This window comes from Pipistrellus kuhlii, unplaced genomic scaffold (assembly GCF_014108245.1).
Source record: "Pipistrellus kuhlii isolate mPipKuh1 unplaced genomic scaffold, mPipKuh1.p scaffold_m20_p_1, whole genome shotgun sequence".
Lineage (NCBI taxonomy): Eukaryota > Metazoa > Chordata > Mammalia > Chiroptera > Vespertilionidae > Pipistrellus > Pipistrellus kuhlii.
The window spans coordinates 156,723,829-156,847,290 of NW_023425404.1; the positions used below are offsets into that span (position 1 = coordinate 156,723,829).

A 123,462-nucleotide genomic window follows, 5' to 3' on the forward strand; every position below is an offset into this window, starting at 1 on the left:
TGCTGATCCTCACAGCCAATTGGCTTGGAGATCAAAGCTTCCCAGTGATACCAACAATAAGCAAGGCTTAACAACAAGACTGCACACACAGCCCACAAAGGGCTACACCAAGACTGTCCACAGCAGGTAACTGGGAAGGCTGTGCTACTGGGCTCTACCAGAACACCTAGCACACAAAGCTATTCCATCAAATCAGGGAAACAACTAAAATGCAGACAAGAAGAAGGACACAAAGGAAGGAGATGGAGGAAAAGAAAAGATTGGACATTGAGTTCAAAACTACAGTTATAAGGTTATTCAACAATATCCTAAAAAAGGCCGATAAAATAAATGAGACCTATGAGGATATGAAAAGGGAGCAACTAGAAATAATAAGGGATCAACAAGAAATGAAGAAAACATTGTTTGAAATAAAAATATTATACAAAGTCCTAAAAACAGACAGGAAGATCGCAAGAATCAAGACAAAGATTTAGAACACAAAGAGCCAGAGGACACTCCTCTGCAGAAGGGAGAAGATAAGAGAATCCAGAAAGTTGAAGATAGTGTAAGAAACCTCTGGGACAATTTCAAGCAAACCAACATCAGAATTATGGGGATTCCAGAAGAGAGAGAGCAAGATACCGAAAGAGTACTAGAAGAAATAGTGACAGAAAACTTCCCCCACCTGGGGAAAGAAATAGACTTACAAGTCCAGGAAGCCCGCAGAACCCCAAACAAAAGGAATCCAAGGAGGACCACACTAAGACATATCATAATTAAAATTCCAAGAGCAAAAGACAAAGAGAGAATATTAAAAGCAGCAAGAGAAAAGCAGGTAGTGACCTATAAAGGAGCACCCATAAGATTGTCAGCTGATTTCTCAACAGAAACCATGCAGGCCAGATGGGAATGGCAAGAAATATTCAAGGTGATGAATAACAAGAACCTACAGCCAAAAATAAGCTACCCAGCAAAGCTATCACTCAGAATCAAAGGACAGATAAAGAGCTTCACAAATAAAAAAAAAACTAAAAGAGTTCATCACCACCAAACCAGAATTATATGAATTGCTGAAGGAGGTTATTTAGGAAGAAGATAAAGATAAAAATTATGATCAACAAATACGTAGCTATCAACAAGTAAATCTAAAAACTAAGGGAATTTAAAAATCTGTTGAACAATATTAACTGGTGAATATAATAGAATCAGAGGTATGGAAGGGGAGTGGACTGACGATTCTCAGGGAAAAGGGGAGTGGGGGTGCAGAAAGAGACTGAACAAAAACTGTGTACCTATGGATGAGGACAATGGGGGATGGGGAAAGGACAGAGGGTGGGGTGGGAACCTGGTGAAGGGGAGCATTTGAGGGGGGAAAGAGGATCACATTTGTAATAATCTGAACAATAAAGATTTATTTAAAAAAATAAAATAAAATAAAAATCAAAGGCAAATATTCATTTATAATTATTTCTTCTTTGTTAAATTATAAAACAAAGTTTTATACTCCTATTTTCTTTGTTAGGTTTATACTAAAACCATTTAGAGGTTGTATACTCCAATGTTTACAATAAAAGATGTCTTTGAAATGACAACAATTATATATTACTTGTCACTAGGATTTCTTTCATGCGAAGGAAATGAAATCACTTGGAAGAAGGGGAAGTTGCTACATTAGAAATGACTGGACTTACACGTGGCTTTGATTCTATCTTGAAGTAAACAAGATCCATGCAAATAATTGAGTCAAGTGACTGGAGAGAAAAAAATAAAATGTTTTAAAAATGCTGATTCAAGAGGTATAATTTTATAAGCGTACTTTTTCTTTTTTTAAGTTAGTTTTATTATTTTAATATTTTGTTTTTATAGACATGAAATAATATAAAAAGCTGATCTGAGATTAAACTTAGCAATTTATATAAAGTAGCTTAATTTAAAGGATATCTTATGTTGTAATGCCTATATTATGTCTCTCATAACTTTTTTATAGAACTTTGATTGTTTTAAAGGTTTTGCTTCAAAATATGACCTTCGTTTTAACATCTCCACTTTGGCCTCAGGGATTGTGGATGTATTTGATACACATTTTTACCATAATACAAATTCCATGTTGGTGTATTCCAGTTAAGAGCACTCAACCCACTTGGGTGCTTGTTTGTTGATATATGTTTTACCCACTTGAAATCCCATGAGAGCAGAGACCATGTCTGCCCTATTTATTCTATGTGCCTGTTCTGGTCTAGAGCCTGCACCAAACAGGCACTATATAAACACTTCTTGCATGAAAGTACAAATCCCCCACTACTCAGAACCTTCTCAGAATTTTTCTCAACAAAAGCAATATCAACAAAAGGAAGGGAAAATGCTTATCCTGCTGTCTATTTTTTGTTCTCCCACAAGGATAATTGCTTTATTTACATTACACATGTGTCAAACACAAGGCCCGCGGGCCAAATCCGTCCCGCCAGGCCTTGCAATGTGGCCCGCACTGCGCTGTCATCACTGTACTCCACTGCCTTTCCATCACAATGACAGTTTATGACTGTTCAGTAAACCATTCGGCCCGAGATTTAGGCTGGATTTTAGATTTTGGCCCCTTCTCTGATTGAGTTCGACACCCCTAATTTACAAGAACCCAGAAGTTTTTTGTTTTGTTTTTTTTGTTTGTTTTGTTTTTGTTTTAAATATATTTTATTGATTTTCCACAGAGAGGAAGAAAGAGGGATAGAAAGTTAGAAACATTGATGAGAAAGTAACATCAATCATCCACCTCCTGCACAACAGCAACCCAAGTACATGCCCTTGACTGAAATCAAACCCAGGTCCCCTGAGTCCACAGGCCAACATTCTATCCATTGAGTCAAACTGGTTTCGGCGAGAACCCAGAAGAGTTTAGTATGGGAACTACACTTTTACTTCATGCTCTCATTTCATGGTGCATGGATAAAATAGTTACCAGTGCACCCACGCAATAATTTCTTCCCTGGGTGAACTAATGTTACACTCTCTTCTAGGCTGCCCTGGGTGGTAGGTAAGGTATGGAGAACTGCATGCAGGACTACCAGTGACTAGCAGTTGCTGATAGAGAAGGGCTCTGCTCCTTCCTTCTTCCCATCTCCTGTGTTTCAAGGACTGTGGAACATCCAGAAGGTGGTTATTTTCAGAAACCAGTGAGTGAACATGAATGGGTGTCCACAGATTTACTCTAATTAACCTAGGTGCAAGGCTAAAACAGATCAGCTTCTTTTTAAAGTATCAACTCAGTGGTTCTTAACTTTTACATTTATGTTAACTACTTAATCATTTGAAAATATAATGAAAGGACAGAGATTATAGGGGAAAAAAATACCTGATATCCTCAAAAGAGAAGGTAGAGGTGGATAAGGAAAGGATGAATAGGAAGAAGAGAATTCATTTTCCATTAATTCAAGATATCATTGACCTTTGATTTTTCTTGTCACATACAAGAGTAACACCCAAAACCATCCAAAAAGAAAACTGAGCACTACTTTCAACTGAGGCAATCGGTTTAGCTAATCTGGTACCTGAGGTATAGGGTGTAATTTTAGTCCATTTATAATTTACTTCAAATCACCAAATAGATATATAATTGGAGAAAAACAAAACAAAACCAAACCCTGTAATGTCTTCACATAAAAATAAACAAAATTAGGTATCTCTTCCCCACCTTTGCTAAGATCAAGTATAAAGAGAAAACAAAATTAGAAAATAATTCAGATTTTGTACTGGTTTAGAGATGTGGGCACTCTCTCAGAACTACAGAAATATAGGCAAAATGAAGCTATGAAGCTTCTGAATCCATTTATTCTTAATCTGGGGCTCTTTATTATCTGATTTTCAGATTTGAGTCCCTTATGTGTCTAGGTAGTTTATATTCCCAATTAGTATGATTTATTACTTTCCACATTGCAAGTTCTTTCTTTCTGGATTGCATCAGGTTACTCGTCAAAATTAAATCTCTTTTTGTGGTCTCTAAACCAGGAAGGAGGAAATCACCACTTGCTGAATCCAGTGGAGATTTGAAACAAAGGAAAATTGTCTACTCCAAACTTGTTGGGTGAGCTTTGTGTGAACTTTCTTTTCTCCTACTGAAGGGGATGGAAAACACCACTGGCCCCATTTTCTACACCGTGAGAAATACAATCAAAATGGGCAAAGAGGGGAGAAGTGGATAAAAAATAGCATGCCCAGCCAGAAAAGCAAGAACTTGAAAGCATACACTAAAGAGACTCAAAGAGAACTGAAACAGGTATTGGAGAGCAAAGGTTAATGGGGAGAATGAAAATGGCACTTTTTTTTTTAGCTTGACTTACTTAGACTTTAGCAATAATGCAGAGAGGCCTCCCTCAAGAATATTTGTACTAACAGGAGTTAATTACTAAGTACATCATATATTTTATTTTTGTATTATTCACAATAACCCATATTTTTGTATTATTTATTTCCATTTAACAGATGAGGAAGTAGACTCAGGTTAAGTAACTTTCAAGGTTCACCCAAGGGAGTAGGAGACAGACTTAGGATTTGAACCTAAACAGAGACCAGAGACTCCGAGTATCCTCAAAGTTTTTCTCATGTGTGTAATCTTCACAGACTTGGAGTATAGCATATTTCCCTGTGTTCTCCCTCCCTCTCCTGCCTCAGAAGGGTTAGGAGGCTGGAGAAGAGGATCTTGAGATAGTGGGGAGAGGATAACATAAAATCCTTTAGAAGAACTAACCCTTCCTCCTGTCAAGGTCTCAGTGTTTTCATTGGAAAAAATGAGGGAATTTGTTTCTACAGTCCCTTCTGTCTGGTGTATTGTTGTAAGAAGTATAGCATATATGAAATATAGATGGAGAACTTCCTCTGGGAAATTTGATCGTTTGTGGCAGGAAAGGACTCTTGAGATGTGCAGCTAAACTTCAAGAGAACTTGCACTTGCCCAAGCAAACAAAAAATCTCATTTGCAAGATTCTCATCAACTGAGAGAAGGTCCTTAACTTTAAACTTTTGGTTGAAAATATGTTTGTATATTTCCAGAAAAAAATCTCAGAGACCATGTGGATTTCTGCAACAAAGAGGAATTGACAGGAGTGTTCCAGCCATGAAGACAGAAGATAAACAGTCCAGAGATGGAAGACACTGACAAAGCATTGCCATACTAGCAATCAGCAGCTGTGTGTCCCTGCAGGTTACCCAGGACCAAACCAGAGAGGGTCAGACCTGCATTACCACCATTTGTCCACCATCCAGAGCTGAAATATTATTGCTGACATGTACACATAAGGAACTGTTTGACATAGCAATTGGGACTCAAAAGAACTGTTGATCCAGAAATAAACTCACTATAGACCAATTCATTTGCCTCTCAGCATAACCGTTTTTGCTTGTCTCATTTTCAGTATTTCTATTATCACATGAGCTCACTGATCTAGGACAAATGATGAGCAACATAGACTGATGGACAAGAACAACATCAATCAGACTGTCTGACCTCAGAGGGAAGGTAGGGGAGGGTAGGAATAAAGGAGAGAGATCAACCAAAGGACTTGTGTGCATGCATAGGAGCCTAACCAGAAGTCATGATCAACAGGAGGCTGGGGGCATGTGTGAGAAGAGGTTTGGGTTGGGAATGGGGGGATGAGGACAAATATGTGATAGCTTAATCAATAAAGTAATAAAAAAAGAGCTTAATGCAGAAAGAGTCTGGAACTGAAGGTCGTGAGGATAGTGAGAGCTACTACCATCAGATTCCTATGCCCCAACCTCAAAAACAAGTGGAGATCCTTCCTGAACTCTTTGCTCTCTTGACATTTTCCTTACTTGATTCCCTCATGACTTGTAGATAAGTTTCAACTGTTGACCCTTTATTGTGAAACAGGTCATGTGGTCTGAGTTGAAAACATATTTTCAAAGAAAGAAAGCCTCCTGTGGTTTACTTGAAAGAAAAACACCAAATTCAATGCATACCTCTTGAAAATACGTTATCCATTCATTCAACAGATATTTACAGAGCTCATTCTATATTGCAAGACTTTTCTAGTTGCTTAGAAAATGTTAATGAATAATATGAATAGAAATGCCTCCACATATGAATGTTAGAGGTTAATAAATGTTACATTTTTAAGAAGTAAAGCAAGGCAGGAGAATCAGGTGTCCTGAGGGTGATGAGATGAGCAGATTACAGCCTTAGGGAATCCAGTTTACTAAGCATCCTTAAAAGGTCCTAATTGAGCATAGAACTAAGGGATATAGGAATTAACTGACTATGTAGGCGAATATTTCAAGCAAAGGGAAGAGACAGCAGCGTGAAGTAATAGTTTGAATTGGGAACTGGGTTGTGTATTTGAGGAACAGAAGGAGGCCACGTACCTGGGTGGGAGTGGGGTGGGGAGAATGAATAGGAAAGGAGAACAGAGAATAATAGGCCAGATCAGATAGGCTTTGCAAGACAGAAGGATTTCAGCTTGCACTAAGTGGGGAGTCATTGTAGGATCTGAAGTAAATCGGTGACATGATCTGACACTCTGACTGTTAGTGACAAAAGAATTGGGGCATGGAAATAGAGGCAAATCACAATGATCGGTTAGTTCTTATTGTGGGAATACAGGAGAGACATAGTCATTGATTATAGCAGGCCATGGTGGTTAGCGCAGAGACAGAAGGTAACTAATGGACAGCTTCTGGATATTTAGAAAAGCAGCACAAAATCCTAAGGGGCTGGGTATAAAATGTGAGAAAAAGATAACTCATTGATGTTGAAGACTTTATTGCAAGCAATTGGAAGAACAGAGTTCTGTTCTGTTCTGTGTGTTCTCAAATACACAGCCCAATTCCCAATTCAAACTATGACTTCCATCAACTTTGACACTTGACCAAGGGTCTAAACTTACATTAAAATATTACTTGGGGATTGGACAATTGTGGCTTAATTAAACACTTCCAAGTTCTGAGTGGAGCTTCTGAATCAGACTACACAGTTGCCTGAAGTGGTGGCTACTGCTGTTGGTGCAAAGAAGACAGAGGCAAGAAGGGAGAATGGAGGGTGAGGATTATATAGTAGGTTAATATTTATTGTATTCCAGTCACTATACTACCGTATTTTCCAGTGATAAGACGACCCCCTAATTTTACAGTTAAAACATAGGTTTAGGCCTATATTCGCTGTATAAGTCTACCCCCCACTTCTGAGGCAACACCAATTCTTTTTACTAGAACACAGTGTACATGTTCTGTACCCGAAGCTACACTGTGTTCTAGTAAAAAGCCTGCTCAGATTGGCCAGAGTCAGAGAGGCACTCTATTAAAAAAAGAACTGGTGTTGCTTCGGAAGTGGGGGGTAGTTTTATATAGCGAATATAGGCCTAAACCTATGTTTTAACTGTAAAATTAAGGGATCGTCTTATACGCCAAAAAATACGGTAGTTTTTAAAAAAATATATAATTGTATATGCTTAAAGTAGAATGGGAATTTCATACACATGTAAGTGAAATAAGGTCACACTCTCAGTCAGAGAGATATTGATAGAATTGAAAGCAGAGATATTAAATATTTAGCCTGGGGACATTTTATCCTAGCTTGGACACACAGTTTGAATGCACTATGAAGTGTCTTCTTATATATTCTACCAGTACATAAAATCTTTTCTCCAGTGTTATTGATATATAATTGTCATACACCACTGTATAAATATCAAATATACAGCATAATGGTTTGGCTTATATGTAATGGGAACCAGTTTTCGTAACATGAATTTATTAAAATACATTTTAATATATTTGTACAATCATATAAGTATAATTTCTTAAATATAGGCAGTTGATTTATTTTTAAATCTTATACCTATTTTGATATTTTCTCTACTTCCTCCTCATATCCTTTTTGCTTTCTTCTCACCCCTTTCTTCAATATATGAACATTCTTGAAAGAGAGAGACAAAAAGAGAGAGGCTCAGGCTCACCGTGATCTTTGCAGGGCTTGATGGATGAACCCTATAACACAGAGAAGTACTACCTCCCTTCATAAATATATCATGGTGAAAGAAAAAGAAATTTTGAGAAAATAAGATATTTTATTTTTTCTGTGATAAGTAAGTGTTCCAGATGCGAGTCTTAAGCTCTGCACAGATTCCATCCTGGGTGCTTTCAGAGTCTTGCAGCTTGGGAAGGGAATGTGTAGTGAGCTCTATGGGTCACCCTTAATCATATCTAGGTGGTAGGGTAGAAAGGTTTCTAAGGGGGAAAGGCTAATAAAAGAAAGCCTTGTGATATCCAAGTGCTCAAATACCAAACCCCACCTTGTGGTCAGAGGGGAGCATCACCAACACTCCTGTCTGCAAACTTGTCTGAAAGGTGGGGCTGGGAGAGTTTCAGGGAGTGCAGCCAGCGCTTTTAGGGTTTTAGCTTCACTAGGGTTCCTTGGCTTTTTTTATTCCTTAGGGACTGTGTCAGTTCACTTGCTCATTTCCTGTGTGTACGGTGTGTGTGTGTGTGTGTGTGTGTGTGTGTGTGTGTGTGTGTGTGTGTGTTGAGGGAGAGGGGGCAGTCTGTTCTTCTAATAATTTGTTTAAAATGGGGAGGAGTGAAAGGAAGCAAAAGGAAGGATGAGAAAGTAGATGAGAAATAAAGAAATGAGGGAGGGTTCTAAGACATCTGTTTTTCTCTTCCAAGAGCATTTCTTCAATGCCAATTATTATTAACATTATAACATCAAATTATCTTTGGAATATAATATAAAAACAGGATGTATGATAGATAGTACATTGCACATCATACATAGTATATTGTGCAATAATTAGTTAATTAGCCTTTTTTAAATGTGGTAAAAATACAATATAAAATTTACCATGTTAAACCATTCTTTTTTTACACATTTACAGCCTTTATTGGTAGGATGTACCCATTATGCCAAAATTCAGCCATCAATTACAACTTCATTTCCCATCCACAATTAATGAGAATATATTTTACTTCAAATAGGACATACAGACAGAGGGCCTAAAGTTAAAGTATAACCTTAAAGTCTTAAAGTCACACTTCAAATATCAAAAGAAGCAATTCCCCAAATCATGAAAACATGATGAAATAGCACACATAAAAACACACAATTATGTCATTTCACTTTTTCTTGTATATAGTGAAAACAAATGTATTTATAACTTCAAACTTCACAAAGCATACATAAAGTCATTATTCAATTAAATAGGAAAATGTTTACAAAGAACATTTAATTTACATTTCATAATTGCTTTAAAATAGTACTTGAAAGGTTAACCTATATAAGGAAACCAGAACCCTGTCAAGAGAGATGGTAAACTATAAATATACAATATACCACAAGGTTAAAAACCTCACAGTCAATAAAGATAACTTCATCTTTCTGGAGTAAAATGTATTTAACATTACAGATTCAAATGTGAATTTTATGTATGAATTCAATAAGGAATACATTTAAATCATGCATTGCCACATAATCATCTGTTTTGTGTTGAACAATAAAAGTGATGTACTTTTTGAACATGTGTACATCAGAACCAATGGTTACTTTTTTTCAGTTATTTCTTTACTGGCAACTTTGGATGCATTTTTAGGTTTTGGTCCCCAGAGGGCATTTTTCACAAATCTTCAAGCTGCACCTTTGTCTAGCTTGACAGCCTTCTTCTTCTCAGTTATCTCCTTGACTCTGTTCATCTATACTCTGATTCTTTCCAATTCCTGCCTTATTGGGTGTTCCTTCATATTAACTCCCTGAGTTGCCAAAGAAACCCAACACATTGAATTTAATGTGTGATCAGAAACTAAATCCACTTTTGCTTGTTCAAGTGGGTCCAACTTCTGTAACAACTCATTTCCTGAAACAGACATCATGGTCTTCAGCATGCCATCCACAGCACCAAGGGCATTCTAAAATGTGGATAAATACACATGGATGTCTGTTGGATAGTCTTCATTCATTTCTTCTTCTGCCATTCTGACCAACTCACTGGCCTTCCACTCTATTTCCTGGAAAGCAATCCACTATAACCATTCTTAAGTGTGTGGTTCATTCAGTGATATTAAGTGCATTCTCACTGTTGTGCAACCATCAACATTCATATCCAGAGCTCCTAGTACTGACTTTTTAATAAAAATGATCTTGTTTTAAAGAAAGGCCCTGACATTCAGTAGAATGACTGGTGTCTGAAGCCTCAGTCTCTCTCCTCTGTAAATGGTATAGTAAAAACAACAACAACAATCTAACTGGGTTGTTGTGAGATTAAATAATAATGTTGTAAAGTGCTTAGCATAGTGATAAATGACAGTATTCATTATAGTTTTTATGATTTCCTGAAATTCTAGCCACTTGTTACTTCATGAATGACATGATCCCAAACCTTTCTGTCTTCAGTAGTGACCCTCACTCCCAGATCCTTGACAAGCATAACCCAATCTCCCATGGATTCTCCACATCATCATCATCATCATCATCATCATCATCATTTTAGAACTGAGTGTCATTTCCTATAGCAAAGAAATGGCCCCAGAAAAAAAAAGTTGCTGCCAAGGCAGTGAAAGAATGTTCTTTATCACCCCTCTGCTGCCACACCAATGATCAACTTATTTCAACTATTGAGCACCAAGAGCTCCGGATCCACGAGGCAGGGCCTGTGGTGGGTCAGGATCTGGGCAGCCCATCCTTGGCATAGCTTTAGCAGCATAGCGTCCATCCAAGAAGTCAGACTCAAAGACTGCAACTTCCCTGGGCTCACTTCGCCTTCTTGTGACTTTTGTAGATCTGGCTATGGTAAGCACATAATACATCTCCCAAACAGAGGAAGTCTTCCATGTGTTTTCCTGGCTCAGCAACCAAGTGGTAACAGTGACCATAAGAGCCTGCTTCCTCTGTGGGCTCCCCTGTGATAGATTCCTGAGCCATGACGCAGTAACAATTCCTGCGCAATGTCATTGCTGACACTCTCCAGGAGTCATGGGTCTGAGTCCCTTGCCCATGTGTGGAATTTCCAGAAGATGTTGGAAATCTCCTCCTAGTCTCATTCCTCAATAAATTTTGCATGGCCAATGCTTCAAAGAATAAAAATAAGGCATTGTTTTCCTGTCATTTCTGAGTTCAGCTCCCTACATCTGAGTCCCATGCACTAAATAATTTATGGCCTGATAATTATTGGTTAACAATAATAAAAAAAACAAAAACCACAAAGTTGGATGGTCCCATAAAGACTGATCAACAATTGCAAAGAAATTATGAGAAATGGGATAAGACTGGATGGGGGGGAATTGACCACTTCTCCAGCCTTGCTCCATCTGCTTCAGTACTGGGAAGCAAAGTCAATTTCTCATCCTGTCTGGTCCAAGCTTGCCTAATGAAAATGAAATTCCTGTCATGGTTGTCTTTGAAAACATAGAACTAGCAAGAATTAATTTATCTTCTACTCCAATAGAAATCATTAGCACTTTTAATAGAAATGTATAATTTACCAATTATTAGCATGTTTTAAAAGACTGACTTAACACCTATACGCCTAACATGTAAAAATGAAACCAAGACACTTTAGGGAAGCATCTCTTTGGTTCCTGTCTTCATATGCTTATGAGAAGTTTCATAAACAATCACTTTCCTGAGTTGTCAATGTATGTTTAATTTCAGCATGCCATCTGTATGGAGGCAGATGTGGTTAGTACTGAGGTAGGGTAGTACTCAAAAATGACAATTCAGAGTTATGTACCACGTTGATAATTGACAGTTAGCTAGAAGACTTGTAGATATTTAATCAGCAAAAGATAAAGATAGCTAACACTGACACATTTCAACTAATTTCCACCAGTAAATAATAAGAAGAATGGGGATGAAGCACGTCCTTTTTCCTCTCTCTCATAAAACAGAAGGAGGACAAGATTTACCTTGAACATTTTAGATGGCTTTTTCTTGAGTGCTAGCCTCTTACTTAAGCATGTGTTGTAATTCAATAACCAGTAAGTAAAAGCTCAGAAGTTCTTTCTTGTCACTCTAGTTGAAAGGGGATATCCTAGGTCTCATCAGCATTAGTCAACTGAGCTGGAATTCAGAAAACCTAAAAAGTTGTACATAGAAACACAAACACATATAAAATGCTGTGTACTGAGAGGTGGCTAAAATTACAGAATGATAAAAATAATGATTCATTTGGCCCATTTAAAATGTAAACATAATTTTCTAGGTAAAGTGACAATACCATTTATTTGAAATTTCAATGATTTGATCTTATATATTAATTTGCCAAAATACACAAGTGATAGAAAATGTCAAGAACTTACCTAGGATATAATTATGGAAGTGTTTTCTTTATCTTTCACTGTGTTCTTAAAATGGATTCTGTGATTATTTTTACTCACTAAAGTGTCTCTTTCTTTTATCAATTGAATTAATATTTATTGAATGATAATAAATGCCAGGGATGGTGTTAGGTACAAGTGAATTTTTGTTAACATTTATTAATGCTGCCCACTAAAATAAGACATTTTTTTAAAATATATTTTATTGATATTTTACAGAGAGGAGGAAGGGAAAGAGATAGAGAGCTAGAAACGTCAATGAGAGAGAAACATCAACCAGCTGCCTCTTGCACACCCCCTACCGGGGATGTGCCCGCAACCAGTGTACATGTCCTTGACTGGAATCGAATCTGGGACCTTTCAGTTCGCAGACCGACGTTCTACCACTGAGCCAAACCAGTTTTGGCAAAATAAGACATTTTTAATAAGACATGTCTAAACACTGAGTTGAAGATATTTGTGATATCAGTATTATTTTAAACACAACCTCAAAAAATTTCTTGAAGTTTAACAACTTAGTTCAGCCTGGCAGTTATAATAAATTATAATATACTAGAGGCCCAATGCATGAAATTTGTGCAAGGGGCCCGGCCCTCACAGCCCTGGCTTTGTCTAAAAGGTTGTCTGGAAGGACGTTCAGCTGTCCGGCCTAATTAACATATTATGCTTTTATTATTATAGATTTCCTTTATAGCACAAATAAAAGCAAACAGTGTTATCATTATACAAAAATCTGACCAATATCCAAAGTGGGGAGGAGAGTGAGAAGAATAGAGAATACTCATACTGTGCTTCAGTTTAGCTTTATTTATTCCCTAATCATATACTAACATCTTATTATTTGTGCTGCTTAGTACAGAAAGAGTAAACCTATAAATACTGGGTTTAAAGTAGGGAAGTCAGGCCCAGCAGAACTCTAAAGTTTTGATTACTATGCAGCTCCTATGTGGATTTAATTTTTCCCCGTTCCTCCCCTCCCTCTGCTAGTGATTGACCCAAATAGTATTGGTATATCACCAAGTTGTTATTAGTGTTTGAAGGAGAAAGGATAGCTCACTCTAATGTTTGCTTCCTTTCAATACATGAGTTATAACCTTTAACAAAATATATAGGTAACTTGAGGGTTGAATAAATGAAGACATGAACACAGGTTGCATGCTTCCATACCTCTAAGCACCAGATCGGAGTACCTTGGTCTTCAGGGTTATACAGTATAATGTCAGATTGTACAAGAAGTCATGGGATTGAGATGAGCGATTACTTTTTTTTTTTTTTTTACAATTATTACAACGATTAAAAAATGAAAATCAGAAGAACTAAGAGGAGGAGAGGGCCGACAAGACCAGTGCAGGGATTGAGATGGGTATCTCCCTGGAACATTCGTTTTAGTGGGAATAATGCAAATTGAAATATTACTTTTATGATGCATTGAACTAATGAAGGAAAAATTATTAAGTAGGAAATGTTGCTTGAATTTTTCAATTAAAACAAATGCTTTCCAGGGAATTTCACACTTTGAGAGGTGCTGTGATTTCCTTCTGACTCCTACTCAACCCATCAGCTCTGCTGTGTTAAACAATTTGTTGTAATTCGTGTTTTGTTTTGTTTTGTTTTGTTTAATTTTGTTTCTTTCTCTTATCTGACTGGGCTCTCATTGTGCCCAACATGTGGCTTAGTGCATTGCAAACAGACTAAGACTCATTAATTCCAGGACTGATGTTCCTTTATGAATATTCATATAGAGAGTTAATTCTGTGCAAAATTGTAGAGAAGTTTGCTATCCAAGTTCCCAAATCACTCCAATTCTATGCTCCACTTCTCCCAAAATCCTCATTTTCTCTTCTTCTTTCCTCTTTTTTTTAAAACCTCATTTTTTATTTGTCTTCCACAATTTGACATGAATGATTAATTGAACTTGAAGTGTCCTCCCTAATAAAAATAAAAGATGCATGTTTGAACATGGAACAAATCCTTTAAGTAATAGGAATTGCAGGCCTCAGTCAGTGGGTGGAAAGAAATTATTTTTGTCATTGGGCATTGCCAGTTCTCCTAAAGGGACATCATATAGATGATTACATATTCCAATAACTTACAACACCAGACATTAAATAATCTTGTGCTGGATCATATGAGTCAGACTGAACTCACTTTTTTATGAAATGGCGATTTTCAAAATCCAAAACAGCTGTCAGCACCAGATGACGTTACTCGGATTCAGAATCCATTAGGATTCATTATATAAATCTAAATCTTTGGCAGATAAAGTTCTATTCTATGAAATAAAAAGAAAAACATTTGATCATGATGGATTTCTCTTCCCTCATTTATTAAATGAGAATCTTGAGCAGTTATAGAGGAGAATATTTAACAGTACATTTTTTACAAGGTAGGAAGTTTCCTTAGTGCATTCCATACATGGAAGTCATTTATTCTTCACAATGGCCTTAAGAAGTTGGTAGTACTATTATCCTCAATTTTCCCTCAGATGAGAACACTGAGTCAGTAGACAACACCTACATAATCAAAAAATGATGAAGATAATTGTGTGTGCCTTGTTTGTCCAAGTTTCTCAGCATTATAATAATTGAGACAGACTTATCTAAAACTTTTTGCTTCTAGAATATTTTTTGTATTTTGTGGTTTTTGTATTCTGGAATAAGGAGACACTAATAAAGCATCATTAATGTTGAAAAATTTTCTGCATTTTTCTGATAATGCCAGCAGAATGGATAAACTTATCATATGTAATCCAAGTGTGCATAAGAAACAGCAATTACTGGGCTACTCAAGGGCATAGCTAGGATTTGTCTTAGAAGCACATAGTCCACTTTCTACATTATAGACTATATTTTTATTTTATTGTGCTGTTTTTCAGAGCCTAAAATGAAGATACAATTCAAGGAATTAGAAATATTTGGGTGTATTTTTCATGAATATGGGATCTCTACTTAAAAAGTGGAATAAAGGTTCTAAATATTAAATTTATTTGAAGACCTCCCTAAAAAATCCTTATGTATTAACCTAACTTAGATTTAGGCTTGTATATTATGGGCTGATCTAAACAAATACATTTCTCTTTATTTCCTTTTCCTTAAGAGATTTGTGTTATTTTTTCACAACGAAACATTTATAGAGCTCTTAACTATTAAAATGACCTCATTCCATGCTCCCAAGACCAAATTAACTTCAGATAAAGTAGTCTGTCCTGCAATATTAAAGGCTGTTCATTAAACCTAATAAATAATTGTAGTCAATTTCTCCTTTTCTTGAAGAATTCTTCAGGTAGTGTAAACTGGCCAGAATGTCAGGAAGCTGGTTTCTGACACATCCTAGGTCCTTGAGAAAATTACTCAATCTCTCTGAGCATCAGATTCTCCATCTACTAAAGTAGGAGTTAGTCATCATTATCATTTCTTTCTGAAGTTGTCCAAGTGACGAATTTACACATAGAACCACAAAGGTGTTGATCTCATTTGAGGGAACTATCTGAAAAAATGAATGTCATATACTTGAAAGTTCCTCAATCCAATTACCACAGAATGTTGAGTTTTCTCAAAGAATCTCTATAACAAGGCCATGATATGGTTTGCTTTTGTTATCTCTCTTCCTAAAAATGTAAACTTTTGCATATTTCAAGAAAAAATTCAAATTTCTGATATACAAGTTCTTGTCTTAAAACCATAACATCTTTGAGATATATGGGCTATTATAAAATCAGCTTAAATATACTGCACTAATGGGTAACCAAACATTATCAGGAAAGTTTTTAGTAATCTCTATATTTATTCTAAACTTGTTAATTATTTTAATTACCATATTAGGTCAACTAGTCTTCAGTTTATTGTTGTCATATTATCATTTTTTTCCATGGCTTGAGAAAATTTGACTATCCTTAGGAAAAAAATAAACATAAAAAAGAATGAAAAAAGAGAGAAAGATTACTCTCCATCTAGTAAAGGTAAGCTGAATGAATCCTCAGATCAGATACACTTTAATAAGTAATCATTATCAGCATCGTGAATTTTAAGCAATTGCTAAGAATACAATTAAAATGACTTCAGGGAGAATTTTCAGGGTTCGTTCATTCATTGATGCATTTAAAGTATGTTTTCAGAGGAAATTCACATTAGAAGGTACTATATTGTTTAAGCATCATATTTAAGCAACATTCCTCAAGCAGTAAACAATTTTGGAGAGTACTTGTTGAAAATATTTGGAGGTAATGCCAAACATATTTCATGGGAGACTTGAAATATTTCTGTTTGGCAATAACATTCTTACCTAGCTTCCTGCACTCAGGTTAATCTGTTCTCACTATTGGTAGCTTGTGTTTATCTTTAGTAGCCACTAAGTTGGCCAAACCTATCCTTGCCCACATTTTCCTTCCATGTTTGACCAATGTGCACACAATAACCATGAAAAATTGAGCAATTCTCCACCCAGGGCTGGGAGGCTTTTATTACTCAAGTTGTGAAATGTGTGTAAGCATTGCAAGCCCTAATGTTATCCCACATTACCATATTTTATGAAATAATTGTGCCATCAATATCTAAGTTATGATTCACCAGTAAATAAATGAAAGTCCTTCTTTCATTTCTTTAGCAAGCCTTTTGGTGGTTCTTTGAAAAGAGCTAAAAGCAGTTCATGCCATGATCCTCAACCCTTTTTCCATGTTCTAGTATTTGAGTTGGACGTAATTTGTAAAATAAAAATGTGATCATGAATTTTTCTTCATGCACCCCTAACTTAGCTCTACAAAGCATGGACTGTATAGTCAGAGAAACCTGGCTTCCAACCCTGAGTCTAACACACTTGTCGTTAGTGTGACATTTCAGCACTTCATTAAAAGATAGTCTCCAGTATATATATATATATATATATATATATATATATATATATATATATATATATATATATATATATATAGTTGATTTTTTTACAGAGAGAAAGAGAGAGGAATAGAGAGTTAGAAACATCGATGAGAGAGAATCATCAATCAGCTGCCTCTTGCACAACCCCTACTGGGGATGTGCCTGCAACCAAGGTACATGCCCTCTACTAGAATCGAACCTGGGACCTTTCAGTCCACAGGCCGATGCTCTATCCACTGAGCCAAACCAGTTTTGGCAGTCTCCAGTTTCTTGCATGTAAATTTGAGGTAATTATAACTACTTTGAAGGACTAACTAATATGATGAGGGCATGCAGAGTAATTAATACACAATAGCCACTTCATAAATAGCACCATTATTACCATTATTATTTGTTAAGAGAATTACTCATAGTTGCTTATTTTGAAGATCTGAAAGCCAAAACTCAAATCAGCTTCCATTGGTTGAGAGTAGCCATGAGCCACATCAAATGTTCTACTTATCTAAAAGTATGAATATTTGTAATTTTCCAGGAAGTTGTTAAGAAACAGTCTGACATTGGGGACAACATTCTCTTCTTTTACATGTCATTGGCACTACCATGATGCAGCATTTCCTCTGAGGATTTAGAAATCTTTTCTATGTATGAGAACATACATGCTGTCATTTTGATGAGCCAACCACTCCACTGAGAATTCTGACCTAGAAAGTGCAAAAGGTAATGACTATACTCTGACATCATGATTCTATCCTTAACCATATCCTGACATCATGATTAGCAATGAATAGCTATAATTTTTTTTAGTTCCTTTTTAAAAGAAAATTTCAATACCTACTTTAGCATCCTACGCATTTTCATATATGCTATCTTATTTCATCCTAACAACTCTTTAAGACAGGCATTGTTATTTCTCATCATTGATTTCGATTACCACAGAGTGAACTATCAGAGGAAGGGGTGTAAATGTCAGACAAGGCATTTCTCCTTTTAAGGAGACACCAATGAACCAGTACCAGCCAGCATTCCTAGCAGCCTGGAAAACAGGATAGGTATAAGCACCAGCAGGATCTACTATATTCCCATTTTGCAGGTTTTAGGGGCAAAATGAGGATCAGAGTAAAGTGATTTTACCATGCCCACATATCTGGTAGGGGAATGCCAGATCCTAAATCAAACTGCCTGATTCCAAGGCAAACTAAGCTTGCTTTCTACCACACCACAACTGGTTTACTGAAGTATACTAGAGGAGGGCTGTGAATTTGCACAGACCTCTCATGGAGTGGTAGGTTAGATGCATAGCTTTTTTAAGCACATTACTCACTGTAAAAAGTAGTCATTCCTTTAGATTTCTCTACATTTTGCCCTTCTCAACTTCACCTGGTACCCCCTTCACCTTTGTTCTATAGAAATTGGGGAACAAATCCATGGGCATCCTATCCACGATTATATACAGCAGTATTTCAAGTCTTCTCAGAAATGTGTTCCAACTTGTATCCTGTCCTTTGCATCTGACCTCATAGAGTAGTTTTGTTGTTGTTGTTGTTGTTGTTGTTGTTGTTGTTGTTGTTTTACCTCTTTAGAATAATGGTCAAGTTTGGGATTTGACCATACAAAGCCTGATAGTAAACAGGCCTGTTGTTGTGTGTCATATGTCCTACAGCTCCAGTTTAGATGACATCTATGATCAGCACTTGAACTGTGACAACTACAAGGCTTTACAATGGAGAAATGACCAGCACTTCAATTTAGCAAATCAAGGATATTACCTTGCAGAGGCAGAGGCTTGAAAGATGACCCTTTTCCTTAAGACAGTTCCACATATAAGGCAACATTGGAAAGATGTCAAAATACAGAAAACACTGGGGCCAAGAGGAAAGACTTGTTCTAATTGAGAGGGTTAGGAAAGGCTTCTTGGAAGAGAATTAAATTTAACTAGCTTTTGAATACTGAAGAAAATTTCAGCAAGTAATGTCGTTTGAAGGAAAATATGAAGGAGGCAGGTTTAAGGGACACAATTTGAAGGACAAACATTTCTCTCCGAAAGCAAAGACCAGAAATGAAATCAGGAACTAAAGCAAGTAAATAAACATCTCAACCCAGATGTAACACACCTAAGTTCAGGGACACAAAGGAGGGTCCATTTAGTTCCTAGAGGATAAACAAATCTAAACCCAAACCCTAGAGTCACAAGTAAGGACATAGAGACAGCAAGTTAAGAGAGGTCAATAAAACTGACTAGAACTTAAGTTTGCAACACAGCCTTTTCTGGTAAAGAGAACTTCCCCAAAACTTAGGCAAGGTCGAGAGGAGGCGGAAGTAGGTCATTAGGTTGCTTTTTTTCTCAACTGGTCAAGGTCAACCGGAGGCTTCCAGTCACAACTCAAACTACTTTTGAGAGTAGTGTTTCATGAAGACTATTTCCCAAGAAACACTTTAGAAGAACAAGAGACCTTACATGCTCCTATGCACAGGATAAGCACACTGATTAGAAAGCAATGGCTTGGGGAAAGAGCCATCTTCCATGGCATCTTATGTAGTAGGGGGGAAATGGGGATCAGAGCACTGCTAATATGAGATTTAGCAATGGCCTAAAACATCTCAGGGATATTTATTTATTTATTTATTTATTTATTTATTTTGTGTGTGTGTGTGTGTGTGTGTGTGTGTGTTTTCCTTTTCATTCTTAAAAAAAAAATGTTTTTAACTGTTAGTTAACATCTCTTATGTGCCTAGTGACCTAGGCATTATTAATGCACTTTCAACTACTTGAATGTCCTAATTTGAAGTAATAAAGAAAGGAGAAAGGTGACAGGGGAAAGAGATATTTAGGGTCATCATCAGAAGGCATTCCTTCCAGGGAGTGGAAAGTCATGGGTCATGATGCCCAGAAATAATGTAGCTGAGCAGACATGATCCAGAGCTTTTAAGTGGTGAAGCAAAAGGATTAGAGGAGTGGCAGGAAGTAACATTTCCAAGTGCCTATTTGTACCAGGCTTGATGCCAATTATTTTGCATAATTGTTATGTCCACTTGATGTTCTTCACATTACATGTTGGTAAATTTCCAAAGTAAAGTCATTCAGAATAAATCATGCTTGGGGAGTATGGACAATAATATTGTAATAACTATGTATGGTGCCAGGTGGGTACTTAAAATACTGGGGGCAAAGGGTATTACTGTATAAAGTATATCATTGTCTGGCCACTATACTGTACATCTGAAACTAATACAAAATAGAGTTAAATATAAATAAATAAACAAACAAGTTAATAAATAAAATGGATTCTTGCTATTTAAAAGAAAAAAATAAAGTGAATAACCTAATAATGTGCACTAAAATAAGAAATGTCAAATAAGCAAATCTTTTTCAGCTACTTTTTTATTATAGAACTGTAAAATATCTGAAATAATAGCTCATCCCTTCAGAAACAAACAGAAGGCAACATTGCATATTCCATTTTCCTTTCAGAGTTATTTTTGTGATTTAATATTATAGACATGCTTATAGCATTGTATTAGAAATATAATTGTGTAACAAAAGGCAGCTCTTCCTCCCCCCCCCCCCTTTTTTTTTAAGGGATAAATTATGCTTCCTTCTGCCACTCACATCCAAATTGAAGTATAGCTCAGCTTGGAGTTTTGGACCAATTTTGGATCACTTAAACTGGGGTCTTCACTGATCTTTCTTTAGTTCCATATAATAATTAAGAATACCCATAAAAGATTAAAAATAATAGCATTCTGGGTTTTTTTTTGTTTTTTTGTGGGGTTTTTTGTGTTTTTTTTTTTTAGAGAAAAACAAGCTGGCAATATTTTATTATACAGGGGGTTGGCAAAGGACAGATTCATGTTGATCACACCTTCCCCAGGGTCTACCTGGTGATGCAGCTAATGCAATAAAATAGCAGCTGATATGTACTGAGTGTCTGCAGTGTGTCTGAGCCATTGAACAAGAGGCAAATCCCACTGCGAACACTGGGATTTTCACCGGAACACAGATTAGAAGAGGCCCAGCTTCAAGGATTCCGACTTGCACAGACTGAGGACTCCCATTTCCAGAAGTTCAAAAACTTCCTTTTTTATCTCGGGAATGTCCATCATCCTCCTCAACTTCTGATCTCTCCAATTCCAGTCAAAAACCAGAAACTTTAAAGGGTTCAAATTAAGGCCACCTTGTTTAACGAGCTCTTTAATCCTCCCTGGAGTTCCTACACCCAGGTGCATGGCACGCTTCTCCAGCAACTTCACCTGCTCCTGGACCTTTATGTGTTTTGCAAATAATTTCATAACTTTGCTGTCTCCTCTGAATGCTGTCATCGACCTAATGAGCTCCAGGGCTCTGATGGCAGAGCTGCAGATGATCAGCAGTAGGACTGACTTCTTCTCTGTGTGGTTTTTCCGAAGTTTTACCCACTTAGGGCAGATTTCTTTTAGGTATGATGAAAGACTACGAGTCAAATCGTTGGCCTTGAGGAAACAGGAGTCTGGTAGCTTCAGTTCTTCTAATTCAATCACTGAGCGGCTGCTGCTGTAATACAGTGATGCCTCACACAACGAACTTAATTCGTTCCAGGAGCAAGTTTGTTATGCGAAAAGTTCGTTATGTGAAACGCGTTTTCCCATAACAATACATGTTAAAAAAAAATAATTCGTTCTGTAGCATAAAATATGCTAAGATGACATAAAAAAGATAATTTTTTGTTATTATTTTTATTTAGATACATCATGATATAAAAAAAATATTGAGTTTAACTTAAAAGGACGACTGCCGTGATACGTGCGTGATTTAATTCGTAATGAAGAACGATTGCCGCGATACGTGCTTAAGTTAAGCGCAGTGACTAACGACTGCCTGCAGTGCCTGCGCGGAAGGATGCAATACATCGGCAGCGATCGTGGAAGCTCGGGCAAAGCGGTAGTGGAAGCTCGGGTGACTTCGTTGTGTGAAACGAAGTTCGTTGTATGAATCATGAAATGAAGTTCGTTGTGTGCAGCGTTCGCTGTGTGAGGCGTTCTTTATGCGAGGCACCACTGTAGTCCTTCATCAGTTTCTGTAGGTCTTCAGGTGTCCCAGGTTTTGGCTCTGATTTTGCAAGAATGTCAGTAATTTTCTTCTTTCTCCTCTTCTTGGTCTTGGTGGCATCTTCTTTTGTTTCCTTTGGTTGTACCAAGAAACATTCCGTAGGCTGTTTGGTTTTCTTCGATGGGACAGGAACTGGAGCTGCCTCCTGCTGCTTCATTTCTACGTCTCCCCCTCCTTCACCATCTGATGCTTCCCAGGCAAAAATGACAGCAGAAATCTAGGAAGCAAGAGATTGCAGTCTTTGTATCTAGTGCCAGATCTTCAGCCAAATAATAGTGAAAAAGAAGTGTGAGCTTTATACAATTGAATAGTACATACAGCCTGATTTATGGATAAAAACAGAAAGTTAAAAATATATTATTTGTTTCCATTTTTATTGGGCTATTATCCATCACAGCCCTAAGAAAACTATTTGTATCATTTACAATTTTTACAATTTAACTCTTCACCATCCTCAGCTCCCCATTTCTATTCCAGCCAACACTCTCTCTCACACCTTCCCTGCTTCCTTGTTTTCTTTGATACTTACAAGCATTTGAAATATTTAACCATATATATATATATATATATATATATATATATATATATATGACATATCTCATATATATATCACTTTTTCAATGGTTTATTACTTAACTCTTGGGACATGTCTCATATATATATCACTTTTTCAATGGTTTATTACTTAACTCTGCACATTGCCCCTTCACACTAGAATATAAACTCAAGAAGAATGAGCGTTTCTGTATGTTTTGTTCCTGGCTATGTCCAGCACTTAGAACAGTGCAGGCATTCAATACATGTCTGTTGAATAAATCCCCATTTCATAATGGAAGCAACTGAGGTTCAATGAGATGAAAAACCTTGGCCCAGATCCCACTGTTCGAAAGACAGAGCTAAAACTAAAATCCATTATGTCTGCCTTTTAATGCCCCCTGACTCTGAGCTATCAGCCTTTGATATTAATCAATTCATTCTACTTGACACCAAGTGGCTCCAGGCTTGAATATCTAGTTGTCTAGACTTGAACATCCAACTGTCAACCTGATATCTCACTTGAGAAACAATAGAAATTGAAAACATAACGTGTCCAAGATAAAAAATGCTCATCTTCATTGGCAGACCAATGGTTCTGAGAATGGATGAAAGTCTGAAATGCATATGTGTATAAATCTTTAAAGATGCAGAGTAATTCTTTAAAATAATTGCACTTATATGTAGTTAATTAAATTAATAGATCAGAGAGGCAAAATAGAATTGTGGTTAAGAGCAAATGGCTTTTGGAGACAGAATGCCTGATTTGAATCCTTGCATTTAGTGGTTAATCCATAACATTCAGATGAAAGGTCAACCTACCTAACAGTATTGTTTAGAGGAGTTAGTATGTTGACACAGATGAAAGTGTTGTCATTATTATTATCGGTTTTGGTCTTTACATATAATAATGTTTTTAGGAACCTGTTTCAATGGCATAATAAAGATGCAGCTTAAGACTTACAGGATAATGCTTTAAAACAGACATATAACATCAGAAAGTACAGGGCTGAAGACTCATTTCCAAAGAGTACCATCAATGTGGACTTGGGACATGTCTCATTTTCTCCACAGACTAAAATATAATACCAGTTGTACTTACCTCGAAATATGGTTATGAATTAAGTCAGTAAATAATTAAGTTAATACCCATAAAGCCTTCAGAAAGCACCTAGCAAACTATTAGTGCTAAATAATTGGGAGCACTCATTCTTACCACAAATAAATAAAATTAAATTAGAAGATTGAAACTGAAAACTTTAGTCCTAATAATTATCTGATAAAATGTAATCTCACATACCATTCCCTTAAAAAAGAAGAAGAAGAAGAAGAAGAAGAAGAAGAAGGAGAAGAAGAAGAAGAAGAAGGAGAAGAAGAAGAAAAGGAAGAAAGAAAAAAAAGAAGAGAAAAGAAAAGAAAGTTCTTTTCCCCAAAAATACCTTTAAGCTTTCCATTTTTTACAACTCTGTTCTGTCATCCTAGACTAAGGAAAGCCAATTGTCCAAAATATGGATCACAACTGAAATTCAAGAACTTGTGATTATCTGGGCAGTTGTTCTGCGAACCAGGTTAAAGTACTCATTTTCCTTTTGACAATTATGTAAACCTGACTCAGCATTCTGGCAAGAAAACAAAATGTTCTTACATTTATTGCTGGTGTCATAGTAAACATGATGATGCACATTTTTTAATAACTTAAGCAATGTAGAAATCAGAAAGATCAGATCTTCATGAGAGTGGACCTGATCCTTAGAAAGCTTGCCTAATCTTTTGTTTTGTTCTGTTTTGTTTTCATCAGCATCCCTCTGTTGCTATCTTAGAATCAGGAGGAGAGACAGCAGAGCATCATCTTGCAGGCAAGGCAGCCTTTTTTTGGACTGGACCCTCCCCTCTGGGTTTCTCTATCTCCTTCTCTTCATCTGAAAGACTGGAAAAAATAGCACTTGTGATTTAGAAAGGAGCTAGGAGGAGTGAGGTCAACATGCCCTTGAGCCCACAAATAAACACCATTATATGATAGTTACTATTATGAAAGTTTGTTAGAGATCCAATTAACCTCCTAAAATGAATAATCCACCAATTATTATTAAACTATAATCTAAATAAATGTCATGTTTCAAACTAAATCCTTAATCCTACTTTAGACTTTTCAGTTGTAGTTTCTCATTTTCAGAAAGGATAGTGGTAAATGTCACAGCATAAAATTTTTTTAAATAATAAGTGATCCTTATGTATTTTTTGTAGTTTCAAAACTGTTCATCTGACCATAAAGCACTCTCATTTTATTGTGCAGAGAAATTACATGTCAGTAAAGCACTTACCTAGGAGATTCTCCAATAGTATTATTCATTGTGTATGAGTGGCCACTTAGCCCAGTTAAGGCATAAGTATAAAGTCAAGTAATTTCAGAATTAGAATCCCATCCCTTCTGCTCATTGCCTCTGGGACTCTTGGTAACTCTCTGAATCCCAGTTGTTTTATCCATAAAATAAACTAATAATTTCTCTTTACAAGACTGGTTTGAAAAGAATATAACTAGAAACACGCCCTCGCGCGCACACACACACACACACACACACACACACACAACCCAGCATATTGCCTAACCCAAAAGCAGATTCTCAATACATGATTGCATTTTCACCCTATTTGTAACCTTCACTCTACTATAGTCTCAAAATGTAGTAATGTAGACATCAATATGCATAATCACTCACATCAGTCTAACAATTTAGACTTTGCAAATTGTTTGCATTTAGATAATTAGAAACTGAGGTTCCAAGAACATAGTTGTCTTTCACAAAGTTGCTCAGGTGCAGAGCTGAGAAGGTGGGCCCAGATCCCAGGCTCAGGTCCAGCAGACTGGCCACACTTCATTCCCTCCTTCAGAGCCACTCAGAGAACCATGTTATGGTGATCTATTCTTTATTTTATTTTATTTTATTTTATTTTTTAAATTTAAGAAATCTTTATTGTTCAGATTATTCCAATTGTTTTTCTCCCCCCCCCCCCCACATAGCTCCTTACCACCCAGTTTCCACCCCCTGCTGTCCTCATCAATAGGTGTACAATTTTAGTCCAGTCTCTTCCTGTACTCCCCACACAAACACCCTTTTGCTCCTGAGAATTATCAATTCCCTCCCATTCTATGCCCCTTATTCTACAATATTATATTCACCAGTTTATTCTGTTCCTCAGATTTTTAATTCACTTGACTTTTAGATTCACTTGTTTGTAAATATGTATTTGTTGTTCATAATTTTTATCTTTACTTTTTTCTTCTTTTTCCCCTTTTAAAAAAAATACCTTTCATGATTTCATATAATACTGGTTTGGTGGTTATGAACTCCTTTAGCTTTTTCTTATCTGTGAAGCTCTTTATCTGCCCTTCAATTCTAATGATAACTTTGCTGGGTAGAGTAATCTTGGTTGTAGATTCTTGCTATTCATCACTTTAATGTGTCTTGTCACTCCCTTCTGGCCTGCAGTTTCTGTTGAGAAATCAGCTGATAATCATATGGGTGCTCTCTTATAGATAACTAACTGTTTTTCTCTTGCTTCTTGTAAGATTCTCTCTTTGTCTTTTGCCCTTGGCATTTTAATTATGATGTGTTTTGGTGTGGTCCTTTTTGGATACCTTTTGTTTGGGGTTCTGTGCGCTTCCGAGACTTGTAAGTCTATTTCTTTTACCAGGTGGGGAAAGTTTTCTATCAGTATTTCTTCCAATAGGTTTTCAATGTCTTGCTCTCTCTCTTCTTCTGCCCCCCCCCCCCCCCCCCCCAATTCTGATGTTGGTACTGAAGGCTCCTTAACTTCAACTTTCTGGATTCTCTTCTCTTCTTGCTTCTCTGGAGAGGTGTCCTTTGCCTCTTTGTATTCCAAATCTTTGACTTAATTCTTACATTCCTCTAGTCTGCTGTTGGGTCTCTATAAAATTTTTTATTTCAGTCAGTGTATGTCTAATTTCTAGTTGGTCCTTTTTCATATCCTTAAGGGTCTCATTAAATTTATTGGCCTTTTCTAGGAAATTCTTGAAAAACCTTATAACCGTGGTTTTAAGCTCTATCTCCAGTTGTTTGTTCTCCTCCATTTCTTTTATTTGTGACCTGTTTCCTTGCCTCATTTTCGCTGCTTCCCTGAGTTGGTAGGGTAGCTTTGTGTGGTGTGTGTCCTATATAGTTCAATGGGTCAGCCTCCCAGTTACCTTGGTGCACCCCTTTGTGGACTGTAACTGCCCTTCTCACATGCCTTCTAAATAGTTCCCCTACCTTCTGTCATAATTATTTAACTACACTTCAAAACAAGAGAACGGGAGAGCTACCCTGAGGTGTGCACTCTTACGGCCAGAATGTTTTCAATAGGGAATGTCACAAAAGACAAACATGTTCAATTGCTTATAGAATAACTTTTCAGCCAGCCATTTTCAGTGAAAATTACCTCATTGTGCAGTATGACACCCAAAAGTCATAACCATAATAAAAATAGTGTTTTCCTTATCATCTTTTTTCCAGTAAATGTGTGCTCTGGGGCAGCAGGGTCTTTTTGGGTACACTCAGCACCTCAGTCTGTGACTATCAAGTAATAAGCTGCAATAGTCCATGGTAGAGACTCAATAACCATGTGTAGGATTGAATGCACTTTTTTGTGGCCCTTGTAATAATCCTGTATAATAAAAGGCTAATATGCAAACCAACTAAGCGGTGGAACTACCAGTCGCTATGATGAGCACTAACCACCAGGGGGCCGACATTCAATGTAGGAGTTGCCCCTTGGTGGCCAGTGCACTTCCACAGCCATAGCACCACTCAGCCAGAAGCCCTGAGCCTGGCTCAAGGCTGGTGAGCTCAGCAGTAGTGGCAGGAGCCTCTCCTGCCTCTGTGGCAGCACTAAGGATTTCCTGGACTGCCAAAGGGCACAGGGGTGAGGAACCCCCCCCCCAAGTGCATGAATTTTGTGCACTGGGCCTCTAGTGTTAATATAATAGACACCATGCCACAATGAAGAGTGCCCTGAAGTGGAAATTGGGAACTTGCAATTTTTTTTTACCACCAACAAGCAGTTTTAAATGTGTGACTTCTCTGAACATTTCTTTGCTTATCAGAAAATTAAGAATTGGGGTAGATTATTTTTTAGTTCCCTTCTATTTGTAAAATGGCATCACTCTCCTTCTTTACTTAAGATAATGTAGCATATCCTATCCCAAGGCATGCCAACTTTCTTTGGTTGTTGTTTGGAAAAGTGTTTTTGGTAGAAATGGGGTGGGGACAATAAAGAGCTGATCACTGAGAACTCCTCCCTGGAGGCTACACACAGTAATTTAGGAATACAGAATACTCTGCCAGTCCAGGACATTTGGGAAGGAATATCTATTCCAAAAGGAATAAATTCTTATCTTTTAACACTTAGTTTCTAGACCATTAGTTAATGTCAAAAGAATCATGTTTCCCAATCAATCCAGTGAGCACAAACTTCTAGGACAAACATCCTCTTCCATGAGAGATACTTGGGTAAAGCCAGAGATCTGAAAGCTCAGGGAGAAAATGGTGCTACCGGGAGAGAACTGTTAGGCAAAGGGCAAACTCCTAGGGGGCAGTGTATTCATAGAGTATGGCAGGTAGAACTCAGGGGATTCTAAGTGATACCTGGAAACACTTATTAAAATATACTTCTTTCTTTATTTTAGAGAGGAAGGGAGAGGGAGAGAGAGAGAAACATCAATGGTGAGAATCATTGATCAGCTGCCTCCAGCATGTCTCTACTGGAGATCCAGCCCACAACCCAGGCATGTGCCCTTGGCCGGAATCAAACCTTGGATCCTTCATTCTACAGGCCAATGCTCTATCCACTGAGCCAAACCAGCTAGGGCATCTGGAAACACTTACCAACAATAAAACTGAGAGACTACAATTCTCCCATTGCAAAATACTTTCTTCTGTATATTTGTTTTATTTTAATAACACTTCCTTTTGATGTAGTAGTGGTCACTGTATTTTTACTTTAGAGAGTCAATGTTCAGATCCTATTAGTCAAGAAGAGTTTTTGGGTGGGAGCTTGAATAAAATGATGGGGTTTTACCATCCAGTGCCAGGCACTTCTGTCCCTAAGTTTAGATAATAATTACTATTCCTTATGTGAACCCTAGCCACTCAGATGGGAGGTCATGACAGAGAAAGGAATTGACATCCTTGAAACTGCTTCCTGCTCTCACCCAGCCCTGGGGAGTCTCTCACTCCAAGCCCTGCTTTGTAGGGCCTAAGCCTTTCTGAGAAAGAAACATTTCCTGGCTCTAGTTCGTAGGAAAATTGGGAGAGCTAGACTCTAAAATAAGCTAAAGTTATCCAGAGTCTGTTTGGCACAAAGGAAGTGCCTTTGAGAAATTATGTATTCATGTCATATTTGCATAACTTTGTCATCACCTGCCATATGCAAGAAAGAAAACAACATGATCTGTGTCTGTAGGCACCGTATTGTCCTTTGCAGCCAACGTCAGACTGTTCCCCTGAGTGCTTAATTTCTGTTTCTCAGCTGGCAGATCTGAGGCTACAGATGATCATGTTCAAAATTGTATGTGGTCTGAGTGAACAGCCTAGATGGTGCAACATTTCATTTGGCTAATATTTCAGTTTCCTGCGTCATAAGCCTGACAAGCAGCTTCATCCCATGAGCAGCATTTCCCGAGTTAGTGCATGTGAAAAAAGTTGTAGATAAAGCTCAAATCCAGCAGATGCTTGGAACCACAGGTGACTCCACAGCCTGATTCTCTTACAGTTTCCTCTCTACTTAATTGACATTTAATCAGACCTTCAAGAACATATATCTGAAGGCACGTGATGAACAGTACCTACGTAGTATTCAGCCTTCTCCTGCCCTCACGGTGAAATCTCCACCAGGAAATAACAATAGCTGTCAGCAATTAGTTCATGAGCAATTTGATGCCTCTTAAATGTCAAGTGCAAGTTGGGAAGTGAGTTTCCTGCTATTGACATGCCAACACTTTAGAATCTCTTTAATAAACAACCGTAAGTTTATTCTTTGCATTCACAATGTAAAAAGAAAAAAAGAAAAGAAAAGAAAGGTTTTTCTTAAAACCAAACAGATTAAGTGTCTTGGCAAATGTTGTTGTGAGGAGTTAGGTTCCCAAACCATCAAACAATGAGTCTACCTCATGTTGCAATTTTTTTAACAATCCATTGAAAAATCAAGAAAAGTAAGATTATGATCCCTCATTTTTCCTGCTCATGTCTCATAATTTTATGCTATCATAAAATGATTAAAGTTTGAATTTTATTCTATTAATTGCCCAAAGACATCAGACTTGAAAGAAATATATGTTACGCTCTGGGTGTAGATGTCTCATCTGGGAGTCCTAACCATTGAAACTGTACTTCAGTCTTTCCCCCAAACTTATTATACATGTGATGGGTTCAACGCACTATGCAATGAAAGCTGTGAATTATTTTTTTTTTTCAAAAAGATAATAAAATAGCAAATATAATGGTTCAAGAAAAAAGCTTTAGACAAAGTTAAAGTATTAGCTTTGCTTGTATGAATGCTGGACAAGTATTAGTGAGTTGTAGGTCAGTCAAAATAAAGTCCTATTAAGGGGAACTTTATTTTGTATAGACCTCAAATTTCTTCACCTCCCATATATCTCTCTCCCTATCTTTTTTCTACATCTTTTCAAAACAGCTTTTCTACATCTTTTCAAAACAGCTTTTCAATGATTACTTCCAGAATTCCTTTTCAAATCGTCCTCCACATCTAGCACTCCCCTACCTCAACCTTATGAGGAGTTGTATTATACATAACAGGAAACACTCCTTATCTATATCGATTCCCTGTTGAACTAAGTACATTCCTTAAAGAGAAAGTCATGAGTTCTCTTTTCTTTCATTCCCAGACCTAACCCAGACCCTGAGTAAGGCCCAGCGCCATCTTCACCTATTGACCTGCCTATCTCCTCAGCCACATGTGATAGATGGAACTGTTTTCTCTGTGCCTCTCAGAGTCCTGCTCTGAAACTTGATTAACACATATGTATACAGTTGGTAAACTGAATATATGTGAAGCCTCAAAACTGTGTCCATACCCAGGACAAGAAGGATCAGCACAGAGTTTATCCCACATAGCCTAAATGAAAGTCTGACAAATAGCTGAAAAAGTTGCGATGAAACTATAAGGAGAGAATAACTTGGGAGTCTAAAGAGGTTTCTGCACCCTATTGCGTGGCCATGGGCACACATTTCTCTGACTGCTGCAATGTCACAGTTGTTGGCCTTTGGTTCGCCCAGTTGGTCACCCCCTTAAAGTTGACTGAGGAACTTCTGACCCTTTCCTACTACTGTTTTCTCCTCTTCCAAAGCCCCTTTGTCCCTTTACATCTTTTCTCAGGAATTCTAAGGGTTCCTTTCTTGCTGACCTCACTACTATACCTTTATCTTCAAATCTCTCCCTGCTGAATCACAAAGGAGTGAAGAGAGAGAATGCTCTGGAGAAAAGTGCTACCTGCAAGATAATCAAATCTTTCACACCCTCAGATTAACAATCTCGTGGTCTGTCTCTCTTTGTCATCTCAGCCTGAATGAACTCAATTCCAGAAGGAAAGAGAAAAAATGTTACTGATGAGTTTTGGTTCAGACAAGTTGATTCTGAGGTGCCTAAAAGCAGGCCTCAGAGAAAGCTGATCAGGCAGATTAAAAGGGGCCTCAGCACTCCAGAGGGAGATGAGAAATTCAGTTCTGCAAGGTCCTTAGAGAGAGAGTGAGTTCAGAATCCACACCTCTCTGTCTGGACCACCAGAACTCCAGAGTTCCTTGTTTGGGTTATTTCACAAAGTCCAAAATGTTTTCCCTTTGTTGTAACGCTTATGTTGTGAGCCACATAAATTAGGAGGTTTTTCTTTCCCAGAACGATCTTTGTCTTCATTCAGAGTAGCATTACAATGAGATCACAACACAACTCAGTGAAGCAGAAATGTGTTTCCGCCTTTGGGACTTAATCTCCTGGGTAACTATTATTTAGGTGATCCTATGACACTGCTCAGAACCTCAGGAATGTTAGTAGGTCAGTGGGGCATTAGGAAACTTAGCCTTACAGGCTGTAGTAATGCAAGGACAGGACTGGGAATTTGCTATTGTCTTCCTCCAGGCACAAGTGAAAGAGTGTATTGTTAGCCCTGCCATGTGCAATTTTCCTAGACACATACTTTATTTTACTGAATACATAGGAGCAATCAAAAGAGAAATTCCATAAATCTCCACCACCACATTCACCAACATACCTCTATCTGAACCCACATGCCATCCCTTCTGTTACAATGAATCAACTGCCCTTGCCCCTTTTAAGGCCAAACCCTACTCCTTTGTATGAGATCCCTTTTTCTTTCAGCTACTCAAGGTCATCACTACAGCAATTGACCTTCTCTGGTCTGTTTCCCAACTTTCCTCTCTCTAGAGCTATGCTGTCCAATTCAGTAGCCACCAGCTCATGCAACTATTTAAATTAATCATAATAAAGTAAAATTTTAAAGTCATTTTCTCAGTCACACTTACCACTCCCCATTTCAGAAAGTAAATATCTTGCCCATTCTTCAGATTGCTCAAGCAAAATCTTGATTTTAGTAATGACTGTTTCCTTTCTCCTACTCCTACATCCAATAATCGGCTATTTTCTACCTACTCTCTATTTAGCATATATGTTTCTAAAATTCAGCCACTTCCCAGTTCCTCTTCAGCTAAGCCCAGGCCACCATTGTCTCTCACCTGAAGAATTTTTATAACTTCCTAACTGGTCTCTTGGTCTACCTACTTCCTCTCTTGCAATTCTATGTTTAATTGGACCATATTCATCCTGAATGAAGAAAGAAAAGAAAGAAAGAAAGAAAGGATGAAAGGACAAAAGAAAGAAAGAAAGAAAGAAAGAAAGAAAGAAAGAAAGAAAGAAGAAAGAAAGAAGAAGAAGAAGGAAGGAAGGAAGGAAGGAAGGAGGAAGGAAGGAAGGAGAAGGAAGGAAGGAAGGAAGGAAGGAAGGAAGGAAGGAAGGAAGGAAGGAAGGAAGGAAGGAGAAGGAAGGAAGAAGAAGAAAGAAAGAAAGAAAGAAAGAAAGAAAGAAAGAAAGAAAGAAAGAAAGAAAGAAAGAAAGGAAGGAAGAAAGGCTTTTATTAAGATACAAGTATTGCCGAAACCGGTTTGGTTCAGTGGTAGAGCGTCAGTCTGCTGACTGAAAGGTCCCAGGTTCCATTCCGGTCAAGGGCATGTACATTGGTTGGGGGTGTGCAAGAGGCAGCTGGTCGATGTTTCTCTCTCATCAACGTTTCCAGCTCTCTATCCCTCTCTCCTCCTCTCTGTAAAAAATCAATAAAAATATATTTTTAAAAAATACAAGTATCACTCTGGCCAGTGTGGCTCAGTTGGTTGGGTATGGTCCTGTGCACTGAAGGATTGCTGGTTTGATTCCAGGTCAGGCTCAATCTCTGGTTGGGAGAGTGCGGGGGGCAGCTGATCATTATTCTACTTTCACACTTATGTTTCTCTCTCCTTTTCCCTTCCTCTTAAATCTTAAAAAAAAAAAATTAAAAAAAAAGATACAAGTCTCATCATGTTACTGCTCAGCTCACTATTTCCAGTGGCTTCCCATCTCACTAAGACAAAAGTTGTAAGTCCTCAGAATCTCTCTCAAGTCCCTACATGGTCTCCTGTGGCACTTCTCTGACCTCATTTTCTGTCACTCTTACCCTTTGACCTACCAGTATATGTCCTTCTTGAACTGACCTTCTTCAGCTGCTTCACTTTCTAAGCAAGCCCCATCAGAGTCGCCCTGTGCTTTGCAAGATCTTCCTTGCTTCCTTCTGTTCTCTGTGCAAGCATGCCTCTTCAGAGAAGTCTTCTGACTGCACTTAAAAAACATACACACAGATATCTCCTAGTGTTCTCTATTCCTCTTACCTCCCCATGGTATTTGAATTAACCAACTTACTCAGTCTTCCAAGACTTTTTCTTTTCAAAATAATTCATAAAAATTTGTTTTTATTCTAGTGTTCACTCAGACTCCTGGATTTGCATTTCTGTTTGCTGCTTAAATTGTGTGGCTTTTGAATTATTCACTTCGCTCAAATGTAAGTAGGCACATGTATCTTTCTGCTTCACCTTATCTTCTAGTGTTCCTATTCTTGGACATTTACATATAACATATATTATTTAATTATAAGTAACTTTCCCTCTATTTCTTTCCTATATTACGGAAAGGATGTTATACTGAGATCCACTAAATTATGTGTGCAAAGTGATTATAGTGCTTCTGTGTTTTATTTTTGCTTTTTAGGGAATAACATAAAGTATTTATTATAAGAAGGAGTTTAAAATCTGTATTTTTATAGACAACTGACCTAATCTAACTTCCTCCTATAACAAATGAGGAAACAGAAGCAGAGACTTTCAAAGCCCATGATGTTAGCAACAGAGGCAGGGTTGGCTCAGGACAGGTGTGGAGTGCCTCTCATTTACCCCCTTTTTCTATAGGAGATTGCCTTAGCATGGCTATAATTCACAAATCATTATTAGAAATACTTGTTAAATTATTCCTCTTGCCTAAGGATATTTCTTGTAAAGGGAAATTTTATTCTTAATTGGATTGTCTAAAATTGCCTCAATGACATTTTAATCCTAAATTCATTCTCTAAAATCCCAACTGGATTCTCTAAAATCCCTTTAATTCTTCATCTCTTTACAGAAGTCCATAATTTCTGAGTCTTGACCTATTATGAAAACTAAAGTACAGCAGCTCATAAATATAACCTTTCACAGAGCCATCACAGAGTTATATTGTGCTGTTGGTTTGAAGTGTTTGGTTTCTGTTGATTGTTCAGTGAAGTCACCCCACTGACACTCTTGAATTTCAGTATTAAATAAACATAAAATGCTTGTATTGTGAAAGTATCTTTAATTCCCATAGAAAAACTTAATACTGCAGACATGAAATCAAACATTGCACAGAGAGGTCTGCAGCATTGCAGCATTGGATTATTTTATAGTCCCATTTCTCCCCTACCCCCATGTTTTAAAATATAGCTGTTTTTCTCTTCAGTCTTTTTCTTTTTCATTAGAATTCCTTTTACCTCAGTAGCCATCTACAATATTTGCCAATAACTCCCAAACCATATTTTCAAGATAGACCTCTGTCTTGAATCTAAGAACTATGTATTTTCTCTAACCTGGACATACCCATTTGGATAGCTTGAGGTTCATCCCAATCAAGTAAATCCAAAACTTTATTATCTCCTCTTGACCCAGATCTCCCCTCCTCTTATTTGTGAATGGAATCGCCAGCTATTTAGTTATCCAAGCAATTGGGAGCTCTCCTTGACTTGTCCCTCTCTCTTAATGTTTCAGATCCTATTAATAACAAAATGTCTTCTCCACTGACATTTCACCAGTCCACATACCCATCATGTCTTACCTGAATTACCAGGAGATCTTGTTTCTTGCCTCAAGTCTTCTTCCACTCTACTCCTTTCCCCACGTTGCAGGCAGAAATGATCTAAAACACAACATTGATCATGTTATTTCTCACCTGAAAAAATCTTTGATGATTTTTTCCATTGCTCTCAGGATAAAGACTAAATTTAATTGGGGAGTTATAAGGTCCTCCATTAACATGCCCCTAGTGAGTTCTCCATAATCTTTTCCCACACTGTCTGTTATCCTATGATATTGAGCTGCCTCCAGTTCTTAAAAGTGACATGAAGTCTGTTGCACTAGACTTCTATACTGGCTTGTCCCTCTTCCTGGAGCATTCTTCCTTCATTCACACAGGAAGACATTATACATAAAGTTTTATAATACTAAGTCTCAGTGCTTGGATTATAGGTAGTTTAAATATCTTTTCCTTTTTGCTATTATATTTTTAAATATTAGATAATAAATTTATTAATTTTAAATCCCCATAAATAACATATAAATATCTTGTGACTCGGTAATTCTGCTCTGAATATATATACAGCAAAAATACAAATATAGACTTTTTAACCAAAAATCCAATTATATGAGAATATTTACTCTTTTGAATTAATTAAAAGCAAATATAGTAGGATTTAAAAAAAAAATAGCTGCTACCAGGTAAAGGGTACAGTAAACCTCTCTGTACTATCTTTGCAATTTCTTATTAACCTATTTCAAAATAAAATTTTTTTAAATGTAATAGTGTTTGACATAAATATTAACTAGTAACTTTAAACCAACATTCCTCTGAAACTTAAAATTCAGTTTAAAACTGTGTGAAAGACAATGAATCATTGATAAGATCTATCCTTAGTGTTACTTTATGGTTTTAAAAAACATTCCTCTAAATGAATCATTCAAATTGCTTATATTTATTAAAATATCAAAGAGATGAATGCTGAGTTATTATTGAATAGGAATAAGTATATTCTTTTCCTGGTTCCTAGAACTCAGTAAACCCAGAAGTTCAGAGATAGGAAGCTTTAATGTGGCAACTGGAATGACAAATAAATCAAGAAAAGTGTAGCATTTTAAAGATAAATGACAATTGTAAAACAAAGAGTGTAGAAGCCAATTGCTGTTTTCCTTTTCCTTGGAAGTTCTTCATCTCAACACCAAGAAGCGTGGTCTAGAGAAGGCATGGGAATGAGGAAAAGGGAGTGAACTTCTAGGGCATGGCACAGGCAGAGCAAAGATGGATCACCTGGCATGGAGTCAGCAACAACCACCACAAGGTGAACACCCTCTCCTCCATACTTTGTGCCCCTCATCTCTTTACTCATGTCTCTTTCTCCCCATCTGCCCATGTAATCTATCCATCAGTCACAGAAATTAAAATGTTAAAACTATATTATATAGTCTATAAATAAAATGTCATTGCAACAACGTTCATCTTAGAAGTCTTAGATATTTCCCCAGATGTAATGGCCAAAAGAGGGCTCTTGTTACTCCACAAACCAGCTGCTCCTCAATTTGGTAAATGGTACTATTATCCACCTACTTGCTCAATTAAAAGTCAAGAATGTATCCTTGATTTCTCTTTCTCTGCCATGCTATTTAATCCATCAATAAGTCCTCTTGCTTTTATATTCAAATTGCATCTCAAACCTGTCAGCATTTCTCTATCTTCACTGATACTACCTTGGTCCAAACATCATCATGTCTCACCTGACTACAACAGCCAGGGTGATCATTTTAAAAAATAAATCAAATTATGCCACTGTTCTGCTTAAAAACTTCCAATGACTTCCCACTGTAACTAGAATAAAGTTCTGGTAGTTCCTCAGGATTGTCACACTCTGCTCCATCTCAGCTCTTTAGGTGGCACTCACTGTCCTCCAGCTGTCCTTGCCTTTATTTGATCCTCAAACATGCCAGGTTCAGTTGTCTTAGGGTCTTCTTCTCTGCCTGAAAAGCTCTGTCCCCAGAGCTGTGCATTGCTTCAAGTCACAGCTCAAACAAATATCATCACTGTAACTGAGGCCTCTTCTGAGCTTCCCAACTAAATCAACCCTCTCGGGGGAAGTAATTATTGTACTCATTTATTTATTGTACATTGTTTTGTGCTCTTCAAATCCCATGTAAGCTCCAGGTGAGCAAAGATTACTGGTATTTTGGGGGCTGACACATAGTAAACTCTTTAAAAGAATGTGTTGATGAGAATGTTTTGTTCATTTTTTCCTTCCTTATCCTTCATCAGGATGACTAAAATGTAAGGGAGTGGGAAGAAGGAGGAGGAGGAAGAGAAGAAGAGCTGAGAAAGAGATCAAGATATAACAACCTTCAGGGAAATAGAACAGTTCTTCCAGATTCAATATTCACCATGAAATGAAAGGGAAAAAATGAGTGTACTGATAAATGAGCTCTATACAAATGGTGTGCAGGCAGAGTTCAATAGAGCTATCTATTGTTTTGGTTAGTATAATTATTATCCAAATACTTTGTTTGCTATTATTATAGTGAGCCTTATTTTCCACTGTGTATTTCGGGTGCAGCAATAACTGTGTTTGCAAAGGTATTAACATCTTATATTTGATCAAGAAAAAAATGAAATCAAAACATTACTCACTCTGTAACTACTGCCACACTGTCCAACTTCTCCCCATTGCCGTAAGTCTCTTTCCATTTGAGACATCAAAACTTCTTTTTTTTTTTTAGAGAAGAGGTGGAGATTTCAATAATCATCTATTGAACATTGCATATCAAATAGTGAATATACTTTATATATATTTGTGACTAAGACACCAAGACTAGGGGCTTTCTCATTCTTGTGCTTAATGTATATTTCTATGTGGTTTTTTTTTTATGAGCCACATATGTTAAAAGTTATCCTTTATAAGACTCAACTCAAAATGATGAGTCAAAACTTTTCCTTTGTATTTTGAGAAGAGAGGTTTCTATTTACTTAAGAAGTGTCCCTTTGTCTATAGATAAACAATTGGCTGACTCAAATAAAATCTTTGTTATCCCATTAGCTGAGGTAAATAAGAGAATAATAAATCTACCTTAAATTGTTGTCTGGAACTAGCAAGAAAGAAATTAGTTACTATGCTTAAATTATTAGCTGATTTTATTTATGATTCCACATGGCTGTAGCCCAGCTGTTGGAGAATTCTGATTGTGTTTTCCAACAGCTGGGAATTCTATCTGATGACAAATTCGGGTAAAAAAACAACTTGACGAGTAACTATAGTGAGAAAGGAAAACAGTCATCATCTGTCTGAAATCACTATTTGTTTGGAAAACCACTATATCTTTCTCCAACCATCCTCAGCCTTGGGCTAAATTGTGACTGTTGTGTCTAGTAAGAATCAACCTTTTGCCTCTAGGATTCCAGGTTTCCGAGCAGTGTATTTTTCCCCCCTAGATTTGCTGCCTGAGAAAAGGGAAGATGCTTCCGGGGTGTGAAGCAATAACAGAAAACCATGAAGGGCAGAATGTTGTAATGAAAAATATTCCAAATTGAGAATCAGGAACCTTGTTTCTATTCCTATATAACTTCTCTGGGCCTCAAAGTCTAGAATGTAAGATAAACATGGAGCTTTTTTGGGGTTCCATTAAATTCTAAAACAGTGAGTTATTGCAGTAGAGCTTTCCTTAAGCAATGATTAAGGTTATATCTACCCCGAGCAATAGGAGAGGAATGAAGACATTATATGATTAAAGAAAATATCATTTATAAAAATCTTCCCTAAAGAAAATGTTCACTGTTATTTGCCAAGATTGATTTCAACACATAGAGCAGTAAATATCTTAAATGTCCTAAGTAAGTTGTTTCCAGTTCAACTCAACAGATATTTATTAAGATTCTCAATTGTAGAAAGTATTGGCTTGACCTCAGTCAACACCAACATTCCTTGGCACTGTGGAGTTGTTCCTTGTGGATTTTTTTCACAAGTAAGAACAGGTTTCCCACCTTCTTTAGCAACACACGTCGACCTCTTGGGGGAAGGGAAGAGAGCATTGCTGGTAACCTAAATTTTCTAAATAGTAATCATTGAGTCAAGACCTGTACATTCATCAAATCCTCATTACCCGTAAATGCTTAGTTGTGAAGAAAGCCTTGGAGCAGCAGAGCTAGTTCATGTAAAGAGAGAGACTCTTTGCACCACAGTTCAAACAACTGAAAGAAAAATAATGTGGGGAATAAGGATCTATTGAGAGGCTGCAGCTAGTATCAAAGAGGAAGCTTTGAAACAGAGCCCAGAAAACATGTTCAAGTCTGAAATCTAGGGCAACACAGAGAGCTCCTGGCAAGTCAGTGAGTGGAAAAAGTAGCATGATGTTTGCCAATGACCTTGCTTGAATTTACACTCAGAAAATTAAAAACTCTTCCTTTTTTTTTGTTTTTTTTTTTCTTTTGATTCCACCCATATTTGTACCTGCTATTTACCTTGGTTTGTTTTCTATCTATCCTTCGCCAGTCCCACAGTACTGTCACCAGATACTTAAGTGGTAATGAGAACCCAACTCCTTGTATTACAAGCTCATTAATAAACAGAAGACTGAAAGACCTTTGAATGAGTTGTCATCTGCTTGGAATGTTCTTCACCCAATATAATGCCTGACTCGCTCCCTCACTTCCTTCAAGTCTCAGTTTAAATATGGTGTTATCCAACCTGGCCTCCCTGACTTCTATTTAAAGTGTCATTCCCACCCTAACTGGTTTGGCTCAGTGGATAGAGTGTCGGCTGTGGACTCAAGGATCCCAGGTTGGATTCTGGTCAAGGACATGTACCTTGGTTGTGGGCACATCCCCAGTAGGGGGTGTGCAAGAGGCAGCTGATCCATGTTTCTAACTCTCTATTCCTCTCCCTTCTTCTTTGTAACTTGAAATGACAGATGTACCCCCAAGTTCTTTGCAGCACTATTTACAATAATCAAGATTCAAAAACAACCTAAGTGACCATCTCTGAATGAATGAATAAGGAAAAGGTGGTACATATATACACTGAAACATAGCTTAGCCACAAAAAAGAAGAAAGTCTTGCCATTTGCAGTAACAGGGATGGATATTAAGGACATTATGCTAACTGAAATAAGTCAGTCAGAGAAAGATGAATACCATATGATCTAACTTATGTTAAAATAAAATAAAAGACACACACACTCAAGAGACAATTGAAAAACACAAAATAAAAAATAAAGAGATTATGAATATAGAGAACAGATTGGTGGTTACCAGAGGCATGGAGTGAGTGAAATTGGAGAGAGGGATTAAAAAGTACAAACTCTTGGCTGTAAAAAATAAATAAGTCATGGGGTTGTAATGTACAATATAGGGACTATAATTAATCCTGTATCATATATTTGAAAGATGTTAAGAAAGTAGATCTTATAAGTTTTCATGACAAAAAAAAACACAAACAACTGTAACTCTGTATGTTGATGGATGTTAACTAGATTTATTGCCAAACCTACTGCCTACTGGTCACTTCACTGCCAATACAAATATCAAATCATTATTAGTTTTAGTACATCTAAAACTAATATCATGTTACATGTCAGTTATACCTAAATTTTTTAAAAAAGAAATAGGCCTTGAACCCATATATCCTTATTAGCTTTTGGAATGATATGGTATATATTTCCATAATGCTTGGCAAACACCCACTGCCATTATTTTCTAACTGCTTGCCAGTCATCCCAGCTGCCAGGGCATTGAGATACCCTGGCTCCAGCAATTAAAGGGTTAATGATGTCCTCCAGGCCTTACTTCCTCACTTGGCCAGCATCTGTACTAGTTGTTAAATATTTTTAAGATCAACCTGATCATGCTGTGAATTTAATTAATTCCAACCCCAGATAGTTAAGTCTAGAAAGCAATTAAAGTGAGTTAAGTCTATAAGTGACCAAAAGAAATGTGTCTTCTATTTAGTCTTTTTTCCTTTGATTTCTAATTGCTTCTATATCAGAAAATAAAGCCGTTACTTAACTTAAAAAAAAAAAAATCTTGGGGAAATAAAGATAAAGGAAAATTTCAAAAGAAGTCAATCTTTCTCCTTTCAAAATTATATCTACCCTACAGGCCTTAAAAAGCAACAATTTTCAGACACAATGTCTTTGTATTCAGGATTGTATAGTGTTCAGAACACACCCTAGTCTTAAGAATTAGGGATATTTGGACAAATAAGATACCTCTCTTTACTTTCATTAAGTCATATAAAAATAAGGTAATGAAAGTCCCAGTCCCAAAAGGTTGTTATGAATAGTATGCGACATAATGCTTGTAAAGTGTTTAACTCAGTGGCAGCACATCGTAGATGCTTATTAAAATTGGCTGTTATTAACACAGGCTCAATCATTCTACAGAAACTTGGCCTCAGACATGTCACTTCCTTCTTCCAGAAACCTGCTCTTCTTTGTTGACAGTTTTCTCAACAGCTCCTTGGCTTACCGGAGAAAGCAGGGAGGAAGATACTAGAGGAAAATACTAGAAGGTGGCAGCTAGTCTGAACCTGACTCAGAGGTCCTTAAAAAAAAACAGGTGAGTATCCAATTCCATGACCTTCTGGTCTCACAAGTATTAAAATCATTTAATGAAATGCAAATTAGAATTCCCCTTAATAAAGTGGGACTTGATGCTAACCAGGAAGAGCCTTCTTTTCCTCATTCTGTTACTTATCAATACAGGATCATGGTAGGAAGTATCTTCAAACAATAGTAAAATGTGGTCATAGCTGAGGTTAATGAACCCTAACTATACAGAGCCTGGGTTAAACATTTTATATATATTCTCAAATATGGTGTTCACAGTAACCTAATATAGGTACTATTTTATGCCAATTTTTTTGGACAAGAAATAGGTCCTTAGAGAGGTCAAGGAACCAGCCTGAGGTCACACTAGGTAAGTGTGCTGGTGCATTGATCTGACTGCAGAAAGTCCAATTCCAGAGCCAGTGCTTTTCATAACCCTGCAGCACTGCCTGCCTGAGCCAAACCTACTGCCTTGTTGAAATAATTTATTCTTAGTCGCCAACAAGAAATTGTACACAATACATAGATGCAAGTTTTAAATGACCAGAGAAAGGATCAAAATGTTATCTTTCAGACCAGGACACACTGCCATGTGTTTTTTGTTTTAGTTTTAGTTTTGTTTTGTTTCATTTCTCTAATGATCTTGATTTTTTTTTTAATTTAAATTCTTTATTGTTTAAAGTATTACATATGTCTCCTTTTCCCCCCATTGACCTCTCCCCAGCCTCCCTCATCCCACAATGCCACGTTTTATCAACATTTCACCTACATGGCATGGTTTCCTGTGTTACTTGAATAATGCCAAGTAGGTATTTCTTTGATTAAAAAAGATCCTAACTGCCTAGCCAGAGTGGCTCAGTTGGTTAGAGCATTATCTTGTCCACCAAAAGGTTGCTTATTTGGTTCAATTCCCAGATATGGTCAGGGCACATTCCTTGGCCCTGGGTTAGGTCTCCAGTTGGAATGTGTATGGGAGGGAACCAATTGATGTTTTTTTCTCTCTCTCTCCCTTCCTGTTTCTAAGCATGTCCTCAGGTGAGTAGTAAAAAAACAGACCTTAACTCCATATGACGTTAATCTCCAAATAGGAATTATGTCTCAATACTGCAACCTCTGTCTTCAGGTAAGCCATTAGTAATCCTCACATGAATCCTCCTTAAGTTGAAAGTCCGTGATGAGTTCAAGGTATCTTAAAGTCATGGATGTTAGGTGGAGAGATTATGTGATAAAGTAATCAGATTATTAAACTGAGAACAATGAAATCAACCCAGGAATTTAACTCTTCTGAAACATGGAACCTCGTGACTGTGTCTGTTTTGGCATTGTGAAGAGCTTGCCTCTCAATAGACTTTTTTATTTGAAAAACAGTCTACTTTTTATTTGACATACATGTAGCATTTCTGTATTCAATATGTGAACAAATTAGTAGCCCAGCCCTTGAAAAGCTTAAATTTTGACTTAAAAAATAAAAGAAATTATTTTTTAAAAGGAACTTAAGAAAATTTTGAACAAAAATACTAATGTAAAATTATGTTTACAACTAAGTCACTATGGAGATTATTTTGGTATACTCTTGTATAACCAAGCAACATTCTAAATACCGTATTTTTCGGACCATAAGACGCTCCGGACCATAAGACGCACCAGTTTTTAGAGAAGGGAAATGAAGAAAAAAAGATTCTGAAACAAATAGTGTCCTAAAATATTTTATGTGCATTAAAACCCAACATCACAGTCATAAACACATGTAATCAACCCTGTAAAGTAAACAGCAGCATTTAGAACCATTTTAGAGCCGGGCAAGCACACAGAGACCACACAGAGCCGGGCAAGTAAAAAAACTTTTTTTTTAAAGTATATGTGTAGGCTATATTTGGACCATAAGACGCAGGGACTTTTTCCCCCCACTTCTGGGGGGAAAAAAGTGCGTCTTATGGTCCGAAAAATACGGTAAGTGCTACTGCTGTACAGGCCCTGTATAGAATTGCTAAAGTTTCGGAATTGGGATCAACACAAATGATGATCTTACTTACAAATTGCTTTCTCTGAGGTAGACAGTGTTGTCACTTAACCTGTATTACAACCCTATTTGGAACTGAGTAAAGTGAGCAATGAGACCAGGAGAGGGGCAGCACTTCACCTGAGGTCACACAGAGAGGGCAGAGCAACTATTTGAAGCCGGAAAATGCAGATCCAGAATCTGAGACTTTTCCTGCCATATTCTGACTCAGTGTTCCTCCCAACATGACAGTTTCAGCCCCAGGCAATTTCTAACCATAAGGAGTCCTAGGTGAAGAAGTTCATGCTTTAGTCTTCCCTTCACAAAAGTCTGCAAGACCTACCCAGGCTGAAAGGGACTGGAAATGCAGAAATCAACCTGCCCAGCCAGGGACCTATCAGATGGCCAGTCATCACTGAACTGCCTCTTACCAAGAGAGTTCTGGGTCAGTATGTCCACATAGAGGTGCTAATGGATGCTCATGCCCCTCTGCCCTGTAGTGTTCGTGTTTCAGGAGAGAAGAAAGGTTCCTGGCCCAAGTTTCTGAATTGCCCTACAGAATGTAAAGTGTTGCATTGGGTGACTGATAGGACACCTTTCAGAAAAATCACATTCAAAACTTCCTGATGGACAGCTATTCTTAATACTTTCCTTTGATATCTGAGTATTTCATTTTTAAGAAATTTCTAGTATTGCACATTGGTTCCATCTTTATCAAACAGAGAAATTAGTTGACTGCCAAAGTTAATCAGCCACCTCATGAAAAGCTGCCAAACGAGTTAGAGTGAATCCTTCCTCTGGTTCACACAGAGGCATCAGTGGGGCTTCAAATGTGATGAATTGGCTCCTACACTACTGATACCTCTGAGCTATGGACTCTGGGACTAATGTGCCCCAACAAGCTTGGGAAGGATGGAGGGATTTGTGCTATGAAAACATCTTAATCTCACATCTACTCAGCAGTACCAAGTAATGTCGATTCACCAGTTGGAACTGTCAATACCACTTGGTGCATTTGCAACAGCTGAAAGGCAGTTGCCAAACTGCCTGAATATGGTAATATAAAGAATTAAATGTATTTATTAATGCCAAGACAAAAACCTTGTCTTAAAACTTTGTCAAGTAACTTTACATGCCATCATATGTTTTGATATTTTCAATACACTTATTGAACCTCTACTTATGAGCCAAGAAATGTGTTAGCATCTTAGAGCATGAAGATCAATATGACACAGATACTTCCAGTGAAGAACTTGTAATATAATATCACTGGAAGCAACAGATATTTATGATATATTGATAACAAGGGTAGCAAAATTTGTCCTCTTTCCTCTGAGAGAGGCTTACTGTACTGTTATCTTAGAGTATTTGTTTGTAAGTAAAGAGTTTCATTTGCTTAGTCTTAGATTTTGCACAAAGCAACAAAAGTCATACAGTTCCCAATGGCTAGCTGGATTCTTTTCAAGTTTTTGATGGTAACAAAATAAGAATCACTCTTGTTCCTAGAAATAAAATTTCCACGATGCAAACTAAGATCTTTCTCATGTAAAACAATACATCAGCTTGGGGCTAACAAGCCTGTTGATGCTCCCTGTGGGCCAATGTGCAATTGCCTAATTCAATGGTATTTGAACAATAACAAAAAAACACTTTATCAGTGTTGTGATAGAGATAAACAATTGTCAATCCAACAGCCTACTCCCTTTTCCTTGTTAATAGATCCTAATCTGACTATGAGCTATCCACAATGAGACAATGTGAATTCTACCCTCCATGAATATAAATCCATCATGATAATCTCATTCTCCTTTTGGGGTGATCTGTGACCCATTTGTAGCCAGTTGGATAACAGGGCAGTCTATTAGGGAGGATCCTGGAACAGACTTTGCTAGCTCTCCCTCAAATGATGTCCTAGAACAACTGTAAAGTAAATTTACCTACAGCATATCCTGGGTAAGTACCAGATTTGTTTAGAAGTTTTTGCTTCCTATGCCCTAAGTCAGAGTCAGCTATAGGTAGTATTCTGACCAGTGGAATTTAGTTAAACAACCCTGAACAAGACAATTTGGTCTAAAGTAATTTAGGGATTCAAATCCAAATGTCAGAGTTTCAACAATTCTTGATAGTTTTTAATTTAAACAAATGTTGCCTAAATTTTTGCACAACGGAAAACCTCTTCTTGGTTTTCCATTGTGCAAAAATTATCTTCTTTAACTTTTAACAACTGAAGACTTTCACATTTATCAAATAATTTAACAATTTTTTGTTGATAAAGTTGTGGATCATCTTGTGTTAAAAAAAAAGAGGTATATGTTTCTCGCAAATCAAAATTACTTTACGAAAAATAGAGAAAGTTGAAAAACTCCTAGAGCAAAAAATTAACATTCTACTGTCATGGATAGAGATGACCTCAGGAGAAAAAAAAATTCCTGGGAGAAATGCAAGACAAAACCACAGTGAGATATCAGCTCATGCTTGGAAAATGCCTATCATCAAAAAGACAAGAGGTAACAAGTGCTGGTGAAAATGTGGGGAAAAGGGAATCCTTGTGTACTATTGATGGGAATGTAAATTGGTGCAGCCACTATAAAAAAATAAAAATGGAACTACCATTTTATTTAGCAATTCCATTTCTGGGTATTTACTCAAGGGAAATTAAACCACTAACTTGAAAATACATGCAGCCCCATGTTCATAGCAACATTATTTATAATAACCAAAACATGAAACAACCTAAGTGTTCACCAACAGATGACTGGGCAAAGAAAATGTAACACACACACACACACACACACACACACCACACTGGAATATTATTCAGCCATGTAAAGAAAGGAAATTGTGACAGACATTTGGGACAACATGAAATAACTTTGAGGGCATTATGCTAAGTGAAACAAGTCAGACAAAGAAAGACAAATATTGTGTGTTTCACTTATATGTATAATCTTTAAAAACAAACAAACAAACCCTAAACTCGAGAGAGAGAAAGAGAGAGAGAGAGAGAGAGAGAGAGAGAGAGAGAGAGAGAGAGAGAGAGAGAGAGAGAGAGAGGGAGAAAGTGCAGATTTGTGAGGGATTGAGTAGGGAGTAAGGAAATTAGACAAAGGAGGTAAAAAATTATTAACTTCCAGTTATAGGAGAAATGTGTTCTGGGGATATAATGTACAACATAATGACTATAGTTAAGAGTGCTGTATGGTATATTTGAAAGTTGCTAAGAGAGGAAAAAATGTATAACTATATAAGGTGATGGATGTTAACTACCATTACTGTGGTAATCATTTTGTAATATATGATTGTCCAGTCATTATGCTCTACACCTTAAATTTATACACTACCATATTTCAATTAAACTGAAGTGAAGAGTAGGTGAAGTGAAGCAATTCCCGAGAAAGAGAAAAATACCTTTTACAAAAAGGCTTTGTCCCAGAACTGGGCGGTGGTGGGAAGAAATGAGGAAATATCTCATAGCCTGACTACACAAAGTGAAGTGTAGGTAGCCCTGGTATTGCCTAAGAGCATGCAGGACATGTAGGAGATCATGCCCCTTCCCAGACCTACAGGATAAGAACCCACAAGTTAATAAGAGCAAGAAGTGATTCATATGCAAATCATAGTTTGAAAAGCACCTTGGCTGCACTCTGAATTTTCTGAAAAGCTTTAACCAATACTGATGGCTGAGTCCCACACCCAGAACTTGTGATTTCATTGTTCTGGACTGCAGTTGAGATTCTCTAACATTCTCAAGGGATTTCAATATCCAAGCTTGAGAACAATGATTTGGTGGGCTGATGGTGGCAGTTCCAGTTTATTTTCTCTCCTCAGTGACACTAGGAAGTATGTGAATTTCTCAGTTTTAGAACTAAGCCTTACAATCCTGGGACAGGAGAATGTTTTTTGATCAGATGTAGGACATTTAACAAGAAGTCATGGAATTCTGAACACTGCATGCTTTGCTTCTATATACACATATCCTTCCTTACAACTGTACATGTTCAATAAATTTTTATAAATAAGAATAATTTTTGTGCTTTTTATATCTATCATATACTTGGCAATTGTATTTATCCTTTTTAATCATCCAATAAACTCTACAAAGAATGTAACATTGCATCTTTCACAGATTTGGGAACTAAGGCTCAGAGATGTTAAGACATTTCTCAGGGTTACAAATCTGATAAACAGTGATGTCAGGATTTGAGGACGGGTCTTTCTGTCTCCAAAGTTGATGCTCTTTCCCTCTCTCTTATTGCTCCCATGTAAATACAAACCATTTCAAATTCACCAGGTTCATCACTTCTCTACATGCAGATGATAAATTACTTTGAAAAGCAAAGTTACTTGATGCAATCACCCCTAATTCATCAAGCTCTGATTTTAGCCATCATTTGGATGAATTTAAAACAAATAACGGGTTATTTCATTTCCTTTCTCTCTGCTCACCACTGTTCTCATCTCACACCTACTTCAATTAAAATGAAATAAAAGAGTTGCAGGCCAAAAGAAAAATCACTTTATTATTGCCAAACTAGTATATTCAGCTTTTTAGTTACTGAGCTAAAGGGACTAAGCAGGAATATCAAGACTAATTGCTATGTGTAGGTTTATCAGGCCTTATTTGGTGATTTTCCTAACAAGAAACCATAGAGACACAGTAAGATAGTACTGGAACTTTGTTTTCAACCCATTTAAGGTTGATATTTACACTGCTAAGGAACCTCCCCATTGGGAACCCTGTGAGTGGAGGGATTCTTTTTGAACATTTATATTACAATGTGCCACAACACATCACTTCTTTAGTATCAGACCACTTTCTAAATCTTGCCCAAAGAACTGAATCTGCCTAAAATAAATTAGTTAATAGACAGAAATGACCTGAGGATTGGAAGAAAAACCTCCAAAACCCTCTGGGCAGCAGGATGATGCTCAAACATATAAAAGTGATGCCCTTAGAGAGTCCATTAATGGCAAATAAAGTTCCAAGTACGGGAACTTAGAAATTGACAAGCACTGTGCTAAGTCCTGTATGTGTGTTATTCCACTGAATCCTCATAGAAGCTATACAAGGAAGATTCTACTAATTTCCTTTTACAAATGAAGATGATGAGGTATGGAGAGGATAAGAAACTTGCCTATAACCATGTTGTTACAATTGGTGGACCTCAGAATCCAGTGGCTGCTCACTCCAGAGCCCGTGTTTTTAGCCCAACACTGCCACTTACAGGTAAGATGAGATATCACTTCCTATAAGGATAATGTTTAAAAATGGGAAGTCCTAGACCACATGTGTCAAACACAAGGCCCGCGGGCCAAATCCATCCCGCCAGGCCTTGCAATGTGGCCCGCACCGCGCTGTCATCACTGCACTCCGCTACGTTTCCATCACAATGACAGTTTATGACTGTTCAGTAAACCATTCGGCTCGCGATTTAGGCTGGATTTTAGATTTTGGCCCCTTCTCTGATTGAGTTCGACACCCCTATCCTAGACAGTATCTATTCCCACTCTTCCCTCTGTTCCCCACATCTGAAACATCTGTGGCTTTCCTTGAAGGAAATACTTTTAGTGACTAGGTGGTAACCATGCAGGGGCTACCATGTTGAAGAGGACTTACTGTCCTCCAGCTCCAGGTGAGGATCATTCGGCCTACTTCACACCCCTGGGCTCAATTGGCATAAAGAACTGGAAATATCATGTGATGTGAAAAGTGTCACTTTCAGCCCTGGAACGGATGAGGAAGCATGTGTCCCAGTAGCTGCAGACATCTTGTGACCAGATGGTCATATCCCAACTGAGGAAAAAATCAGAACTAAGATATAGAGCCAAGATTTTGACACAGACATGTCTGATCTAGACCTTCCTTCAGTTTTCTGTTACATGAGCCAATACATTTACATTGACTCAGATTTTCTCCAACTGAAAGCTCTCAGTTGATACACGGATTCCAGTACTGTGAACTTCAGTGCACAAAGTAACTTTAAGTGACAGATTTACTTTTTTACATAAAGTAATGAAGGCTTCATTGTGGACGTCTTCCAAAAGATAAAAGATGGAGAACTGTCGCCAGACCAGAGATCCCTCTGGTGCAGCCGATCTGGATTTTGTAATTTACGATTCATCATAGCAGGTTCTGAGGAGTGAAGGCATTCACGCTGCATCAGTCATACTACTATTCACCAGCTTGTGTAACTGTATGATACACAGTTTGTGTCAAACTCGAGGAAAGCTTCATTTTCTGAGAACTTGGCAGAACCATTGGCAAACATAGTGTACCTTTTAGTCTCAGAACAGGAAATGATGTTGAGAAATAAAACATGACCAGACTGGTTGCTACTCGTTTCATTCAAAACCATCTCCCCCATGAAGTTTTCCTCAGGAATTCAGAGAATTACATATACAAAGCCTGACTCAGTCTCTCCACTGACCTCACGTGTTGCCAATTACAAAATATTGGCTCCCCACATTGAACCACATGTCCTAGCCTTACCCTCATGAGAGATTTCTCTCCAACCTATGTCCCTCCACACATTTCCCACTAGTCTCTCTTTGGTCTTTCTACTTACCCACAGGTAGTTGGATCAGCAATGATCCAATTTGGAAAAGGCCTTAAAGTTTCAAAATGCCATATAAGCAAATGGCAAGAAGTGCATAGGCCAAACACTAACCAGATCATCACCTCTCCATAGGCACACATACAGGCATATGTACATATATATGGCCAAGCGTTTAATAAATATTTTTATTGGCCTGTTTCTTGTTTGAAAAAAAAATGCACTGAAAATTGAGGAACTCAGAAGAGAAAATATTGTACAAGTTACAGAAGTTAACCTGGAAGACTAGATTAGAGTATGTCAGCCACGCCTCCAATGTTCTAGCCAACTTAAATTGACGTTACTAATGCGATGAAGAAGTTGCCATGCCCTCACCCAGGGCAATGCTGTAACTGCACAAGTAGCCAGTGTTGCTCATCATGTGGGAGAGAAAGCACATGGAGGGGAGGAGCATCTCCCTAAAACCGCATCGGGAAGAAGTGACAGTAGAATCTGGGCTTGTGTCAGGTGATTTGAGGAGGAAATAGGGAGAAGGATTTTGCTCTAGATTTTATGTTGTCAGGAAGTGGGACAATTCCATAGTTGGGTATCTTAATAAATCTTACTTAGACCAAGAGAAGACTAAAGCGATGCTAAAACCATGACTGGTAAAAAAAAGCAGCAGCCATTCTGATTAGCCAGGATAGAGAGATGTTTGGTCAATTTCACAGCTTAAACCATGTTCCTGACTTTGTGTTCCAATGTGATTATGAGGTGGTCTCCTCTGCGTCTTGATTCATCACCCTGTGGCTTGTCTGATGTCCCTATTCTGTGAAATTGTTTATTTCAACAGGAGAACACTAAGACCTCGCTGGAAGTGCCAATATGAGGGGAAGCTTTTCTCTTCCTCAAAATCATACAAATGTTGTAGTAAACATTAAAATAAATCTTCCCAAATAAACTAAAAAAGGTCCAAAGAGCTTTAAAAAAGAGTTGTAAGGCTATAATTTGAGTAGAAAATTATTTTATTAAGTTAATAGCAACTTTCACTAGAACAAATTGATGATATTTCTTATCTCTTTCATTCATATGTAGATAAAATTTTTAGATTTTATCCAATTTTTTTAGAGAAAGTTTCAAAATTAGCTAAGCAAATTATCTTTATACCAAGAAAAATTAGGTATAATTTTAAAGGTTTAGAAATACCTGAGCTGGAGGTGTTTACCAAGCATGGACTATATGGAAACATATTTTGATGCATCCCACAGCAAAATTGCATGACCCTTTGAAAAGTAATTAGGCCACAGAAGGTACAAAATTATACATATGCCTTGAGTTGGTAATACTGATCATGAGACTTTATTCTATGTAAATATTCTTTAAAAAAGAAAAGTTACATGTTTAAGGTGTTATTATCAACTTATATATAGTAATTAAAATTTAATAGCATCCTAATTTCAAACAATAGCAGAAACTTTAAATAAACTTGCACTGAAATCTCTTAGATCTTTCGCGAGGTCATAACTTATGTGTTTATTACAGAGCTTCAGTGGCCCATCAGAGCTGTCCTGTGTTGAGTCAAATGGGTCTTTGTACCTCCACTTTGCCAGTGAATGATGTGGGCAGGACACAGAAGGGTATGGCCTTGGGTAAGGTGACTATGTGCCAGGAACCAATTCCAGCATGTAATAATTGCAAGAGTTTCACCAAAAGGTTGGTGAAGCTTGAGTGGCTCAACAAGGGTGAGCCACATATGTAGTTTACCTGTTGGAACAGCTAAATGGCACTTCCCCCAAACCTGAATAAGATTGTTAACTGCCTGACAGCTCAGGGTTTTTTTTGCCTCCTATTGGCCAAAAACCTGAATAGCTGTAGGCTATTTCCCAAACTGACAATGCTTCTGTACTCTACCTTTTGAAAACCTTACCCTTTGAAGTGTATAATCTCCACCTTGCCTTAGGACAAATTGTGTTAATAAAAGCAGGGTCCTGAGTCAAGGAAGTTGTCTTCAGTTTCTTTAGCTGAAGCTCCTTTGACCCCCAATTCCTTTCAAAATTATCTTTCGTCCTTGGACTCTTTAATCACCTACGCATCAGTCTCTTTCTCCAGAATGCCGAACCCTTTGTAAGGTTGGAAAAAGAACCTTGGCAACTATGCAGCTGAGACAACTACTGAAGTGTCAGAACTGAAGGCCATCTGCTCAAAACACTCCAATAACTGGGCAATGTGGGAGAATCTGGGGCCATAACTTATGTTTACTGACTTATATCTCCTGTGGATTATCCCAACACTGCTGGCACCCACTTCCTCACATACAGATAGGGAGCAGCAGCTCTTCCAGGATTCCAGGAGTCTCTTTTCCTGGGAGAAACATGGGAGAAGAAGTAAAGTGGCAGGAAGTATGGCCCCTCTCACTGCAAGTGGTCCTGGAATTGCAACTGACACTGTCTCCCTCCTCCATAATCCACTGAAGATTTTCTTTCTCTCCAGCGGGCACCTCTCCTGGCTTCCAGGTGACATGATCCAGGAACATGCCCTCAAAGAGCCTAAATCCTTGATCACTGAGACCTTCTCAGGCCAAGATTGCTATATTTATCTATTTACCATCAAAATTGGGCATGAGAGTGCCAAGAGGCACCTAACTAGATCACCTGAGTTTGACTCACTGGTATTGGATCACATATATCATCATGCTCAATCAAAGAACATACTTTCCACAAGGAAATTAAGGAGTCAGCCCATGACTGTGAGCTCCAGTGTTGCTTCACAGAGTGCCTGGGACCCAAAGCTCTCAGCATTCTCAGTAAATGGGCGAGGGAGGAAAAGGGTCCTACCGTGCAATGAACTGGCTCTGTGTGTATATGTGTGTTTCATTTGAACAAATGAAAGCACAGTAGGCACTGAATAAGTATGAATTGAATGAATAATTGTACATGTACATTTTGAAAAATAAGAAATTTTTTTTTATCATTAACATTCTCCTTGCTGTCTCCAAACAGCATAGAAGCAACTGCTCTCAACCACAGAGAAGATAACTCTTTATTAGAAGATACAGATTTTTCTATTTCTATTATATTCTGTTACATTTTCTATTTCCATATTTATAATATGTTAATTCATCATAGGATTTCTAACACTCCTGTATTTGCCACTCCAGTCTCTTATCTGCTGGCTGGAGAATTCGGCTGATTACTATTCTTCAATGAATTAGACACAGTTGTGTTCCATATATTCTATTGTCTGGATGAACTTGGGCAACTTATTTGTTTATCACAAATCAAAAGAATATGTTGAAAATAATCAGTAGTGTGGACAGCACGATCAGTTACTTTATTACCAGCTCAGGTAGAAACTTGGGTCTCTAAATCCATTACCTCTACCGTGTAATAAAATAGCTGAACTTTATCTTCTTTTGTGTTCCTTCATTTGAAAGTGACAGTTGTAACTTCCTCAAGAAAGCTTTTCAATTCTGCCACGAGAGGGCGCCACAGACTAATACCTGATATGAGATAGGCACTAGTAACTACTGCACTGCAGCTGCAATGAGATATTGCCTTGAATTGCATTACGTTGTTTTCTAGCTGTATTGTATGCACTAAATGTATTGTATTGAATTGCATTAGGTTAACTTGTGTTGTATAATATGGAATTATGTGGTGTTTTAAAGGATTTCCTTAGAGAAAACATTCTCTATTTGCTATTATCTTTTTAACTTGATGTGATATAAACGATGTTCACAATTGCCATTTCCTTAAATAACAGTGACTGAAATTGAAGCACAAACAAAGCATACTTCATCTCAAGAATTTTGTTTCAGACTCATTCACAAAGAGATGGCTCATTTATAGCTTAAAGGGCGTGAGTGATTCAGTCTATCTTTTGATCTATTGCCTGTTTTGAGCCTAGAACATTGTTTGCACATACCCTGTTTCCCCAAAAATAAGATAGTATCTTATAATAATTTTTGCTCCCAAAGATGCGCTAGGTCTTATTTTCAGGGGATGTCTTATTTTTCCATGAAGAAGAATACGGTACACATTTATTGTTAAATAAAAATAAAGGAAATTTATTACCTGTATACGGTACGGTAGTACGGTAGTTGTCAACACAAACCAGACAAACTGAATCCTACAGTATCAAGAATTTACTCATTTATTCAATGACAATCATGTCATCATATTCTGGAACATCATCATAACAATCCAATTCCTGAAGTTCCTGGTGAATTTCTTTCAGAATCAGTGGACCAAATCTCTCATGTTTAGCCTAGGAGGGGGGGGGTCTTATTTTCGGGGTTATGCCTTATATTTCACTCAGAAGGAAACCTGTAAGTAGGTCTTATTTTCAGAGGATGTCTTATTTTCGGGGAAACACGGTAGTAGGCACTCAGGAACATACTTCAGTCAATTAGACATGGTTCTGTTTCATGTATGCTATTATCTGGGTGGACGTGGGCAACTTTTTAAATCAAATATTTCTCAAATGGGTTCCCTGGTTGCCCATTGTCAAATCATCTAGGTTTTTATTTAAAATGTTATTTCTTGAACTACCTTAGATATGCTTAATATGTCAGCATTCCTACGAGGTCATGGTGGTGGTAGGAGGAATCTGCACTTTACTAAGTGTCCTATGTGTATATGGAAGTTTCAGGACCACTTACTTAATCTACTCCTGCCCTCAGTTTTCTGCCTTTGAAAAATCAGTGAACTAACCAAATCAATCTTTTGGTACAAGTCATCACCACTTGTAAGATATATATAGAAACGTCAATCCTCATAGTTACAGAATCAAAGCTCAGCCGGGGAACAGGCTTGAACTTACTTCCATCCATCACTCTGGTCTCTCTCTCACTCAGCCACCAGCGGGGTGAGGGTTCGGGGTAGACCTGGATGTGACAGATGGGGAGCCCCAACTAGGGCACCAGGTTCAGCTGCGAGGATGGAGGAGGGGTTTGCATCCAGCAAAGAACAGCAGCAAACAGCAGTCTATATTCTATTCCCAAGTCTGATTTCTAAGCTGGAACATGTTCAAAATGCAAATGCTCAGAGTTCACCAAGGACTTACTGAGAAAGTCTGGTACTGGGGCCCAGGAGTCTGTGTTCTAAAAGGTGCTGGGGTGATTCTGATGCAGAATAAAGTTTAAAGCCTGTGTTCTCTCTGTATGAGGTGCCCAGGCCAGCTGCAACCAGAGAACTTACCATTGCCCCATTACCTCTGGCTCAGGTGGGCAGTGGCTGCAAGGCTGGGCTTCTTCATGCATAAAACAGGTCTTCTTGCTAAAGACTCCTTGGAGAGTCCCACACAGCCTTAGATAATTAGCAAAAACACTTCTATAAACATAAGTGCTTATTTATTCTCACAATACCACTTTGAAGCAGAAAAAGGAAAGCTACTATCGCCATTTTATTTATGATTTCATGCAACTGAACAATGTGAAAAAGGGGATCAGTTTTGTTAAGATCCAAGGGGGAAAGTTCTTCTAAATTTATCTTTCTATCAGAGCACACTGTCTGTTAAGTTAAAAGTTTTCCTCAAAAGTATGGTGTCAGCCTAATGTGTTCATAGGAATGGATGGGAATGGTACTCAATTTTATGACTTGAGGCATCAAGAAGGGCTTCATGGTGTGTTTGGCAAAATATTTTATCATCAACAAAACCATTCCCTTCTGTAATAGAGGGCCCGATATTATACAGTCTCATTGAAATAAAATGTAGTACCATGTCTTTCATTTAATAAGGCAGTCCAAGGTAAATATAGTTATTGGCAGATTCATTCATTTGCAAACCAACCAACAAATATATCTTTAGTGTCTGCTACATTCCAGGTACAACTGAAACCACAGCGAAGAGCAAAAGATGAGAACCCCTGTTCTCATGGAGTTTATATTCAAGTGAAAGGAGGTGAACAAAACACCAATGGAAAACCTAAAAGTGAATAATGGTGTGGAGAAAGCCAAGCAGGAATGGTGGCCCTGGGGTGGAGGTGGGGTTGCAGTTTTAAGTGGAATGGTCAGAGATGACAATTCAACATACACTCAAGATAAGCCATAGGCATGTGGGGAAAATGTACTATGTCAGGTAGAGGGAATAGCAACTGCAAACAAACACACTCAAAGTGGTTACCAGGGGCCAGTCAGATGTGGTCAGTGGTGGAACAAGGAACCAGATTGAGCAAAGCCTCGAGGACCATTGTCAGGACTTCAGCTTGTGATCTGAGTGAAATAAGGAGCCACTTGAGCTTTTTAAAGCATCAGGAATGGCATGATCTGAAAGTGGAACTAAAAAAAAATTCTCTAGAAGGACCACTTTGAAAATAGACTGTGTGGGAAGAACAGCCTGGAAGCAAGAAACCAGTTATTAAGTTTTCCAAAATCCATGAGCAAGCCAAGGATACCTCTGACCAGATGGTAACATGGGAGTTAATCATTGGCACACCCTACATATATTCTGAAGATACAACAAATAGGATTGGTCCGTGGGTTGGATGAGGGGAGAAAGAGAGAAGTTGAGGCTGTCTCTATGTTTCATGGCCTGAACAATGGAATGGCAGATTTACCCTTTACTGAAAAGGAAATGGCAGTTAGGGGTGGTGCTGCCCAGGAACTGTTTTCAGGCTTAGGTTTCAGATTACTACTGAAGCCATAGGGTGAAACCCTCAGGCTTGAATGTCAGCACTGGAAACCAGCAGCCCTGGAAGGGGTGTGGCCTCACCTGATGGCGAACAGAAGTCGGGGAGAAGACCATGAAAGGACTGGGTTGAAATCCCCGAGGAAAGAGCTTGCGGGGGCTGAGTTCCGATGCTGCAGGTAGAGAGCGTGGGCCAGTGAGCTATGGGGTCACCACTGACACCTTGCTGAGCCACATTTCACCCCTGCGAGGGTGTCCACATCTCCTTTTACAGCGGTTTCTGGGTTGAGACAAATAATTAGAGCAAAGAAAGATAGGAACGCAGCCACTCTGCGTGGTAGCAAAGAAAATGTATTGAAGTCTGCAGTGTACAGAGCCATGGGTAAGTCAAGCAGCAATGTGTAGAAAGGAGAAGCCGCTAAGTTATAGCTCCAGAACTGCAGCTTCAACATCACTGAGCATGGTGCCTGCAGCCTCAAGCTCCCCAATCTTAAAAGACTTCGCAAGGAAACCAGACTCAAGGTGAGAGGCTATGCTGACAGGAACAGGGGAACCCTCCGGCTATAAAATTGCAATGGAAATGTGAATCTTTAAGGCTCAGGTTCCAGGGACTTGTACCAATAGGAGCCTAAGGTTAAAAAAGCCAACTCACCACTTCTGATGACAGCTGATGGGGACTTTGGAGGAGACAGGTGCACTCAAAGCCTGAAAACACACCACATCTTGAATTTCAACCTGGGAAGGTTGAGTCTTCTTTAAGTGAAGGTTCTCATGAGACCTTGATCTGGAAGCAGGAAGCTAAACTGTGGGCAAAATGGTGCAATGAGTTCTCCCCAGGCCTTAATTTTTCTGGAGTGTCAGGGGATCGGGCAGCTGGTAAGATGGATGTGGATTGGTGGTCATAAAACTGAGAAGAGGAAGAAAATCCCCCAAAATACCCCACCACACTCTTTTCTAACTCATACGCTGACTCATAAAAGAACACTTGTCCCTAGAAAAATGCCATAGAAATTAAAACATTCTTCCTTTTGTCTATTGCCCTGAATAGCTACAGTATTTGAAAACACTTTAAATCAAAGCACTTTTAATTGTATACAACACCCTAAGGAGATTTTATGCATCTTAATATCAATATCATAAAAATTTTGTGTGTTTGTGTATATATACATGTGTATGGGTGTGCATGTGTATATGTTGGAAAGGGGAGAGAAATAACCAATAACTATTTCAAGCATTAAAACAGTAGCTAACACTCACACATGCTCTCTCTGTGCCAGGAACCATTCTAAAGGTTTTGCATATTCACTGTGCTTACTCATTTAATCCTTACAGCAACCCTATAAAGTATATATTGCTATTTTCATTATTATCCCTGTTCTGCAGATGGGGAAACTAAGAGAAATCAGAAGTGGAGACAGGATTTAGAGTGAGGCTATTGGTGCTACAGTTCCTGAGCTACAGGCCTCTCTTTCTGGGGTCCTTTTAAAAGGCACAAATGGGCAAGACTACTAAGATCTACATTTCAATTACATTTTGCTAACACCACTAAAAGAGATTTTTCTGGAGTAGCTTCCTTGTTCAGACCTTTGCTTGCAGGAACATGTTGGGAGGTTGGAACTGTTGGCTGTAGAGTAGAAAATGACAGATTACAGGAATGGAATGTCACATTTCAGAACATATCTGGAGAAAAACATATTAAGAACATCGAGTTTTCCTACTCTTTCACTCCTTCCTGTCAACCATTCCTTTCTGACATTCCTTTTCTCATTGATAAGCTTCTACATAGTCCAAGACCAAAAGAAAGCACACACCCCATTTCTCCCTAAACTGCAAGTGTGCTGGGCATTGAAGGGACTGCATTTGTCTGCCAGTGGTCAGTGTTAAAGGGTGGCACAACTAAAATGTTAGAAGTTGATCTGACATTATGTAATACAAGGAATGTCTTCACCCATGCAATCAAAACCACAATGAGAATTGCTATCATCAACAAGTCAACAAACAACAAATGCTGGCCAGGATGTGGAGAAGAGAGAACCCTCATGCACTGTTGATAGGAATGCAGATTGGTGTAACCATTATGCAAAACAATAATGGAGATTCTTAAAAAAAAAAAAAAAAAAAAATAGAGCTGCCATTTGACCCAATAATTCCACTTCTAGTTATATAGCCAAAGAAATCCATTTGAAAATTTACATTCATTGCAGCATTATTTACAGTAACTAAGATATGGAGGCAACCCAAGTGCCCATAAATAGATGATTGAATAAAGATGTGATGTTCATATATATATGGAATACTTATTGGCCATAAAAAAGAATTAAATCTTTCCATTTCCGACATTTCGTTCTTATGTTAAAACATCACATTTGTCAATATCACCACCGGTCTCATCAAAGAAGTCTTAAAGTATTGGAAAATTTATTTCAAATAATCACAAAAATATACTTAAAAAAAGCACATAAAACATACTCAACACCATTAGTCATTAAGCTAATGCAGATTAAAACCACAATGAGATACCACTAATACCTAATAGAATGACTAAGATTAAAAAGACAAACTATACCAAATGATTGTGAAGATGTGGAACCATTAGAATTCTTATAAGGGCAGAATGGGGGAGCAGGATCATGAGGATACTTCCAAAGGTAATAGACATGTCCATTATCTTGAGTGTGATAATGATTTCATGGGGTGTACATATGTCAAAGCTTGTTAAATTGTATGCTTTAAATGTGTACAGTTTATTATATATCAGTTATGCTCAATAAAAGTCAACACTCAATACAAAATAAGTTGTCCAACCTGGAAATTCATAATATTTCTTTTCCTTAACTTCCATATTGCATATTGGCAAGCAATTTTAAAGTTTACCTATGAAATACAGTTATAAAATTATCTTCATTTTTATTGTCATCACAAGCAAAGACAAGAAGATTGGTGGAAAATGGCTGCTACATGATAGATGATCAACAAACACCTGTTAAAGAAAAGAATAAATCTCCATCAGAACCCTCAGCAATATCAAGTAAATGTATGAACTAAGTAAGATCGCTGTGGTTACTATACAGCTGCAGTTTCAAAGCAAACAAAATAGTCTGCTGTGATAAGAAACAGATAAGTAGCTGCCTGTGGGTAGGAGTGAGGAACTATGTACGTCAGGACCTGAGGAACGATGCGGGTGATGGGAATATTCTCCATCTGGATTGCAGTGGTAGTTACAGGATGTCCACTTTCGTCAAAGCTCAAAACTGTACACTTAGAATGGGTACATCATATTATTCCTTAAATGAATTTATTTAAACAGAAAATCTAGGTCATAGTGCAGAAGAAATTTGGTAAAAACTCTATATCCTTAGGATTGTTGGACCAACAAAAAAATAAAAGCAGCAAAAGTGCAGAATATTAGATGTCAGAAGCAAAGACTATCAGTAGAAATTAGAAAAAAATACATAGCTTAATGAGAGTGGTTCAAGATAGTCTAACATCTATTCCAGATCAGCATTTTATTTAACTAATGAGTATACAACCCAGAAGACATATAATTGCATCACTCAAATGTTAAACCTAGTTCTGCCAATATACTGTGACCTATGTGACATCACAAAAAAATTGACTCCACGAAGGATCTTTTGATGCAAACAGGGTTTGCTCTAGGAGTTGCATGTTGTGGTTATAACCAACATAAGCTCAGCTATATCGTATTTTCTGAAATTACACTAGCTCTATGCTTAGAATGTATGACCCACATATAGTTGTAGTTATTAAGGGGGAGATGGAAAGCAATTGTGGAGCCTTCTAAGAAAAACAATAATTGACACTTGATAACATTTTTAAAGTCTGCTATTAAGTATGAGGCCTTTTAAATGAAAAGATAAAAAATATTTTGTTACCCTCAAGCATGACTACTGAGCCAGATGTATACTATAAGAAACAGGATGGTTGGAATAAATGTGAAATGATGGAAGCTATCAATCATGTAGTCCTTTAGTAATAGGGCAAACATAAGGGGACAAGTATAGCACTTATCATATAAGGTCTGCATTAATTAGGATTGTGTTATTTGTTTAAAAGTCATATGTCTATGATTTCTTAACAAATTCTAATTTCATGTATTCTGTCCAGAGTCATACCAAATATTACAATATCTTGTTTAAAAATATGTTCACCATTACAATACATTCCTGAAGAATGTCCAGGTGACAATTTGACATTCTATAGCATTCAACTGTTGTTATTATTAAAGTACATTGACTTTAATTGCTTATAAGCTATTGTCATGTACAATTAAATTTTCATACAATACATTGTTATTGTTGTTATTGTTATACTGTTATCTTATTCATTTTTCCCAAAACTTGAAGAGATGTCTTCTATGATATTAAGATGTGTGTGTGTTGGGGAAAAGGGAACAGAGAAACAGAAAAGAATATAAATCAAATTTATTAAGTATTATATTTTGAAAAATAGCAATCACTGTCACATTCCATTGAATTTCTTTTTTTTTTAAATATTTTTTTATGCTGACTTCAGAGAGGAAGGGGGAGGGAGAGAAAAATAAAAACATCGTTGATGAGAGAGAATCATTGATCAGCTGCCTCCTGCAGTCCCCTACTGGGGACCCAGCCTACAACCCAGGCATGTGCCCCGACCAGGAATCAAACCACGACCTAATTCATAGATCAACATTCAACCACTGAGCCACAGCAGCCAGGCCTATTGAATTTCTATGTGTTTTTTACACAATTACCAGTTTTTGAAAAGCAATAACATTTAGGATGGGAGAATAATTACTGGTCATTTCATTTATTCGAAAATGATTCTGCACTCATTTAAAGGGTATATCTGTTTAAAACGCCTTATATCTCCATACCTCTTAAAAAATCTATCAAAACACCATTTTATCCTGTGTTTCTTTGTCACTGAATTTTGAAAGTGTATGTGGTTTTAAATCTCTTCTTTCCTGTGGCAGAGAAGACAAATTGAATCCATCTTTATGTTCAAGACTGTTAGCTCCTGAAGAGCAGAGGGTGTCTTATTGGTCTTTGTATGACCATCTTTGAACCTGCCTGGCACATAGAAATATTTTTTTTTTTTTAAAGAAAGGCAGATTTCCATATGCAGCACCTCATTTTAATGTGATGTAGTCTTGGAAGTTGACTGTCCTGTGTTCTCCTACAAATTAACCTTTAAAAGTTGTTTGTTTTTAGCAGGGATCCCAGCAGCTAGTCCTATACCCCCGGCCAAAGAAAAATTTTCCCTTGTCTGGGAAGGTAGTCCTCTTTGAGTTAGGGGGGCAAGCAAATCTGGGCGGGATGGACATGGTACTGGGGAGGGAAGAGGAACATTAGCACAGCCAGCCAGATTAGCAGAATCAACCCTGGTGATCAACGAAATGAGCCATGTCCCCACCTAGATTTCAGTCACATTCCAGTAAACTTTCAAGGACTAAGCTGACTTCTTTCCACTGGCCATTAATACTATTGAAAAACAGCCCATACTGAAGATTACAAACGGGAACTATTTTTATCACTTCTCAATTAATATAATTATTTTTCATTGTTTAAGTTATAAAAGCAGGTGTGTGGCATTTCCCCCCAACATTAGGGCAAATCATAGCCTGATTCAAAAGTCAATATAAATGCAGAATATACAATAATCACAGAGGGTGAGGTTTTTAAAAAATTCATCAACTACCCAAAAGTTTTTTAATGACCTGTACACCAGTAACAACATTACTTTAAAGTTTTGGGGGAATTTTAAAAAGAAATTACTCATCTCTTATCTTTTTTTTTCTCAACAAAGAATTAAAAAATAAATTAATTAAAGTTCTAAAGTCTTGTTTTTTTAAAAAGGAAAACAATTACATGTTTCTTAATTTAAATAGGAAATGGCAGTTTATTCCACAAGCTCAAGATAAATTTTGGGACTTTTCCCCAGAGAATTAATGTTATAATTGCTGTAATTTATTAAGATCTCTCTGGCAAACCTCCCTTTTGTAAACTATATTTATTCTGAACTTTGCATATTGGAAAAGTAACTTATTATGTTGCCTTACTGGGAATGTCTGGCTTCCTTATTTTTTTTTTTTTAATTGATTTTTTACAGAGAGGAAGAGAGAGAGATAGAGAGTTAGAAATATCGATGAGAGAGAATCATCGATCAGCTGCCTCTTGCACACCCCCTACTGGGACATACCCGCAACCAAGGTACATGCCCTTGACTGGAATCGAACCCAGGACCTTTGAGTCTGCAGGCCAACACTCTATCCACTGAGCCAAACCGGTTTCGGCTGGCTTCCTTATTAAGGCAATCTCCAGTTGGGTTTTTTATTGGGAATCCCCTTAGTGTTAAGAGCTACTCTGCTTTCTTTTTTCAACTCACTTAGATAATAGCCTAGGTTCCAAGGATAGTCTAGGTCGGAGATGCATGCCTGTTGGGGGGAGGGGTGGGGAAAGAGAATGGCTGGGCTGCTCCCCAGAGGGAGAGTGACCATTGGGTCCTTTGTCTTGAAGCTTTATCTCTCTTTTGCAAGGCAGAATCTTAGGGGAGGAATCAGGGAAGAGTTTCAGCAGAATATTAATCAGTTTTCTAGGTGTGCTCTTTCAGGGTTGTGGTCTCCACTGATTGGTCAGTGTCAAGGCAGGGAGTGATCAGTCACTGCAGCTGGTCCTGGTGTTGCCCACTTGGTTTTGCTGCTTCGCTGGGTCTGGAACTGAAATACAACTGAGGCCTAGATGATATCTCCAAGGAGGTGACCTTCTGTGTTTGCTGAAAACTGCTCTGTCAGTTTGTTCGGCTATCTGTCCCAGTTTCCCTATTCCACTTGTCCTGTCTCAATATGAGTGGCCCATGGCAACTGGGTCACAGAATGTTATAATCAGGCAACTTCTTTTTCTCCACTCATTTTCTTCAAGTTACAATCATCTCTACATATTTTTCAGATATGATGTAATGGTCTTTAGAAATGACTCAATCTAAGGATAATTCACATCTTTTTCCCTCACTGCTTTTCTGTTCCATTTTCATGAGTCATTGCATCCCTACAGCAGAATTGTGGCAGGAACACATTGTGATACAAGTATTTTTCTTTTTCCCAATTAACACTATATTGGTGAGTATGCACCTTTGTGTGCGCACACACACACATCTGTGTGTGAATGGTGGGGGGGGGGGGGGCGGGAGAAGCAAACCCTCCTGATGTATTAGTTAGCCTGTGCTCTAAAACATAAACACAGACATTTAGTGGCTTAACACAGCCATTGATGGTGCTTTGGACAGGGCTCAGCTGGGGAGTTCTGCTGTTCTCAGCTGGACTTATTTACAGTTCTTCAGTCACTGCAGTTAGCTTGGTGGCTCTGCTATTAGGCTGCTAGCTGGTGTGATGGGATAACTGGGCCAAGGTCTCATCATCCATCATCCCACAAGCTAGCTCAGGCTTGTCAGTACAGTGGTTCAGGACTCTGAGAGCAACAGAGGGTAAGTCCTAGTATACAGCTGATTTCCAAGCCTTTGCTTATATAATTTGATATTGATTCATTGACCAAAACAAGTCACATGGCCAAGCCCAAACCAGTGTAGGAAAGTCCTTCCAAGAGATATGTGGAGGCATGAGCAAATCAGAGTCATTACTGGCAGTCAATCCAGCACTAAGTTCCATGCCCTAAAAGAGATAATAAAATAAGAAAAATATCTATTTTTAGGAGCCTTTCTCCCTCAGACATGAAGTCATCGATTATTGCTGGCCTGTGAGAAATTGCTAATGACAATCATGACTTAAAAATACTAAATCCTCATTATTCTATAGTGAGCAGCTATGTAAGGCATTACAAGGATGGAAAATTCAAGGAAAGGTTGTATGTACAGTAGTATTTAATAAAAGTATTCTTTTAAACCAGGAAAAAATATGATCTGTATTTACTTACTCAACCCACATTTATTAAGGCACCATTATTTGTTCATAGTCATGTTTCTTGAGCCTTTTACATGGCTTAGCATTGTTCTAGGCACTGAGAACAGAGCAGAGAACAGAGAACTGAAGGTCCTTCTTCTGTTATGATTTCATGAGAGGATCATCCTAATAAACAGATGATCCAAAATAACAAATATACATTGAAGAATAAACAAAACAGTAAAATAAATTCAGGTAGTGATAATTATCATTAGTACAATAAAATAGGAGGCTGTGATAAAGACTGGAGACTTTATTTGGATCAGTCATGGAATGATTATCTCTGAGGAGATAATATCTGGGAAAACACACACACACACACACACACACACACACACACACAAGAATGCAGAAAAATGTAAAGAAATCAGCTGTGACAAGAGCAGAGCTTTCTTAGCAGAGGCAACACCAAGTGAAGCAGCAAACAGCTTGGTCTGTTCCTGGAATAAAATTCAATGCAGGGCAGCAAGTATAGGTCAAAGAGATAGGCAAGGACAAGAAGCTCAGATTTAGATTTTTATCCCCGATGCAATTGGGGGTGAGGATGTGGCCAACCAGCACTCAGGTTTTCAGCAAAGAAAATCAGAGATGGTATTATGACCTGATTTTTGTTTGTAGAGTTTACACTGGCTAAAGGTGAAGAACAGAACGGACTGTAGCGGGACATGAGTGGAGGCAGAGACCCATTAGGAGACCATGTGTAATATCTGAGCAAGAAATGATGCTTACTAATCTAGGTGGTAGTGGAGATGCAGAGACTAAGACAAAACATCAGAATTTGCACTATGTTTTGCAAATTGGAGTGGAGGGAGGAAGCAAAAGGAATCAAGAGTGACTATTCAGTATTTGGTCTGAGCACCCATGGGCTTGCCAATTATTGTACTGAGCTGTGGCAATAAAATAGACAAGAGCACAGTATTAGTATTTGCCTTGTGAAGTTTATGATCTATAATTATTTTTAAAATGCTGCTCACTTAATAGACTAATTATTTAGAAAAATTAAGTTAGATTTAAATATCCCAGTTTTTAACAACATAAATTCCAGATAGGTTGAAATGTTGAATTTAATACATAAATAATAGTTAAATAAGTAAATCAGAAGAAAAAAAATGTATATGCATATGTATAGATATATATGTGCATTAAGAATGGGAAAGCTTTTTGAACATTAAAATATATTATTGATATTTCAAATAAAATATATATTGTATTTCAAAAAATACAATAAAAATATTAATGAATTATTTAAATTTTTAAAATTTGTAATCAAAATATATACCAACAAAACTAACAGACAATATTAGAAAATATAATCACAGCATATATGACAAAGAGTTGATGTGTTTAATATCTAAAGAGATCTTATAAATCAATACAGAAAAGATGGATAATGAATATAATAAACAAGAAAACAAAAATATAGGAAAAGTTTAAAGAAAGAGTTCAATCTTACAGGTAATCAATAATATACATATTTAAAATACAATAGAATTTTAAGCTTTCAAATTGATAAATATTTAAACAAATAATAATTCAAGAGTTACCCTCAGAGTATAAAATTGACACTTTAAAAAAAAAGAGAGAAATCTTCTTTAAAGGTCCTTCCTTTTCACTGGGCAACTTTAATTTCTGAAATGTAGCTATAACAGGCCTTATCATGGGTGTGTGAAGTAGAATATAAACATTTACTACAGTGTTGTTTATAGAAACATAAATTTCCACAATAGGGAACTGATTAAATAGATAATGTATATCCAATGGTATAATATAGTGTAACTAGTTAAAATCACATTGCAGTGGGGGGGAAAAACACTGACTAACATATGGCAAATTATTCATAAGATGTTTTATGTAATAAAAACAGGCTATTAAACAATAAGCCAAATGTAGTAGCATTTTGGTAAATACCCTTAGAGGAACTATATCAATAAAGACATTCACCAAATTGTTTATAGTAACTACATTTGAGAGATGGAATTGTAAGATGTCTTTTTCTATATGTCTGTGTTTTCCAAAATTTCCACATCACAAGTGTGATTATGTATTTTTATATTATAAAACAAAACATGGCATATGCAAAAGGGTAAGTACTCAAAAACAAAAGGAGTCACTGAGCCTCTACCAGGTGGAAACCAGTTGCAAATTAGTAATCAGAAGAAAGGTTTCCAGGATGCTTGCACATAAAAAATGCAAAAACAGTTGCCCTGATACTGATCATAAAGGAATGATGCCCACGGAGTGCAGATGTTGGGGGTGGAGCATGGATTAAACAAATAAGTCCTGGACTTGATGGGTATAGACACTGCAGGTCTGTTAGTCATCATTAAAAGGTCAGTCCATAACAGCGGGGTTTGTGGTGCCAGCATGGCCACCACACTAATACTCACAAGCAATACCATGTCTTCATAAATGAGGTGGTACAAGTTTTGACTGTGACCCAAAAAAATCCATTCACCTGATTCTAGTAAAATCATCCAAAGAATGATAAATCTGGTTGTATCTGACCTCTACAGACCATAAGTTAACTAGCTAAACTGGCTGGCTTTTTGAAATACTGTGATCAATCAAACATGTGACCTGAAAATCTTGAGTGACGATCAGTCCATCTGTGAATTCAGCACTTGAACCTTCAGGACACGAGATGAGATATCAACTCTGCTTACTAAACTCATTGCAGGAACAATATTGAATTCCTTTTGAAAGCTCTAAGGATTATACTTGAAAAGCTTTTTAAAATATTACCAGAATTGTTTTACATAAGAAACAGGTAAAGCATCGATGACACCAGGAAATACTTGTGTGGTAAAAGCATTTTTTATTCCCACAGCATCTGTCCTCTAAGGGTCTCTAAATTTTGGTGCTCACCCCTTTCTTTGGACTGATCTTATTTAATTTTTTTTTTTAAAGCTTTGGCATTTTGGTAGTTTCAAAGAGGTAGCCTTTAAAAAAAAATGAGGAATAGTTGACATTATAACATTATATTAATTTCAGGTGTACAACATAATGATTTAATATTTGTATATGTTTCAAAATGATCACCACAATCAGTCTAGTGAACTAGACTTCGGTGGCTTTCTTGAAATTGGAAGTACTGAGGAAAAGCAAATTCTCCAAATTCAATTCTATAGGTAGGGTTTAAGTTATTATTCATTTCCTCTTTTATACTTTTACAGTAGTTTCAAACTTTGATGACTACCTGATTCTACTGAGGCACTTATAAAGAAATACAGGTGCCTACAGCCCACTCCAGACCTAATAGATCAGTTTCACAGGTGCTGTGTTCCTATTGGGGTTTAGCAAGTCATATTGGTGCACCCTCATGTGTGGGAAGCACTACTTCGGATGAAAATGTACTAGTGGGTAAAGGAGGTTGGAGGAGAGAGAGAGAGAGGGAGAGAGAGAGAGAGAGAGAGAGAGGAAAAAACATTGAAATTTCTCATTGAAAAAGAACATAAAAACACAAACACAGGTGGCCCTGGCTGGGTGGCTCATGTCCAGTACACCAAAAGGTTTTCTGGGTTTGATTCCCAGACAGGACACACACCTAGGTTGGGGTTTGCTTCCGGGTAAGAGCGTGTAGGGAGACAACCAATCTATACTTCTGTCTGTCCCTCTCTTTCTCTCTCTCCTCCCTCCTTTTTCCTCTCTTTCTCTCTAATAAAATAATAATAATAATAACAACAACAACATTAAGTCTTAGTTGCTGTCATCTCTTACATGGACTATTCCTCTAGAAAATAGAGTAGAATCAGTCCAACTCAATGGGTAAAGCATTAATCAGTATGTCAGTTCACTTCTCAAAATGTGTGACAAGGAGCAAAGGAGGGTGTCTATCAGCTGATCCTCCTAAGAAAGAAAGTAAACACTCCCAACATGCACTGAGGCGCAGGGAGTGGCTCAGGTTTCTGACATCTCCCTGCCCTGCGGTGGTGAAAGGAAGTAATAATTAACTAAGATTCTGGGGCTTGATGACCTTGTGTGAGTGTGTGTGAGTGTGTAAGTGGTGTGTGTGTGTGTGTGTGTGTGTGTGTGTGTGTGTGTGTGTCCCGGGAGCAGAGCCCCAGCGGTGTGCAGGTGAGCCTGCGCTCCCCTCCTCCCACACCTGGCACGGACCTCCAGGACAGGTGAGTGAGCGCTGACTTTCCGGCAATCAGAGTCTGTGACCCAGCAGGGGAATGAACTGTCGCAAGCAAGTTCAGCCGGGCAGTTAAGGTAAAAAGGTTCCTTCTGCTCTCAGTGTAACAGGTGAAAAGGGCATTACTTTTCCTCTAGATTTTTTTTTTTTTTTTTTTTTTTCAGAATGCTCTTTCCTGATGAGGTATGCCTGTGAGGAGAGGGGAAGGAGGGAAGAGGGGACAGGAATGGAGGTTAGGGTGACCAATGAGCCCCTCCTCCCTTTGCTTCAGGGAAATGGTTCAGTGAGCACTGGACCTGGAATTGTGCTTACTCTCCAGCGATACTGGACTCTCGCCATGCCATCGTCCTGCCTCTGAGTGTTCTTGTGGTTTGCAATGTTGTATTGAATCAGCTAGCATGGAAGGTATTTTAACTAGAGGGTTCAAACCTGGCCCGTTTGGCTCAGGGGGTAGAGCGTCAGCCTGCAGTTTCCTGTCTAAATGCACGTAGGTGAGATCGGGTCAGGGTACGCAGGTGGGGGGAGTCAGCCAATTGATGTGTCTCTCACATGAATGTTTCTCTTTCTGTGTCTGTGTCTCCCCCTCTCTTCCACTCTCTCTAAAAATCAATGGAAAAGTACCCTCAGGTGAAGATTAACAAAAATTAAAAAAACAAATAAAAGGTTCAGTCAGCTAAGCTTTTGTTTCCACAAAGCTACAAAAAAAGGTAACCCCACCCCCAAAAAATTGCAAAGGATTTCTGATATAATTTAAGACTGTACCAAAAAAAAAAAAAAAAAAAGAAAGGAGAATCATAGCTAATTACATGGGAGTCCGTGAGTTAAGGATAACATTCTGAGGCAGGAGGGCCATTGGTTCAAGTCCTGGCTTTGCCGCTTGGTATTTTATTCCACAGCAAGTGAATCAACTTATCTAAGCTTCGGTTTGTCCTCTCTAAAAGTGAGCATCCTAACAGGAGCTGCCAATAGGGCTTCAAAGGGAACTAAACACTAAGCAAGTATTCTATACATGCTCCCTCCTATTCGCATGAAGGAATACCCTGCTCTGCCGAAGGGGCCACACTAGGAAGCAGAAGCTGAGCAGGGGAGACCAGACATTGTGGATCCAGGACCTGTGAGCAGGTGGCAGGTGGGAAAAGTATTGTCTTTCTATGAAGCAATGACATTCCCTGGCTTCTTGCCATTTTTCAAATAGAGTAGATGGTGGCAAATTCAGACATATTTGCTACTCAATCAGTTTTACTTTGGAAAAGTCACATGTATATCCATCTGTTATTTCTAACACTAAAGTATAATTTTAGTAGAAGAATTTCACACAGTCCCATCTTGTGGAACCCATGTTCATGTCTGAATTTAGTAAAAGAGATTGCCCCTTGAAAAACTTGGAAAAAATTAGACCATAGCATCCACCACTTTACATTGCAGTACATATTATATTGTTTGTATTGAAGTGATGTACACTTCCATTTGTGTTGGTGGCCAAAATATATAAAAGAATGGTAACTATTTTTTTTTTTGTTGATCATTGCCTCTTAAACTTAAATTATAGGCAATTATTCAATTATTTCAAGAAATTTCATTTAAAGGGAACTTTTATTAATATTGCCATTAGTGTGGTTTTTTTTATAGATTTTTTAAAAAAAATTTTAATTTCTGAGAGGGGGGTGGGCAGACATTGATTGATTGCCTCTGTATGTCCCCTGACTGGGAATCGAACCCAAACCAGCCACCTTTCAGTGTAAGGGACAATGCTCCAACCGAGCTACATCAGCCAGGGCAGCATTGCTACGAGTTATATTAATGTTCATAACTTTGAGGAAGGCAGACTTAGTAGCTGTGACTAGCAAAGTATTTCCATTGTTAAAATGTTATCTTTTTATTTTACTAATATAAAACACTTAAGTGATTTGTAGTCAATCCTGTTCATCTTTGTGTGTGTGTGTGTGAATGCTGATACTACCTGACTTTGTAAAATTTATTTTTTAAGAATAGTTGTTATGCAATCTTATATTGGTCATATTAGTTTTAGATATACAATAGTGATTTGACATTTTTACACCTTACAATGTGACCCCCCACACACACTATTCTAGTAATCATCTGTGTTTGTCACTATATAAATTTATCACAGTAATATTAACTATATTCTCATTCACCTTTTTCACCCATTCCCTCAACCACTTCCTTCTGGTAACTATGATTTTGATCCCTGTTTTTATGAGTCTACTTTTGTTTTGTTTTGTTTTACATTCCGCATATGTGAAACTATACAGTATTTATCTTCCTCTGCCTGACATTTTATTTAGCATAATACCCTCTAAATCTATTAATGTGTCATAAATGGCAAGATTCTATGCTTTTGTTTAAAAAAATGTTTTTTTATTGGTTTCAGAGAGGAAAGGAGCAGAAGAGATAGAAACATCCATAATAAGAAAAAATCATTAATTGGTTGCCTCCTGTATGCCCCTTACTGGGGATTGAGCCCACAATCCAGGCATGTGCCCTGAATTGTGACCTTCTGGTTCATATGTTGATTCTCAACAACTGAGATACATCAGCCAGGCCATTCTGTTCTTGTTTATTGTTGCTTAATATTCCATTGTATATACAGAAATGGGCAAAAGTGGTTTACTGTTATTTCTATGGACAAAGACATTAATGTTATGATTATTACAATAGTGAATAAACTCTCTTTCCTGTACTTACTACTGCAAATCTATTCTTTATCCATTCATCTATCAATGGGCATGGTTTTTATCCAAATTGTAGAGTTAAAATTCTCCAATGTAATTATAATTGAATATGGACTAGAGAATTGGGGATAGAATTATAAAACCAACCAACTTAACTACATTATTGTCCTGTAGAGTCTGATTGAACTTAATGTGGTTTAATTAAAAACTTATAAAAGTAGTAAATCCATTTAGAATAAGTTTCAGTGCTGCTTTTTACTAAACATTTTTCAAAGCAGAAATATGCTTTTACACTGAGTAGATATTATTAGTGTTAGGGTCGCCGAAGAGGGAACACAGAAGGCCAAAGTGGTAAGGGCTTATAAATTTATTAGGTCATCTGGATACCAGGTGAGCTGAGCCCCCAAAATGGTGCCAGCACCCAAAATGGAGAGTCAGAGCTTTTAAAGGACTCTAGGTAGGCTTCTTCTAGGTGGAGAATTTCCTGTGCAGTTCTGGATCCTGGAAAGGTCCAGAGGGGAGAGATAATGGTCTTTACAAGTGGAATGTGGTCTTAGCAAGTGGAATGTGGTCTAAGCGAAAGGGAATGTCCTTTGTGAAGTGGCCTGAAGGTAATTTCCTAGGAGCAGGGTAACAATTCAATTATTTGATCAAACCAACTGTTAGAACTTCTTAAACCAAGTTATTTGATTTTATTTCTTAATAGGCATATGTCTCAACAATGTACAGTGCCATCAATTAAAATAAATATACTTAACTATATTTGAGATTAATTTACTTGAAATTAACTTACTTAACCACATAACTGTAGGTAAATCTTCCTTGTTAAAGACTGTTTTATTATACATGTGTTTTTCTACTAATATTTCTAATGCATATAACATTTTAAGATAGACTATTAAATGTTTTGGGATGGGAGGAGAGAGAGAGAGAGAGAAATTGAGAGAGAGAGAGAGAGCGAGAGAGAGAGAGAGAGAGAGAGAACCAACAGTGATTAAGAAAAAAATAAATTTTCAAATATATTCAAAATAGTATAACATATATATATATATATATATATATATATATATATATTTCATGTCTTTTTAACATGTAATTAAAAGATTTACATCTGATATTTTTAACTCTGTAAAATAAGAAGCATATTACACTTTCATTTGAAATAGAAATCTAATGTTAACATTCAACTTACTTATATAGAGTCATTGGTTACAAGGTGGTAGGAAATTTAGGGTTGTTATAAATACATGGAGGAAAAAAAGAAAAAGAAATATGTGGGCTTCATAGAAAGTTTAGATTTTTAAAACATATTCAAGTTTTATTCAATTGAAAATATAGCCTCTGAGAAAGAACATTTTCTGAATATTCTCTTTGCAGCCAAGTCCAGGATTAGAGAGGACTAGGCCCTGTTATAAAATTAAATTAATGTCTGTCAGAGCTGTCAGATACTATATAGTGATTTCATCCCTTCATAACATCATCTCAAGTACAAAACCAATATTTTAGGTGTCTCCTTTTTAAGTGATGAGGGTACTAGTTTAGTAGCTGAAATGATTAAAGACAACTTTTCATCAACATCATCCCAAGCCTAGTAAATGGAGCTTAAGAGAAGAGAGTCTCCCAATTCTTTTGCAGCCAACGTATGAACAGGAAAGATGAGTCATGATGTCTGTGAAGTCACCTTAGAATGTCTTCTTGGAAACTTAGATAAAGTAGAAAATCTTTGAGGTGTGTTGGCAATTCCAGAAGGTGTGTTGGCAGACTGAGCAGCTCCCTTCTAGACTGCTAGACTGTGGGCTGGCAAGATTCTTTGAATCCTGACATGTCTTAAAGCTAGCCTGCTTTATCTACTATTCCTGCCCCCCTCACTTCCCTGAGGACACTCTGGGAAGAACAAGGCACGTGGTCTTAGCAATGTGTAAATATAAAATGTACTATTAAAAGCTTGGCATTTCAAATTGGATTCTACTGGAACTGAGAGCAATGACATGGTCACGTAGACGTCTGGTTGTTTGATCCACATCCTGTTTAGTGCTGTCTTAAATTCAAGTACTTTAATACATTTTTGTTTATTTTCATCTCAAAACAACTAACTGCAATCAATATCACTTAATGAAATGATAGTTTAAATAACCCAACTCTGAACTTTTACCATCTCTGCAAATGAAATGCATTTTTTGAAAAAATATGAAGACAAATGTTTCTCAGAAGCCATATTTTTCTTGACTCTTTTGGATAATAAATAGAATTATAGGTGGGTTGTTTGTTTGTTTTATTTAGATAATTTTATATAGATCTTTTCTTCTCAACTTTATGAATCCAGGTCAGAGCTTATTTTCTTTATAGCTTTATTTTGGAATTGAATACATATTTTCAACTTTCTATTGCCTCTTCAAGCCAAATCAATAATTTAAAAAAGAACTTCATGTGTACCACCTTGAATATGATTTTATTTAATAATTGAAATATACACTTGTTATTTCAATGTGTTATGTTTTTTATAATTTTTATGGTGTATGTTATATATTTTGTTTGTATGTGATCTTAAAAGTGGGTATGAAATAAGAAAGAAAATAACTATCATTCAACTTCAAAGCTCTCAATTTTAATATTATTTGAATATGCTTCCCCATATATTAAATATATTCATTATTTTGCATTTGTTATATCTATATACTTGTGTCTGCATATATACTCACTTTGAGTAATACAAAACTAAAATAAGCGATAATTCTCTTAAAAAGGAAAAAATAGTCAAATAAAATAAAATAAAATATATTACTCAGAAAGAGAAAGAAGTAAGTAATTAGAAAGCTGCATATATTTTCCTGTGAAATGGCAGTAAAAATTTTTCTTTGGCTGGGGATCCTAGGGAAGTTAGACCTATATTTTTTGTTTTAGTTCATTCTAAAATTATGACCATCTTGACACTGTAGACCCACTGACCTCAGGCATCAGGGATTACAGCTAGAGATACAGGCTATACTTCCTGTGGTTAGTATGGATGTGAGTTCAAAGAAGGAACTTGTGAAATATTTGTTGACTATACAAAGGAGTGAACCAAATTTTCCACTTTTAAACAGGTAACCATTTAACTAATCCATGCTTGGGCACTGGAAGGTCATTTAAATGAGCCCTTCTGAGTTCATTTCAGCTTGGATTCCCCTTCCATTTCCTGGCTTCCTTCTGGCAATGGGTCAGTGAGGGCAAGCCCACATCTAGGCAGGATACAGAGCAGGGGGAGACAAACCACTGATGCTCTCTCATGCTCTTCAGTCTCTGCTGCCCACACACTCAGTGCTCCCACGCTGCCTGCTCAAGCTTCTAATCTGCCTGTTCAGGTCCATTCTACCTGTTAGTCTCTTTCCTTCCCTATTGAGCTACCTAGATCTATGTGACCTTAGACCTGCCTAGTACCTTCAGAACTGTTTACTTCTCCAGAACTTAATTGCTCACCTATCTAATTCTAATTGTTATCTTTTGAGCTCCACTCTGTCTGGACAAAATGAAAGAATAAATAGCCACACTTATTAAATGAGTAATCTTATTTCATATACAATCTAAGTGAGTAAGCTCTGGCCCCAAGACTGAAGAGCCCTCCCAGTAAAGTCTATAGATTTATAACAATTGCTTTCCTCCTCAAATTATAGTTTATTATGGTCTATCAAAATAATGGTAAATGTCCAAAGTAAGAACTCTAGGCTTCTATATAATTTTTTTTTCTGTTTTCATAAATCCTCTCTATCTCTGCTAATCATAGTCTCTGTGATCATCCTCTTAAACCTTTTGAGGAAACTACTTAAAGTCTACCAAATCTTCATCATTTAAAAGATATTCACAAGGGCCAAACCAGTTTTTAATTTGCTATGAATCATGGTTAGTGGAAATGGAGAGGGAAAATTATCTGAATTCATAGATCTATGTATCACTTCAGCAATCCTATACAATAAAGAGCTAATGTGCTAATTAAACTGAACAGCAGAACGACCATCCGATAATCTTCTAGACAAAGCAGGAGCTTTGAGGGCCAAGGCAGCCAGGACTGTGAAGGCTAAGCCCCTTGCATGAATTTCATTCATTGGGCCTTCAGTGAATAATAAAATGAGACTTTTACCAAATCAAGTTTTTACCTTTCTGGTATCTAGACTGTTAAGATATTTTGCTTTGTTAATTTTTAGATTCAGATATGGTCAATACTCTTTCTTATTTAATTAGTATATACCACCCATGAACAAAAATTTATGTTGTTTTTATTTTCTTCCCTAAATTCCATTCAATTGTTTTTCTTCCTAAGGTCAGAGCTTTTGAAATTCCTTAATCCCATCTGAAATCTTTTGCTTTGGTTCAGCATAGATCACCAGTTTACAAGGCTGCTGTTTGCCACCCTTAATGATGCCTTAGCTAGCTCATGAATACACACAGGAGTCTTCTGCAATGATTCTTTAGCCCATCACTGTCTGTTTTCACTTTGTGACTCTAAGGGGCTTCCATCGTGGTTCTTCAGTTCAAAATATGTCCAACTTCTAGTCTCAGCTAAAATGTCATTTTAGCTGAGGTCTAGAAAATGTTTATAAATAATTCTTAATTCTTTGGACTGTATCTGCAACTTTATATTCAGTTAGTCACTCAACAAATATTAATTGAAATTCTTTCATTTCCCATGCAAATTCTAATATTTGGATGTACACAGGCAAATTTTCAAAAGCCCCTATTGTAAGAAATTAGTGTTGTACTTAGGAAAGACAGACAATGTAAATAAATAAGATCCTTTCAGATACTGATATGTAACTAGCTGAAAATAATGTAAGAGTGACAGAGACTTGCTTACAGAAAGCCTCTGAGAGAAGAAACAGGGGCAGGATCTGCATAATGGTGGTAGGGGTTGTGGGGAGGAAGAGATGCTCCAACTAGGAGGAGCAGCAAGTATAAGTCCCTGAGGCAGGAATGAACTTAGGGGATAATTGAAAACCAGAAAGAAGGCCAATGAGAATGATATAGATCCAATAAGGAAAATAATATATAAAGGAAGCGAATACTGAAGAGATTGACAGGACCTCATGAGTAATCGCAAGGTTATATTTCATTCTAGTTCATTCTTGCAAGTCTTTGCAAGGTCTTAATCATAGGATGACAAAAAGTCACTTGATCTTTGAAATTGCCGTGATGCTGTGTGAGGAATGGAATGTTGATCACCACGTGAATGCAGGGAGACCAGTCAGGAGACTGATGAGATAATCCAGGAGAAGGATGATGGTGGCCTAGCTCAAAGCGATAGCTTTGGAAATAGGAGCTTTTGAGTTCAGGTTACATAGGAAGATAGAATCAATAGGACTTACTTTTAGATTGGAATCCGGTTATGACAGAAGAATTAAAAATAAGACCGACTCTTTGTTTTTGTACTTAATTGGGCAGAATTGTGGAGGTGGGAATTCTGGAGCATGGGAGAAAGTCGGTGGTTTTGTTTTGGCCAGGTTGATATTGAGATGGCTGTTAGACATCCAAAGAGAGTAAGTACATAGTTGAGCTTCGCAGAGAGGCTGTGATGGAGATTAATTCAATTATCTGGAACAAAGTGTAGTTAGAGAGGATGGCCAAGGACATGAAAAGTCAGCATTTTGTGATTCTTAGAGAAGTCAACAGAAGAGGCTAAAATATTGAAGCCAATGAGACAGCAAGAAAATAAGTCAGGGTTGTTGTGATTACTTTAAAAAGCCTTAAAGATAAAAGTGCTTCAAAAGGAGAGCACAATCAACCTTGTCAAACGCTGATAAGAGGCAGAGAAAAATGAACTATTGGAATATATGAGGAGAGGCGCAAGAAGGGGTAAATTAAAGGAATAGATGATAACTTATCTGGATTCAGGAGGGGGAAGATAGTGTTTGAACCTCATGGTAACCATTGGGGAAATGTTACTAGGGTGCATCAATAACTTTTCTTTGTGGGTGATAAGAATCACAAATCTAGAGGTAAAACTCAGGTTTTAGAAACAAGAGCAAGGGCTGTGTAACCAAACAGCTCAGGTGACATTCTATGAATGAGAAAGTGGGATTTATTGGGCTCACAGAGTGTGCTGTGTCTCTGTCCCAAGGGAGCCTAAAATACCTCATGTAGTTTTTGACCTACAGAGCTAATTTGCCCAGTTTGCTGAGCTTCTGACCCCTGGAGCTTGAGTCGTCTCCATGATGTGGAGAGTTCCTCTAAATGATGTGCTATCAAAGAGGATGACATTCCCATCTAGAGGAACATATTCATTGAGCAAGAGGATATGAGTAGCCAACACATAAATCAATAATAACAATACAAGGTCAAATGCAGAAAATGGCATCACAACAGGGTAGATAATAGGCTGTGGGAGATTTGATAAGGTCAAACCTGATCAGGTACTAGAAGGAAGCAGAAATCTGGACCTGTAGTGACAATTGCTCTCTTATACAAAGCAACTGATAGAGCACTCTGTGGCTTGAGATTTCATTAGACTTGAAGGCCTTGTAGTTTCTCAGTAGCTTCAAGTTTAAGTTTGAGAGAGTAGGTTTGAGTGGATTACAGAAAGCCTGAATGTCATGTTAAGGGCCCTGGGCTATATTTGCTTTGCTAAGAATGAGATCTCAGGAAGGTTTGTGAACAAGAAGATGAAGTGAGATCAGAATGGTAAAAGCATAATGGGAAACTCGTCAACTATTCAGCTTAGAGACTATTACAATATGCCTGATGAAATGTGCTCATAGCTTTCAAAGAGATGACACAATTTCAAACTAACAATGTGCTATAAGGAAAAATATGCATTAGAAATGTGAGAATAGCTTTTTTTGTGGGTTTTTTTTTTTGCTTTTGTTTGTTTTGTTTTGTTTTGAACTGCTAGTCTCCTAGAGAAAGAAAAACATGAAATGTCTTCCATACACCCTATCCCAAACAAAATAATCTGATTCAGAAGAAAAAGAAAGAAATCCCTCCCTCTCTTTTTTAAATAAAAAAATTCACCTTTTCTCTCCAGCCTACCCTTTTATTCTGGCTATGTTCCTTTTAATTCTGTAGGCTTGACGCAATGGAATGAATAGAAATTATACTTAAAATCTCTGGTTATCCCTTAATGCCATTTATATGACAACCTAAAGGAGGATATTATTCATGTCTGACCACAGTTTCCAGAGCCTGAAGGAGACTTCAGTGATGTTATATCACAATCAACCCTGCGAGTCTGGGCTTGACTTTAGCTGCCTGAAAACTTAAAATTGTGTCTGCGGGAATGGGCAGGGTTAAGCCAGCTTGCGTTTAATTTCTGTAATAGGAAGAATATGTTTCCTTGCACAGAATCTTACAGGAGAAAATTCTTTCTAGAAATATTCCAAAAACTTACCAAATTGGTCCATTCTTCCTTGCATTGGGCCACTTATTCTGAAGTTTTACACTCTACCTAATACAGTTTTCTCTTTTCTTCATACCTCTAGGATCTCTTCTCTACTATAGCTATCTTGTATTCCTATGTTGCCACAAAAATTTAGCAAAATGCCTCATTTGGGACCCTAGAAGCCTTTGGATTTAACATCTTCTTTTTTTTGTTTTGTTACAAAACCAATAGATATTTATCACAGAAACTTATTTTTATTTTTTAAATTTCTTTATTGATTATGGCATCACATATTTGTCCTCATCCCCCCCATTCCCATCCCAAACCCCACCTCACACATTGTTTCTCCCCCCCCCCCCCCCCCCCCCCCGCCGTTGTCTGTGACCACTGGTTAGGCTTATATGCATGCATACAAGTCCTTTGGTTAATCTCTCCTCCTTACCCCCACCCTCCCCTACTTCTCTCTGAGGCTTGACAGTCTTTGACAGTCTGATCAATGCTTCCCTGTCTCCGGGCCTGTTTTTGTTCATCAGTTTATGTTATTCATTATTTACCCTAGATGAGTGAGATCATGTGATACTAGAAATACACTTATAAGACCGAAAATGAGACAAGCAATAATGGTTATGCTGAGAGGCAAATGAATCAGTCTGTAGTGAGTTCCTTTCTGGGCCAACAGGTCTTTGAGTCCCAATTTCAATGTCAAACAGTTCCTTATGTATACATGTCAGCAATGATATTTAAGTTTTGGATGGTGGACAAATGGTGGTAATGCAGGTCCGACCCGCTCTGGCTTGGTCCTGGGCAACATGCAGTGTTACACAGCTGCTGACTGCTAGAATGGCAAGGTGTTGTCAGCGCCCTCCATGTCTGGACTGCTTCTCTTCTGTCTTCAAGGCTGGAGCAGTCCAGTCAATTCCTCTCTGTTGCAGGAATCCACATAGACTTGGAGTTTTCTGAAAATATACAAACATATTCTCACCAAAAGTTAATAAAGGAATCTTTTCTATAAATTTGACTTGGGATCCTTTTTCATTTTTTGCCTAAATGATTTTCCTTCTGCTTGTTTTGACAACATGTGTATTTTTCGTGGATGTCCTCTTTTAGAATTACAAATGAAAGTTAATTTTCTAAAGTAAAATTTTCTAGATGTAATTAACATCTTCTTAAATAAAATAATATGGGGCTGCTAAGTAAGCAGAAATTTAAAACTGATTTTTCCCCCCACAAGTCTCTGGAAATTTTATTTTAAAATATAATAACAGAAGACTTCTACATTTTTTCATAAATTTCTGGAGATTTTATTATAAAATACAACCAGAAAGTCTTCAGAAACATTATTCTAGCAGGGCAGAATTTTTCATATGGTATCTCATTTTTTCTATTTATATTTATCAATAAAATGTAAGCTCTGTGGCAGCTTCAAACACTCCAAGCAGTCAAAACCAGTTTGGCTCAGTGGATAGAGTGTCAGCCTGCGGACTGAAGGGTCCCAGGTTTGATTCCGATTAAGGGCATGTACCTTGGTTGTGGGCACATCCTTAGACGGGGGTGTGCGGGAGATGGCTGATTGATGTTTCTCTCTCATCGATGTTTCTGGCTCTCTGTCTCTTTTCCTTCCTTTCTGTAAAAAATAAATAAATGAAAATATTTTTTAAAAAAAACACTCCAAGCACAGCTGTGCATTTATAGAAGGATGGAACTTATAAATCACTAAATCTGGTAGTATTAGAATTGTGGATAAATTGAAAAAATGGAAAAAAAAATCCTTAGAATGTATTCCAAATCAAATACTAAAAATTCAGAAATAAGATTTTTTATAATAGTAGTAATGACAGATTTAGATATTCTAAGTACATTCCTTACCAGGAGTATAGCTAAGACAGCCATCAACCATAAAGTTATTATTATTATAACTTTGATCCAGGATTCCACTTATAAATTTGCAAATCATTAGCATTTATCATGGGCCAACATTGGATTTTGTGTTCTAACTTTCCTACAACTATGGTCTGCCCTGTTTGCCTTTCTCTCTCTCTTTCCCACAACTGCCAGTTTCTCAAATTGATTACCAAGAGGAAGACCATTTGTCAAGTTAATTTGTTTGTGGTTTATCTGATATTTTTTCATAAGTCCTCTTTATCATTTTTCATTTTAGATTGTCAAAATTAAATTGTTTGTTCTTTGTCCTTTACTACCATGTTCCCTAAATTATACGAAGAAAACAATTTTCAGTTTAAAATGAAAGATCACATCAAAAGAGACATAATAGATTTTTCTCAAAAGCACAGATTGAATAATTAGAACAGAGGAAAACATCTAAGAATCTTAAAACTTAAGTGGGTTGGGGCTTGCAGGAGTGGGCAGAGAAGACAACACATGTTCCAAAAACAAATTATGAGCAATCATGAAAAAGAGCTTTGGAGGAGGCCATTTAGAAAGTGACTACAAAGTCACTTTATTGTAGTTGAACTCTGAACTCTAACCTTATTTTCTTACAAACGAAGATTTTGCAGAACATCTCATTTATCCTCAGTATTAATTCCCTTAGACATAGAAAAATCCTTGAAAAGAATCTTAGCATGGACTAATTTATATAAAGTAAAATAAAAATTAATTGATATAACCTTTTCCAAATTACAAAAATGTTGGTGAAAAGGAAACAAAGTAGAGGCCAGGAAGATATTCAGGCTGTGCTTCAAATGATCTGCTCCGTTACTTTCTGAGAGTTTGAAGTGGAGGTAATAGCCTGCATACCTTGCTGGGATAGATTGTCGCAGGATTAAATGAGAGAAGGTCTATAACCTGGCTCACCTACAGAGTGTAAGACACATGGTAAAAAAAATATATTCTCTTTCCTTTTCTCCCCAGCCCATCCCTCATGCCCATATATGAAACATTACTTAAACACTCCCCCTCCCCAAATACTTTTACACACTAGGGACACAACAAGAGGAGTCAGTTTAAGTCAGAAACTGATTTATGAATGCATCACAGGTGCATGCCATTAATATCATTCTAATGTTTTAGGGTATCCATCGATGACCTCAAAAAGGGAGGAAAGATGACTTTGATGCCCCACCAGTACTCCTCTTGGATCTTCGTCAATGAGAGGACATTCCTTACTGGGTAACTGTATATCTGTCTTACATGTTATTCTAGTTGCCAGTCCTTTGTGGATTATATCCAGCACTATGTCATTCTAAGCATGATATGTCATTCACAAGATCAATAATATGAATCGCCAGTTGAGACATTAAATAAATTGAAGAAAGATGTCCTACAGACTGGTTTATAGCCTTTCATGGAACAATTACTCATTTTATAAATGCTGGTCTAATGGCTAAATTTTTATTTTAATCATTGGTATGATTCTCAAGAGCCCAACATAGGGTCTCCTGTCATCTCTTCTATCTCTCTTGTGTCCTCAGGACACACTTCATTTTTACTGTTCTCCATTAGATTATGCAATATATGGCCAACATCCACAGCTATTTTCTTAAACATAGCTAATAGCATCTTATGTTGCTTTGGGGAAAATAAAGTAGAGATTTAAAAATTATTATAAAAAATATAAGAACTGAACTTCATTGAGCTAGAGCCTGTCTTACAATAAAGAGAAACAAAGCCAAATAAATGAGGGAGGGAAGTGGACATAAGTGATGTGGGAACTGGAAATAGGAAATCATAGGGAACGAATATGATAAAAAATGGAGTTAAAGCCATGTTGAAGATAGTAAAAAGTAGGAAGAAGACATTAAGTACAAGATAGTGGATTCATTCCTCAAATACTTACAAACTCCCTGTAGACAGGTAATCTTCTTGATCCTGACCATTCAGCAATGAAACAAACAAAGCCTTTACCCTGATGAGTTTGCCTTCTAAAGAGGAATACAGTAGTCTCCCCTTATGCACAGTTTCATTTTCCACAGTTAGAGTTACCTACAATCTGAAATGTTTAATGGAAACTTCTAGAAATAGCAGTTCATAAGTTTTAAATTGTTCACCAATCTGAGCAGGGTGATAAAATCTCACCATCCCACTCTGTTGTACCTAAAACATGAATTATCCTTTTGCTTAGCATATTGGCCATATAGGCTCCCCGCCCAAAGGCCACTTAGTAGCTGCCTCAGTTATCAGATCCACTGCCAGGGTACCACAGTGCTTGTGTTCAAGTAGCCCTTATTTTACAACAGCCCCAAAATACTGGGTTAGGGATGCTGGAGATTCAGATATGCCAAAGAGAAGCCTTCAATGCTTCCTTTAAAGTAAAGGTAAACATTCTTAACTTAATAAGGAAAGAAAAAATTTTTATGCTGAGGTTGCTAAGATTTATGGTAAGAACAAATCTTCCATTTATGAAATTGCCTATTTTATAAATTAAACTTTATTGAAGATATGTATGTATAGGAAAAACATAGTATGTTCAGGGTTTGGTACTATCCAGAAATCCACTGGGGGTCTCAGAATGTATCCCCTGTGGATAAGGGTGGATTACTGTACAGTCAGTATGGAAGATAAATGAGTAATGATATATATTATTAGCTGCTGAAAGGTATGAAGAATAAAAATAAAGCAGGAAAGGGAGTACTGAGTTCTGGGAGTGGAGAGCAGGCAGGTGAAGTCCTCAGTGAGGAAGTAACATTAGAATAAAACCTGATGGAGGTGCACAAGCAAGCTGTGTAGGTATCTGGCTGGGAGGATCCAGGCAAAGAGGACAGCAAGTTCACAAACCTAAGGCAGGCATGTGCCTGTAGGGGTGGAGGCAGCCAGTGTAGAGAAGTGAAGTAGGAAGGACAGTAGAAGCTGACATTAGAGACATAATGGGGCTAGATAAGGAGGGTCTCATATCTAGAGATATGATATATGACCCATTTTAAGACTTCATTTTTCCCACCTACACGATGAGAAGCTATTGAAGGATATTGAGTTCATGGGTGACTGAATCAGTCTAGCTGTTACATTAAAAGAAGAATGAAGAGACAAGAGTAGAAGTGGAGAAACTATCCAGGAGATGATAATATTCCAGGGTAGAGATGATAGTGCCTTTGACCAAGGTGGCAGCAGTGGAGGGGGAAAAAAAAAAAAGCTCAGACTTTAGTTACATTTTTAAAGAAGAGACAATAGGATTTCCTGGAGGTTTAGATGTGGGGTGTGAGAGAAAGAGAATAAACAAGGATTATTTCAAGGTTTTGGTTGAGAAAATGGAGTTAAATTTCTCTGATTTTATAAAGATTATAAATGAACAAGTTCGTGGTAGATCAGGAGTTCAGCTCTACAGATGTTACATTTGCAAATGAGTAAGATCAAAAAGGGAATAAGTATAAACAAAAAAGATTCCAGATCCAAGGTTGAAAAGAGTGAAATGAAGTAAGAAAAATAGAAAACAAGGAGGCAAGGAAGAAGTATATTGGGTGAAAAGTCAGCAGAATGGCTATGGAGACTGAACAGAGAGCAGTATATATTTACTATATTACCCATTACATATGTGCCATTCATAACATACATATATGAATGACACCACTTTGAGATGTCGAGATAACTGAAGCATTGATGGACATACAAGGAAAACAGGGAAACTGAGGAACTGGGAAATTTAACTGAAACATTGACAATGAAGGTCAGAGAACATAACCTCTACAGAAAGGTCCTAGCGACTGGTCAGAGATGTCCCTGGTAACAAGATGAGCATTGTTGAGAGGACCTAAAAGATGACAGGTTGGGAAGAGAAAAAGATAAGAAAAGGTTTGAGTGATCTGCAAGACTAGCAGGGGGCAAGTTAGTTTCAAGGTAGGTAAATGATGGAGAAGGTGGGAGGTTGTGAATAAAAAGTAAGAAGCTCCCAAGAGAATGATAAGAGGCAAAGAACAGGATGAGAGCCCAGGACAGCCCCAAGAAGGTCCCTCTTCTACATTTCCTCTTCCCAGAGAAAATTACAATAAGAAGAGTGGTATCTCCAAAGACAACAGCCCTAGGCTGCACCAGTGTTTCCTTCTGCCTGCATGCTTTCTGTGCAGTGTAAGCTTACCCAACCTAGAAAACAAAGTTACCAAACCTGGAGGAAGGTTCAGAGAAGGAAAAGTACAGACTTTAAGAGAAGAATGTATAAACCCATGTACGCATTTTCCTGTTATTCAGCTCTGCATGACTCAGGTCAGCTCATGAAATCATGTCTCCCATCTGCCCCACCAGTATTGCTAAACTGTCCTGGGGGCCCACCTCTCAGATTACAACCGCTGAGGTTACAACCATTGTCCCTTAGTTGACTTCAGCTATGACACAGCAGCTTTGCCGCCTGGATTACCAAGGAAGCAAGGTTCTTTCTCACTCAAACCTTTAGACTTGCCCTTGTGATCAGATTAAAGCGCATCAGGTATCAGGTAACTTCAGTACACTGTCTCTTGTTTGCACACTCTGGCATCAACCTCCCTTCCCTGACAAAACCTGGAGACAAATGTCATAGAGAAGCTCCTGTGCCTGCCCTGACTCCTGTCTGCTCTTAGGACTATTCCTATTCTGGCTAATCCCCACCATTTATATGCATGCATTTCTCTTTATCCTTTGGGTTCTTTATTCTCCTGGTCCTTTCTCTAAAGAATAAAGTTTTCTTCCCCCCTTTCTAGAGCTCCTAGTTCAGCTCTAATGAATTATGTCTATCTCACTGTAGCCATGATCATCCAATGGTAACTTCTATCCTGGATCACCACATCCCCTACTTTTGTTCAACTCTCTACAGAGTAGTTACAGAATGAGAATCACAAATTTTAGCCAACATAGACACCTATTCCATACACTGACAGGTACCAAGTCAACTTCTGCTTCTTTTGTAATATTTTATTGTTTTCCAGTCTCAGCTTTTCATTTTCCCCATGAAATCCTTCCTGAACTGCAGTGAGATTTTTAATTAGCTTGAGTTAACTTTTATTTTAAAATATGTATTTCCTAATTATGAAGTATGATTGTTTTAATAAATTATTATAATTTATATATTTATATTAATCTATAATAATAAAAGCATAATATACTAATTAGACCAGATGTACTTCCAGACAACCTTCCAGACAAAGCCGCAGTAGCAGGGGTGAGGCAGAAGCAGCCACCCTGGTGGTGGGGCTGAGGCCCTTGCACAAATTCTGTTCATCAGGCTTCTAGTCCTATATAATAAAAGGCTAATATGCAAATCAACCAAATGGCAGAACAACCAATCACTATGACACACATTGACTACCAGGGGGCAAACACTCAATGCAGGAGCTGCCCCCTGGTGGTCAGTGTGTTCCCCCAGGGGTATTACCACTCAGCCAGAAGCCAGGCTCATGGATGGCGAGAGCAACAATGGTGGCAGCAGTCGGCCATCCCCAAAGGGCTCCTAGATTATAAGAGGGCTCAGGCCTGGTTGAGGGATCCCCTGGAGTGCACTAATTTTGTGCACTGGGCCTTTAGTATAATTATAAAACAGAAAATATAGAAACATATAGATTGAAAAGATAAAGATTATCCATAACCTCAAAACCAAGAAAAAATATATACCAGTACTATTTAATTTATCAGATTCCATGTCTTCTAATGATTCTATTTGCCATAGTTGAAGTTATACTGTATCTTGTTTTACACACCTGGCATATATTAGAAATATTTGGCATAGCATTCAATGATATAGAAGTATCAAATAAAATCATTCCTTTAATTCTGAACTTCAAGATGTCTCCAATTTTTTTAATACACATGAGCTATTTCATAGAAATAGAATTACTGGATCAAAGAATACAAATATATCTAATGTTATTGCTACAAAAATTTGCTTTCTAAAAATCTTTGATGATTTTTTTCTCACCAGCAGCTTACACTCCTTATTGTTTCATAACAGATGATTTCCTCAGGTAGAATTTAAATCCTTTGAGGATAAACGCTAAGAATCTTTTGCATCCTGTTTCCCAGGTGGGGAACCTGGATGATTATAAGTAAAATACAGGTAATTGACTTTTATTTGACCATTTATGGGAAATATCAGAAAAATATAAATAGCACATAAAATTTTTGATTTCACAAACATTATTGCTCATGACAAATAAAATCATACTCAAAAGTGGAGTCAATTAGAAAAACATTGACAATAGATGATACTTGGGGTTAGCCAAAATCATGAAAGCCATACATGATTAGTTTGATAGCATAGCCACAGCTCTCAGCCAGAATGTATTAATCACTTTCCTACAAAATAACTTAAAGTCAGCACTCTATAATAATATTTACCTTTGCAAATACTTTTATAAATACTTTCTAATTATCAGGAATATAAGAGGAGAAAGAAAGCCAACAAAATTTGAGAATCTATATGCCTTCCCATTTTATAATTGGCCTGCAGTAAACTAGGTCACAATGAAACTATATATTTTGGAGGAGGATATTTCCAAAGAAGGATCTGTGATTCTAGTGACCCTTATTTTATGTCATATTTTTCATTGACTAAATTAAGGATTTATAGTTTATGTTCTATAACCCAGAGACCATTTCAAACCCTACGCTCCATTATTAATTGGAATTCCAGTTGATAAAGTAAATACAAACATTTGACATAAAGGTATCATTTCTCAAAATGTGTTGCATGAGCCACCTGCCTCCCAAACAGATGCTTGTTAAAAATGTAGATCCTGGGTTCCACCCAAGAACTATTCAGGTGATTCTGTTGCCTAGTGAATTCTAAGAACCACTGCTCACAGTAGGAAAGGATTAAAGTCTGAGGACTGAGGACCACCTGAAATAAACAGAATTTCTGGAGCCTGGGGAAATCTTTAAAAAATAGTGGCCCGAAATGATAATAATATCCCTGGCCACCTATGATATCCAACACATCACAAACCTGGCAAACACCTCCATTCATATATTCACTTAACAAATGGTGATTCAGCTCCCACTCTGTACCAGTCATTGTTCTAGCAAACAAGACAATTACCAACTTAGTAAGGTTTTTTCTTTTTCTTCACAGAAATATGTAAAAATGATGGAAATTAATAGGAAAACAGAATCTGCTTGATGGAAATTTGGTTAATTCAGCAAATTTCCCAAGAACGACATGTCATCAATAAAATAAGAGATTTTAATATTAATAGCATAGTAATCAGTATAAAATGCATGCATTATTCCTGGTTGAGAATTCTCTGAGCTTAGAAACTTCCCTGGGTGAAGGGTGTTGGCATAAGTTAGCTTCACGCTCACATGACTCAAGTTCCAGGTACTGTTTTCATTGCCTGGGGTCATCACCCTGTTGCTTCACCTGGTGACTATTCTAAGTGAGCTGAGTTTTAAAAAAAAGAATGGTTCCATGTGGTTGCTCTTGAAGTACTTTTATTACAGGTTCTAGGCTGAATTCAGGGCACTTTTGAGGTGAGTAAATGCCAACCTCAGTGCCTGAATAAAGTGCAAATTCAGTTTTAGAATGCAGGTCAGATTTCACTCTGGGAACCTGTTAGGCTTTTTCTCCTGTTTAGGAACCTAATACAAACCTTTGCAGGCTACAACTCCTCCAACTGCAGCCCACGAGGCACGTGTGCATGCCTGTCCTGAGTAAATAACTTTAATTCGCATGATATAGTAAATTTTAGCAGAAAACGCATTATTCCAAACAGTTTCTTTTCCCAAGCATGTGGGCCAGTGCCCTTTGCTGAAACAAAGGAACCAGCCACCTGCACCTCTGAGCACAAATCCAGCACAAAGAACCAGTGTTCAGAGGCTGCTCCTACCCAGCTGATAAAGCCAGAGGGCAATATTTGCCCAAGTTCATGGCCAAGGCTGTCTCTTGAGCAAAGGAACTCCAGGGGCAAAACGTTTGAGATGAGTTTAGTACCATCATATTAAGAATGAGAAAAAAATTTTATGTGGACACTTTTTAAAATTTTATTTTAAAAGTATTATTATTTATGTCTGATGATCTAGCAAAAACAACACACAAAATTTTTTAGGAGAAATTGGGTACCACATCTATTACTATGTCATGAAAAGGCCAATAGAGTCCCTCAGACATGTGAAAAATATCATATTTAAGCTCTTTATCAGATATTTTTCAATTAATATATATTGTCCACAGTCATTAAGCATATTGATATGATTGTTATTCCCAATAAAATTGATTTTCTCTACATTTACCTATTTTATTACTTCAATCCATTAATAAACAATTAGATCATCTGTCCAAGATACACTGAAAACATTTCAATACAAAGGTCTAGTAAAATAAAAATATATTAATTTTTTGAGTTTAATTTCTGGATATGTTAGATATACTGGTGAAAGATGTTTTTCCCCATTAAAAATAAGTCATGGTTTAATTTTTTTATTTCATTCTCTTAACAAATAATTACTGAGGCCATAAGTTATCTAAAAGCTGGGGTACTAGAAGCTGGGGTATGGAATTTTGAGTAAAAATGGACAAGGGCAATCTCAGGCTACAGATCTCCAACGTGAGCCTTCATCAGAATCACTCGAAGAGCTTATTAAACTAAAGATTGTTGGACCCAATTCCTAGAGTTTCTGATTCAGTAGGTCTAGGTTGGAGTAATCATTTGCATGTCTGACAAGTTCCCAAGTGGTAGGGATGCTACTGATTGGAAATCATACTTTGAGAACCACAGGTCTTAAATTATCTTTTTAAAAAATCATACTTTGAGATCCACAGGCTGATAACAAACTGAGGGTAAGTGTCCTAAAGGAAAAAAAGCCCAGATTTAGGAGAGAATAAGGACCTAGGCTAAGTAGGGTCAGGTTCCAGAGATCTGAAGGAGGAAGGGACTAACAAGTTTAAGGGACTGAGGGGGAAGCATTCCTGACACTGGGAGTCAGCTCACTATCTTTATGGCCAGAGGGAGCACCACCCCAGCAAGGAAAAGGCACCCAGCATGGCTGAGGACCATCCAGGTCACAGGGAAAGCATCTTCTGAAAGGAAGCTAAAGAGGAGGAGAAACCAAGCAAAACTTGACCTACTTTGATAAGTATTAAGGGTTTTTATCCCAAGAGCAATGGGAAACAGCTCAGGATGTTAAACAAAATATATGATTAGATATGTTCTATATACACTCTATAGAGTGTGGAGAATAGTTGGAGGGTGCCCACAAGAGAAACAAGGAGGTTGCTTAATCTATATTTTTCAAATGTAAGGAAATCCATGGTCAAAGTCAAGACCCCATTCCAGAAGGGAGAGGTAAGGAAAGCTCCTGCTGTTAGCTCACACTCCCAAGGACAGCCCTGCGGATCGCTGACCACCTGTTGTGTTTCAGACACTCTTGTAACAATCCCCTAGTCCCAGAGGCTGGAAGGCATAGCAGTAAAATAACCAAAAGACTTCATTAACAGAATAATGGTTATCGTTTTCCCCATCAAGGGGCAGCAGACTGTGAAGTCCAGGCAGTCATCCTGAACAAGCACAAAACCCCCAGCTGTTCATTCCCAAAGGGTGTTATTTTACAGCCAGCCTCCATCTGTTGCAATAATGACTGGTGTTGCGTGGCGCAACTGTGTTTACTTTTCAACTAGTTTATTTTCCCCCCCCCTCATCTATAAGGCATGTTTTAGAAACACCTGAAATGGAAGTTAGCTCGTGGATAAAATGAGAAGCAAGATCCAAAAAAAAGTTAGATCCCAATCTCATTGCTCCATTTCCTCATCTCTGTACCCAGCCCCACAGAAAATCCAATCAGCTCCACCTCCAAAATCCAACTGCTTCTCACCATCTAGTCTGAGCCACCATTATCTCTTTCCTGAACAACTGCAACAGTCTCGGAATTGGGCTCCCTGCTTCCACCTCCTGTCCCCACAGTCCATCCTTCTCCAGCAGCCAGAAGTTTCTTTATAATGTATGTCACAGCATCTCTCTTGAAGCCTTAAAGTTCTATTGCTGAATCCTTACCGTAAGGAGTCTCAAAGGTCCAATAGGAGCTGGCCTGGGGGACCTTTAGGACCTCATCTTGAACCATGCTTTCCCTTTTCTCGCCATCAACCATACCACGCTCAATCCCACATATGGATGTAGCACTGTGCCTCTTGCCTGGAACACTCTCCTTGACATCTGGCTCCTTTCCTTCACTGAGGTTTCAGTTTACTGGTAATATTTCGGGCTTCCTGATGGCCCTTTCAAAAATGTCCTCTCAGTGCACTGCATCACATGATCTTGTGTCATTATTCTCATTGGATGTATCCCTTTGTGAAATTAGCATATCTCTTTATTTGCTCTTCTTTTTTCTTCTGTATTCCTTCCACATGGCAGGGGCCTTATTGATTGCAGAGCCCTCAGCATCTATTACATTGTCTGTTACATAGTAATTTTCCTGTAAGGTTTGGATGCTTATGAATGAGTGGGGGGTGGAGGGGGCAAGGGGAGGAGGTAGGTTGACCTTCCTCAAAAACTGAATTGGGAACTTAGTATTTAGACTTTACATGTGTTACCCTTAAATACTGATTCATCTACATCAGGGCTTCTTTCTACTTTCATGCACATACGAATTTCCTCGGGATCTTCCTTAAAATATAGATTCTGATTTCTAACAAGATGTCTCCTTGGTGTTCTGACACTATTTGGATAGGAGTCGCTCTTAAATCCCATGATAAGCAGAATAACGGCCCCTCTAAGATGTTTACATTCTGCTCCTCTGAAGCTATGTCTATTTTACATTACAAGGCAAAAGGGATTCAAGACTTCAGATGGAATGAAATGTTGCTAATCAGCTGAAAAGAAAATAGAGAAATTATCTATGTAAGACCTGGTAATCATAAAGGTCTTTTAACGTGGGAAAGAAGTCAGTGTCAGAGTTTTCCTGGAGAGAATGAGTCAATGGCCATTGCTGCCTTTGAACATGGAAAGGGGAGTCAGCAGCCTAGAAGGGTGGGCAGGCCCTGGAAACTGGAGACAGCCAGGAAACCAAGAAACATATTCTCCCCCAGAACCTTCAGGAGAAACACAGCCCTGCTGACTGCTTGATTATAGCCTGTGAGACCTGCATTTTGACCTAGAGAACTATAAACTAATATGCAAAATTGTGTTGTTTAAAGCCATTGAGGGGTGGCAATTTGTAGCAGCAGCAATAGAAAACTAGAACAAACCTTTTCCCAGGAATGTGTGAAGGAAAGTGTTCTCTTGCCCCTACTTCAGCAATACAGGGGGGGAGGAGCAGAAGTGTGAGTGGGCCAGTTACATATGGCTATTTTAGTGTTAATTGGAATGGCCACCTATTTCAACCTGCAATCTGCCAACAGAAAAAAATTTCTTTCCCCTAAAAGAATAATATCACATTGATTCTTCACACCCTAAGAGTAGATTTCAGAGTATGATCCCGAGCCTAGCAGCATCAGAGTCACCCAGGAACATGTTAGAAATGCAAATTCTCAGGACCCATCCCAGACTTACTCAGAAACTTGGGGGATGCCACTCACAATCTGTTTCAACAAGCCCTTCAGGTGACCCTGATGCCAGCTCCAGTTTGAGATCCACTGATTAGCAAAAGCATATGTGCCACTGTGTTTAATGCTGGGCATACATACAGATACACAGTTCTTTTTGTAGCTCTCACAATATATTTTCTTGGGCACTAATTGCATGTGATAACAGAAACCAAGGTCTGATATGGAAGCAGCTCATTGAAGCCACCAACTAGAATAATAACTCATAAATTATTTTTTTTTAATCTTTAGAAGCTAGACCATAAAGGGAAAGGGAATAGATAAGTGTCCTCCCTCATCTGAAGCTGTTGGAAAACATTCTAGAGTGTTAAAATATCAAATATTGATATTTACCCTTTTAAACGGATTCTCTTAAAAAATCAGGTATCAGACGTAAAGCACATTCCTGTTTTCTTCAGGAAACCAGCACTTTGGAAAATGATACAACCCCCCTTTGACTCTTTCTTTTTATGCCCTCTTCCCTGTCTTATCTAGTGAGATTGCTCTGAGTAGGTGAAGCTGCTCTCTTAAACAGTGGAGTTTGCACACATTTTAGGTGTTTTGTTTTGTATCTGCTGACTATATATATATATATATATGTATATATATATATATATATATTGATTTCAGAGAGGAAGGAAGACGGAGAGAGAAATAAAAACATCATTGATGAGAATCACTGATTGGCTGCCTCCTGCACGCCCCCTGCTGAGGATCCAGCCCACCACCTGGCATGTGCCTGACTGGGACCTGGTTCATAGGCTGATGCTCAACCACTGAGCCTCACTGGCCTGGCTCAAGTTTCTTCTTAATACTGTGAAATGACTCCCTAATCTTTCATTGTTTTGCTCTTATCAGAGTTCTAGGACTTGAGGGACTGAGAAAGCTGACATTTCTATCTACTGATGGCTGCAGGGCCATATTGAAAAGATGAATAGCTCAGAAAATATGAATGTCACAAAATGGCTGGAAGCAGCTAGATGGTGGTTATGTGGTGGAAGCGAGATAGGTCTGGTCATATTACCTTATTGATTAGATTTGGATTTCATGAAATCACCAGATTTTTCTCTCTTCTCCTCTCCCAATGTTAAAATTATCAGCTGTCAGCATTGAGGAGGGAGTTGGGGCCCCAAGATAGCACTGCTTGGAAGAACAAACAAGTCACAAGTGCCCTCGCCCCAAACAGCAGCAATGATTAAGGCTACCTTGGCAAAGTTGCTAGAAATGTTAGAATCCCTTCCATTTCCAAAGGACAGCCCTTTCAAAGGAAGGCAGGATGAGTTAGGCAAATTTGGAGCTCCCTATTAATTCAGGCTTTGTGTTTCTACTTCAATCAAGATAGTCCTCCTCTTTCCAACTTCTCAGTTTCCACTGTATAGAACCCAAGCCTCATTTGCAATGGAAATGTGAGTAACCTACTTTGCTAACTGGGGAAGGTCTGCATGCAAAGGTTGAAAAGTGTTCTTCCCTCATCATTTGAACCAGGAGATGAGGCCAAAGGCAAATAAGACCTGGGGCTGGGGCCGCTTCTGGAAGAGGGGCTGCAGAAGTTTGCAGTGTTAATTCTGGGATTCAAGTTGACAGTAATGAGGGGTAAGGTGGGTTAAGAGAATTCTGCTCCTGCTTGCAGATGTCAGCAATGTGGAATGATGATTTGTCTTGGCAAGCAGCTTAATGATAAGGTTGTACTTATTCTCTGTTCTATTTTCTAGTCCCACCTTTCTCCAAACATGGAGGCATTTACTTGTGTTTTTATGGAAGTAAATTTATGAAAATATTATTAATTAATTATGCACGTATTATATAGAGTTTGGGAGGTGTACAGAACTACAGCAGGTAAAATTAAAAATCTGACCTTAATTCCAGAAAATTCTATTTGTTACTTTTTCATGTTTAACTCCTAGTTATTTTATAAAAACACTAGAGGCCCGAGGCACGAAAATTCATGCAAGAGTAGGCCTTCCTTCTGCCTGCCAGCACCAGCTTCCCTCTGGCACCCAGAACCCAGGCTTCCCTCCTCCAGCCGCTGGCATGCACCCAGGACTCGGGACCCAGGCTGCTTCCCTCCAGCCCTGGCTTCTTCCGGAAGGATGTCTGGAATGACACCTGGAAGGACATTTGGTCTAATTAGCATATTACCCTTTATTATTATAGATACCGTAAGTCTAAATTGTTTTTTTGAACCTGACATGAAATTAACTCATTGCTAAAATTTAACATTATGAACAAAATCAATAAGAGGGGGGAGGCTTTCTAGGAGGAAATAACCTGTGTAAGGAGCAGCTTAGCGTTTTTATTCTGCCTCAGTTTTTCCTATCTTTGCAGAGACTCTTACATGTTTGAGGTTCCTGCTGTTAAGGCAACACACACAGAGGAACTTTTCCTAGTGCTGCTGCCTCCATGCAGCTCAGTGGCTGCCTGATTTGAAGCCTGAGTATTTTTAGCAAGACTCCAAGAGGCAGAAGTCACACAAACTCAGGAAGCGCAGCCATGGCCAAACGTGTCTTTGGTGGCTGCGTGGGCCATATTTTTCTCTGAAGCTTATTTTGTGTCATGTGGCAGTCTCTGAAGTGTGTGTTGAAATACAGCATACAACACTATTTCTGGCTTGCCTTCAGTGAGAACAAACTGTAAAGGCTACTTAGTAAAGAATGGGACAGAGTTTTCTGGTTTCCAGGAAAGGGATCTGATAACCACTTAATTGTGCCATGAATCATTAGTAAAGCAAGAGAAAGCACTCTTATTACAACTAGTATTTGACATCCATTCTACCTATTCATAACTCACTTCTGTATACCGTGCCATCCAATATCCATGCGTATTACAGTTTTATAAAATTGTTTCTTCTGGCAGCTAAATAGCGTGATAAGATTGAGGAACTCATTTCTTGCTAAGTCTGTTATTCATGGCAAACGTCAGATTGTGGGTAATTCCCATCTGCTGAGCAGCTGCAATTCAGGCCACAAAGTGCAAAGTACGCCTAAGCATTTTACAGTTGATCCATTGTGACTCATTAAAATTGAGCTGGGAGCCTTAAAGGAACAGAGACCCTGTGCTCTCACCTATATACATCCTTCCTCTACACCTGTCACTCCATGATAAGTCTCTCCCTGGCTAGCACTCTTCTGGGAATTGTAATGAATAATTCTGGGTGTCTGTCAGCGTTTATCAGGATCCCCTCTCTGCACTGCCAATGTGTGATGCCTGCTTCTCTCCTGGGGAAGCTTGTGATTCTGTGTTCACTTAGTTAGACATCCAGCTTATATGAAAGTTTGCCATCCCTTAGTTTTGTAAAAATACAATCCAGATGATATGCTGTGCAATGTTTTCTAATTGAATATCCAGATCTTAGAAAAATCAATTTCTTATCTGTCACTCATAAAGTAAACAGGCTGTTTGAACCTTACATCTACTTCCTGAGTATCCTTACAGCGTCTATACACCAGAGATTTATAAACTGAGAAGATGGGACATGGAATCCATTGCTTATCACCCACTTTACAGTTTTGTTAGGGCCTGAACAGTGGCTCAGCTTTCTGGTTTGGGCTGGATGAATTCTTTGGGGACTTAGAGGGAAGGGTGCTCTTTTGAGAGATCCATATATAACAATTACCAATGATAAATTACAGTGTACCTTAAATCAGTGTCTCTTTTCCTGACTAGGGACTGCCTAGGTAACGCTTGGTAATTACCTTTGGATTTCCTAAACCGAATAATCCCCTGTACTTATTCTAGATCCCTTTAATGCTTTAGAACCTCCCATATATGTGGGGCATCTGGCATCTTTCTGTGGAACATAGCCTTGCTCCTATACCTCTGCCCCAGTACTGTTACAATGGTCCTGCTCTTCCTGCTGCATCTTGTCCTGTCTTTAAATCTGTTTCCCATGAGTTCCCTATTGGCCCTTAGCGTCATCATGTCTCTTTCTTGACAGGAACCTTCAGTAGTTGCCTATTGCCTGCAGGGTAATTCTAAGCCTCTTAAAATGGTTCACGAGGTTCCTGTCTGCTTCTTCAGCTCATGGCTCACCACTCCCCATTTTCTGTGTTGTACTCTTAGAATCCCAACTTTTTGAGCTTTCTGCACAATAACTATAGAAAGAGCTACATGGCCTTGCTAATGTTTACTTTGCCAGGTAAGGCCATCACACTTTCCTGGTTCAATGCTCACCCTCCCATGTTTGCTGTAGATCTTCTAAGCTCTCACCCACCCTCTGAATATGACGGCAGCCTCATGATTGTGCTCACACAGTGAATGAATGAGTGGTCGTTACTACAGGTCTTCTGTTAGGGTGCATAATTTGAATCAGTCAGCAGAGGACCAATAACAACTCAGCTCTTTGTGCCCCCATTGTTTCATTAGCTGTATAAACAAATCATCTTCAAAAATTCCTCTGGTCAGGTACATAAAGTTAAAATGTGACGATTTTTTAAATACTGTATTTGGAATGCACTCACTATTGTTATAGTTGTTCACCTATCTTCGAAATTTCCTTTGGGAATTATTTGCTTTATTGCACCATTAACTTACCTAATTTTATTTTAACATTATTTTACTGAGCTCAACTCTTCTCCACACTCCAATATCCTTCAAAGTGACATTAATAGTCAGCAAAATCCTGCCTATGGTGAAAAGAAGTATGGAAGACTCCTGTGGTATTCAGTTACCCTGTGTTACACAGGGCTGATAGGGTGGCCAGCTCTCTCGACAGAGCCAGATAAAACATATTTCAGGCTTTGCGGGCCATCTGGTTTCTGCCACAAGGACTCAGCCTTGCTGTTGTTACAGGAAAGCAGTTACAGACAACAAGCCAACAAATGAGTGTGGCTGTATTCCAATAAACCTTTATTAAAAAAAAAAAAATGGCCCGGGACTACTGTTTGCCAATTCCCTGGGTCATTTGTTTGCCAATCCCCCGAGTTAATTCTATGGCTGAAGGTTTAGTCAGATTTTGTTTGGGAACAGAAAATAGCTTATTCCCAGAGAATAACCTTTCTAATTATACATAATCCTGAGGTAAATATTTTGGAAGATACTTGTACTTTATGATGCAGTTTTATCAGAAAGAGAAGCTGAGGGAATAAGGTTACATAAAAATTCATTGCTTTCATAACAACTCTCACAGCTCAGCATATCAGAATGTGAACCAGAAATGTCTATATGCTGTCCTGACACTCAATAATGAGAGCTGAAAAAGTGTTTGTAGTCAACACCAAGACTGCAATTTTTAGGAAATATCCCACAGCAATGTCTCCAAGGGAACAAAATCAGTGTGTTCAGTGATATTTAGAACAGAAATATTTATGAACACTAAAACTATAAAGTAACCCAATTGGGAAATGGAATGATAGAGCATACAGGAATTCTGTAGAAATTTTTCTTTTCTTTTTTTTCAAGATTGATATGGAAATTTTCTTTTTTTCTTTTAAATATGTTTTTACTAGAGGCCCAGTGCACAAAATTTGTACATGGGGGGTTGTATCCCTCAGCCCAGGGTGCACCCTCTTCCAATTGGCATCCCTCTCACAATCCAGGATTGCTGGCTCCCAACTGCTCCCCTGCCTGCTTTCCTGATTGCCCCTAACCGCTTCTATCTGCCAGCCTGATCACCCCCTAACCACTCCCCTGCCAGCCTATTTGCCCTTAACTGCCATCCCCTGCATGCCTGGTCACCCCTAACTGCCCTCACCTGCAGGTCTGGTTCCTCCCCAACTGCTCTCCCCTGCAGGCCTGGGTCCCCCCAACTGCCCTTACCTGCAGGCCCAGTGACCCCAATTTACCTCCTTTGCTGGCCTGGTCACCCCTAACTGCCTTCCCTGCAGGCCTGGTCCCTACCAACTGCCCTCCCCTGCTGACCTGATTGCCCACAACTGCCCTCCCTTGCAGACCTGGTCTCTCCCAACTACCCTCCCCTGCTGGCCATCTTGAGGTGGCCATCTTATGTCCACCTGGGGGCAGCCATTTTGACCACATGGGGACAGCCATCTTGTATGTTGGAGTGATGGTCAATTTGCATATTACTCTTTAATTAGATAGGACTATTGATAGTATTATAGATATCTCCCATTTCCACCTCTCTTTTACCCCCTCCTCCCAACACCTACCCATATCCCAGGTCTTCACTACCCATTGCCCATGTCCTTGGGCTATGCATATAAGTATATAAGTTCTTTGGTTTATCTCTTCTCATTCCCCCCTTTTTTTTAATCTGCATAGTATTCCATAGTGTAAACACCCCACAACTTTTTTATCCATTCATTTACTGATGGGTACTTGGGCTGTTTCCAAATCTTAGCTATTATAAATAACACTGCTATGAACATAGGGGTGCATATTCTGTAGAAACTTTTTTATGTGGTGATTGTGAAGAGTGTATTGATTCTTAGAAATAAGCACATGGAATATGACAGAGAAAACTCAAATGGAAAAAAAATGTTTAAGCAATCTCAAACATGTAAAAATTAATATACATGAATTCTGTTGTTTAATACTCAGTATTTATTTTTTTAAAAAAGAACCTACTATGAGCACTGAGAAGACAGCAAAAAATAAGACCAAAATTTCTGCCTTCATGGAGCCAAAATTCTTATAGGAGAGAGATATGTTGAGGATCAAAGGGATATTAATTATTTATATATTTGGAAATGTAATATCATGAGATTTCTCCTCTATAAAACTGCTTATATTTTAAAAACCCTTTCCTCCTTTCTTTGATATATCTTGTTTTCTTAAGAATAAAAATTTCTCCAGTCACTTCATTCAACCAGTATTTGCTGAGTTCTTACTATGTGCCAGGCCCTCTTCCAGGCACATAAAATACAATGTAAACAAAACACACAAGCTTTGCCAAAACCGGTTTGGCTCACTGGATAGAGTGTCAGCCTGCGAACTGAAGGATCCCGGGTTCGATTCCGGTTAAGGGCATGTACCTGGGTTGGGGGCACATCCCCAATGGGGGATGTGCAGGAGGCAGCTGATCAATGTTTCTCTCTCATTGATGTTTCTAGCTCTCTATCCCTCTCCCTTCCTCTCTGTTAAAAAATCAATAAAATATTTTTTAAAAACATACACACACAGGCTTGGCCATTCTCAGGGATCTAAATAGTCTAGTGGGGAAGACAGAATATAAGACAATATTATAAAAACACATATTCTTATAATATATGGGTATTTATTAATATATAAAAATATATAATTACATACTACTAGAGGCCCGATGCACGAAATTTGTGCAGGAGTACGCCTTCCTTCCCTCGGCTGTTGGCACCAGCTTCCCTCTGGCATCTGGAACCCACATTTCCCTCAGGCAGGCACCAGGGGACTTGGGTTTCCCTCACAGCCCAGGCTTCATTCTGAAGGATGTCCAGTCTAATTAGCATATTATGCTCTTATTATTTTAGATAAGAATATAAGTAAAATGTATACAAGTTTTGATGATGACTAAGGGACAGAAACAAGGAGGAAAGCAAGATATGAATGTCTGAGATGGCATATTTCTAGATTGGATGGTCAAGAAGGACTTTCTTGAGAAGTTGACTTTTGACTAAATTTTTTTTGAAATGAGCATGCTAACATTGTGATTGTGTCGGGGGAAAGAGAGTTCTGGCCGAGGGATCAGCAAATACAACGGCCCTGAGATGAGAATGTTCAAGGCACATCAGGTGGTCAGTGATTGGGGTGTAGTAAGCTAAGGAGAGAGAGGTAGGAAATGACCCTGACGGTGTAACAGCAGACCAGATCACATCTGGCCTTTGAAGTCATTGGAAGGATATTGGCATTCTTCCTAATAATGAGAAGCATTTGAACAAAAGAGAGATATAATAAAGAGTGCATTAAAATAGTTCCTGCTGTTGAGAATAGACAACGGACACAGGGAGGCTTTTAAGAGACGGTTGCAATAATCCAGATGAGAGAGGATAGCTTGTACCATGGGAGTAGGTAAGATAAGCATCTTGAGCGGTGGGCAGCACGGAGGAAAGGATGGAGGTGTGGCAGAATACAGTGTTCCCCCTGGCACAGCCCGTCACAAAGAGGCAGAAACTCAGTAGCAGAGACCCTTTCTGAACCATCGCTCTATCCCCAGTGGGAAGCACAGTGTCAGGCACATTCTAAGTGATTAACTGTTATAAAACAAAAAAGGAATGTAAAACCAAATGTCTATTTCATGGCTGCCTTCTGCTGTAGAGCACTCTCCTCACCACTTTTGGCCAGAGTCATTTTCCTTTATTTGGCTATTAATTTATGAATTAGCGTCTTTAATGTTTATTTGTATCCTAAGAAGCCTTTCATTTTCAATGACCTACATTAATTTAAAATGACAGATGAGTAAAGATCCCATTGAACCATTTCTTTCCATCTCATACCTCTACAACCTAGAAGCACCATTATTGTTTTTCACCGTGAAAGAGCCTAAGACTGATTGTAACAGAATGTATTTTATTTATTAATTTTTTTTAGGGAGCAACTTAATTCTTTATTGAAGACCTATAACATTTTTTATGCGAACCAGGAAAATCTGCATATTTCATACGGACAGGTAAGCCCATCAAATAAATTAAATACAGTTGATTCACAGGAAAAAAATCATAAAGGTCCAGAGGAGTTGGGATGAGTTGGAGTTCATAAGCCAGTAGCACAAATGGTCTGAGAAACAGGTTCATCTTTAAGTTGATCATAATTTCCTTAAGTATATCAATAAAATTCCAGTCCTGGGACATCAATAACTTACTCAGAATTTTGGGGGGAAATGAAATAATTTAAAATAATGTTAATGACATGTGCTTTCAGCAATTCTACTAGAAATCTGTCCTAATACTTTCTTATGAATGCACCAGGATGTATACAGAAAGCTGTTTACAGTGATATCGTTTATAATGGGAAAAAATTTTGAAGGTATCTTTAGTCTCTATCAGTGGAGAATGATTCAATAAATCATAACTATATGGGATATCTGTAATAGAGTCTGATTTGGTTGTTAAAATACATGATCATCAAAGTGCATGCATACCATATTATAATAATACACTATCAAATGTTAAAGAAACAATTCAGGAAAGTCCTGAAGCTAGAAAACATTTTCAGGAGTGCAGTTGATAGGCTACTATACACACTGACCTTAAACCAACCTCCCTCCCACTTCCCTCCCTCCTTCTTCCCTCCCTTCCTTCTTTCTTCACTTCCTTCCTTTCTTCCCTTCCTCTCTTCCTTCCTCTCTTCTTTCCTCCCTCCCTTCCTTCCTTCCTTCCTTCCTTCCTTCCTTCCTTCCTTCCTTTCTTTCTTTCTTTCCTTCCTTCCTTCCTTCCTTCCTTCCTTCCTTCCTTCCTTCCTTTCTCTCTTCTCCTTCCTTCCTTTCAGTTGAATGCCTCATTCTCCACACCTCTTTCTACAGTCTTGTATTCTAATGCTGCTTGCTTCCCATTTTTATATCTTCCTAATCCCAGGGAATATTATCATTTTCTAATATTCTGGTTGAAATCTTCAATTATGGTAGTAGAACACTGCCTATAGGTCACCATGATTTGGCTTAAATCTGCATTTGGATCAGAGGATATTTACAAAGCACTCTAATGTTTACTAGTCAGCTTAAATAATTTACTTCAATGGGGTATTTCAAATAACTTCTCAAATGTAATTATATACAGAAGAACAACTGATCCCTTTAAAAAGAAATGGATCAAATTTTAAATAATTTCAATACCTTAGAGATCTCTAATATCTATAATTATAAAAATATAAAATTTAGGAAAAGGTAAAAACTTTAAGAAAATGATGATTTACATTTTAATTCAATAGTTTCCACAGAATTCCTGATGTTTAGAAGTTTGTTTTGTGCTTCCTTCATGCTGCTTAAATTCTAGTAGGCAGACAAGAAACAGGAGTAAAATGTATGGTATGTCAGATGGTGACATTGGCTGTGGAGAACATTGAAGTGGGGGAGCAGGCTTCAGAATCTAGGTGGGGTGAGGAGAAGAAAAGATATTTACTTACTTAGTGGGGAGGAGAAGAATTTAACCATGGGATCTGAACAATGTGAGAAAGCAAACTTTGCAGAATCATAAAATTCAGGAAACGCTTTATCATACTGTGCCCTCTATTGAGCACGTCATCGTCATTGTGACTTACTTCACTGGTTATAGCTGTTATCAAAAATAAAATATTTTTTCTTCTTTTGTTAAATATTTCCAACTTAAAAAACATTCCTCCAATGCTAAAGTAGAATTCTTTTGAAGATAAATTGAAAAGCCAACCAATCCCATTTAAAAATTTATTTATTAAGATGCTTTGTATTCTTAATTTCTACATCTTCAGTTGAATCATTTACCTTCTATAAATAGTACAAAAAAGAATCTTTGAGATGCTTGGTTTCTTCCCTAGAGTGATGATGGTAAACTAATTGTTGAAGGAATGTTGGACATTTTCTGGGGAGTGAAACGGCCTATACAGCTGAAAATACAAGATGAGAAGCAAATTCCTTCTTTTACTGTGAAGTCACCAGATGTCTTTTCCAAAATGTAAGCTATAATTCATGTTTCTAATTCTTTCAATAACCTGCATGTTTACCTTTATTGTATGCACTCTTACAGATGGGAGCACTTCTAAATGCTCACAGACAGTCTCACTGATTCCCTTAGCAACTCTATGAAGTAGGTGTTCAGAAACCAGAACTCTGAATTCAGTAATTATGCAAGATCTCTAATCACTAGGTAGCAGGACTGGACTGAACCTCAGGTCTACGGACTGGAGAGCCCATGATCTTGATCTCTCTGTTGTATTGCTTCTCTCTCTCCTTGAAGACTGCATGTTTTCATTGGAAAAAAAAATTAAATGTATAGACAAGATTTTATTATCCCTGGCCTGCTCACACACACACACACACACACACACACACACACAAAGAGGATACAAATTCATTTTTAAATTTATCTAGAAAAAAAGGGCTCTTTCTGCTTTCTGAAAAGTAGATTTAATTATGCTCCACCTGATTGTCCTGACCCTGTTCAACAAGGCACAGCAAGTGTAGCTGAAGGTCAGTAAGTGAACAAAATAGTTCTCTCATTCAATGCACCCAGACCTTGAATAAATAAGTTGGGCTGATTTTTTCATTATCTTTCATTATTTTTAGAAAAGCAAATAAATATTCTCAAAAGGAATCAAATTTATATTTTTTCTGTTCTTCCACTCGCCCTTCCTCCTTTTTTATTTTAATTTTTATTAAAGCATAATTGGTATACAATATTATATTAGTTTTAAATGTACAACATAGTGATTCAACATTTATGCATCTTACTGTGTAAACACTACACTAAGTCTAGTAACCATCTGTCACTGTGCAAACTTATAACACAATTATTGACTATATTTTCCTTTATCTTTTTTAACCCATTCCTCTACCTTCCTCCCCTCTGACATTCATTAATTTGTTTTGTTTCTGAGTCTGCTTTTCTTTTGTTGGTTCATTTGTTTTCCTTTTTGAAATCCCACGTATAAGTGAAATCATGCAACATTTGCCTTTACCTATCTGATTTATATTTCACTTAGCATAATACCCTCTAAGTTTATCCATGTTGTCTCAAAATACAGGATTACTGAGTAATATTGCAGTGTGTGTGTTTGTGTGTGTGTGTGTGTGTGTGTGTGTCCTTTAATGCCTCTTCACTGCAATTGATGGGTATCTAGTTGCTTCCGTGTGTTAGCTGCTATAAATAATGCTGCAGCAAACATAAGGGTACAAATATCTTTCCAAATTAGTGTCTTTGTTTTCTTTAAATAAATACCCAGAAGTGGAACTGCTGGGTTGTATGGTAACCATAAAACTTAGAAGAAAACATAGGTGGTACACTATTTGATATAATATCATTTTGGATATAATCCCTAGAGCAAGGAAAACAAAAGCAAAAATAAATAAATGGGACTTCATCAAACTGAAATGCTTCTGCACAGTGAAGGAAATCATCAAAAAACGAAAAGACACTAAAAGACTATATTTGCAAATAATATATCTGGTCAGGAATTACTATCCAAAATATATAAGAAACTCATCCAACTTAATAACAAAAGAATGAACAATTCAATCAAAACATGGGCAGAGGACATAAAAAAACATCTCTCCAAAGAAAACATACAAATGGCCAAGAGACATTTGAAAAGATATTCAACATCATTAATCATCAGTGAGAAACTACTGCACACTATTATCAAAAAGTCAACAAAAGACTTTTAACCAGAAATGGTGACAATGTGAAGAAAAGGGAACCCTCGTGCAGCCATTATGGAAATCTTATGGAGATTCCTCAAAAAAAAAAATAATAATAATAATAGATCTTCTATCATCCAACCTCCCTTCTTCTTTAATCCTTGAAGTTGCAACTCATCTCCCTTTTGTGTGTGTGTGTGAAGGTAGTAAACCTTCACCTCACTCATCTCCCATCTATAGGTAGATGGCCAAGAGTTCTACCAGAGCAGAGGAGAAGATGGAGAGAGAGCCGCCGTCAGGATTATTTCCCCAATCTGGTCTACGACCAAAATCAAGAAAAAACAGCTTGCACCATGAAGATAACACTTTTCCTTTGAAGATAACACTGAAGCCCCACTATGTGCACCTTGTCAATCTTTTTCAAACATGATGCTCCAGCAAGTCTGAAAATTTTTTATTCCCTTAATATAGCATACAGTTTCTTACTTCACTAACTCTCTGCCTGGAAGTCTACCCGCTTTTCCATACTTATTTTCAGATTCTTCTACTGATGCTTGTAAATCAGGTTGGATAACACATTCCCCAGAAAGTCTTTTTTAATACCTCAGTCTGTACTAGATGCACTGACAACTTTTCTATACCATTTCAGACCATGCCACTACCAATATTGTTATGCACCTATCTCCCCATCTTGCCTTTAGGTTCCTCAAGCATAAGGAGTATATCTTATTCATATTTGCTACCCCATTACTCAGCAGTGTGCTTGACACAAAGAAGCCTTTGGAAGCCTGATGGTTAAATTACGTCCGTTGTGAGAATTCTCTGTACATATACTACTTCTGACTAGTCTTCCACCCAAGCTAAGGATTGCCAATGGGCAAAGGGTCCAGGACTTATGGAAGAGTGGAAGGGAGACCACAAACCTAGATGAAGCCCTGTATCCTTCATCTTCACATACTATGTGATTGATGGAGCTGATGATTCTAAATGAGTAGGAGCATCATTGAAAAGGTGAAATTACCCTTGGACCCTACTTTAAGAAAATCGTACAAGATATGAATTTGGCAAAATTAGCTATCATTCTTCATATTGCCTTAGAACTCATTGCCAAGTTCTCTTGGCAGTCAGCTCCTTTTGATGATTTTATTCATGAAAACTTGATAAGTATGGAACATTATGGGAAGATGTCAAGGGGATGCAGTAAGACATTGTATTATCACTTAAGTTGTCATTGTTTTGAATATCCCAAGATATTTTTAATGTGTCAATTTAAAATATAAGGAACTTGTTCCTATAAATCCTGAATTTTGGGATACGTTTTAAGAGTCCAGGTAGAGAAGGCAATAATAATGCCTCTTCACATACTGTGGCAAGTTATGAATGACCATCCTCAGGATGTATTTTCATGGACTCCATTTCCACTTCCCAGTGTTTATCAGAGCTTTGCTGTGAATGAGACAGGAATTTATCTCTTTAACTTAAGATTGAGAAAGAATTACCCAGAAAACTGCATGGTTTTTACTACAGTAATGAGAGCTATGGGAGAATGTCTGAGTGCACACTTGCAGTGTATCAGATAGTTCTGGTGGGTGAGGGTTGTCAGAAAAAGATCCCACTCCTCTCTTTCACCCACACGGAGCAAGAATAGATTCAGCTGCAATTAATTAGCGAGAATCTCTTTTGGGAGCCAGCTGAACACTCAGCAGGAAGGTGCAGCATTATTCAGAAGGTCTGCCCCCTGGCCTGGGCTTTCCTAGTGGGCAGCAGAGCCACCTAAGGTTCTCCTCATTGTTGCACTCCAGTGCTAGACACCCTCATTCATTTAAATACTGAGCTCAAATGAAATTGTGAAATGAAATGAGCAGAGGACATAAAAAGACTGTTCCCTCACTCTGTGGAACTGCTCTCATGTTCCCTTCCCCACACTGGGTTTCTATCAGCAGAACTTACACCTCTGCAGCCACAGGATCACAGATTTTGTAGCTCCAGTGGGTGGATGTGGAGTGAAAAAAGGTGTGTTCTCAGCTGCAGGAAGCACTGCCATCTTGCCTTTCAGTTCACCCCTTGAGAGATTCATCAGTTTGTTACACTAGTTTGTTTTAATTACATTAAAAATGAGTCACACTAAGTCAGCTTAATGGAAGTGGTAGAAGCTTAAAATAAATCAGTTTGTTTGAACTGTGACCACTTGTAATCCTTTATGGAATAAGTTCTATAAAGAGTACTTTGATCTCTTATATCTGGTGCAAGTATTTTCTTTTGGAAATTAAAAAAAAAATACAGCCTTATTATGCTTGTTTGTATCAGTTTTTCTTTCTTCATTTCATATATTTCCAAAGTCAGCCTTGACACATTTTGGACAAGTCATAGTGGAATGAAATAAAGAGCAGAAACTGGACAGGTGTACATTTCAATAATATCAATAGTGGGGGGATTTCTTACATTATGGGTACAGAAGTGACGTCTGCTATTTGCCTATCAAATTTCTACCTCCTTTTTCTTTTGCAACTCATTAGAAAACCTACCCACAGTTTAAATTTGCTAATGGTATACATCCTGAAGCTTGGTCAGAGCAATGCAAACAGTCTCCTACTGGGGCAAGTTAAACTGCTTGATATTACATAAAGTTGTAGTCAGGATTTTTTTGTTTTGTTTTGTTTTATTGTTTTGTTTTGAAAACTCTGGGTAACTATCTTCAAACTTGGTCATGTGCACAGCTATATATGTTGGTACTTCAAATTATGCAAACCAGAGTTAAAATTGGTGTAGTCTCCTAAGATGGTAGGAAGAAAGGGGGTTAAACACTGCTTATATTGAGCCATGTTTGTCTCCCAGTAGTAGTGTGACACCACTAAGCTATAAGAAAGTGAGAATGGGTGTCAAGTCTGCCAGGGTCCCCAAGAATGTATAGTACATTACTGGTCTTGCATTCTTTCTCATTTCATCGCCCCCATATGAAATAACATCAGGTTGCTTCTCCTTTATAGTTTCTGTTTTTCTTCAGTAGTCTGCTTTTTCAATTGCTACCCCCTTTTTTATGATAATTGTATCTTCCTCCTTTTTCTATTAATCTTCTATACATTGTGGGAAATGAATAATTTCATTTATCATAAGAATAGATTCTGGGTTAGGACCTGGAGATTTCTCCTTTGTGTGAAAATTATTATTTATAGTTTTTGGACATTACAATATTTGTTTTGACTAACTATATGTTAGATAGTAGAGTTCATTGGAAAACTAATCAACAAATATATTAGGATCCCCTTATTTCCTTCCTAAGGCTATTGTGAGACTCAAATGATATAAAAATTGTAAAAAGACCTCAAAATAATTCAAAGATCAAGGAAAAAAAGAATCACATTTATTTAGATTCACCAGCACTAGTATTCTTTTTTAAACTTTTACTGAATTTATTGGAGTGATATTAGTTAATAAAATTATACATATTTCAGGTATACACTACTATAATACGTCATCTGTATATTGCATTGTGTGTTAACAATTGCCTAAAGTCCAATCTCCTCTTGTCACCATTTATCCTCCTTTGCCCTCTACTACTGCCCTTTATTTCCCTTTCCCTCTGCTAATCACCATCCTGTTTTCTGTATCTATGAGTTTGTTTCTGTTTGTTTGTTTATTTATTTTGTTCATTAGATCCATATGTAAGTAAAATCATATCATTATTTGTCTTTCTCCAACTGGCTTATTTTACTTAGCATAACACTCCATGTTTGTCCATGTTGTTGCAAAAGGTAAAATTTTCTTCTTTTTTACAGCCAAGTAGTATTCCAGTGTGTAAATGTACCACAGCTTTTTTACCCACTCATTTACTGATGGGCACTTGGGCCATTTCCAAACCCTGGCTATTGTAAATAACACTGCAGTCAACATAAGGGTACATATATTCTTTCAAATCAGTGTTTGGGGTTTCTTCAGATATCTTGCCAGAGGTGGAATCACTGGGTCACAAAGCAGTTCCATTTTTGTTTTTTTAAGGAAATGCCATACGGTTTTCCATAGTGGCTGTACCAATCTGTATTTTTCACCAACAATGCATGAGGGTTCCCTTTTCTCTGCATCCTCGCTAGTGCTTGCTGATTGTTGATTTATTGATGATAGCCATTCTGTCAGGTGAGAGATGATATCTTATTGTGGTTTTGATCTGCATTTCCCTGATGATTAGTGACATTGAGAATCTTGTCATATGTCTATTGGCCATCTGTATATACTCTTTGGAGAAGAATCTATTCAAATCCTTTGCCCATTTTTTAACTGGATTGCTTTTTTTTGGGGGGGTGAGTTTTATAAGTTCCTTATAAATTTTGAATATTAACCCCTTTTCAGAAGTATCATTGGTGAATATGTTCTCCCATTCAATGGGTTGTCTTCATTTTGTTGAGGGTTTCCTTTCTGTACAAAAACTTTTTGGTTTGATGCATTCCCATTAGTTTATTTTTTTTTTTCCTTTTGTTTCCCTTGCCTGAGGAGACATATCAGAAAAAAATATATATATTGCTAAGAGAGATGTCAGAGATTTTACTGCCTATGTTTGTTTCTAGTAGTTTTATGGTTACAAATGTTACATTTACGGTAAGTCTTTATTCATTTTGAGCTAATTCTTGTATATGCTATAAGAAGGTGACCTAGCTTTATCTTTCTGAGTGTGTATGTTCAATTTTTCTAACACCATTTATTGAATCATCTATCTTTATCCCATTGTATGTTTTTGCCTTCTTTGCCAAGTAATAATTGATCATAAAGGTGTGGGTTTATTTCTGGACTATCTATTCTGTTCCTTGGGTCTATATATCTGTTTTTCTGCCAGTACCATGCTCTTTTGATTGCTGTGGCTTTGTTGTATAGTTCTATATGAGGTAGTGTGATTCTCCCAACCTTGTATTTTCTCAAGATTACTATTTGGGGTCTTTTGGGGTTCCATGCAAATTTTCAAAATATTTGTTCTAGTTCTGTGAAATACACTATTGTTACCTTGATAGAAATTGCATTGACTTTGTAGATTGCTTTAAGCAATATGGACATTTTAATTATGTTGATTATTCCTATCCATGAACACAGTATATGCATCCACTTATTTGTATCTTCTTCAATTTATTTCTTCTGTGTCTTATAATTTTCCAAGTAAAGGTCTCTCACATCCTAAGTTAAATTTATCCCAAGATATTTTTTATACAATTGCAAATAGAATTGTTTTCTTAGTTTCCCTTTCTGATAGTTCATTATTGGTATATAAAAATTCAACTGATTTTTAGATATTTGTTTTGTATCTTGCTACTTTGTTGGACACATTTATCAGTTCTAGTAGTTTTTTGACGGAATTTTTAGGGTTCTCTCTATAAATACCATGTCATCTTCAAATAATGACAATTTCACTTCTTCCTTTACAATTTGGCTGCCTTTTCTTTCCTACTTCTTGTCCTATTGCCATGGCTAGGACTTCCAATACTATGTTTAATAAAAGTAATGAAAGTAGATACCCTGTCTTGTTCCTGATGTTAAGAAAAACACTTGTTTTGCTCATTGAGTATGATGTTGGCTGTCACATATAGCCTTTATCATGTTGAGGTCTAATCCCTCTATTCTCACATTGCTAAGTGTTTTTATCATAAATGGGCTCTGTGTTTTATCAAATGCTTTTTCTGCATCTATTGAATATGTGATTTTTATCCTTCATTTTATGTGGAGTATCACATTTATCAATTTGTGGATACTGACTACTAATATTAATAAGCATTTTTTGTTGCAACCAGAATTAATTCCATAAATACCCTATTGGTGAATATGTTTTGGTGATAAGGAAAACAAACATTACAAAAGAGATTTTAGTAGGAAGAAGACTGGTCCTATCACTAATAGTATCCATTAACCTGGTAGGGGTGTCGAACTCAATCAGAGAAGGGGCCAAAATCTAAAATCCAGCCTAAATCGCAGGCCGAATGGTTTACTGAACAGTCATAAACTGTCATTGTGATGGAAACGCAGCGGAGAGCAGTGATGACAGCGTGGTGCGGGCCACATTGCAAGGCCTGGCGGGACGGATTTGGCCCGCGGGCCTTGTGTTTGACACATGTGACCTAGAGAGATCTGGGGATAGCCTAGATCTCTAATGGCTTCTGCACCATCATGAATATGATATAGATAATGGTGATTATGATGAGGATGATAGTGAAGATGAGGACAATTATAATCATTTAACACATACAGAGCACTTACTATGTGTTGGGCACTATTTTAAGAATTTTATGCAAATTAGCTCAATAATAAGCAGCTGCCTAGTTTTATTTATTGTAGGCATTAGATGCTTTGGCAACTGTTAGCATCCCCTATAAATCATAATTTTCTAGAAAAGAAGTTTCCATATACTTTCCTCCTTTGTAAATTGCATTCTTCATAGCTGTCAAGACCTTGATAATAGGCACCATACCTTATTATTTTGGAGTCACTTTACCTAACAATGCTTTGGGAAAAAAACAAAACAGGAACTCAATGCAGGTTGACAGAATGAACATTTTTTGTATCTAAACTCTCTTAGAGCATTATAAGATGTCTGTATAACAACAGGTTATTGTTGGTTTGTACCAGTTCCACTTGCACATCCATTTTAAGAATCTATGTAACCTGTATTTCTATGTATTGAATTATTGTGTCAAGATATGTTCAAAATAAGTAAATGAAATATTTAAAATACATGCTGTCCACTCTGGTATAAATATTATTTTAATAATGTAAAATTGTTAGAAATCAGGGTTGATATATCTACCAATAGAGGCCCACAGTTCTAATATAAATGCTATAAGTCTGAAAACCGTCATGGACCTCAATATGAATGGAATTGATGTCACTTATAAGACTTATTATCTTTCAGGGGAATGACACGCTGGGGAGAATTTGATGATCTTTATCATATTAGTGAACTAGACAGGAATGAGATTCCAGTGTCCGAAGCAATGAATTCCCAGGAAGGTCAGTGTCAAACTGTTATTAATGAGGAGACTTTAAAGCATGAATTATAAATGTTTCTCTGAAGTCTAACATTTTACACACTACTACATAATAAACTCTTATTTTATGTTTTAAAAAAAGGCTTAAATCACTACAGTTCTGATGAATGTTTAAAAACATTATTTAGCTCTAGAAAAATGATAGTTTTTAAAAATTACATAAAATCACTTAAATTTATTAGATTAGGAAGAGTGAAGTCTTGAATTAAGTTTGTTCTCAGAAAATTGTTCAATGTTTTTTCTAAGGATTATGATTATTTATTATATTCAATAGCTTTTTTGTTAGGTCATGCATCTCAGACTGAACTTCACTTCTTTTTAGAAGTTGACCATTTTAGTTGGTATTTACATAATATTGCTTCTCAGAAAGAGGCAGATATACTGAGGTCACTATTTATATTTGATAGAGTTATTTCAAGCATTTGTTTTAAAAAGAGAAAAATCTACTTGAACATCAAATGAGTTCATATCAATTTGCCAAACCAATGGAAAATGCCAGCACCTATAAAAAAAATGGCATCAATAGTAATGACAATAATAATTTATGTGATATTAATGGCTATCACTTACTGAGACTGAGTATCAGTTATAATATCTTATATTTTACAAAGATTTTGGTTTTTGTATAATATATAGAGATCCAAAAAGGAGTGTGACTGAGGCTGGGGGGCAGGTTCGTGTTTCTGGTGGTGATATTACCAAGTTGGCTTCAGACTGAACAAGGCTTCATATTAATATTACCTTCCTGAATTTACTGACAACTTCCAATGTTTGTTTATTTTTTCAAACCATTCTTAATTCAGCTTCTGCTTTCATGTAACAAATCATATTCTATAACAAAACATGATGTCCTTCCAGAATTCCCTGATTCTTGTCTCATGGCCTCTTGACATCTTTTAAATAAGGATCTTTCCAATTAGCACCTTAAAAAAAATATTCATCTATAAACCCAGGGGACTCTCAATATCTCGACATCAAAAATATAATAAAAATCTATTTATTTGTATTTGAGGACCAGTGCTAGAGAAAGATGAAGTGTCTCATGCATATTTCATGATGCTCTAATTACAATAGAAAGTTATTTAAAATCTCAAGGTAAAATAGAACACAAATGCCACCAGCAGACCCTATTCTTACATAAGAGCATTGCTATTCCCTCGCTGTTTAAAAGCATTAGAGTCCATTGCTTAGTTACCTATTACTAAATACATACACAAATCCACCCAAGATGCAAAGAGGTGGGCGGTTAAATGATATGAGCCTATTATCTTTATTCTTCCCAGATTATTTATCTTATCACAGCAGCACTCTGAAGCCTCATGCTGATGAAGAGCCAAAATCTCCATTGCTCTATAGAACCATGAGTGAAGCAACCCTGGTGAGAAAAAGGATGAAGACTCCAATGATGGACAGAAAAGACAGACAGAAACATAGAGCTTCTATTAACGGACACTTTTATAACCATGAAGTGAGTTACAATTCTATTGGTGTCCTTTAAAATAGCATTGTCTATTAACCTAACAATAGCATTCAATTCATCTTACAATTTAAATAGCAATAGCCAATAGTAGTAGTATATCTAACTTAGAGGCCCGATGCATGAAATTCGTGCAAGGGTAAGGCCCTCGAAGCCCCAGCTGCCTTGGCCCTTACAGCCCCTGCTTCATCCAGAAGGTCTTCTAGAAAGTCGTCTGGATGGTTGTTCTGCTGTTTGGCTGATTTGCATATTACCCTTTTATTATTATAGAATATTATTATATCGGGTAGGCTGTGTGTTATGAATTAGGTTAACTATTTAAATTGATTTTTTATTATCTCATTAATAAACTGCAACAATGCTATGAATTAGGTACAATTATTTTTCCTACTTTACATTCAAGTTAATTGAGGTTCACAGAGGTTAAGCAACTTGTCTTAGGTCACACTGCTTTTAATAGTAACTTTGAACTTGGATACATCTTTGCCTGCCTCCAGAACCCAAATTCTTAGTCACCCTTATGCATGAACCTTATCTAAGTGGCTGGTATGTGCCAAGCACTGGCAATATAAAAAGGAATTAGTTTATGACTCTGCCAGAAAGGAGCTCAAAATATGGGCAAAGAAACCAATACAATGGAAATTGTTATTAGAATAATATAAGTGCTACAATAGAGTTTTATTTAAACTACATTAAACAGCCCTGGCCAGGTGACACAGTTGGTTGGAGTGTTGTCCCATGTGCCAAAACTCCTGGGCTCAATTCAGAACACGTACCTAGGCTGCAGGTTTGATCCTCAGTCAGGACATGTATGGGAGGCAACTGATCAATGTTTCTCTCTCCCTCTCTCTCTCTCTCTCTCTCTCTCTCTCTCCTTATCTCTCACATCAATGAACATATTCTCAGGTCAAGATTAAAATAATAATAAAGTACATTAAGCATTAACATTTGAAAGTCCTATTTACGCCAATAAATCAGATTTCTCACTTTTCATGGCCCTTTCCAGGTCTTGTACAAATACATGTCATTTTCTATATAAGTCTAGCTGTCGTTTTGATATAATTTGTATTCTTATTTTTCATTTGAAATGTGTTAAATTTGCATATGCTTTTCCATGCTATTTGTAAGACAGTTTATTTAATTCAGGGTAGAAAATGTATTATTTTTCTAAAACCAATATTTTTCATGTCATGTCATTTAGCAATCACTCATCCATTCATTGAATAAATACTTCAAAAGCACTTTACTCTGTGTCAGGCACCACTCTAAGCTCTTTAATATAAATTATTAACTCGTTTACCTTAAACTTTTTCCTGTAGGGCTTTCTACCTTAGTTCTTCCTCTTCCATCTTTGTGAGGGTATCAGTGTTGTGCCTTTGGAAACTGAGGGGAACAAACCTCTCTTCTGAATGCTTTGTTCAAATATACTTTTTCTTTTCTGGTTCAAGAATTATCCTCCTGGCCATAAAGTAACACTGACAGTCCCCAACAGATGTGCAACTACAGATCTCCTGTTATTCCTCAGAATTATGTTGTGTGTGGTTATCTCATGTTAAAGAAGGCCGTGAAAGCCACATTGTACTAAATAATTGGCTTCCAGATGGGATCCTTGTACTTAGAATAAAATTGGCACTAAGTTGGCTGTGTAGCATAGGGTTACATGATTCAGTGCTTGGGTGCTATAGCTTAATGACCTGATTTCAAATTCTTGTTGAGCAAAATAAAAATGTATTGAATCTCTTAGCCTTAGTTCCTTCATCCTTCCTACTTTACCAAGTTGTTGATGTGATTAAATGGAATAAGGTGAATTAAGCACAGTGTGGAATACAAAGGAAGGACTCCATTTACATTTGCTTTATTGTTGTTGATTAAAAGAGATCAAGCTGGGACTACAGGTATTTCACATAAATGTCATTCACTGCCATGTAATAACTAGAAAAATAAGGAGGGTGAAGGAGAGGAAGAAAGAAAGAAAGAAAACCCCAAAACCCAAAGCATCCTATCAATGGGTATACAATTCTGAACATCTATAAACCTAAATTGATATAGCCTTTTTTGTGAAAGATATATTTTATTAATTTCAGAGAGGAAAGGAGAGAGAGAAATAGAGACATCATTGATGAGAGAGAATCATGGATCAGCCGCCTCCTGCATGCCCCCTAGTGGGTATTGAGTCAGTGACTCAGGGATATGCCCTTGACCCAAATCGGAACTGAATCCTGGACTCTTCAATCTGCAGGCCAATACTCTCTATTCACTGAGCAAAACCAGCCAGGACTGATATAGTTTTTAAATGTGTTTTATACCATGAAACCTTTTAGTAGTGCCAGTATGTTAGGCTGTGGATAACATCCGCATTAGATGCTTACATGCTGATATTTGTGACCAATTCATGCCTTACAATGTCCTCAAACATTGAATTTTCTCCATACTTACAAAAATTTATCCCAAACGTCCTCCATATATATACTTTGATGTTTATTTACTGAATCTCTCAATATAGGATCATCTATCTAACATTCCATTAAACAAATCACCCCAAAAATTCATATTTTCTTTGTCTCCCATAGTGACTTTTGGTTTCTCTACATACTTCTTCTCAGAGGAAAATCTTTGTCTTGCTCCTCTTTTTACTATAATCCATTGATATTATTCTTATTCTGAAGTCCTATTTGAATGTTTTTCTCCACTCACTATTCTTTTTTTAAATTTTGAACACATATTTATATTATAATAAAGTTAATTTTGTCTATCTATAGTTGTTACAAAGATTAAATTTGTATTTATAAAGGGCTTAGACTAGATCTTGACACATAGTTGCAACTATGCTAAATTAATAATCGCTTGATTGGAAAAAATAAAATAAAATAAATTTACTTGAGAATTCTATGTCACTCTTGGGAATAATGTCATTATTTTCATGAATTATATATTTTGCCTAATAAACACTAATTTGCTTACATATTGACTTGCCTAAATAGATAAATCAGCCCTTGCCTATTTACCAACACATCTTAGTCCCTGTGTACATACGTAACCATGAAATATGTATAAGTTAGGGAAATCCTAACTAAACAAATATAGGTCAGCATTTTCCAAAGTATGTGCCATTGGCTATTAATAGGTATACTTAAAAAGGATATTACTTGTAAGAATAATGATCAAACTGAGAGTGAAAATTTTGTGGTTATATGCTTACTAGAGGCACGGTACATGAAATTCGTGCATGGGTATGGTTTCTAGGCCTGGCTTGCAATCAGGGCATCTTCCCTAGCTGTTGGCAGCCGGCCCCACCCCCTGCCGCCACCCACCCGCTGGTTGCCTGTTTGCCATCGGCGATTGGAGCCTGCTGGCTCTGGGGAAGGACCAAGAGGTTGGTCATTCCCACCTGCTCACTGGCTCTGCCCCTGACACTGGTCATCCTCTGTGTGTGGGAGGTAACCAGAGGGACCGAGACCTTGGCCTGGCACCACCCACATCTGCCGCCACCTACCTTGGTTCCCCCTGTGGATCAGAGCCTGCTGGCCAGGGAAGGGACCAACAGGCCTGCACCTGTGGGCTGAGAGCAGCTCCTGAATTCAGCATCTGCCCCCTGGTGGTCAGTGTGTGCCATAGTGACTGGCTATTCCGCCTTTCAGTCGACTTACATATTACCCTTTTATTATATAGGATTATAACATTTTTTATGGTGCATTACTAACCCCCAAGAGGAATGCCTTAGACTTATCTGACCATATAAACCTTTTATCAAGTATCATCTAGAAGGCGGATTCTTGAATAGAGCAATTTATTGGAAATATTTCTAGATTTTCAATCGGTAGCACTTTTACTCCAAACCTTAGTTGAGATATAGGCTGAACCATATGAAATTGCCAACATTGGATCATTTCTCACCAAGCAAAAAGAAATGATTTTATAAGGTTCAAACTGAAAACAATTTAAAACAATTATTTCTAATGAGAAGGAAGGTGTGACATGTGTTTAAAAAAGTCTATTCATGTAAATTTTTATTTGTTTTTAGTTGTAATAGTTAACTTATTTTGAAATCTTAAATTATACTCAAGAATTGTGTAATTATCTAGTGAAAATATTTTGAACATGCTCGAATAATGTTTTACCTAAGTTACTCTAGAAACAACACAAGGGTGCTTAAAAGGAGACATAATATTAAAACAACAAATAAAGCAAAAAAAGGAAACCAAGCTTTATATAATGGTGACCTTGGATTTTAATTTTCTTGCCCAAAGGACAGTTTCAAAATATTGACTGTTATTACTTTGATGTAATTTTAAAGATTTATATAACAATAAATTTTTTTTTTCTAGACATCAATTTTCACCCCAGCCTTTGAATCAGAAACTAAGGTCAGAATAAACAGTAACATGAACACTGAAGAAGTAATAAAGCAACTTCTTAAAAAATTTAAGGTAATTTTTATCACTTAACTGTGGTATAAATATCTTGTATATAATTTAACTTTAGACACCTAATGTGTTTGTCTGAAAAAGACCTATGAACATGTAAATCTAAAATCAATGTTCAGTTCTGAAGGATTCTTTTCTATGAGTGACACCTTTTATTAATTTTGCCCTGAGAAATTACATTTTTCCCAGGGAACAGAGAAGGTTTGATGCTTAAAAGTGAAAAATGAAAAGGAGGAAATGGGTACATAATTTGGGTCTGGTTGGCTTAGTAAACATCACATGGCAACAGATAATTCACGTCTATTTTTTTCCCCACTAACAGATTGAAAACAGTGCCCAGGATTTTGCACTTTACATTATTTTTGCAACAGGAGGTAAGAAAGCTTGATCACCCTTTTTACATGTTCCCCCTGTGATACAGTGTTCTGCCCATGGGGAAGGCAGGAGAGCAACTTACTCCATTTGTGAAAGGATGAGAGAGAAGAAAGAAAGGAGGGGAGGGTGTTTTATAGGAACCAAAGATAAGGTATCCTGGAGGAGTTTATAATACAAAAGAGTTTGCTTGTTGGCCAAACATCCAATTATCTGAATGGTGATCAGAGACCTTGAGAATCCATGAAGTTTCCCAGGAACTGTTAAGCATTTAAGTCATCATTTCTCTCTGTACTCCTTTCTTTTTGGCTTTTCCTTCTTACTGAAGTCATCATTACAGATGATTTTTCTCTGATCTTGCTTTTATCTCTTTCTTAGCAGAATGCCTGACACATTGTAAGAGTGTTACTCTTCCTCAATAGATAAACACATTTGGAACGTGGTGGTAGACCTTAAAATGTTAGAACCAGGGCATTGGGAAGGTGCTATGCATCAGATGCTAGGAGCAGTGAATGAGAAATTAGAAAAAACCTAAGGTGATACTCAATTTTTTGAAAACCTCAAAATTGAAAATATTGGAATGTTATATCCCCGGTTATAATTTAGGTGTCAGAAAGTGTAAGCCAGAAATAAATAAAATAACACATTTTGGTGTCAGAATAACTATAAGAAAATTAAAGCTGGCTCTCAAACATATTTAAAAAATAAAGCAATATTAAAAGCTTAAATGTTAGAAATATATATAATTTTTGAAAATTCTAAGAAAAAAAATATATATATATTCTAGTTTAGGAAAAACATTGAAAGGTTTAAAAAGGTAGAAAAAATGTAAAATATAAACAGTAAATTATGAAGAATATCAGAAAAAAGATTAGTACCTAAAATATCAAAGAGTTCTTATAACCAATTCAATAAAAACAGAAGGAAGTTTGACAAAGCAATTCAAAGAATAAAAAATTAAAATGACCAGTAAAGAGTTTTAGGAAAAGTCTTAAACTCAAGGAAATACAAGTATTTAAGGAAATTCAGTAGACAAGGAAAAGCAAGTTCAATCCACAATGCAATATTATCTCATAGTTATCAGATTGGCAAAATCATTTTAAATGATTCTATCTCTGGCTAGAGTAGATCAAAGTAAAGGAAACTTGCATGCAATTCTAGTAAATATATGACTTTCTGTGCTTTTTGAGAACTCATCACCACAGAATTTATTAAAATTTATAGTATACATATATATTACTTCTCCCAGCAATCTCACTGGTGAGAATTTATTTCACAAAAATAAAAACACTAATATCTACAGATTTATGTGCAACACTGTTTATAATAACAAAAAGCTAAAGACAAAATTACTTATCATAGGGGAATTCTATATAATAAAGACGTAGTATGCAAATTGACCCTCACACCCTCACAAATGGCTGCCCACAATCAGGCCAGCAGGGGGGTTAGTGAGGGATAAATGAGATCACAGATGTGAAAACTACTTTGATAGAAGCTAGAAGTGCTTTTGTGGTAGAAGTTAGAAATTAGAATAATACCAAATGGCTGTTATTTTCTTTCTTATCTCATTATCATGGTTGAATTACCACAGATGAAGGAAACAGTAAAAATATTCTAAATATATTTTTAAGGAAGAGCCAAGGATTGGATGTGGGATAAGATAGAAAGGAAGACTTGAAAATAATTTCAAAGTACTAGATCTGAATAACTAGAAAGATGGCTTTTTGTTCAACAAAATAGGGAAGAATCAATAAACATTTGTTGAATAAATGAATGAGTGAATGAATGAAAAATTATAAAGAATTTTTGCAGTGTGTTGCTTGATAAAAGTCATAAATGGATCTGCAGATTTTTCTGAACATCCTAACCAAAGGCAAGATTGAATTCTTGGAGTCAAACTTGGAGAATAACAAGAGAAAGGAGATCATTTTTAGTTTATTTCAATGTTTTAATTTCAATTCAACTCTTTTGAGTGAGTGTCTCCTATTGTACATGATTTTTTTTAGTTCTTCTTTCAAAGCAAGCTTAAGAAAGAAAATGAATATTCCAACTACCTTTCTTCTTTTTCCCTAGTATGAACTCTTGACTACAGTTGGTTCTTGTTTTCTTTTGCAGAAAGGAGACGGCTGAAGAAGACAGACATCCCACTACTGCACAGGCTCCTGCAGGGACCCTCCAAAAAGAATGCTCGCATCTTCCTCATGGATAAAGATACAGAAGAAATTAGCAGTGATGTATGAATACCATCACCCTGAGTCTGTCTTTGCCTGCTCCTGACTGAGCACCTCTCACATAAATATTCTGCTTACCTTTTGTGCGTTTTATTTTCAGGTGGCTCAGTACATTAATTTCCATTTTTCTCTCCTGGAATCCATCCTTCAGAGATTAAATGAAGAAGAGAAAAGAGAGATTCAAAGAATAAAAACAAAGTAAGTCAAGAGCATGCGTGCTAAAGTGCTTGTTCCTTTAATAAGTTCAGTGTGCTAAAAGTGTCCAAATTTTAATACTCTTTTTCTCCTTTTCATTTTCAGATTCAGTACCGAAAAGGCCATTATACTGAAATGTCTTCAAAGAAAACAGGTAGTAAAAACAGAGACGACAGTTTAGTGGCCACTATTGCTAAAACACTTCAACAAAATCAGAGAGATGTTGCTACTTCAAGAGTCTATCCACCCTATACTTGCATTCATGCAAATATATGTGAACTCGACTCTATAGAAAATTGAATGTTGAAAAAGCTTGTCTCTCTCAGAGGTGATGAGGTTCACAGTGGGACTGAAATGAGCTTGAATTTAATTTCAGTAACTGAAATGAGCTTGGATACTGTGTATTCCAAATAGTGTTCATAGAGAAACAATGAACTGGAATTTAAATGGCGCCTTCAACTTCACGTAGTTTAAATGTCGTTTAGCTTGAACTGGAAAGAGAACTGGAATATCAACAACTAACTCTCAGAAATGATTCAGAAGTCAAAGCTGCCAGCTTGTGAAATAAAACTGAAGCATATACCCCCCCCCCCCCCCACCACCACCACCAAGAAATCTGATGGTGACTGTCTTATACTCCTTGAAAACTCTAATATTGTCATAAAATCTAGGGCTGTCTTTATGTGGGTAGGTGAATTTTGGCAATCTGTAGCCTCAGAGCTATAAATCCTTTGGGAAGGAAAGGATTGTGGACTCTTAAGAGTAATTTTCTCAACCCGAGCTCCCCCCCCCCCTTTTTTTTTTCCTGTTTTAATGATGACTTTCTTAAGGATGTTTTTAGGTCAACAGAACTAGCTTTCTGTATTTTTCCAAACATATATACCACAGAGACTTCACATATTTAACCATATTGGCCAAGACTTGGCCCACAGTAACCATTGTTGCTGAATGAGTACAAAGGGCTATGCAAAGCTCTAAAACACATGTGTCAAACACAAGGCCCGCGGGCCAAATCCGTCCCGCCAGGCCTTGCAATGTGGCCCGCACCACGCTGTCATCACTGCACTCCGCTGCGTTTCCATCACAATGACAGTTTATGACTGTTCAGTAAACCATTCGGCCCGCGATTTAGGCTGGATTTTAGATTTTGGCCCCTTCTCTGATTGAGTTCAACACTCCTACTAAAAGCTGAATCTAGGAAAGGAATCTGGAGTTCTGCTCTTTTTCTCTTAGGCGTCTCATTCTATAAAACAGTGCACAAGGTATTTACAAGTTGCTAAACCAATTTGGAAGAAAAAACACAAAACACTGAGAATGGCAGTCTCATCTGTGTTTTTATTTATGAAATCTATATTAAAATGGAGTTCTATGCAGCTTTCTTCCATTCTGGAAACTACTTCCATTTGCATTTCTCAGATCCATTGTATTAAACTGTTTGGGTTTCATGCTCGATCCCCAATAGGGAGTGTGTAGGAGGCAGTCGATCAGTGATTCTCATCATTGATGTTTCTATCTCTCCCCCTCCCTTCCTTTCTGAAATCAATAAAAATATTTTTAAATAAATAAACTTAAAGCGTCATCAAGTATCTGTCATAAATATGATAAAAGATTTACCTTTAATATATTGAAAGTCTACACAATCCATAAGAAAAATACCCAAAGTGACAGATAAAAAAAAAGGGGGGGGGGGGGAGATTAGATGTAAAGTAAAATCACAGAAGAGGAAATGCAAATGGCTACTAAGTATGTGAAAAAGTTGTGTCTTAACATAATCAGTTATTCTGTGTCTAATCAGGAGACAGAAACCACGCAGTCATTTAAACACAGGTGTTAGGTATAAAGGATTATTAAGCTGTGATAGAAGAATAATTAAAAGATGGAAAGAGAATGCTAACGGGTTGCGTATGGCTGAGGAAGAGTGCTCCAAAAAGGAAAAGCTTGGGACAAGGGATTCAGAGTTCACTGGAGAAGGTGTGGTTGCAACCCACTGGATGGAGGAGAAGTTGGCTGGGTGACCACTTCCAGCAGGGCCTCAGCCACAGGGCAAGCAGGAAAACAACCTCTGGGAGGTGGGCCAGCTGGGGCAGGTGGGCAGGTGTGCAGAGAGACCTGGGACTTCGCTGCAGGTGCCAGGCTCAGATCACACAGTGTCTATGTCTGGAGGTCCCCAGGAAACTGTTTAGAGGAACAGGTAGGCTGAGCAGCAGGGTCAGCACAGAGCGACAAGGAAGCTGTTAGGACTGGAAGCTTTGAAGAAACCTAGGACAATTCTGTGCATGATTTGATTCTGTGGCACCTTTAAGGCTGCATGGGATTAAGGCCTGGCAAGTGGCTCACTAGATAGCCAGCCCACAGGGCCCTCTCGGGGAACATGAAACAAGTTGAGGAGAAGGTGCAGACAGCAATGATTTGAGTAGGGCACAGGCCTGCACTGAGGCTCCAGACTATGCCACCACAAACCCAATCAAAAACTGGGAAAGCAGTGGGAGAAATAAATGCTAGAGAAAGCTGCGAGCCACTGGAAACTGCACTGGGCAGAGCAGTGGAGAAAAAAGTCCCCCCACCCAGCCAGCCACCAGGAATCAGGAAAGACAGACTTCTTTCTATGGTGCTTCTCTAGTGCCCTCTGCTGGCAAATCATGGCATCCAAGCTGCAAAGAAAACATATTTAAAGGGCCCATATCCCTTTCACAAAGCTGACAGCAATGAATGAATTTGGAACAGAACAGCAAAAATAACTGGCATGTCAACAAAACACAAAGTAAAGTAAAATATGCTTTTTGGCCTATTATTAAAACAGTAAATATTAAAAAGTGACTATTAAATACTCAACAAATTACAATGGACTCTCAAACTACTGTAGAAATACAAATGTATATAACTTGAAAGCAATTAAACTATAATTTCATATTATAATTCTATTTTTAGAATCATATTGAAATAATGAGTCATACAAAGACATTATAAAAATATACTTACTATATTCCTATTTATTGTTGTCAAAAGAAACAAATAGCATAATTGTCAAAAATAGAAAAAAGATGAAAGAAGAAAAGAAATAATTATCTATAGAATGTTATGCAGCTATT

The 123,462-nt window shown here is 37.4% G+C and overlaps 2 protein-coding genes and 1 pseudogene across 5 annotated transcripts; 1 reads left to right on the forward strand and 2 right to left on the reverse strand.

Moving 5' to 3' along the window:
• Positions 1-9,196: 9,196 nt before the first annotated feature.
• LOC118709110 lies at positions 9,197-9,972 on the reverse strand (annotated as a pseudogene).
• Positions 9,973-20,951: 10,979 nt separating this feature from the next.
• LOC118723284 (protein CMSS1-like) lies at positions 20,952-69,334 on the reverse strand. Its single transcript, XM_045570848.1, has 3 exons — positions 69,308-69,334; positions 22,199-22,462; positions 20,952-21,698 (listed from the first exon to the last, which is right to left on the reverse strand). Exons 1-3 carry the CDS (start codon positions 69,332-69,334, stop codon positions 21,162-21,164), a joined length of 828 nt encoding a protein of 275 aa, XP_045426804.1. The 3' UTR covers positions 20,952-21,161.
• On the forward strand, positions 68,788-121,347 carry RASSF6 (Ras association domain family member 6). 4 transcript variants are annotated; one of them, XM_036414090.2, is made up of 11 exons: positions 68,788-68,984; positions 82,064-82,162; positions 100,917-100,995; positions 102,834-102,970; positions 111,536-111,633; positions 112,955-113,139; positions 117,474-117,545; positions 117,895-117,946; positions 120,063-120,181; positions 120,279-120,376; positions 120,479-121,347. In XM_036414090.2, the coding sequence occupies exons 2-11, from the start codon at positions 82,098-82,100 to the stop codon at positions 120,552-120,554; spliced, it is 981 nt and encodes a 326-aa protein (XP_036269983.1). In that variant the 5' UTR covers positions 68,788-68,984; positions 82,064-82,097; the 3' UTR covers positions 120,555-121,347. The 4 variants fall into 4 exon arrangements, with proteins under 4 accessions (XP_036269983.1, XP_036269956.1, XP_036269966.1 ...); XM_036414063.2 differs by having other exon boundaries at positions 68,793-68,984; positions 117,474-117,575; XM_036414073.1 differs by having other exon boundaries at positions 68,970-69,072; positions 117,474-117,575.
• Positions 121,348-123,462: the final 2,115 nt, after the last annotated feature.

Coding starts and splice junctions, on each gene's coding strand:
- LOC118723284 (XM_045570848.1), bottom strand. CDS start 69,334: ATGGCGAGAGTCCAGTATCGCTGGAGA. Junction 22,463..69,307: donor GAGTCCAGTATCGCTGGAGA/GTAAGCACAATT, acceptor CTTGCTTCCTAG/ATTTCTGCTGTCATTTTTGC. Junction 21,699..22,198: donor TACAGAAACTGATGAAGGAC/TACAGTGGTGCC, acceptor GAGGCATCACTG/TATTACAGCAGCAGCCGCTC.
- RASSF6 (XM_036414063.2), top strand. CDS start 82,098: ATGACTTTGATGCCCCACCAGTACTCCTCTTGGATCTTCGTCAATGAG. Junction 82,163..100,916: donor GAGAGGACATTCCTTACTGG/GTAACTGTATAT, acceptor AATTTTTTTTAG/GGAGCAACTTAATTCTTTAT. Junction 120,377..120,478: donor ATTCAAAGAATAAAAACAAA/GTAAGTCAAGAG, acceptor TTTCATTTTCAG/ATTCAGTACCGAAAAGGCCA.